Genomic DNA, 144,179 nt, shown 5'->3' on the forward strand with positions numbered 1-144,179 from the left:
GTGTTTAAATCTGCTTTGGCAGACATGCAAGCAAGGAGTTGTGATGGGAATCTTTAGGAAAGACTGCAAAAAAAAGTTAAATTTATTCTGTGTATTGGGTTTGTGTGTTCTAGAAAGCAAAAGCAACTACAGAGAAGTGAACATGTTTTATAGAAACTTATTTGATTTTGTGTACAAAAAATTATGTGGCATTTGTAATGGATATTGGTGCCCAGAGGGAAGATGAGAAATAATCACCAAAATGTGTTCCATTGTATAGAAATAAATGAAACTTGATGAATAGGATGAGTGCTAACTCATGGAGTTGCCTGAAGAGGACACTGGTAGAATGAGGAAGGATTGACTTAATTTCAATTGGTGATCTTAGAGGCAGTAGCAGTGAGATTTGAAGACATAAAGATGTGTTTCCAGCTATAATAGAATAAACTGAAGAAAAATATCAAACATAAAACTCTGAATAATAAACTGAAACTTCTGTCTCATAGTATCCTCCTTTCTAGAAATATGGATTGACAGCAGTGTTTGGAGGATGAAAGGTTGGTGAGGAGGGGGAGAAAATCTAATGGAATAGGTTCATGCTTGATTCAACTGCATCAGATTCCAATTTGCCAAGTTTTGAATCTAATGGATCACTGCCAAGGGTATTGTTTAGTCTACAGTTAAAAGCACCGAGGGTAACATTACTTATATGAGATAGTAGATTCTCAACATTAAACAGTTTGGAAATATCTATAGAATTACAATATTACAGTACAGAAAGAACCCATTTGGTCCATCATGTCTGTGTTGGTTTTCCATAAGAACTACTCGGCTATTCCCAGACCCCTATTCTTTTCCTGTCACCTTGCAATTTTTTTCTCTCTTCAGATCCAATCCATTTTTAAAATCCACAATTGAATCTGCCTCCATTGCACTTGGGCAATGCATTCCAGATCCTAACCACTCACTGGATGAAAGACATTTTTCATGTCACCACCTCTGGTTTTTGATCTTCCCACCAATGGGAGCAGTTTCTTCCTGTCTACCCTATCCAACATGAATTTGATCACAAAAACAGAAAAATGCTGGAAAATCTCAGCAAGTCTGACAGCATCTGTGGAGATAGAGTAGAACCAACGTTTCGAGTCTAGATGACTCTTTGTCAGAGTTTCAACAGATGCTGTCAAAAGTGCTGAGATTTTCTAGCGTTTTTCTGTTTTTGTTTTGGGTTACAGCATCCACAGTATTTTGCGTTTGTCATGAATTTGAACACCTCTGGGTGAGATGAAGTTCAGGTTTCAAATTCAACTTTCTCAGAACGACAGGAAAAGAAACAGGCCATTCAGTTTCTTGAGTCAGATCTGCTATTCAATTAGATCATAGCTGATCTGTATCACAATTTCATTTATCTGCCTCTGATCATATACATTGATATCCTTACTTAACAAAAATCCTATCAATCTCAGCCCTGGAAAATTTCAATTGACACAACTTTTGGGAATGAGTCGCAAATTTCTAAAGCCCTTTAAATAGACTTCTAGCTCTACTTTTAACAAATAATAGTTTTTTTACCTTACCTTTCACCACTGAAGCTGCTTAACTTCGAGTTTCCAGTACTTTTGATGTTTGTTTACTGTTCCAGATTTTCAGCTTCTACAGTTTTCTGTAGTATACTGTGTTGCTGCTGAAGTGCAGAATTCTTTCACACTACTTTCAGAAGGAAGCCCCTAGCACAAAAATATAAACAATATAAAACTGACTACAACAGCCCAGAATCTCCATTCCTCAAGGAGGTTCTTCCCTGGATGTACCCCAGAAGATGCTCTGGAGGAACCCCCTGGAAATACCCACACAAGGAATGCATGGGAATTGTCTGGGGAGTTCAACTTCCAATGAACAATTGCTCTGCACTGGGAACCATCTGTTGCTCTGATTTAAATGATGGAGTTTTAGAAGAATGAGGGGGGAATCTTACAGGATACTGAAAGGCCTGGATAGAGTGGACGTAGGGAAGGTGTTTCCATGAGTAGGAGAGATGAGGATCTTTACCTCAGAGTAAAGAGACAATCCTTTAAAATCGAGATAGGGAGGATTTTGTCAGCCACAGGGTAGTGAATCTGTGGAATTCATTGCCATAGATGGTTGTGGAGGCCAGGTCATTGAGTATATTTAAGGCAAGATAGATACATTCTTGATTGGTAAGGGGATCAAAGATTATGGAGAAAAGGCAGGAGAAAAGTTCCTCAAAACCAATCAGCCATGATTGAATGGCAGAGCAGACTTGATGGCTGAATGGTTTAATTCTGCTCCTATACCTTATGGTTTTATGGCTCCAACTCTCTGAGCAGAATAGTCATCCAGGAAAAGTTGTAAGGATTACAACCACTTTGAACTCTTGGGTAGCTATGGTGTTGATCCTCCGACACCCCAAAACTCTATCCACGCACCTCCACAGCCTATCCTATCTACTTATCTTTAAACATGCCTTCTCCCTGGCTTCTCAAAGTGACTGGGACCAAGTGATTTATGACAATTACTGCGATAAGTAGGGTCACAGCTTTACTTCCCCTGATGCTGCTACACTCCACTGGAGAGTCCCTGGAGCCAGTATACTGCACATTTCTTAGTAGGCCCATGTTGGAAGGTCGGATGTGAAATGTGCAAGTCCCAACTAAGCTAAGTAAAAGAAAACGAACTGCCAATTTGACTGTGATCACCACTCCTCAGAAGTTCTGCCCCCAGACTCTCATTGAACAAACTGTATGGGCTTGTATCGAGAAGATAAGTTCACTCTACATAAATAAGTATGGAGTTAACATAGTATTACCCATTGAAGACGAAGCTGAAAGTCTATAATATTGGTAATACTCAGTTAAAGACATTAACCAGGAGAACATTTTCAATTCTCAGTCTTCATTGGGTTTGCTGAATCTGATCCATGAGTGTAAAGATAGGTACTCGAGATCGCTTCTGCTGCTTCAGGCCATGTAAGGAGTATTCTCTGCTGGAATATTCACATCTATGGATGTCTGCTGCAGGAATGGAACTTGATGTAATTCCTTGTTGAGGTCAAAAGGCTTTGTCACATTGCCCTTCCCTACTTCTGAAGATACAAGAGAGTGATTTACTAGGGTCAATTACTTCAGATAAGGAGGGAAGGAAAAAAAAGCAGAGAGGTGTAGGGACGAAATTCCAGAGCAGGTGTACACACAGTGATTAAAAATGAAGTCAGAATGTAAATATCTCGGAGCTGTAGGAGAGTTAGAGATTGGGACAGGCAAAGCCCTGAGGGGAATTGAAAATGAGGAGGATAATTTTTAAATTGAGCAGTTGCCTGAACAGGAGCCAGTGCAGGCTCGCAAGCACAGGATGTGGTGTAACTTGGATGGTGTGGGCAGTGGAGTTTTGAAATGACAGCAAGCTTGCAGGAGTGTGGTAGAATAATCAACTGTAGAGGTATGAAGGGTTTTGGTGAGGGTTTCAGCAGCAGAAGAGCTCATGCAGAGGTGGAGTTCAGTGACGTTATGGAAGTGAAGATAGGCATTCTAAGCGATGGTGTGGTTGGAAGCCACACCATCGCTTCAGAGAGTTGTAAGCACAGAAGAGCTTAGTGATATGAAGGACCTGAGGCAACAGAGGAAATTAAAAACACCAATATGAATTTTAAAATGGAGCAGATTTGAGACAGTGGCATTGTAATTCAGTGACCACATGTGCATAGGGCTTGATGAAGTTATGATACAGGTAGCAGAATTTTGGATGAGTTCAAAGTTGTGAGGATGAAGATCAAAGTCTAGCCAGGAGAACATTGGAATTATTAAATTTAGAGGTACTGAAAGAATACAGAAGTGTTTCAGCAGCAAGCACAAAAAGAATCGATGTTACAGAGGCTCAGAAAAGTGCAGAAGGAGGCTATTCAGCCCACCAAGTCTGCATGGACTCTCTGAAGGAGCACCTTAGCCAGGTCCACACATCTCCTATCCCCATAATTCCATGTATTTTGCATGGCTAATCCACCTGACTTATCTACCCGAAGTAGTAATCGAGCAGGTGGTCAAAAGTCCATCTGCCACGTTCAATAGGGGATGCCAAAGTCTGGTTCCACCTAGCAGACAATAGCTCTGGTCTTCTCAATTTTTGGTTGGAAGAAATTTTTGCTCATTGGGACTGGATATAGGTAGCAGGACAAATCAGACAACGGAAGGGTTGAACAAGGTTATAGCGAGTATTGGCACAATACATGTGGCACCTGATATGTTTTCAGATTGGATCATCTGAAAGATGAGAAATACTAGGGTGCCAGGAATAGACTGTTGGAGATTGCAGTGGCAATGGTGCAGGGCAGGGAAGAGAGGTCATTGCAGCTAGTTCTCTGGTGAAGACTGGATAGATAATGGTAAAAGCAAATTACTGTGGATGTTAGAATCTAAAGCAAAGACAGAAAATGCTGGAAAATCTCAGCACGTCTGACAGCATCTGCGGAGAGAGGACAGAGCTAACGTTTGAAGACTAAATGAACCTTCATCTGAACTAAATAAGAATGGAATCAGATGAAGGCAGTCTTATCCAGTTGGCTGTTAGAGAGGAGTTGAAGAATGGTAACGGTTAACTGTGTCAAAGACAGAGTGAGACATAGAAACAAAAAATAGGTACAGGAGTGGGCCATTCAGCTCTTCCAGCCTGCACCACCTTTCAATATGATCACGGTTGATCATTCACTTTCAGTATCCCACTCCTGCTTTCTCTCCATACCCCTTGATCCCTTCAGCCACCAGGGCCATATCCAGCTCCCTTTGAACATACCTAATAAACTGTATCCAACGACTTTTTGTGGTAGAGAATTCCATAGGTTCACAACTCTCTAAGTGAAGAAGTTCTTCCTCATCTCAGTCCTGAATAGCTTATCCCTTATTATTAGACCCCTGGTTCTGCACTTCCCCAACGTCAGGAACATTTTTCCCGTATCTGGCCTGTCCAGCCCCATCAGGACTTTATATGCTTCTATGCGATCCCCTCTCATTCTTTTAAATTCCAATAAGTACAAGGCCAGTCGATTTAGTCTCTTTTCTATTATCAGTCCTTCCATTCCAGGTATCAGTCTGATGAACCTTCGCTGGACTCCCTCAATAACAAGAGACAGATGACAAGGGATAGTTCCATAGAACAGTCATATTGGACTTGAAATATTAACTCTTGTTTCTCTCTTCACAGATACTGCCATACCTGCGGATCTTTTCCAGTGCTTTCTGTTTTTATCGGGTATCCAGTAACCACATTATTTTGCTTTCGTTCCTATGATAGATGGTAGGCTATCTGGACTATAGTTTCCTTAGTCTCCCTGCTTTCTTGAATAAAGATATTACATTTGCTATTTTCTACTCCAACACAGCCCTTCCAGATTTCAATGGATTTTGGAAGATTATAATCAGCAAATCTACTTCTGCAGCCATCTCTTTCAAGACCCTATGATGCAGGTCATCTGGTCCTGCAGACTTGTTAGCCTTTATAGTTTTCCCACCTTCTTTCCCTGGTGATGGCAATTGTTTTAAGTTCCTCCCTTCCTTTTACCTCTTGATTTTCAAGTATCTTTGGAAGCCTTTTAAGCCTTCTAGTGTGAAGACAGAACCAAAATACCTGCTTGAACACCTCCATCATTTCCTTGCTTTCTGTAATCAATTCCTAAGACTCAGTCTCCAGAAGATCAATACTGGCTTTAGTTACACTTTTCCCAAAGTCCGTGAGCTTCTCACTCGTGGTTCCCTGTCCTGCTTCACACAGAAGGTCAGCGGGGAGTAACTAGAGTCAAAGATTACAAGGGAGAATAAATGCATAAGTGCTCCTAACACTAAATTGAAATTCCTGTTGTCTGTAAACAGCAGTGCTTAAAAAGACCTGTTTAAAAACAATGGTGAGCCATGTAATGTCTGTACTGCCTACTGTGAAGACCTGGTTAGAATGTGAAGTTGTGTTGCCTGCATAGAACGCTCAGAGCCACACAGCAGCAACAGACTGGTTTGAACAAAATCAAATTTGGGTGCAACCAAATGAGAAGACTGCTCGTCAGTGGTTTCAGGCTGAATATGAAAAAGCAAATATACTGTGGGTGCTTTAAGTCTGAAATAAAAGCAGAAACTGCTGGAAAAAAAAACTCAGCAGTTCTAGCAGAGCTATGAACAGAGAAACAGAGTTAATGTTTTGTGTTCTTCAAAAAGTGTTGTATAGACTCAAAACATTAACTCTATCAGCACAAACGGGTATGATCTAATGGCCATTACAGAAACGTGGTTGCAGGGTGACCGGGACTGGGAACTGAATATGCATGGGTATCCGACATTTAGGAAAGATAGACAGGAAGGAAAAGGAGGTGGGGTAGCTCTGTTAATAAAGGATAATATCAGGGCAGTAGTGAGAGACGATATAGGCTCCAAGGAGCAAAACGTGGAATCGTTGTGGGTGGAGATAAGGAATAATAAGGGGAGAAAGTCACTGGTGGGTGTGGTCCATAGGCCCACAAATGAGGTGGGGCGGGCTATAAACAAGCAAATAATTGAAGCGCGCAAAAACGGAATCGCGGTAATCATGGGGGATTTTAACCTGCATATTGATTGGTTGACTCAAGTCGGACGCGGTGGACTTGAGGAAGAGTTCTTAGAATGCTGACGGGATAGTTTCCTTGAACAGTATGTTACAGAACCTACGAGGGAGCGAGTTATCTTAGATCTGGTACTGTGTAATGAGGTAGGTAGAATTCGGGATCTTCTTGTGAGGGATCCTCTTGGGACGACTGATCACAATATGGTTGAATTTCTGATACAGATGGAAGGTGAGAAAGTAGGGTCCCAAAACCAGTGTCCTCTGCTTGAACAGAGGGGAGTATGATAAGATGAGGGCAGAATTGGCGAATGTAGACTGGGGGCACAGACTGGTTGGTAGGACAGCTGAGGAACAGTGGAGGATTTTTAAGGAGATCTTTTTCAGTACTCAGCAAAAATATATTCCAGTGATGAAGGAGGACTGTAAGAAAAGGGATAACCAGCCGTGGATATCGAAGGAAATAGAGTATTAAATTAAAAGCCAATGCGAACAGAGCGGCTAAAAATAGTGGGGGATTAGAAGATTGGGAAAGATTTAAAAAACAACAAAGAATGACTAAGAGAGTGATAAAGAAAGGAAAGATAGAGTGTGAAACTAAACTAGCTCTAAATACAAAAAATGAAAGTAAAAGTTTTTACAAATACATAAAGAAGAAGAGAGTGGCTAGAGTGAATGTTGGACCCTTGGAGTACGAGAGGGGGGATTTAACGGTGGGAAACGAGGAAATGGCTGAGACTTTAAATAAGTTTTTTGTGTCGGCCTTCATGGTGGAGGACACAAATAGCTTACCGGATATTAAAGATAGAGGGTTGGTAGGAAATGAGGTCCCTAACACAATTACTGTTACTAAAGAGGTAGTGCTTGGTAGACTAATGGGACTGAAGGTAGACAAGTCCCTGGGACCGGATGGAATACATCCCAGGGTACTGAAAGAAATGACAGAAGTAATAGCAGATGCATTAGTAGTTATTTCTCAAAATTCACTGGACTCTGGGGAAATGCCGGCGGATTGGAAAACAGCTACTGTTACGCCGCTGTTTAAAAAAGGTAGCAGACAAAAGGTGGGTAACTACAGGCCAGTCAGCTTAACGTCCTTAGTTGGGAAAATGCTAGAATCCATCATTAAAGAACAAATAGCAGGACACCTAGAAAAGAACGGTTCGATCAAGCAGACGCAGCATGGATTCATGAATGGGAAGTCGTGTTTGACGAATTTACTGGATTTTTATGAAGATGTGACTAGTGCGGTAGACAGAGGGGAACCGGTGGATGTGGTGTTTTTAAATTTCCAGAAGGCGTTCGATAAGGTGCCTCACAAAAGGTTGCTGCAGAAGGCTCGGGTACACGGAGTTGGGGGTAAAGTGGATTGAGAATTGGCTATCTAACAGGAAGCAGAGAGTTGGAATAAATGGGTGCTTTTCTGGTTGGCAGTTGGTGTTTAGTGGCGTGCCGCAGGGATCGGTGCTGGGCCCTCAACTGTTTACCATTTACATAGACGATCTGGAGGAGGGGGCTGAGTGTAGGGTAACAAAGTTTGCTGATGACACGAAGATGAGTGGGAAAGCGAATTGCGTGGAGGACACGGAAAGTCTGCAGAGAGATTTGGGTAGGCTGAGTGTGTGGGTGAGAACCTGGCAGATGGAGTATAACGTTGACAAATGTGAGGTTATCCACTTTGGAAGAAATAATAGTAGGATGGAATATTATTTAAATGGTGAAAAGTTGCAGCATGCTACGGTGCAGTGGGACCTAGGGGTCCTCATGCACGAATTGCAAAAAATCAGTCTGCAGATGCAGCAGGTGTTCAAGAAGGCAAATGGAATGTTGGCCTTTATCATGAGGGGGATAGAATATAAAAGCAGGGAGGTCTTGCTGCAACTGTACAAGGCACTAGTGAGGCTGCAACTAGAGTACTGTGTGCAGTTTTGGTCCCCACATTTGTGAAAGGATATATTGGCCTTGGAGGGAGTACAGAGAAGGTTCACCAGGCTGATACTGGAGATGAGGGGGTTAGCTTATGAGGAGAGATTGAGTAGATTGGGCCTGTACTCGGAGTTTAGAAGGCTGAGGAGGGATCTTATAGAGACTTACAAGATAATGAAGGGACTAGATAGGATAGAGGTAGAGAGATTCTTTCCACTTAGAAAGGAATCCAGAACTAGAGGGCACAGCCTCAAAATAAAAAGGGGACAGTGTAGAACAGAGTTGAGGAGGAACTTCTCTCAGAGGGTGGTGAATCTCTGGAATTCTCTGCCCATTGATGTGATGGAGGCTACCTCGTTGAATATGTTTACGTCACGGGTAGATAGATTGCTGATCGATAAGGGAATTAAGGGTTATGGGGTGCAGGCGGCTAAGTGGAACTGATCCACTTCAGAACAGCCATGATCTTATTGAATGGCAGGGCAGGCTCGAAGGGCTAGATGGCCTACTCCTGCTCCTGTTTCTTATGTTTTTATGTTCTTATTTCTCTCCGCACAAGTGTTGCCAGACCAACTTGAGTTTTTCCAGCATTTTCTGTTTTTATTAGATTAGCCCTAACAGTTCTATGACCTTGTTCCTCGTGTTTCATCTTCCTCCATTCTCTTCTTTTTTCCATCTATATGCCTAGTTTACCTTGAATGCATCCAAGGCATTCCCTGAATCACTCCATGTGGTAGTGAATTCCATATTTCACCACTGTCTAAGCAACTTGGAGAGATTTTGAGTAATTCATTCTCACAACCAAGTACCATGAGTAATCCTAGATTTCCTTACTGAATTTATTAAGACCATTTGACCGTAAGCTATAGGAGCAGAATTAGGCCATTAGGCCCCTGAATCTGCTTTGCCATTCAATAATAACTGAAATGTGCTCATCAGTCACTAATAGACAGGAGGTCCTAATGATCAAGGCTTACTTGATATCAGGCAAACAAGATAACCTCTATCTGAGGTTACTCTTCCAAATATTATGCTACTTCCTGTGGAGCTGTCCTCCACCATTTGCCTTCGATAAATTCAAAGGCTCCTTAAAACCTTTATTTATAACTGTGACTTTGGTCTATGCACTCACCCTTTTACTTTCTGTTTGACACCACTTGAGAAGTTTTACATCAATATAAACTGAACTGTCCTCATTGAGGCCAAAGTGAAGAACCTGCAAGTTTGAAAGGTTTAAAAGACCAGGGACTAGATAGAAAACACTGAATTCAGAGCAGCTGAAGTCAACAGCTGAAAGGAAAGACAAGTCAGTGAGTTGAGCGGGATCCCTTCACCAGCGCACCTGAAAACTAAGAGATGTATTTTAATGAAGTGTTAACAGCCAGATGAAAAATTAATTACAGCTCCCATCCTGGCCATGCATGTTGAAAAGGGACCTGTTATTTTTATAAAATTTGACAGACAATTTGTCTGTCATAATACTTAATAGCACATCCATCTCCTAACTCCCAAAGTCTTTCCAGAATCTACAAGGCACAAAACAGGAGCATAATTAAATCCAGTTCTGACGAAGGGTCATCTAGACTCGAAATGTAGGCTCTATTCTCTCCCTACAGGTGCTGTCAGACCTGCTGAGATTTTCCAGCATTTTCTGTTTTTGTTATGATTAAATACTCTCCCCTTCGCTTGATGAGTGCAACTGTAATAATACTAGAGTCAACGCCATCTAGGATAAAGCAGCCTGCTTGATTGGTACACCACCCGCCACCTCAAACACTCACACTCTCCAATGGCAGCAGTGCATACCATCTACAAGAAGGCAGCAGCACAGAGGAATTTGGGAGGTCCTTGTGAATAAGTCACAAAAAGCTAGCATGAAAGTTTAATGGGTAATGGGTAAGGCAAATGGAATGTTGGACTTTATTTCATAGGGAATGGAATATAAAAATAGGGAAGTCTTGCTAAAACTATCCAAGGTACTAATAAGATGCTGAGGGATTGTTTCACCTTGTGGGAGAATCTAGGACAGAGGGCATAATCTCAGAGTAAGGGGTTGCCCATGTAAGACAGAGATGAGGAGGAATTTCTTCTCTCAGAGGGTAGTGAAGCTATGGAATTCTTTACTGCAGAGGACTGTAGAGGTTCGGTCTTAAGTATGTTCAAGGCTGAGATAGTTAGATTTTTAATCAGTAAAGGAATCAAAGGTTATGGGGATGAGGTGAAAAAGTGGAGTTGAGGATTATCAGATCAGTCATGGTCTCATTAAATGATGAAGCAGACTCAATGAGCTGAATAGTCTACCTCTGCTCCTACATCTTATGGTCTACAAGATGCACATCAACAATTCACCAAGGCTGTTTCAGCAATATCTTCCAAACCTGCAACCTTCACCATCCAGAATGACAAGAGTAGCAGACGCATGGGAACACCACCACCTGCAAGTTTCTCTGCAAACTACACAGCATCCTGATTTGGAAATCTATTACCAATCCTTCGTTGTCACTGGGTCAAAATCCTGGAACTTCTTCTCTAACAGTTCTGTGGGTATACCTACACCACGTAGACTGCAATGATTCAGTGTGGCTCACCACCACCTTCTCAAGGGCAATTAGGGATGAACAATAAATGGTGGCCTTAACAGTGATGCCCACATCTCATGAAAGAATAAAAATAACATTGTCACACTCTGTCCTGCAGCCCGGATGAGCGCAGCTCCAATAATACTCAAGAAGGTCAATACCATCCAGGACAAAGCCAACTTAATCGACACGCCATCGAGTAACATTCACTCCCTCTACAACCAACACACAGCGGCAGCAGTGTGTGTCATCTGCTGAGGAGCAGTGGAGGATCTTTAAGGAGATCTTTCTTGGTGCTCAGCAGAAATTTATTCCGATGGTCAAAAAGGACCGTAGGAGAAGAGGTAATAAGCCGTGGATAACGAAGGAGGTGAAGGAAAGTGTTAAATTAAAAGCGGAGGCGTTTAGAGTAGCTAAGAGTAGTGGGTGAGAAGAGGATTGGGAGAGGTTTAAATGTCAACAAAGATTGACAAAGAAGTTGATAAAGAAAGGTAGGAGAAACTATGACGCTGGGCTAGCGCTTAATATAAAAAAGGATAGCAAGAGTTTTTATAAATATATAAAAAGGAAGAGGCTGGCTAGGGTGAACGTTGGTCCCTTAGAGGATGAGAAGGGGGACTTAGTGGTAGGGGATGGGGATATGGCTGAGGTCTTGAATAACTTTTTTGTTTCTGTCTTCACAGAGGAGGACGTGAATAATTTGCCGGGTGTTAGAGATGGAAAGGTGGTAGGACTGGAGGGTCTTAATGACATTACTGTTACTAGAGAGGCGGTGCTCGACAGACTGGAGGGGCTGATTGTGGACAAGTCGCCAGGAGCGGATGGAATGCATCTGAGGGTTCTGAAAGAAATGGCGGAGGTGATAGTGGATGCCTTGGTGGTTATTTTCCAGACGTCGCTGGATTCCGGGGAAGTGCCGGAAGATTGGAAAACGGCTAATGTTACGCTGTTGTTTAAGAAGGGTGCCAGGCAAAAGGCAGGGAATTATAGGCCGGTTAGTTTAACGTCTGTTGTAGGTAAAATGTTAGAATCCGTCATCAAGGAGGAAATAGCGAGGCATCTTGAAGGGAATTGCTTGATAGAACAGATGCAGCACGGTTTCGTTAAAGGGAAGTCGTGTCTGACAAATTTACTGGAGTTCTATGAGGATGTGTCTAGGGCGGTGGATAGAGGAGAGCCGGTTGATGTGGTCTTTCTGGATTTTCAGAAGGCGTTTGACAAGGTACCTCACAAGAGGTTATTGCAGAAGGTCAGGGGACATGGAGTTGGGGGTAGGGTGTTAGCGTGGATAGAGGATTGGTTGTCAAATAGGAGGCAGAGAGTGGGGGTCAATGGCTGCTATTCGGATTGGTGGATGGTGACTAGTGGAGTGCCCCAGGGGTCGGTGCTGGGGCCTCAGCTATTTACCATTTATATCGATGATCTGGAGGAGGGAACCGAGTGTATGGTGTCGAAATTTGCGGATGACACCAAGATTGGTGGAACGGCAAATTGTGCGGAGGGTGTGGAGAGTCTGCAGAAGGATCTAGATAGGCTGGGCGAATGGGCCAGGAAATGGCAAATGGAATTTAATGTTGGCAAGTGCGAGGTGGTCCACTTTGGTAGGAATAATGGTAGGAAGGATTATTACTTACGTGGCGAAAAACTGCAGCAGGTGACGGTGCAGAGGGACCTCGGGGTCCTTGTGCATGAGTTGCAAAAACCCAGCTTGCAGGTGCAGCAGGTGGTCAGGAAGGCGAATGGGATGCGGCCTTCATCGCGAGGGGGATTGAATATAAAAGTAGGGAGGTCTTGCTGCGGCTGTATAGGGCATTGGTGAGGCCGCAGCTGGAGTACTGTGTGCAGTTTTGGGCGCCGTACTTACTCAAGGATATTTTGGCCTTGGAGGGAGTGCAGAGGAGGTTTACTAGGCTGATGCCGGAGTTGAGGGGGTTGAGCTATGAGGAGAGGCTGAATAAACTAGGCTTGTACTCGTTAGAGCTTAGAAGAATGAGGGGAGATCTCATTGAGACGTATGATGAATGGGATGGATAGGATAGAGGTGGAGAGACTCTTCCCGCTCAGAAAGGATAGTAGGACTAGGGGGCATAGCCTCAAGATAAAGGGGGGGGCGGTTTAGAACGGAGTTGAGGAGGAACTTCTTCACTCAAAGGGTGGTGAATCTCTGGAATTCTCTGCCCGTTGAAGTGGTGGAGGCTACCTCGCTAAATATTTTAAAGACGCGGGTTGATGGGTTTTTGATAAGAGAGGGGATTAAGGGTTATGGGGAGAGGGCGGGAATGTGGAACTGAGCCACGACAGATCAGCCATGATCTTATTGAATGGCGGGGCAGGCTCGAAGGGCTAGTTGGCCTACTCCTGCTCCTATTTCTTATGTTCTTATGTCATCAACAAAATGCACTGCAGAAGCTCACCAAGGATCCTTGCAAACCCACAACCCCTACCGTTCAGCAAAAGCAACAGATGCCTGGGGACACGACACCTGGAAGTTCCGCTCCAAGCCAGTCACCATCCTGAATTGGAAATTTATTGCCATTCTTTCACCGTGGCTGGGTCAAAATCCTGTAGCTTCCTCCTTAACAGCATCACAGGTGTACCTACACCCACATGGACCGAAGTGGCTTACCATCATGTTTTGTGGGCAACTAGAGATGCACAATAAATGCTGGTCTAGCTCCTGTCTACATCAACACTAATGAAGTGGAAATGATCAAGAGCTTTAAGTTTCTAGATGTCCAGATCACCAACAACGTGTCCTAATCCCTCTACACTGACGCAATAGTTAAGAAAGCCCACCAACACCTCTACTTTCTCAGGAGGCTAAGGAAATTCAGCATGTCCACTACAATTCTCACCAATTTTTACAGATGCACCATTGAAAGCATCCTTCCTAGATGTATCACAGCCCAGTATGGCTTCTGTTCTGACCAAGACCACAGGAAACAACAAAGGATTGTGAACATAGCCAGGTCTATCGTGCAATCCAGTCTCCCATCCACTGACCCTGACTATACTTCCTGCTGCCTCGGAAAAGCAACCAGAATAATCGAGGACCCCATGCACCCTGGACATTCTCTCTTCCACCTTCATCCGTCAGGGAAAAAGATACAAAAGTCTGAGATCATGTACCAACAAGAAAGTTACTTCCCTTCTGCCATCAGCTTTTGAATGGATTTACCTTATATTAAGTTGGTCTTTCTCTACACCCTAGCTCTCATTGGAACACTACATTCTGCATGCTCTCCTTTCTTCTCCCTATGTACTCTCTGAACAGTATGCTTTGTCGGTGTAGCGCACAGGAAACAATACTCTTCACTGTATCTCAATACACTGGGGATGGCCTAATGGTGTTATCGCTAGATTATTAATCTAGAAACTCAGCTAATGTTTTGGGGACCTGGTTTTGAATCATACCTTGGCAGATAGTGGAACTTGAATTAAATTAAAAAAACCTGGAATTAAGAATCTGCTGCTGAGTAGGAAACCACTGTCGATTGCTGGAAAAACCCAGCTGGTTTACTAATGCCCTTTAGGGAAGGAAATCTGCCGTCCTTATCTGGTCTGGCCTACATGTGACTCCAGAGACACAGCAATGTGGTTGACTCTCAATTGCCCTCTGGCAACTTGGAATGGGCAATAAATATTGGCCAGCCAGCGACAGCCGGGTCCCATGAATGAATAAGAAGTTTAAAGTTCATTTATTATTATTGTCATAAGTAGGCATACATTAACATTGCAATGAAATTACTGTGAAAATCCCCTTGTCGCCACACTCCGGCACCTGTTCGGGTGCACTGAGGGAGAATTTAGCACTGCCACTGCACCTAACCAGTACATCTTTCAGACCGTGGGAGGAAACCAGAGCACCTGGAAGAAACCTACGCAGACACAGGGAGAATGTGCAGACTCCGCAGAGACAGTGACCCAACCAGGAATTGAACCTGTGTCTCTGGAGCTGTGAGGCAGCAGTGCTAACCACTCTGCTACTGTACCATGCAAAAGTGACAATAATAAATCAAATCAAACCAAATCATGGTCAGAAATTCAAATGAAGTACAAGGCAGGTGCCCAGGGATCCAAGTCTCCAGGAGGGCTGGCCTGAGACCAGGGGAAGCATCTGGAAGCTGTCAAGGTTGGGTTGATATTCTGGATGGGATGATGTGAGCCTGCCTACCTTCCTGATCATTAACTGACCTCTCTCTGCTTGTTTCATTCCAAAAAGACTAATTCGAGACCAGACCATTCATTAAATAAATAACTTTTTTAAAACACAACTTTGGGGTGGGCTTTGATGACCAGCCACACGTCACAGGGAGCTGACCATTGCTAAGCAACCTGACCCCGCCCCTCCGCCCGTCGCCTGACATGACGCACCGATGCGCAATGACGTAGAAGTGGAGACGTACGTTCGCCGATTTGGCCCAGGAAGAGGCGAGATGGCAAAGCGGCTGCGCATTCGGGCCGCAGGAGAGCGACGGCAAAGCGGCTGCGCAGTCGGGCCGCGGGAGGGCGACGGCAAAGCGGCTGCGCATTCGCGCAGCGGTTGGTGGGAGGTGGGGCGAGACGGTGGGTGACGGCGGCGCGCATGCGCGTGGTGCTGGATGGGCTCGCGCTCGCTGTCTATCTGTGTGTGTGTGTCGGTGAGAGTAATGGCGGAAGGAGGCGTCCCCGATCTGGAGAGCCAGAAGAACGAGATCGGGAACTTGTTGAAAACGCCGCTCAAGAAAGGAGATTCGTGGTAAGGGGAGGAGAGGACCGTGTGCGGGTTAAGGAGGAGGAGGACGAAGAGGAGGAAGAGGGAGGGGTGATCGGTTAGTGACGGTAATTCGGTGCCTGGGGTTGCAGGCCGCGGGTGAGACCCTCATTCCCCCTCCTCGCCGCCTCTCTCTCCCTCCCTCCCTCAGAGTCTGGGTCTGGAGTCAGGAGACTGAAAGGGGGTCCTAGGGAGTGAAGGCTAAATCCCACCCCAGGGCCTCGGCCGGCGGGCGAACAGCCGGTTTGCCATGTCATTGGCCTACAAGCCTCGGGATTCTGGTCGTAAATGTAACGTGGGGGAAGCTCCGACCCTCGGCACAAACTTCCCCCACCGTATTGGTGATCCCAATCCTGGCTACCTTTTCTATTCGAAAACTTAAACGTTAAAACTCCCAAGAGGGAGACTCCCACTTTTCAAAAAGCTTTCCTTCCAACATTAAAGTGGGACGTGAAGGTTCCTGATCCCACTGTGTTCATGTTGAGAATTGACTTCAGATACCCGCAACAGGCACAGTTGGAATAACATTTTGCTGTGAATAATCCAGCGATTTAGACCTGAAGTTTAGGTTTTTTTAAATTGGTGTCACAAGTTAGGATTACATTAACACTGTAATGAAGTTGTTGTGAAAATCCCCGAGTCACCACGCTTCAGCGCCTGTCTGGGTACACCGAGGGAGAGTTTAACATGACTAATGCATTTAACCTGCACATCTTTTGGATTGTGGGAGAAAACTGGAGCACCCAGAGGAAACCCACGCAGACACGGGGAGAACGTGCAGACTCCACACAGTGACCCAGGCCAAGAATCCAACCTGTGTCCCTGGCGTTGTGACACATCAGTGCTAACCACTGTGCTGCCTGTGTTTTTCATGCAAAACATTTGACCAGTCCTGATAGTTGGTGGCTCCTAAACCATCCTGTTTCTCGCTTGCCCAATTTTAAATTTCCTTTTTTTTTGAGACTGTCTTGATATCCTGCATTTTTGTTATTTAAGAGGAACTCCTTTCTTTGATGCAGCAAATTGCTTTTAGCTGTCTGTTTGCAAGCGATTTTATTTTCAGTGCTCAATAATTTAAGAATGTGGCCCTGTGTACTTACAGAAGTACTGGGGCACTTCAGAAATTAGTTTATTCAGTTCAGAGTAAGGGAGGAGAAAGTCTTTAGCTGGTTTTAAATCTCAGATGCCTTAACAAATTTTTCAAGAATTTAAACACTGGCCCCTTGCTGACTCAGCTGTTTCATTGCGGTGATTAGGTTCACTCAGTTTATCAAGTGTTTTAAAGCAGTTTCAAAGTGAGAATATATACTTATTCCATAAAAAGACCTTAATGTTGAATACCAAAGCAGCAACATGTCCATAAACTCTGGCAACATCTTGTTACTGTTGCAGAAGGTGCTTAGACAAGTGGGTGGCACAGTGGTCAGCCCTGCTGCCTCACGGCACCAGAGACCTGAGTTCGATTCCCAGCTTGGGTTACTGTCTGTGTGGAGTTTGCATGTTCTCTGTATCTGCGTGGGTTCCTTCTGGGTGCTTTGGTTTCTCCCCCCACCTCCCTGGATGACATGCTGGTTGGGTGTATTGACCCAAGCAGGCACTGGAGTGTGGCGACTAGGGGAATTTCACAGCAATTTTATTGCAGTGTTAATGTGACTTACTTGTGAATAATAAATAAACTTTTAAAAAGGGAAATCATTGCCCTGGGCTACACTTCTGCATTTGATGGTTGTCACTTGTGCTCATCAAGGTGAGGAGATCAACACTGGGGAGTGGAATGTTTTCCAGTTCCGTCATCCATCATCAAGGCACCAAGTCCCTTTGACACCGATCCAGCCATGTGCCTCAAAATACAGCTTAAATCTAGATTGGAAGAACACTTCTCATGTTACAGCACCAATCATTCATTGCCAGGTGCCAATTTCTGCCAAATTATAGATAGCTTTTGCGCTAAAGATACGTAACACTTCAGGAAAAGGGGCAAAACTATCAAGACAAACCGAACATCAAAACTTTACAAGGAGTGAGCTTCCCAGTACTGATTAACTTATTTTTGCACAAGAAGAACGAAAGGAAATTGATTTCAATTTGCACCTGAGACAGATTTTTATAATAGTAATTTATGTTGACCTGTGGATGCTAGCTAGCCATAACTCTGGCAACTTCAGAGCTAAAAAGTTGTGGATTCAAGCCGCATGTCAGAGATTTAAGCACTAAATCTAATTGATACTTGAGTATAGTACTGTGCAAGTGCTGCATTGTCAGAAGTGCTATCGTTTGGATGAGACAGTAAACAGTCTATTAAGTCTTGGGAGGGTATAAAGGATCCCATGGCACCGTTCCAGAAAGAGCAGGTGAGCTCTCCTGTTGGCCTGGACAACATTTGTCCCTCATTTGACATAAAATCAGATTATCTGATCCTTTATTTTACTGCTGTAATGCAACTTTGCTATATATCATGCCTCTGCACCTTTGGTCTTCTGTGCATCCTCTTCCCTCAGTTCAAACTAACTGTGGCAAAACCTTTAAGCCATTTAGCAGCCTCATCTTAGCACCTTGGTTTTGTTGTTTGTGTCTGGATTTAAAAGCTGCAGAAATGCTGTTTTTTTTAATTAATGCTTTTGTCGACTCTCATGCCTTCAATTGCTAAGTGTTTGAAATATTGTAGGGCTCTTTTTAAAGTTAAAATTTCAAGAAAGAAATGTCAGGGTGATGGAGGGGTGTGCCCTGGGAGAGGAGGAAGACTGATCGATCTATTGCGTGCACTGCAGTTAGTCAGTAAGATGTAATCAGTAGCACTTCCCAAACCAATAACATTTTCCATCTGGAACAACAAGGGCAATAGTTGCACCAAAATTCCCATCACCTCCAACATTATGTATCTTGCTTATTCCCTCTTGTATTTGTAACAGTCACACTATTATAACTGCTTGTTGCTAATACGCTTTGCTGTTTCGTTCCAACTCCATATGCATCGTATCTACTCTGATTCCCTTTTTTGTGTAACAGTTTTTATGATGCCTTTTTCCCAATTCAAACATTTTCTGTAAAATGTGACTATGTTCTGTTCAACTTTGTTCCTGTACACACTAACCTCGCAAGGTCTTTTTTGATATGTCTTGTACGTTCAGTCTCTTCACTTTTGTAAAACGATGTTGTTATGAAATTCAGTTACACATTTATTGACAGCAACTTTTTGTCCTCACTCTTAACAGCTTGCTGCACGTTTGAAATTTCTCAAAGGAAATATTAGCACTGTGTCCACGTAAGCTTGACAGGATGTATGCAAGTCATTGGAATAAGGATATGAATTTAAGACTGAATACAGTTGCACTACAAATGTTGACAAAACTAGTTGCATAGTCCAGAGGCACCTCAACTTCAACCAAACTCTTCCAATTCATTTCTGTGGATAAAATTTTTATTGGTCCCAGAAGGTTGCCTTGAGTCAGGAACAGCAGAACATTGTATTAGTGCATAATGTTACAATTCAGTTTCATTAATTAAGTGAAAAAGAAACTGAAAATAGATATGAAGAAGTACTTCCATCACCCCATTGCTTTACAAAAAATGTTGAAGTGGAAGGAAAGTTAGAGTCAATGGTTTGAATCCAGGCAGGCATAAGAAAATTGCAGTGAAATTAAGACCATGCCAGTAGATTCGATCAAATACTTAGGGAAACAGAGAGAGAATAATTCTTAACAAATTCCTATGTCATCATTTCTACATTTATTGGGATTCATATGAGTGTTCATTAGCAATGTTATTTCAATACAGTTTATTCCCAAAAATAAGTTTGGAAGCACTGGTGTTGAATACAGTAGAGTAGAGCTGATTGTTGCATAATACTTTATTAAAAGTATCATTCTCGGGTGAGTGTCAGTGGCAAGGCTGACATTTACTGCCCATCCTTGTTTGTTCTTTGGAAGATTGTGTTGCCATTAGCTACTGCAGTACATATTGTGAAGGTCATCCCATAGTGCTTATTGGGTATTGAGTTCCATAATTTTGATTCAGGATGATTGATGCCCAAGTCAGAATGGTATGATTTGGAGAGGATGGGAATTTTGATGCACTTATTGCCTTTGTTCTTTTAGATGGAAGATGTTAACTGGTTTGGAAAATGCAACTGATCACGTTTAATGACCTGCAGTGCATCCAGTAGACCGATCATTCTTTTTCCCATCCCCTGGATATTTGTCTCTCTTTCCTATCCACCCCAACTAATCCTTCTCTCTTGGTGCCCACTTCTTTGAGTTAAACATTTTTAATTTAAAATAGACTAACCTAGCATGTTGCTCCTTCGGTAATGTTTGCTTTTGTATGTTTAGTTTGCATAGGATATACAGTGCTGAAATAAGCCATTCACCATTTACGTCCACTGAAGCCTCTTCCCATCTTGCCTCATCATAACCTCCTATTTTCTTGTCATATGCTTTTCGAACTTCTCCTGAATGTATTTATGCTATTCACTTAAACCACGCTGTGTGGTAGCAAGTTCCACGTTCTCAAAACCCCTTTGGATAAAGTCACTACTTCTGAATTCCCTATTGGATTTCTTTTTTTATTGATGGCCTCTAATATCTGCTCTTTCCCACAAGTGGAAACATTTTCTCTGTACCCACTCTATAAAAAACTCTCATTGCTTTCAAGACTTCTTGAAGGTCACTCTACAGTGTTTTTTTCAAGAGAAAAGAGACCCAGCCTGCTCATCTTTTCCTGATCTGCATATCTATAGATTCCTATTTTCATCCATGTAAATCTAAAACATCTGCCTAGTTCACGATGGGAAAGGCTGCAGAAGCAATGGGAAAGAGAAGACCTCACTTGCAGCTCATGTGACAAACCCAGGTAGATGTGAATAAATACTGCTGGCAAATGTCTTAGCCATAGAAAATGCTGCAAATATACAACAGGAGAGACAGGATATAATGCAAGTGACTGAAATCCTGAATCATTAAATCCTTGGTCTTGTGATTGAGTAATTTCAGTCTCAGTTTGAATTTATGCATTCATATTTTCTTCCTTTTGGGGAAATTTTATCTCTGCAGGTTATGAATTTCTGCATAAACACAATTTTTAGCATAAAATGTCTTCAAAACTAGTGAAGAGTTGTTAAATTAATTAAACAGTTTACCATTTTGAGACTCTTTTGAGTTTAAGAGTTTGTGTAGTATTAGAAAAGGTGAAAATTAGATTTGTTAATATACTAAGTGAATGTTATTGGTTGTGACCTTGGAGCCCACAATGCTGGCAGACAGAAATTGATCAGATTCCGACGTCTGGGTTTACAGCTGCAAGCTTCAAGGGAAAATGATGCTTTGGAAGCTTAGAAAAATCAATTCTGGAGAATGCTAGCAAAACGATCTGGTCTTTAACATGAACAGTGAGCTCAAATTATGAAAACCTCACAGATGAGGCACTTTGCTCAGATAAAGTAAAACATTTATATGGCGTCTTGATTGTTCCAAAATGCTTGATATCCAATTAATTACTTTTACGATGTTTACCCACTAATGTAGTAGTCGGTCTTGCTTGCAACAAGGTTATGCAAACAATGAATCACATAGAATTTACATAATAAAAACAGCCAATGTTATGCTCCCTCTCTCCCCACACCCCTGCCTTCATCCGACCCTCACCTGACGAAGGGGCAAACCCCGAAAGCTAGTGGCCTTTACTACCAAATAAGCCTGTTGGACTTTAACCTGGTGTTGTTAAACTTCTTACTGTGTTCATCCAACATTCATGTCAACATTCTTTCTTCTTCATAATTGACTGACTTCCTTTTAATTGGAATTATACTATTTGTTTCAACTACTCCCTGTGGTTGCAAGTTCCATATTCGAACCATTCTTTTCATGCAGAAGTTTCTCCTGAGCCCTTTATTGGATTTATTGATTGTCATATTTATGACCCCTAATTTTGAACTATTCCTCAGAATGGAGTTTCTATTCTCTGCCTTCTGACTTGGAGGTGAGCTAATTCTGCAAGTTGCCAATGACCAGAAACTGAACTGGATCAGTCATATAAATACTGTGGCTACAGGAACAGATCAGAGGCTGGGAATTTGCAACAAGTAACTCAACTCCTAACTCCTGTCCACCATTGGGTTGATGGGTTTTTGATGAGAGAGGGGATTAAGGGTTATGGGGAGAGGGCGGGAATGTGGAACTGAGCCACGACAGATCAGCCATGATCTTATTGAATGGCGGGGCAGGCTCGAAGGGCTAGTTGGCCTACTCCTGCTCCTATTTCTTATGTTCTTATGTTATCTAGAAGGCACAAGTCATGGGTATGATCAATACACACACCCCAGACATCCTCTGTTCCAACACCACCTGTTGGGGAAAAAGATACAAAAGTCAGCGTCATGTACCAGTCGACACAAAAACAACTTCTTCCCTGTTGCCATCAGACTTTTGAATGGACCTACCTCACGTTAAGTTGATCTTTCTCTACACCATAGCTACGACTGTACATTACATTCTAAATTCTCTCATTTCCTTCTGTTTGAACGGCATGCTTTGTCTGTATAACACCCAAGAAACAATACTTTTCATTGTATGCTAATACATGTGACAATAATAAATCACATAAAATGCCTTTACGTGCGGCGCCAGCAACACTCAAAAAACTCAACATCTAGAAAAAAGCAGCCTACTTGATTGACACCCATCCATCACCTTAAACATTCACCCTTTCCACCACCAGTTCAGTGACAGCAGTGTGTACATCAACTTATCAAAGTTCCTTTTGAAACACCTTCCAAATCCCTCTCACCTAGAAGGCCAAGAGCAGCAGATGCATGTGAACACCACCATCTGTCTGGAATTTGCTGCCCAAGTTGGTGGTGGAGGCAGAGACTTAAACTCATTTTAAAAAGTACCTGGATCTGCACCTTAAGTGCTGTAAGCTACAGGGCAATGGGCTGAGTGCAGGAAGATGGGATTAGAAAGGGCATCTGGAAGCCCGCAGGCTGGCACTGACAAAGGGTCAAATGGCCTCCCTCTGAACTGTAACCTTTCTGTGCCCACCACCTTGATGGAATTATAGTGCTGTTCTTTCACTGTCACTGAGTCAACATCCTGAAACTGCCAACCTAATAGCTTGCGAATGTACCAACACCACATGGACTGCAGTGGTTTCTCACCACCACCTTCTCAAGGGCAATTACAGACGTGCACCAAGTGCTGGTATAGCCAGTAACACCCATATCATGTGAAAGAACTTATAAAATCTATTATTAACACTTGTGCCCTAGTATTGTGATAATTCCATTGTGATAACAAATGCTAACCTCCCACTCCCAAATATTAAATGCTCTTTTCAACAACCTGTTAGTAAACATATTGATCAGTGTGATACTGAGTCATGCATGGTGGGAAGGTCCCAAGTTCAGCCACATATGATAAGGCAACTACATTTTACTTCTCCTTGTAAGCTATGTAAAAGGGAAAATCTGCTAAAACCATGGTCCTTTTAAATTCATTAACTTCTGACGAAAAGCGAGTTTTGAATAAATACACAATTAAAGGGGTTGATGTTGCTGGCATTATAGGATAAACTTTCACTGGGATAGTTACAATTTGCATGAGTTCTAAAAGGCTAACGCCAAGAAGCAAACAAAAGTTAGTACCTTGACAGCAAAGAGTTAGATACAAGTAATACCTTGTTGTATCTTCCTAACTTAGTGGTAATGTTACTGGATCAGAAATCTGGAGGCTTGGACTAATGTTTAAGAGACAATTCAAATCCCACCATGGCCATTAATTCTATTAATGACTAAATCTGGAATTTAAAAAAACTTGTCTCAATCATGAAAGTACTGGATTGTCATAAAAATCCATCTGAGGTTCTTGAGGGGAGGCAGTCTGCTGTCCTCCTTTGATCTGGACTACATGTAACTCTCAACCCACAGCAAATGTAGTTGACTCTTAACTGCCCTCTCAAACAGTCTGATAAGCCATTCAATTTCAGAGTAATTGGGGAAGAGCAGTAAATGTTGGTTTTGTTTAGTGACACACTCAAGGTTTTAAAAACCTTGGTCTCTTGGTGTCTCTCTGTGGAGATGGATTATATCAGAGTTGTACTTTTTGGCACAGCTGTAAACACATTGGCAGAGGCTTTGGAAATAGGTCTGTCAGCCCTGCAAATTGTTTGGAGGTGTGTGGTTCAGTAGAATAGATAAGAGGAAAGTAGTGATTTAATACCCTCAAAATAACTTGGATGTTTTGATTTTTAGGTTCCTGATAGACAGTAGGTGGTTTAAACAATGGAAGAAATATGTGGGTTTTGACAGCTGGGACATGTACAACGTGGGAGAACGTGGAATGTTTCCAGGCCCCATTGATAATTCTGGGCTCTTTGCAGGTATTGAAAAACTATGGTATATTTGAACATTTAACGTGTGCTCATGTTAGATTTTTCTAGTTGTTGAAAATTTCACAAGTAGACTAATCTTTTGTTTAAATGTGGATTCTTTATTTTGTAGGGGAATCTTATTTCACTGAACATAAGACACCTTTTGTGTGTTTTAATTAATGCATGATCTTTGGACAGCCGTTTTTTTTAAAAAAAAGCAAAGATCTGTTTTATTATTGTAAGTTGGTCAGATATTTCTTGCCTATGAACCTGAATAGGAGTAACTGGATTTAATATCTGAATCTATAATGCATTGTATGTGTTGCCTGACTTTGATCAATTTCTTTTAAAATCTATACTGTAATAAATCAGTTTCCAGCACAGAAGGAGCCCATCATCCTGCGCTGATATTGTTCTGACTGTCTTGTAGCATTAACAGTTAATGGAAGGAATAGACTTGTACATCCAAGCTTGAAGATGGATGTTTTAAGGGGAAAGTAAATTATGTAGGTGGGAGTGGCAAATTACAAAAAAGATTCAACAAATTAAATGAGTACGCAAAAATGGAAGCTGAAAACAGAGAAATGAGATTGTTCACCTTGATACCGGAAACATCAATCGGAATATTTTCTTAATGTTGAGGACTGGGAATTGTGGAGGTAGAATGAGATCCGGGTGTCCAGGTGCAAAAGTTAAAAACTAGTGCACGCAGACAAAAAGTAATCAAAAAGCCTATGAAATGTTGGTCTTTATCTCAATGGGACTGCAAAACAAAAGGGAGGATGTGACCTTGGCTATGGTTCATCTGGAGTATTATAGTCAGTTATGGGCACCTCAGACAAGATAATATCAGAATTGGAGAAAGTATGGAGCTGATTCAAAACGAGATACTGGAGCTTAAAGGACTAAATTATGGGGAAAGGTTGCATAAAATTGTCTTGTATTTCCTTGAATTTAGAAGTTTGCAGGTAATCTAGTATTTTCAAAAGTGAAATAAACAGATTTTTACTCAGTAAGGGTATTGAAGATTAAATACAGGCAATGGGTGTTGAGACCTCAAGTATCCGACATCAATAAAACAGTTGAACAGACTCCTAGGGTTGAATGTGTATTACCCAAACAATATTGACACTCTTCTTAGGATTAGGCTTAGTTCTGTACCAATATCTGGTTGAACTCTGACTACACTTATTTAAAGAGAATAATTAGGCTTTGCATGTGTAATTTTACTTTGGTAGGCGTTTACAGGTGAGAAAGAGATGCCTGATTTGAAAGCAAAAAAAATTTTCACAACTTGATGGCAATAAACTCTAAAGGTCTCTTGGATAGTCAGAAAACTTCAGAAGTTTAAATTGTGATTTGTAACTTTTTAAAATAATGGTTTGTTTGGTAACTATAGTTCTGCGGAGCTGTTTACCTAGATTTAAACTTAACTTGTCATGTGGCTGTGATTTTAAAGAAAAATCAACCACGTTGTAAAGTTAGCTAAATTGAGCTGTGCTGACATGGGAATGGAAAGTTGCTCCTTGATTGCTCTTAGATGCCTCCTGTCGATTATTTCATGGCAACGAAGGCAGCGACTTGGAAGTAGGTCAGTTCCATTCTTGATGCAGGTTGTGCATGACCTACATGATTAATTTTTCTGAAATTTTCATTGTAGTATTTCTTGTCAGTGGAGCGGGGAGAGGGTGAATTATTTTTGTTGTCGGGTGAGATAAATATTGATTTGTGTTGTTACACGTATTAGCATTCTGTGAAAAGTATTGTTTCTTGCACACTATACAGATAAAGCATACCGTTCATGGAGAAGGAAACGAGAGAGTACAGAATGTAGTGTTAGTGTTTATGATTCTACTCTTCCAAATAACACTGCTTATTTTGATTTGCTGGCCACGTCAGTTGTGATTTATTAAAATAAGATTTTTTTAGGGGCTTTATAGATGTTGGCATTTATACTTGGTGTGAGCTTGAATTATGTCTGATACAAACAGCTTGTTTCCAGATATAAATTAGTTAGACAAGCTATGATCAAGTATAATGTTTGCCTGCAAAATAACTTTATCTCCTTGCAGTCCAAAACAATGTTCCTTCATTTTTGTCAGTTCGTGTTGAGTGTCCTTTCTAAAATAGAACTGCTGAAACCAGCTTCTTGGCTGTAATGTTCCTAGAGCATCCAGAGGTCAGATTAATGCATGGTGACTGTCTGACATCCTTGGTTTCTGTTGGTAGCTATCTGAGCGGTTCAGAATAGATGCAGTTGCTACCCATGAAATCCAGCTTGTTTTGTGTGTGATATCTGCCAACTGGCGATTGTCATGTAATCAAAGATGTTCATAAATCTCTGTGGTATCTTTCTAAAGGAACTAATTAGAAATGGTAATTTTATCTAATAATTAGAGACCAGTAAAGCTGGCTCTTGAGGAAGGCACAATACATGATTTGACTCAGAGGTTAGATTAATGGTACCATGTGGTACTTTTTTAGTAAGAAGTCTCACAACACCAGGTTAAAGTCCAACCAATTTATTTGATAGTAAACTCACAAGCTTTGCCAAGGGGCAAACTTATTATGGTGCCTAAACTTATAATCTGTTACTTTTTTTAATAGAAGTAGAATCACAGGTCCTGAAGGAACACTTGATTGATGAGCTGGATTATGTCTTGGTTCCCACTGAAGCTTGGAACAAGTTGGTCAATTGGTATGCATGTGTTGTGGGTCAGGAACCCATTGTACGAAAGGTAAGGCAATGTTAAATGCAAGGAATTGATATGGGGTTTATTTGTAACTGACTTTGTTTAATTACTGCCTTTTGTAAATATTTGTTTTGGTAATGAACTCAAAATTGTACTGAAGCTGACTGGAATTGTTTCCACTGAATATTGATAAGTAGAACTGAATCAGTGAGATTAAAGCCTTGCAACACAATTCTGCCAGACTAATAATGTGAGGAAAAACTGAATTAAAAAAAAATTATTGTAGTGGGCATTAGGACTAAACTAATGTGGTGTGGGACTGGGATCACATGTAGAGATCATAAAATGTGCTGCAACTTTCATGGTATCAGCTCACAAATTACGAAGTTGATTGAACTTGAAATCCACTATTTATCATAGGTTATCAGTGCACTAAATTTTTTTTGAAGTGTATTTATTACTCACAAGTAAGGCTTACATTAATACTGCAATAGTTACTCTGAAATTCCCCTAGACGCCACAGTTTGGCACCTGTTCAAGTCAATGCACCAAACCATTAACCACTAACAATAACCACAACGCTATATGTTTTACTTTGGTTACTTCACTCTGACTCCACCATAATGGGTGATCCTACCAAGAGTTTAGGACTCCAGCAGCATCGCTTTCAGGATCAACAGAATGTTCAAACCTCTCCACTGCAGCATTGTGACAATCCAGGGAAAGGATTCATCATCATCCAATCCCAAACAAAAGGATGTCCTCATCACCAAAGCAATGACTAGTGCAGATGACTGCGACACAGACTACTAGCTCATCCTTTCCCCCATGTTCATAAAATTGCACTAGAAGTGGCGGAGGATGAAGAACCAGCCCAGAAAAAAGATCAACATTGAGCAGCTTCAAAAGCCAATGTGTGCTAGGAAACTTCCAACAATGTCTTCTCCAAAATGTTCATTTTAACAGAGTGGAGACAAACTGGAAAGAGTTGAAGGCGGTTATTAATGCAAGCTGTGAAGAAACCATAGTTTACAAGGCCAGGAAATCCAACTCTGGATTGACAAGAACGGCCGTACTACCGAACGTTTCATCAACAAGAGGAGAAAAGTTCTCCATGCTTAGCAAAATTACATAACCAGCAAGGCCAAAAGAAGAGTTCACCAGTCAGCAAAGGCAGAGGTACAAAGAAAAAATAGGGCAATTCAGTCCCTCCCTCCTTCAAGATCAAGGGAGAAACCTTCCCAAACGTGAAACATTTCCCTTACCTGGGGAGCCACCTCTTATCTAAGGCTGACATCAATGCAAAGATCCAATATTATATCCAATCTACGAGAGCTGCCTTCTGATGCCTGGGGGCGAAAGTCTTCAACAAATATGACATTTGTGCTGACAGCAAGATTTTCATGTATGTTCTCACACTTCCAGTTCTTCTCAAACTTGGAGTACATACTAACATCACCTCAAGGTTCTGGGGAAGCACCATCAACGCTGTTTGGGACGGATTCTCCTGATCAGCTGGGAAGATAGATGTACTAACATCAGAGTCCTTGAATCATAGAATCCCTACAGTGCAGATGTAGAGTATTTGTACCAACTATGTCCCATCTAGGCCTTACTCTTGTAACCGCACATATTTACTCTGCTAATCCCCCTAACACAGGTCAATTTAGCATGGCCAGTCAACCTAACCTGCATATCTTTGGACTTGAAGGATCCAAGAGCACCAGCATAGAGGCCATGATCATCCAAAACCAACCCTGGTGGGCCAGCCATGTGATTAGGATATTAGAGTTTCAACTGCCAAAGTAAATCCTCTTTGCCCAGTTCAAGGAAGGCTCCTGAACAAAAGGGGGGCAAAGGAAGGGCTCCAAAGACATGCTGAAGGCTTACCTCAAGAAATGCAACATGGATGTCAATGCCTGGGAGAGACCCTTGCTCAGAAGAGACCTACTTGGAGGGACCTCCTGATTGGGACACAATTCTTCGAGAAGACAGGTAAAAGGAGCCTGGGAAAGGAATCCCAACAATTTCAAGCCCAAGGACCGAAGCTACTTCCTGGAAACACTTGTGCTGTCGAAGATGTGGCTCCAGGATTGGGCTCATCAGCCATGCAAGGATGCACAGGACCCATCATCAGTAGAATCCCTACTGTGCAGAAGGAGGCCATCAAGTCTGCACCAACTACAATCCTATGTAGGCCCTATTCCCATAATCTGATGCATTTACCCTAGTCCCCCTGACAGGTGCAATTTAGCATGGTCAATCTACCTAACAAGCACATCTTTGGACTGTGGGAGGAAACCGGAGCGCCCAGAGCAAACACATGCAGTCTTGACACAAGCCGGGAATCGAACCTGGGTCCCTGGCGCTGTGAGGCAGCAGTGCTAACCACTATGCCACCATGCTGCCCTGGAGTGGAGCTTCTGAAGATAATACCTTATACATAGTTTGGACGTAGCCAATAAAATTTAAGACAATCTTAATATTGATCTCAATAAGAGTTTCCCATAATGTGTTCCTTGTCCAACGACACTCAATAAAGATCAGTAGAATAAAATTGAATTGTTTAATGGGAGCTGGATGGCAACCCTTCAAGGGATATGATATGACCACTGAAATTCAGTAACATTAAGTTTTCTGCTCTTCAATTCTGAGTGGCCTTGTACCCTCAGTGAAATCAAGAACATTGGTCTGTAGGAATAGTGCATTGATTTATTGATCAAAATCCATGCCACTCAATTCTAGGAGCTAACTCTTCACATGGCTTATGACAAGCTAATTTCTGCTACACATTCTACAAAAATAGTACACTTTGAAAGGTTTTAATACGGAATGTAGATGTTGATGAGCCAATTGAGTTGAAAAAATGTTGCTAAGACATTAGTCTGGTTAATTTAAGCTCTGTTTGCTCTGTATTTTACAACTGAGGTTTGCTCACTCAGATGCAAGCCAAAGGGTTAGTAGAATTTACCATGCTATATTTTGGCAGCTGCTTTTGTTTTTGTCAAGTGTGAAAAACAAACTCAAGCATCTGAATTCCAGAGCTCCATCTTTAAATTCTTTGGCATCGTACAATGCCAGAATGTGCCAGACATTCTCGCACATGCTCGAGTGTTATATGTCAGGATTTATACAAGTGGTGTCTGAACTCAAAACCCCAGATGTTGTGCTTGTTACGTGTTCATCGCAATTTAGTATGATGAAAGAGGAGACAGTAGCATGGTTCCTGAGGATATAATGTTTGGAGTTGATTGTCGAAGGTCTAACATTTTATGCTGCTTTAAGTAGAATAATGGAAGCTGGCCATGTGTACCTTTATGACTTGTATTTAGATGAACTGTTAATGTCTTTATTAGTCATTCATGTAACTTGCTTATTAATGAGAAACAAATTTTCAACTTCAACTGTTTGTCATTTTTTAAACTGCTGTGAAGGAAGTTTACACCAAGTGAAGCCTTTTTTTTTGGTTACCCAGTATAAGAATCATTCACAGATTAGATCTGGTTAGTTAGCTTGAAGTTGTTTGGTGTTCAGTTAGGTTTGGTTTTATGTTGCAAGCCCTTGGTTGTTAGGAACTGAATTTAGACTACATAAACTTGCTTCATAGACAGTTAATACACGTTTTGGGCTGAATTTGAATCCATGAAGCAAAATAACCCTGTCTGTAATCTACTTTGCTTTATTTTTGTAAACAGGTGTCCATCTGCACCACCACCTTCAGACCACAACCTCCCACCCCGATCTATACAGTTGCAAGTTACATGGTGAAATCTGTGGGCGTTTTGTTATGAATAGCTACGTGATCACACTTCTCATATCCACTGAGAGATCCAAACCTTTTTTAGTTGAGAGCACAATACTTTAATGTTGTAGGTACCACTACCCAGGCACAGTCAAAATGTTATATGTTTTTTATTCCATTGGGATGTACTAGCATTGTGTCTGGAAAAGACTGGTAGGAGTAACATTGGGAAACTAAAGTTGCTAGTTTATGATGTAAATTATCTCACACAGTCTAACTGTAACTTGTAGACAATTGAAATTAGTTTTAAAAATTCAGTATCCTTTTGAATAGTGTCTGAACTTGGCTGTTAAATGTGTGCGATCTGTGATGTTTGCAGAATATTCTCCATTTCCTAACTTTTTTGATCGCCACCTATTCATCGTAGTTATTTGAAAAGTATTTGGTATGCTATATGTATTACACCATGGTGCTTTAGACTTGAGCTGATCAGTAAAATGATTTGCTGTGTTTTTAATCTATGCTGATTATGAAGTATTTGTGTTCAGAGCAGTAAATGAATAAATCACGTGAAAAAATGAAATGTGCTCTTCCGACACAACAACAGTTCTATTATCAATATTCTAACAGTGCAATAATTCTTTTGAATTGGCTTTTTAGATTACTTGACTTGATAATGTAGGTAATTTGATTTGAAAGGGGCTGTACAGGGCTATGTACCTATAGAGAGAGCCTACTAACAGTTTGAGTCCAATTAGCAGAGATCTGGGAGCATTGGTTCAAGGATTTTGGAAGGTCATTATATTTGAAAGGCAAAAAATGGGTGACTTTCTTTTGAGGGGAAAAGTTGTGTATTTCATGCAAAAATATAACCTTGTTTCCTTGTATGTATTTCTTTAATCTGTTGGCTTTGTGTTTTCTAACGTAATGATGCATTCTGTTCACAGGTGGTTGAGCATGGAATGTTTGTAAAACACTGTAAAGTAGAGGTTTACCTCCTAGAATTGAAATTGTGTGAGAACAACAACATGGACAATGTGGTGACACGCCATTTCAGCAAAGCAGATACCATAGGTAAAACCCTTTCTTTCTTCGTTACTTCTGAAACATTGTTCTGGTGTTAAATGTGATTGCATGATATTTTTAAAAATACAGGCTTCGATCCTGGGCATTATATTATTTGGCTATTCACCTTGACTTTGAACTAAGTAATGTAGAAATACAAATGCATGTCTATGTTGTGAGTCAGTTAAAATGAACTGTAAATGTTTCCACTGAACACAGTAATCCTAAAGGGTGTGTCTTCAAGCTTTCTTCTGACTTCTGTTTTTACTATTCTTTTGAAACTGTTGCAAGGCAGTCAGGATAAGATGGGCTGTGGTTGGTGGAAATTCACAAAGTTTGTACAGTGAAAATTCCTCATATAATCTCCTGGCTGCTTTAACCAGTCATGTGAAAACGCAACATTCGGTGAATCAACAGCTAAAGTACAAACATTGCAGTCCCAACATTGGAGGCTTATCTTGTTTTGATGAGCACAATTCCTTTTGAAGACAAATCGCCAAAAATAAATGAAATATAGGTGGGATACTTGGGTTAAGGTATTTGTGTTACAAGTAGATTTACAATAACACTAATGAATTTGCTGTGGAAATCCCTTAGTCGCCATACTCCAGTGCCTGTCCGGGTTCAGTGAGGGAGAATTTAGCAGTGCACCTAACCAGCACGTCTTTCAGACAGTGGGAGGAAACCTGAGCACTTGGAGGAAGTCCACGAAGATACAGAGAACATGCAGACTCCACATGGACAGTGACCCAAGCCAGGAATTGAACCCAGTTCCCTGGCACTGTGAGGCAGTAGTGCTAACCATTGTGCCGCCATGCCTCCTCTACTAATTGTTCTGAGCACATGCAAGGATAGATTTAGACTCAGGTCTTATTAAAAGCAGTTTTTTCAAAACCATTTGGGGCTGAGATGAGGAGGAATTTCTTGGTGATGCTTTGAAATTCTCAACCACAGAACTGTGGAAATTCAGTCAGTGAGAAAGTTCAAGACCGATCAGTTGATTTCTAGATATTAAAGTCATTCAAGAATAAGGAGATAATTGCGGGAAAATAGCCATGCTCTAGTTGAATGGCAAGTTCAGAGGGACTAAATGACTGACCTATTTTCTATGTTCCTAATGTTAATATCAATTCCTGCAGCATTTCCAACTATCTTTTGTGACAAGGTGATGTAGGTTATGCAGCACGTTACCAAATTATGTGCATGCATTTATCTTGTGTAACAGTAACATTTTTCATATTTAAAAAAGTCAATTTTAGATGCATGCATTATAACTGCTTACTTAGAGTACCTGATTCTAAGATAACCAACAAGAAGGGCAGTCACTAAGATAGCAACTGCAGCAGATAAGCCAGTACCAGAAATGAAGACTGGAACAACTGGCCTACTATTACCACCCAACAAGCACCACTTTCCCATCCAACAAAAGGAAAGGATTCGGATTCCAAAGTCGTGGGTATAAGAGAGATGGCATAATTGGCAGAAGCAATAGCGAATCAAGGAGAGCTGGTAACAGCAGAGAGATAGAAAAGTACAAGCTGTAATGTTAGCTTTTTAAAATAAATTTCTTGGTTAATGTCAAATCTGAGTGAGATCTTCATTAATAGATTTACTGTAAATACAGATGTTCACTTATTGTGTGTCTTGGGCTCCTGATTCTTGCATCTCCTCTTGCAGCCTTTCCTGTTTGACTCATTGCTGTTTTAAAGCAGGGAATATTTTCTATGCACTCATAGCTGCAGACTTGTGGATAACTGAATGCCTTGAGAGCTTTGACATTATGCAAGATGTCACAGAGTACATGAGGACATTGCATTGCAGCCAAGAAAGCGACTGACTTAGATTTTGAATTGCTGAGCTACAGAAGCAAGAGTTTTTCGGATGTGCAGGTTGTGAGTTATTGCTCCCTACGCGTGTTGTTTCTATTATAATTCCTGCACCATGAGATAGCAGTTGTCAAAGGCAGATGCAACAGGTGGCAACACTCTAGCAGTCGGGATGAGACAAATGTAAAATCTCGCTGTGAACTGTGTATAGCGCTCCTTCAGATTCCCACATGGAACTGATGAGTCATGCATAGCCATCCACAGTTCTGCATTCAGTTCAGCAAACCCTGGAGTTAGATTTACCACTTTTTCATACAGTTAATGGATGGCAAACCTAGCTCTGTTATTGGCTTATTTCTGATGTTGAACTTAAGTAATTTCAATCTTTCCCTACTTATCACAAATAAAAGCAACATTGGAATAGTCAGTTTATTCAAACTTAAATACAAATTATGACTGGAAACTGAGGTAGAACTCTTAATTGCTTCTGACTGGTTCTGGATAAGGAGTGTTAATCAAGTTGTCAATTAGCTCCAAACCTTATCAGTGAAACATATGACATCTTTGACATACTGTAACAAATTGAAACATGGTGCAAGTAATTGCTTTTTAATCCAACATTTTGGATTTGCTGTTTGTAAAAGAAAAAAAAAAATTCTTGGGTACTTGAAACTCCAAGAAATTATTTAAGCTTTGCAATTGTTTCAGATTTCCATTGAATGCATGTTACCTCTGATTGCTTCCTTACCTGCTAATTTAGTAGGGTATAGGTTGCTTGGAAGACTTTCAGCAATCAGATTTATAAAGTAATCTAACTCTAAGCAATGGATGGAGAAAATCACTTACTTAGGAAAAGTGAATAATGTAGAAAGAGTAGAATATCACTGAACAGATGGGGCATTCACCAAGAAGAAAATTAACAGCCAGAAGTGATAATCCATGATGAAATCTATGGCTAACAGGAGAATGTTGTAGTCCTACAAGCAAGGTTTCAAGAGTTAGGGAAAAGATGAAAGAATGGGACCTCGAAGCTGGTAATCTCTGGATTTCCTGCTAGTGTGTGTGTGCTAGTGAGCGCATGTGGAAGAAAATCATGTGAATGTGTGGTTGGAGAAGTGGGGCAAGATGGGGTTTTTAGATTTTTGGAAATGGTGTTGTAACCTTTACCTGCTGTGAGGCAATTAATTAACGTTAGTGGTTTTCAAAACCAGATGTTTGCTATTGCAGGTTAATGGGTTACTTGCTTTATTCTGAACGTTTTAGCATGGCTGATTCATCAGATTGACAGCAGTTATTTGAGTTCTGGTACATGATCTACAAATTGAAGTAATTTGTTTTAGTAAATGTGTTATTTACTAAATAAGTGTCAGTCCTGAAATCTGTGCTGTTTTGTCTTACGTGTATTTAAGTGTGGTTTTGCTAAGTGTTAGGGACTTAAATAAAAATTATGACTGGAAACTGAGGTAGAACTCTGAATTGCTTCTGACTGGTTTTGGGTAAGGAAAAGATTTCTCAGCCATCATTTAAATCATTTATCTTTACTTGCCAGACTGTCTCAGCTTAGCCAAACTTCTACCCTACTTTGGATCGAGGATTGGCTGTCAAATAGGAGGCAGAGAGTGGGGGTTAATGGGTGCTATTTGGATTGGCGGTTGGTGACTAGTGGAGTGCCCCAGGGGTCGGTGCTGGGGCCTCAGCTATTTACCATTGAGATAGATGATCTGGAGGAGGGAACCGAGTGTATGGTGTCGAAATTTGCTGATGACACCAAGATTGGTGGAACGGCAAATTGCGTGGAGGATGTGGAGAGTTTGCAGAAGGATCTAGATAAGCTGGGCGAATGGGCCAGGAACTGGCAAATGGAATTTAATGTTGGCAAGTGCGAGGTGGTCCACTTTGGTAGGAATAATGGTAGGAAGGACTATTACTTAAATGGCGAAAAACTGCAACAGGCGACGGTGCAGAGGAGGGACCTTGGGGTCCTTGTGCATGAGTCGCAAAAACCCAGCCTGCAGGTGCAGCAGGTGGTCAGGAAGGCTAATGGGATGCTGGCCTTCATAGCGAGGGGGATTGAATATAAAAGTAGGGAGGTCTTGCTGCAGCTGTATAGGGCACTGGTGAGGCCGCAGCTGGAGTACTGTGTGCAGTTTTGGTCGCCGCACTTACGCAAGGATATTTTGGTCTTGGAGGGAGTGCAGAGGAGGTTTACTAGGCTGATGCCGGAGTTGAGGGGGTTGAGCTATGAGGAGAGGCTGAATAAACTGGGCTTGTACTCGTTAGAGTTTAGAAGAATGAGGGGAGATCTCATTGAGACATATAAGATGATGAATGGGATGGATAGGATAGAGGTGGAGAGGCTCTTCCCGCTCAGAAAGGACAGTAGGACTAGGGGGCACAGCCTCAAAATAAAGGGGGGGTGGTTTAGAATAGAGTTGAGGAGGAACTTCTTCACTCAAAGGGTGGCGAATCTCTGGAATTCTCTGCCTGTTGAAGTGGTGGAGGCTGCCTCACTAAATATTTTTAAGACGCGGGTTGATGGGTTTTTGATAAGCGAGGGGATTAAGGGTTATGGGGAGAGGGCGGGAATGTGGAACTGAGCCACGACAGATCAGCCATGATCTTATTGAATGGCGGGGCAGGCTCAAGGGGCTAGATGGCCTACTCCTGCTCCTATTTCTTATGTTATGTTCTTATCCTTGATTAGGAACCCTTGTTTTTCATTCAGGAGCATTTAGCCCTTTGAGAATCTTCCACCATTCAATGCGCTTGTGGCTGATCTGTGCCCTAACTCCTATTTTTACCTTTAACATCATTCCTTTACATCTTTGGTGAATAAAAATCTACCAAATACAAATGTTAAAGTTAACAATTAATTTAGCATCAGTTGCAGTTTGCAGAAGAGAGCCTCAAACTTGTATCACTCTTAGCACGTAGAAGTGTTTCCCAATTTCACTTCTGGAAAGTTAGGCCCTAATTTTTGAACTCCATTCCCAGACTCCCCAACTAGTAGAAATAGTTTCTATCAACCTTTTTTGTTCCCGTTTAATAATCTGAAACTTTGATATTTGCCTTCGGTTTACCCACCCATTTCCTCCAATACCCAAACTATGCTTCAGTCCCTGGAGGTGGTCATATCTTGGATGCCACCAGCTATATACTTATGATTGAGAAATGTTATTTTTTTTTCTACCATCGTTATCCATTTTTATTGGTTTTGGTGCCTCAGTTTAAAATAATTTCTGTCCTGATTTTTGCCACAGTAAAATCTGAAGTCTCTGCAGGAACTCCATTGAAGTTTAGAAGACTGAGACCTGATTTTATTGAGACGTAAATGTTCCTGAGGGAACTTGACAGGGTGGACATTGGAAGGCTGTTTCCCTTGGTGGGATAGACTGGAACTAAGTGGCACAGTTTAAAAAGATGGATATATGGGGAAATGCTTTCTCTGAGAGTCATGATTCTTTGGAAATGTCTTCTGTGGAGAGTGGTGGTGGCTGTGTCATTGAATATTTTTACTGAAGGGTAGATAGATTCTTGATTAACAAGGGAGTCAAACATATTAGGGAGTGGGTCGAATGTGGAGTTGAGGACACAATCAGTTCAGCCACAATCTTATTCAAAGGTGGGGCAGGCTCGTAGGACCGAATGGCCTACTCCCAGTTTGTATATAGATTTGTCCTGAGTTGTCCACACACTGCAATAATGATATGGTACACATTGTGCTTTTGTACTCAAAGTTGTCTCCAGATTAGCATTGGAAGTATAATTTTAAATAATTGTGTAATTATTGTAGATGTTTCCAAAATCTTGTTTTCTGTGGGTCAGTTACCCAGTCAGGATTGTTGCATTTGAAAACCAATATTGCTAATAAATTTGAATGTTTAATTAATATTTACAATTGTTTTACTTTCGACAGATACAATAGAAAAGGAGATGCGAAAACTATTCAATATTTCAATTGGAAAGGAGACGAGGTTGTGGAATAGGTACATGACAAATACATACGAGCAGCTTAACAAGCCAGATAGCACTGTTCAAGATGCTGGTCTGTATCAGGGACAGGTGGGTATTACATTCTACTGTTCTGTATGGAGACAGTGGGGCTGGCAGTGAGGGCAGGACCAGTTTTGGAACGCATTTTGGGAAAAAATGGGAGAAGCGCAAGTTGAATACAAACATGCGTTGTCTGATTGCTGAGTGGTCTCTTTCTAGGCCATATACTGTATGTATTCTTATGTGAATTAGTAGTTTTGTATTTTGATCTATTATGTATTGTGTTTCTGTGGAAATGCAATATCAAGTGTAGAGGTTTGAAAAATAGGGGCACAATTTTCAAACACAGTTAAATTTTATATTTGCACTCTTTTAATGGGTTATTAATTGTATTGCATAACATACAACAAATTGCAGATTCTGGAATCTGACACAAAAACAGGAAATGCTATTCAGGTCAGACAGCATCTATGGAGAGCGAATAGAGACAACGTATCGAGTCTAGATGACCCTTCGTCAGAGCTGAGGGCAAAGAGGATCAGCAGAGATTTATACTATTGGGGTGGGGGTCGGGATGTGGAATTGGACAGAGGGAACGTAAATGAGAATGCAGAAGGCTGAACGTGCGAAGAGTGTCCATTAAGTAACTTTTTTATTGTTTTATTCTTATTACAAATCCTGGTATATGGAATCATGAAAATTCAAGCATGGAAACTTTCTTTTGAACATGTCTCTTGTGATATCCTAGCTCTAGTGAAGTGGGTCTTTGCAGAATGCATAAGGTGAAACCAGTGTAGACATGCCGACCATAGAATTGTCTAAATGATCGCAAGGTTTTTTTGGCGACTTGTAAAACTTTATAAAGTTGAATAAACTGAATAAACTAGGCTTGTACTCGTTAGAGTTTAGAAGAATGAGGGGAGATCTCATTGAGATGTATAAGACTGGTGCTATGTAATGAGGCGGGTAGAATTAGGGACCTTGCGGTGAAGGATCCTCTTGGAGAGAGTGATCATTGTATGGTGGAGTTTCTGGTGCAGATGGAGGAGGAGAAAGTGGGTTCCCGGACGCGCGTCCTTTGTTTGAATAGAGGGGAGTATGGTAGGATGAGAGAAGAATTGGCGAATGTGGACTGGGGGAATGTGTTGGAAGGTAGGTCTGCTGAGGAGCAGTGGAGGATCTTTAAGGAGATCTTTCTTGGTGCTCAGCAGAAATTTATTCCGATGGTTAAAAAGGACAGTAGGAAGAGAGGTAATAAGCCGTGGATAACGAAGGAGGTGAAGGAAAGTGTTAAACTAAAAGCGGAGGAATTTAGAGTAGCTAAGAGCAGTGGGCGAGAAGAGGATTGGGAAAGGTTTAAATGTCAACAAAGATTGACAAAGAAGTTGATAAAGGAGGGTAGGAGAAGCTATGAGGCTGGGCTAGCGCTTAATATAAAAAAGGATAGCAAGAGTTTTTATAAATATATAAAAAGGAAGAGGCTGGCTAGGGTGAACGTTGGTCCTTTAGAGGATGAGAAAGGGGAGCTAGTGGTAGGGGATGGGGATATGGCGAAGGTCTTGAATAACTTTTTTGTTTCTGTCTTCACGGAGGAGGACGTGAATAATTTGCCGGGTGTTAGCGATGGAACGGTGGTCGGAATGGAGGGTCTTAATGACATTACTGTTACTAGAGAGGTGGTGCTCGACAGACTGGAGGGGCTGATTGTGGACAAGTCCCCAGGACCGGATGGAATGCATCCGAGGGTTCTGAAAGAAATGGCGGAGGTGATAGTGGATGCCTTGGTGGTTATTTTCCAGACGTCGCTGGATTCCGGGGAAGTACCGGAAGATTGGAAAACGGCTAATGTTACGCCGTTGTTTAAGAAGGGTGCCAGGCAAAAGGCGGGGAATTATAGGCCGGTTAGTTTAACGTCTGTGGTAGGTAAAATGTTAGAATCCATCATTAAGCAGGAAATTGCGAGGCATCTTGAAGGGAATTGCTTGATAGGGCGGACGCAACACGGTTTCATTAAAGGGAAGTCGTGTCTGACAAATTTACTGGAGTTCTATGAGGATGTGTCTAGGGCAGTGGATAGAGGAGAGCCGGTGGATGTGGTCTTTCTGGATTTTCAGAAGGCGTTTGACAAGGTACCTCACAAGAGGTTATTGCAGAAGGTCAGGGGACATGGAGTTGGGGGTAGGGTGTTAGCGTGGATAGAGGATTGGTTGTCAAATAGGAGGCAGAGAGTGGGGGTCAATGGGTGCTATTCGGATTGGCGGATGGTGACTAGTGGGGTGCCCCAGGGGTCGGTGCTGGGGCCTCAGCTATTTACCATTTATATAGATGATCTGGAGGAGGGAACCGAGTGCAGGGTGTCGAAATTTGCTGATGACACCAAGATTGGGGGAACGGCAAATTGTGCGGAGGGTGTGGAGAGTCTGCAGAAGGATCTAGATAGGCTGGGCGAATGGGCCAGGAAATGGCAAATGGAATTTAATGTTGGCAAGTGTGAGGTGGTCCACTTTGGTAGGAAGAATGGTAGGAAGGACTATTACTTACGTGGCGAAAAACTGCAGCAGGCGACGGTGCAGAGGGACCTCGGGGTCCTTGTGCATGAATCGCAAAAACCCAGCTTGCAGGTGCAGCAGGTGGTCAGGAAGGCGAATGGGATGCTGGCCTTCATAGCGAGGGGGATTGAATATAAAAGTAGGGAGGTCTTGCTGCAGCTGTATAGGGCATTGGTGAGGCCGCAGCTGGAGTACTGTGTGCAGTTTTGGGCGCCGCACCTGCGCAAGGATATTTTGGCCTTGGAGGGAGTGCAGAGGAGGTTTACTAGGCTGATACCGGAGTTGAGGGGATTGAGCTATGAGGAGAGGCTGAATAAACTAGGCTTGTACTCGTTAGAGTTTAGAAGAATGAGGGGAGATCTCATTGAGACTTATAAGATGATGAATGGGATGGATAGGATAGAGGTGGAGAGACTCTTCCCGCTCAAAAAAGACAGTAGGACTAGGGGGCACAGCCTCAAGATAAAGGGGAGGCGGTTTAGAACGGAGTTGAGGAGGAACTTCTTCACTCAAAGGGTGGTGAATCTCTGGAATTCTCTGCCCGTTGAAGTGGTGGAGGCTGCCTCGCTAAATATTTTTAAGAAGCGGGTTGATGGGTTTTTGATAAGAGAAGGGATTAAGGGTTATGGGGAGAGGGCGGGAAAGTGGAACTGAGCCACGACAGATCAGCCATGATCTTATTGAATGGCGGGGCAGGCTCGAAGGGCTAGATGGCCTACTCCTGCTCCTATTTCTTATGTTCTTATGTTCTTATGTTCTTATGATGAATGGGATGGATAGGATAGAGGTGGAGAGACTCTTCCCGCTCAGAAAGGACAGTAGGACTTGGGGGGCAGTTTAGAACGGAGTTGAGGAGGAACTTCTTCACTCAAAGGGTGGTGAATCTCTGGAATTCTCTGCCCGTTGAGGTGGTGGAGGCTGCCTCGCTAAATATTTTTAAGACGCGGGTTGATAGGTTTTTGATAGGCAAGGGGATTAAGGGTTATGGGGAGAGGGTGGGAATGTGGAACTGAGCCACGACAGATCAGCCATGATCTTATTGAATGGCGGGGCAGGCTCGAAGGGCTAGATGGCCAACTCCTGCTCCTATTTCTTATGTTCTTATAAAATCTTACATCAGGCAGATTGTGAAATTTGGGGTGATGCCTTATGCTCAGTCAGTAATGTTGAAATGAGAAGTGGCTTACAGGTCTGGGACTGTGCAAGACCAGGAACTTCATTATCAACAGCACCCTGAAATCATGAATGACATGGCATTTATTTAGAAAATTATAGTAAGCCTTCATTTCGCAACATGAGTTTGAAGCTACTTGTTGAATCAGGCAGGGTTGGCCTATGGTAACATTGGAAATGCGTATTGTGGTACCACTGCCAGCCACGACATTATAGGTGGGTTGGAACCTGCAGCAAACAGTATTTTGCAACAAAATCAATTTATTCAGCAACAGTAACAAAATATTTAAAGTATATTTCAAAGCGCTGCAATGAATTATAATGAACAGAACTTTGTGATGAAAACAGTAGTTTCTCCCGATAAAACAGGTGATTACTCCAACAAATGTAGCAGATGGAGGGTAGTTAAATAATGGAAAATTTGTGCATAAAATCAGTCCAAGTCACTTAAAGGACTGTGGTCTCCAACCATGATTGTCAGGGAAGTTACCCCATTATCTCCATTCTGGATGGGAATTGTGACATCACAATATAAAGCCTATAATATTATAAAATACTCTAATGTTAGGGCTCAGATGCAATTAACCATAGAAACATATAGAACCCTACAGTACAGAAAGAGGCCCTTTGGCCCATCAAGTCTGCACCAAACACAATCCCGCTCAGGCCCTACCCCCATACGTTGCAACTGTACAAAATTCTGGTGCAGCCGCACTTGGAGTATTGCGTACAGTTCTGGTCGCAGCATTATAAGAAGGATGTGGAGGCATTGGAAAGGGTGCAGAGGAGGTTTACCAGGATGTTGCCTGGTGTGGTGGGAAGGTCTTATGAGGAAAGGCTGAGGGACTTGAGGTTTTTTTCGTTAGAAAGAAGAAGGTTAAGAGGTGACCTAATTGAGGCACACAAGATGATCAGAGGGTTAGATAGGGTGGATAGTGAGAGCCTTTTTCCTCGGATGACGATGGCTAACACAAGGGGACATAGCTTTAAACTAAGGGGTGATAATTATAGGACGGAAGTCAGAGGTAGATTCTTTACTCCGAGGGTAGTAAGGGCGTGGAATGCCCTGCCTGCAGCAGTTGTGGACTCGCCAATTTTAAGAGCGTTCAAATGGTCAGTGGATAGGCATATGGATAACATTGGAATAGTTTAGGTTAGAGCGCCATTAGATTGGTTCCACTGGTTGGTGCAGCATCGAGGGCCGAACGGCCTGTACTGCGCTGTAATGTTCTATGTTCTATATCCCTACATGTTATACCCACTAATCCCTCTAACCTACGCGTCCCTGGACACTAAGGGGCAATTTCTTAGCACGGCCAATCAACCTAACCCGCACATCTTTGGACTATAGGCTTCTGGTATAATTTTCACAGTCCACAAGGTGGTTTTGATGAATATCAGAATCAGGTGAATTGCCGCAGCCTGGGAATAAAAACACAAATCTTTCTAGAACTCAAAGGAAGCTAAAACTATGGAATTTTTATAAGGTAGTTTCTGTAATTCATAAGAACATAAGAAATAGGAGCAGGAGTAGGCCATCTAGCCCTTCGAGCCTGCCCCGCCATTCAATAAGATCATGGCTGATCTGTTGTGGCTCAGTTCCACTTTCCCGCCCTCTCCCCATAACCCTTAATCCCCTCTCTTATCAAGAACCCATCAACCCGCTTCTTAAAAATATTTAGCGAGGCAGCCTCCACCACTTCAACGGGCAGAGAATTCCAGAGATTCACCACCCTTTGAGTGAAGAAGTTCCTCCTCAACTCCGTTCTAAACCGCCTCCCCTTTATCTTGAGGCTGTGCCCCCTAGTCCTACTGTCTTTTTTGAGCGGGAAGAGTCTCTCCACCTCTATCCTATCCATCCCATTCATCATCTTATACGTCTCAATGAGATCTCCCCTCATTCTTCTAAACTCTAACGAGTACAAGCCTAGTTTATTCAGCCTCTCCTCATAGCTCAATCCCCTCAACTCCGGTATCAGCCTAGTAAACCTCCTCTGCACTCCCTCCAGGGCCAAAATATCCTTGCGCAGGTGCGGCGCCCAAAACTGCACACAGTACTCCAGCTGCGGCCTCACCAATGCCCTATACAGCAGTTTAATTCATCTGGATTAGATTAATATGTTGTAATTTACTAACATAATATAGTATGATTTTCCACAAGAAATGAATTCTGCTTTTCTTTGGTCACTGATTTTTTTTTTAATACTGTTTGTTTCGCAGATAAGTGGCATGAATGTAGGGCTTTGAATTGTGAATAACAGAAAATATTGCTTTAGAACATCTCGGAACGTTTCCTCGAAAGATTGGTTCATTTTATGCTTGTTTTATGAAAGGACTAGAAAGTACGAAATTTCAACAATACAGACTTGTGCCACTAAAGATTGAATATAAAAAAACAAATTCGGAGTCCAGCTAAGTTCAGATAACTTCATGCTGTATGTGAACCTTAATTATTACAGTTCCCCCTCCTAAGGTGTCCTGTTTCAAAATTGAAAAGTACTTGATTTTTATTTAAAAATGTACATCATGTATTGTGATTCCATCCTAGTGGCTGTTATTTTATTCATTGATTTGATGATCTGGTAGAAATATCAGGGCTCTGCAATCCAGTTTGAGACGAGGGTTTTGGGTCCAGGATGGCAGCATGGGCACTAGATGGAGAGAATCTGTCTAGATTTCATAAATAATAAAAACAAAGCACTGGGAAAACTGCCCAAAGACTTTGGTCAGAATCTTACCATTGTTCACACCGGCAGGATTTTTCTATCCTGCTGCAGTGAACGGAGATTTGGCTGGCTGCCAAATTTTCAGACCTCGTTGCAGTGGGAGTGTGGCGTGAATGGCTGGTAAGATTGCGGTCATTAGTTCCGTTTCTCTGTACAGATGAGTTTTTCCGATACTCTTATTTCAAATCTCCAGCATCAGCAGTATTTTGCTTTTATTTTAAGGTTTCATGAAGTGCATATGACAACCTTGAATGACTACAGATCAGACTTCCCAGTCATACAAATGGTCATCCTTCACTGAGCCAAGGCCATGAGTCATTAAGGCTACGGGCTGTCTAGGGCACAACAAACCAATCTTTTCTCTCCCTGACATGGCTGGATAATGGTCAGGGGGAGCATCCTGGCAGGCACCACTTTTTTTCTGTCTTGTTTTAACCTTCACCTTAATACAGTCAAAGCAATTATATTACAATCACACTGAATCAATCTAAATGGTTTTCTTAATCACACACCTTCTGTCTCTGCACCACATCCACCCCATAAGCAGCTGATGGGACTTTGAAGTTTATATTTCAGGTAAACAGTGCTTTTGTTTATCTAAAAATAAACTGGCATTTAAGTTTGTTCTGTGTAATATGCTTGCTAAAAGGTGTTGAAGTCATCCAGTTTAGAAGGGGACAGTTGCTAAATCATTAGCTCCAGATGTGTCCTTAGGAGCTACTGGTAAGGAGCACACAAGTAGTTCTGAAGTAGATTTATTTGTTCATGTATGGTACTTGTATTTGAGGGTTCTCCCAGTTCATGCTGTTTCTTGAATCTTGAAGGGAATTGCTTGATAGAGCAGACGCAGCACGGTTTCATTAAAGGGAAGTCGTGTCTGACAAATTTACTGGAGTTCTATGAGGATGTGTCTAGGGCGGTGGATAGAGGAGAGCCGGTGGATGTGGTCTTTCTGGATTTTCAGAAGGCGTTTGACAAAGTACCTCACAAGAGGTTATTGCAGAAGGTCGAGGGACATGGAGTTGGGGGTAGGGTGTTAGCGTGGATAGAGGATTGGTTGTCAAATAGGAGGCAGAGAGTGGGGGTCAACGGGTGCTATTCGGATTGGCGGATGGTGACTAGTGGAGTGCCCCAGGGGTCGGTGCTGGGGCCTCAGCTTTTTACCATTTATATAGATGATCTGGAGGAGGGAACCGAGTGTAGGGTGTCGAAATTTGCTGATGACACCAAGATTGGGGGAACGGCAAATTGTGCGGAGGGTGTGGAGAGTCTACAGAAGGATCTAGATAGGCTGGGCGAATGGGCCAGGAAGTGGCAAATGGAATTTAATGTTGGCAAGTGTGAGGTGGTCCACTTTGGTAGGAAGAATGGTAGGAAGGACTATTACTTACGGGGCGAAAAACTGCAGCAGGCGACGGTGCAGAGGGACCTCGGGGTCCTTGTGCATGAGTCGCAAAAACCCAGCTTGCAGGTGCAGCAGGTGGTCAGGAAGGCGAATGGGATGCTGGCCTTCATAGCGAGGGGGATTGAATATAAAAGTAGGGAGGTCTTGCTGCAGCTGTATAGGGCATTGGTGAGGCCGCAGCTGGAGTACTGTGTGCAGTTTTGGGCGCCGCACCTGCGCAAAGATATTTTGGCCTTGGAGGGAGTGCAGAGGAGGTTTACTAGGCTGATACCGGAGTTGAGGGGGTTGAGCTATGAGGAGAGGCTGAATAAACTGGGCTTGTACTCGTTAGAGTTTAGAAGAATGAGGGGAGATCTCATTGAGATGTATAAGATGATGAATGGGGTGGAGAGACTCTTCCCGCTCAAAAAAGACAGTAGGACTAGGGGGCACAGCCTCAAGATAAAGGGGGGACGGTTTAGAACGGAGTTGAGGAGGAACTTCTTCACTCAAAGGGTGGTGAATCTCTGGAATTCTCTGCCCGTTGAAGTGGTGGAGGCTGCCTCGCTAAATATTTTTAAGACGCGGGTTGATGGGTTTTTGATAGGAGAAGGGATTAAGGGTTATGGGGAGAGGGCGGGAAAGTGGAACTGAGCAGCGACAGATCAGCCATGATCTTATTGAATGGTGGGGCAGGCTCGAAGGGCTGGATGGCCTACTCCTGCTCCTATTTCTTATGTTCTTATGTTCTAAGGACAGACAAGAATTGTGATGAATAACAGGTGACAAAGAGACATATATAGTCTGAAGTTTGGTGTGATTGAATAGCAAGAAAGGAGCTTTTTGGTTCTGAGGTTTTGAGATCCTTGTTGACGTGAGAGAGAAGAGGCAGAAGAAGCATATGCAAAGTAGGGGTTATTGAATAAGGGTTAGAACTTCGGGAGACACCGGAAAGGCAGGTTTGTGATTAACGTTTTTGTCTTTTCACTCTGCAGGTGGAGGTCCACCTCGTTGTCAAACGAGGGGCATGCACACAGTGGGTCGTGCGTGGGCTGCTCCTGGAGGTTCCGGGAGTGGCCTAGTACTTCGTGTCGGTGTGTGTGCTTGATCCTGGACCGGTAGACGGGCGCCGCAACAGCTCGGTGACTAGCACTGCTAGCTGTGCAGATACATGGATTTGGGCCTGTGTCTGTGAGAGTTTGTGCATTCTCCCTGTGGTTGCGTGGGTTTCCTCCGGGCGCTCCGGTTTCCTCCCACACCCCAAAGATGTGCTCTTAGGCTGATTGGTTTTACCAAATTGACACTATTCTCCCCTGAATCTGGCTAAGTCAGGGGTTCTATTTGTAGATACGCAGGGTAGAATAGGTGTAGGGTGATGCGGCGGCGCGGGCTTGTTGGGCCGAAGGGCCTGTTTCCCGTGCTGGGTTGTTCTTTGTTCTTTGTTCTTTGTAAGTACAAAAGATGAGGCAGAGGTCCAGATGAACAACTGCTGAAGATGCAGTATTGATTAGGCTTTGTTAAATCTTACATGGCAAATGGACTCTGACGCTTCTGTTCATCTTTTTCTAAGACCAGCAATTTCAAGGCACCTCGGATGCTGATCGTGAGAAGATCTTGTGCATTGATCTGTTGTGGTACTGTGCCTTTGTGTACAGTAGTTGCAAAATAAAATAGCAAGAAAGGGAAGGGAAATGGGAAGTGCAGAAGCTGTGACTGCTTTTACTTCAAATGAAGTTTGAGTAACTGAAGTATGATGAGCTTTTATTTTGTGACATAGTCGATTGGCATGTATTGAAGGTTAGAGCTGATAATTGCACAGCAGATTTCAGTTTTGCAATTGCTGTTAAATCCAGTTATGGCAGATTGATGGTTGTAGATGATGGCCTGCTATTTGCAATTAAGAGGATTCTTGATTTCGCATCAGTGACACATGGTGCAGTGCACAGGTAGATTTTACTTTTAGTGAATTGAAGTTTTGTGCTTATTTCATTACTTGCTACTGAAATAAGTTTATAACCAATTGGAACCATTTGTCCTAATCTTTCACTGCTCTTAACCATATTCTTCCAAATTGCTCCTCTTTTACTAAACCAATTCCCTTTTAAATAGTCTCCTCTGTGACCATTAACAACTTCCCTATTAAAACTTTAGAAGGGACAAGGCAGAGGCTAAGCACTTCCCTCCAGGGACACGTTGATTATCTTGTGGCATGACACAAATGAGAGTAAGCTATATGTCTTGTTGCCTTGGATCAGTAAATAAGTGTCTTTAAAAAAAAAGCAGTGAAAGATGTCTCCTCTTTAAAACTAAGTCTTGATGCAGACAGCTGGCTGTGCTGTAAAAGACTGACTTGGTGTTAACTGATTATAATACTTTCTCTTCCAGGTTTTAGTAATAGAACAGAAGAATGATGATGGAACATGGCCAAGACAGACATCTCAAGCAAAGTAAGTTATGATAATGAGGTATACCGTAAATACTTAAGGCAGTGTCATGTGTGTTTAACATTAAAACTCTAGAGGAAACATGAGCATTTCTCTATCCTGTTTTCTTCTGGTATAAGGTCTTGAGATTAGCGGTTGAATTGTTTCTCTGTGTGATCAGTAGGTGTACGCTTTGAGTGTGTACATTTTCTCAGCATATTTTATAATTTGTGTTTCCTCCAGGTGCTCTGGTTTTCTTCCACAGTCCAAAAGATGTGCTGGTTAGGTGCATTGGCCATGCTAAATTCTCCTTCTGTGTACCCAAACAGGATGCCAGAGTGTGGCGACTAGGGGGTTTTCACAGTAACTTCATTGCAGTGTTAATGCAAGCCTACTTGTGACACTAATTAATAAAGAAAATAAATCTTAGCATTGTCTTTAAAAATAGCTTTGGGCATGCTGTCTGAGTGAGTAGCTTAAGGATTCAATTTTGATCTCTTTAGAAAATCCCACTAATCTTCATTAGGAAGGTAGAAATACACCGAGTTTCACGCTCAAGTATTTCTCTGTTTCCATTGGAATGTGAATGGATGTACATTGATAACAGAACATGCACTTGTGTATGCATTTTCCCAGGCAGTCTAGCCATCTGCTTGCACTCACCGTTAAAGCTTACGTGAGAGTGATGCGACTTTGGGGTATTAGGGGGAAAAACTACCATCCGTGGGAGTCAATGCCTTTGAGAGAAGGGGAAAGAAGAAAACTAAAGTGCTTGAAGCTAAGAATAGGGCTAGCAATTCTGAATCAATCCCTCGTTACAGCAATAGTTTCAGGCACCTGACAGATTATTGGGGAGGGAGCATTATAAGTACTTGTGCCTGGCTTGTGTTCATTCGTGTTTCCTATGTCTTACATGCCCCAGTATATTTTAATTTACTTGTCTTTTTTCCTGATGTGAAATTATTTAATATTTTTAAAATGTTCTTCCAGTATTTGACTTTTTTCTTTGATCTGTTTGTGCCACCTTTTCTTCACTTGTCCCAGTTTAGAGATGAGATCATACTCAAATTGTCTCCGATTGGCTGACTTAGAACTTTTTAGTGGGAGTGGTGTCTTTAAGTTTTGCGTGGTTATCGTGCCAGTTCATTTTGAAATTCTACCTATCAGAGCTGCTGCGACCTACTTAGCTCATTCAAAGTACTTGCTTCACAACCTTATCCAGATGAGAGTAGTCATCTGTAGTTCTGAAAATATCAAAATGAAGAAAATACAGATACAATGAGTTGGCTTTCAAAATTTGATGCATTATATTCTTAAGCACTTCAAATATTTTGATTTACAATTTGCAATATGTATTACAAATCAATAGGCAGTTGACCTTTTTTAAAATAGTCCTTTTTCAGGATTCACTTTATCCAGCAAATCAATATACTCAAAATGTTTACTGCATTCCAATACTGTAAATGGAAGAACAAAAGAGCTTTTGGAATTCTAATTTCTGGTTTGTGATATTCACCAAATTTTATTGCCCCGCCTGCCATGGAATCTGAGCGGGTGAGGAGCAGACATTGGAAATGTCCATTGACCTCGGGTGGGATTTTATGGTTTTGGGAAGGACAAGGCTGTAAAATCCTGCCCATTGATTTTGTAGCAATGGCTATTCAACATTTTCACTGTGTGGGTTCAATTTGAAAGAAAGCAATTTTTCTATCACCTTTCACAACCTCTGGATGTTGTGAAACATTTTATAATCAATTAACTTTTTTTTTGCAGTGTAAGTTTGACTTTAGTTGGTACTATCAGCATCCACTACATCTCAAAGTTGAAACCCAATTCCTGGAAATGAACATGTAATCTCAATTTTGAGTTGGGTTTGAACTTTGTAACTTGGCAACGAGAATCATGCCAATAAGCCCAGGCTGTACTGTACTGAGGTGCCAGCCTTTTGGATTAAATGTTGCACAAGATCTCATCTACCTTCTTGTTGTTTGAGTATAACTTAAGTCCGTGACACAATTCAAATACCAGGATGGTGTTTTACCGATACTTCTCTGATAAACCCATAAATATAACAACTACTTAGCACTCATATTGCTGTTTGTGCACAAATTTGCTGATGAATATTAGCTCCCAGTCTGGCAACATTTCAATTTTGAAACCCTCATTCTTGCTTTCAAGTCCCTCCACAGTCTTCCTCCTGCATATCTCAAGTAATTTCTTTCTGCCTTGCAACTGTATGTTCATTCAATTCTAGGCTCTTGCAAATCCCCAGTTTCCATTGTTCCACTATTGGCAGCCATGCTTTCAGCTTTCTAGGCCTTGTTCTGGAATTCTTTCCTTAAATCTCTCCACCTGTCCTTTAAGACATTTCTTTAAAACTTAGCTCTTTGGCCAAACATTTCTTATTCTGCCTTTAATATTTCTGTGCCTTTGTGATCAAAGTTTGTTTTAGATTATTTGAGAATGCTTAAAGTGCATGATATTCATAGCAAGTTTTTGTTCATTTAGTTTATTGCAGCCTTAAGTAATTGTTTCAAGTGCTTTGAGATTTGATGCAAAACATAAATACAAGGTTTTATGTTCCTATCATGCTCAAGGAACAAGTGTAGATACTTGAAGTTGACTTGCAATTTGATTTGGCACTTGCTGAACTTTCATTGTCAGCGTTCTATTGTAGAGATACTTATGGGAGGTCAAGTAGCTCAAGCTGCCTTCTGTTTTCCTATTAGAATTATTACTGTTGGTGGAGGCTGAAATTTAATAGAGGGTATGATATCAGGGGAAGTTGGGAAGAAAATAAAGCTGCTTTTACACTGTGATTGTTGTGAATTGTTTGCAACAAGTTACCTTTCCACCTGTCACCAATCTCTAAGTACGTGCAAAAGTGCACCTCATTGACACATCATGCACATTTCATGTGCGTGGTGGCACACAGTGGTTAGCATTGCTGTCCCACAGTGCCAGGGATTCTGGTTCGATTCCTGGCTTGGGTCGCTGTCCATGTGGAATTTGCACGTTCTCCCCATGTCTGCGTGGGTTTCCTCCAGGCGCTCCAGTTTCCTCCTACAGTCTAAAGACGTGCTGGTTAGGTGCATTGACTGAAACAGGTGCTGCACTGTGGCGACTAGGGGAATTTCATAACAACTTCATTGCACTGTTAATGTAAACCTTACTTGTGACTAATAAACTTTAAACTTTAACTTCGTGGCAGCTCATTAGACCTGCTAAAGGGTGGATCAGCCACAAACTGGACAGTTTATACTTAACATCTACTTGTGACTAATAAACTTCCAAAAAAAACTTCTAAAAGCGGGGGAGCTGTGTTTACTATTGGCTTTCATTTTTAAGCATAAGTGTCTTGAGAATTATATTTTCAGTTTTGTTTGTTTATAGAATTATTTTGAATATTTTTTCTTGTTAGTATTTATAAAAACAAATAGTTGCATTTTTCTACCTTACTACCATTTTATCCAGATGATGGATACTAATAACACAGGAAAAGTGGCTGAAAACGGATAGTGAAAATTTGTTTCTGAGACTACAAATATCTCAGCACTTTCATATTGTCTGCATCAGACTCAGAACTCTGTAACCCTACATTAAATTCTGAAAGACAAATCTAATAAAATATTTAATTGATCTGAAACAGTATTTAATGGAATGTGGATGTTAAAATAATGTCCTGTTTTCACTATTAATTGTGTCATTTACCATGAGATGGACATTTTGAGTGTGATTATTTATGCCTGAAATTGGACAAAATCATTCACTTGATTTCATTTTTGAACTAGCAGTTAACTAAGATTTGTATAGCTGTTTTGAGAGCAATTATCTGCATTTTGTTTTATTTCATATTAAAGTTTTAATGATCACAATAGCAAATAGCAAAATAATAGCAAATGTTTTCTGATGCCAGGACTCTCCTACCATCCAAACATTTGCCAGATATTCAGTATCTATTCAATGTCCTTATTTAGATTTTTATGATCAGAAAGATGTGTACCAAGCAGTTAAGGTTGGAAGGAAATGTTGCCTGCTCAAATATTAAGCATGTAGAGAATCCACCTTTACTGGTCCTTTCAGTTAGAGGCGAAAAATTCTACTGAGTCAGTCTTTGATATCCATCCTTTGAATATTAAATCCTTCTGTTTATTTTCTGGACTATCGTGTATTGTAATCATGGAAAGTACATTTGCTGTGCTTGTATATATGGGTTTAAAAATTAGTTATACTGGCCCAAGGGAGTGCTATATATGCATCTAACACACTTTTTTAAAACTAATGAATAACACAGATTTCACTGGCATTTCAATATGGAAATATTGAACTCTGCACACAGAGTGGATTTTGCTGTGATTATGCTTTATTTTCAGATGAGACCTGATGGATTTCCAGATTGCTTAGCTGGTTTTACCTGGTGGGTAGTTGAGCCAGACAAATCATGAAGGCCTCTGGTGTGATTTCTAATCCGTGTTGGAATTAGCAGACCTCAACTAGGTAGTAAAGTTGTAGCAGTTTGCCTCAGAGTCCATAGATCAAAGGGACAGTCGCTTCTGATTTCAATCCAATGGTCTGTAATAAAGCTTATTTGAATAGATATTGCATAAAAATAGGATCAAGCTCATATTAATGGAAGAAACAACCCAAAAGCTTCTGTGAAATTGATGGTGCCTGCTCTCATGGAACCATACCTCAAAGGAGTCAATGCCTTTAGGAATTAAGGATTAAAGACAATATTGGTAGAGAAAAAGGAATGAGCGAAGAAACTTGATTACATTAATTCTCTATCTTAAAATATAGCTTTATCTTGTAAGGTGTTGTGCAACAATAAAAATGTATTAAATTTTAAAAACTGGATTTTGAAAATGGCGTTGGTACTGTCAGCTTCAAATGACAGTCCTAGACCTTGCATCTGAACTACTGCTTTATAATTCACAGGAGTTAATATTGCCCTAGTTTCACTCTCTATCCAGAGGGGATAGAGCTGAACAATAACAGGATTGCATCTGTGTATTGGTAATGGGACATGGGTCATCATTTCCCTTTTGTCACAAGGTAGAACTGTGGAAAACCTACTGAGGTTTCTAGCATTTCTCCCAGTATCCCACAACACAATGACCAAACATTATATTCTGTCCCTTTTTATCTCTTTCCCTCCATTGTTTATTATTTCTTCCATTTTGCTTTTCTGAAATCACCGGAGGCAATGAGGGGTCCTTATGATAGATATACATACAAACTCTGTTCCAGTTACCAATCTGTAGTGATCAATTAACTTCTGACAGAGTAACATTTATAATTCCCCTTGCTTAGCTTTTTGAGTAATTGTATTGCTAGGCATGCAAGACTGCTCTTAAAAGCATTGTCTTGACAGTGTTGCCTTGCGTCTGGCAATATGATTTGTAAATCAGTGTTCGTGCCTTTGTTTTTATGACAGATCCAGCACTGCCACCAGCAGAAATTTATCTACCTCTCCAAAATCCTCGACTAGCTGCAACTCCTACTCGTCCTTGTCCTCCCCTTCTACAGTCTCTAATGGTGAGAGCAACAACTCCAGCAGCTCCAGCTACATATTAAACAGCTCCAGCTCCAACTCCACCAGGGGGTGAGTGTACCTGCATGGTGGAAAGACATTGCCTTAAATGACTCGCAATCAGTTTTTAATTCAAACTAAAAAAAATGACCGGTGGCTTTAATTTCGAAGTCTTCCTTCGCTCACACCTAACCCTATATTTTTTCCTTTTCTATTTGTTTATTCTATTCACCTTCCATACACAATTTCACATAAGGGCCTTGGCTGTAGAAGGATCCAGTCTGACCTTAAATTGAGTCCCCTGTTGTGTCTGTTGAGTTGACTGATGTAAAGTTAAATCTTAAATAGTTGTGAAATAGATATGCACTTTAATTACATTTTGAAATAATTGTTGTTTTCCTTCCCCCATCAAAAGCAATTATGAAAGATCCTGAAATTTAATAAATTCCTTGATGTAAACATTGAGAGATTTTGGTTTCTTTATAGCATGAGGTCTTTATATCTGAAGCACAGTTAACTAATTGCTGCTATAGTGTAAGGACAAATGAAGATATCTTTCTGTTATTCCACGATAATCTTGATCCGTCTCCTGGAAGTTTGCTAGTTTTGTAAAACTGTTTCTTGCCCCAACTCGTGAAGAAAATGATTTGGGCTTTGTATTTTAACATTTTTGAAATAAAAGTTTTATGTGCATGCTGTAATAAAGAATCTTTAGCATATGTCCACTGTCTCAGCTAATGTTTCTAACTATTTGTTGTACCATTCATTTTGAGCTCGTTAAAAGTAGTATTGTGAAACTCCATTGCATGATCTTGTTGTTTTGACTGATTTCATTAAACTAGATATGCTCCGTTAATTTTTACAGTGTTCGCATTGTTATTTATTAATACTGAACTTGATTATTGCTTGCAAAATGGCATTTTGTCAAAGCTTTTAATCTTGCAGTCAGGACAATCACAAGAATAACAATGTCAGGGGAAATAACAACTTTATACTGTATGAAAAGAAAGTTCTAATTGGTTGGCAAGTAAACTCTAATAGAGGCATTGCCATGGAGAATTCACTAGTTAATGGTGGCTGATAGTTAACTGTCAAGCATTGTTTGAAAATGTAAACTGGGCAGCTTGATTCTGGTCAAGGCATTGCCCTGAGGAGTAAACCAACAAATGGCTATCACTTATTTTGTTTAGCTGAAACAAGAATAATGTATGACAAAGGGTCATTTGGACTCAAAATATCAGCTCTTTTCTCTCCTTACAGATGCTGCCAGACCTGCTGAGATTTTCCAGCATTTTTTTTCTTTTGGTTTCAGGTTCCAGCATCTGCAGTAATTTGGTTTCACCATAATGTATATACATGTTCTGTTTGTTTGCAAAGAACAAGGCCCTGCATATTAAGATATGTAGCTTCCAATACATAAAATACACCATTCTGCAAACTTGACATTCAATCTTAAAGTGGTTGTCTGCATAGTTTTTAGCACACTGCGGGTTATTTAGCAAATGTTGTCCAATCGTGGAATTACATCTAATGTCAGTAGCTACATTTATTAATACAAAAGGCCCTGTTCTTTGCAGGCAGAACATATACATGCAGCGAAACAAAATAACTATTCGTTGGCTCATTCCCCAGGGCAATGCAATTACTAATCAGGTTTTAAATTTTCTAATAATGATTTTCAGAATTGTCATTCAGTATTAATGGTGCATTTTCCATGGCAATGCCTCTACCAATCAGAATCCTTTTGCCAACCAATCTGCACACACTCCTCATACAGTTTAAAGTTGTTATTTCCCCTGATATTGTCCTGATGAGCGCAAGATGAAAAGCTTGGACAAAATATCTTTTTACTGTTTTGAATTTGTAGTGAAAACTTGTACAATTTAAGTGTCTCATGATGGAGAATACTGTTGACTTGTTTAGCATTTTGAGTTGCTATTCATTTTTTTAATTTGCTGCCATTGTGGTGCATTGGAATTTTGTCTAATGGGGCTCTATGTATGGTTATCCTAAATATCACTCAACTTTGCTCACATTTTTATATGACTAAGGTTTGATTTTTTTTTAATGTTGTCAATGCCTGGTTGAGACAGTTTCTCAAATTTACACATTTCATATGTTGTAGGTAAAAGATATAAACTTATTTCCAATTCCCAAGAACTTAGTTGATATTGTGTTTGATTTTTCAGAACAAGTGTGTATACAACTTCATACAACAGTCCTTATAAGGAATCTCATGCGCCAAGCCAAGCAGGTCTTTGTGGCCTAAGTAACCTTGGTAATACATGCTTCATGAACTCAGCATTGCAGGTAAGGCTCCACAAATTATCACTGTATTTAAGTAGGATGAAAACATGAATTGGACCATAAATTATGTTCTCACTCGAATAATCTTGCGATAGAAGTTTCATAGAGACAGATTTGAACACTGTTAAAGAACATTCTCCATTTTGATTTTTCTTTCAGTGTTTGAGTAATACTGGTCCGTTGACTGATTACTTCCTACAAGGAAAGTATGAAGAAGAGCTAAATCGGGAGAATCCTTTGGGAATGAGGGGAGAAATTGCTGAAGCCTATGCTGACCTCATCAAACAGATGTGGTCGGGCAGAAGCTCTTACGTGGCACCACGGATGTTCAAAGTAAGTCCTATTAGATTCTTTTGATTTACTTTCTAATGATTGTTGTAGCTTGTATTTCAACACTTGTCTTAAGGACAGCACAGCATCTCAAAGATGGGGATGAGTTTAAAATCTAGAATTTAAGTGCCGTCTTGTCTCTCAATGTTTTATGTCGGCAAGGTTTTTGCCCTTCCACAGTTTAAAGTGGATTTGCACACTGGCTGTAATCTGTTACCGGATTTAATGTATGTGCAATGCTGTATCTGATTTCATTCAAACAGTGAATTTTTGTAAATAAAGCAGCCAACAATTTTATTCATCAATATATTTGTAAAACGTTGCAGCAGACGCTTAACTGCTTAATTTCCATATAACAAAAATAATTGCCATATAATTGTCCACAATAAAAGTGACTTCTGATTGTGTATCTGTCCATCTAACAGAAGGAAAGCTTGTTGTGTTGTTTCCATGCCATACCAAACTCGTAGAAAGACATTCCATGCAGGCCACTAGTGTTTGGAAGAGCTTTTTAAATGCACTGTTTCCTACTTTTAATATCATGGGTGTTAAACCCAGCATATGGATTTCTATTTCCTCTTTCATATCAAGTCAAATTTATTGCACAACTTTCTGATTGAGGAGGCTGTAGCAAATTAAACAGTGCTTTGTTTTTGAATGTAAAGAATCTATGTTCGTGATTCAATCACATACCATTAGAATATGATTGTGCCAACTGAAATATAATTTGTCAGTCAGATGGACTTGTTGACAAAGGCTTTGTAATGGGAGAAGTCAGTTCTTCCAGGAAAATAAATGTGGAGTTAAATGAAAAAGCATCTGACCTAAAGTTAGAAGCTACTACTAATGAAAGGAAACAAGCAGCACAGCATGTCAGAATTAGAACATAAGAAATAGGAGCAGGAGTAGGCCATCTAGCCCTTCGAGCCTGCCCCGCCATTCAATAAGATCATGGCTGATCTGTCATGGCTCAGTTCCACTTTCCCGCCCTCTCCCCATAACCCTTAATCCCCTCTCTTATCAAAAACCCATCAACCCGCGTCTTAAAAATATTTAGCGAGGCAGCCTCCACCACTTCAACGGGCAGAGAATTCCAGAGATTCACCGCCCTTTGAGTGAAGAAGTTCCTCCTCAACTCCGTTCTAAACTGCCCCCCCTTTATCTTGAGGCTGTGCCCCCTCGTCCTACTGTCTTTTTTGAGCGGGAAGAGTCTCTCCACCTCTATCCTATCCATCCCATTCATCATCTTATACGTCTCTGAGATCTCCCCTCATTCTTCTAAACTCTAACGAGTACAAGCCTAGTTTATTCAGCCTCTCCTCATAGCTCAACCCCCTCAACTCTGGTATCAGCCTAGTAAACCTCCTCTGCACTCCCTCCAAGACCAAAATATCTTTGCGCAGGTGCGGCGCCCAAAACTGCATACAGTACTCCAGCTGCGGCCTCATCAATGCCCTATACAGCTGCAGCAAGACCTCCCTACTTTTATATTCAATCCCCCTCGCAATGAAGGCCAGCATCCCATTCGCCTTCCTGACCACCTGCTGCACCTGCAAGCTGGGTTTTTGCGACTCATGCACAAGGACCCCGAGGTCCCTCTGCACCGTTGCCTGCTGCAGTTTTTCGCCACGTAAGTAATAGTCCTTCCTACCATTCTTCCTACCAAAGTGGACCACCTCACACTTGCCAACATTAAATTCCATTTGAATTAAACCTTTTTAAAATGTATTCTGGTTTAAAAGGGCAGCATTAGAATGATAGCTACTTTACTAGAAGAAATTGCTCGGTGTATTTCTGATTCACCCTATTTTCAATTCATCGGTCTTCCCTTTGGAACTTACCTTCAGCTTGAAGGTCAGAGCAAGGACAGGATTGCCAGACACACAAGTTGGATGTAATCTGTATCCTTCAACAAGGAAGAAAGTGCTGATGCAAAAAAACTAAATCTGCAAACTGAGAAGAGGAAGAAAGGCAGACTTAACTTCTGTTGTCAAGCAAAGCAATAGTATCAGACGCAAAAGTTATTCGAAGCCTCAGCACTGGTGGAACTGATTAAATCTCCAGTGAACCATTAATATTTCGACCTCATGGTGAAATTTCAGAACTTTCTGGCTTTTAAAAAAAAATGTAGGGTGGTACTTCCAACCTCATTTGCCCAAAGGCTGGAAAATTCCATCCAAGGTCAGCATACTTTTGCATGGTCCATGTCCCACCCACTATAGTTCACATGGCGAACGGGATGGGAAAATTCTGCCTTTGAGATATTACTCTAACACAAGAGCAAACACCAGATAAAAGTTGAGACAGCATTCATTTATCTCTCTGCTCTGAGACACTTTTTGCAGCCCATAATTCACCACCAATACATAAATCTTATTTTGTGTTTTCTGAAGAAGTACATCTATCCTCAGTGTTATGCTGTTTTATCTTGTTTCTGCCACAAGAGCCTCCAAACTAACCATCCATCTGACCTCAAAAGAACACAAGAAAAGTAATGATGGGCTTTAAGATGTTGCTGTGATACTAAACAGCCACTAAAATGTGGGAGCGTAAATTGGGGTCTTGCACTATATTTTGCATGCTTTGTCCCCTCTCAAATCTGCTTTATCATTTTCAGTGTTGAGTTGTATGATTTAGAATTACATACTAGCTAACCAATTTTGTCCTTGTTTCCTGTGACTATTTTAAGTTTTTGAGCTGTCTGGAACAAAAGAGTTTCTGGTGAAATGTTTGATGTAACTTCAGGGAGTTCTTACTGGAATAATTGAAATTGCGTCTAAATTTTTAAATTATAAGCATTTTTAAATAAAGTTTGAGTTTAAAACTACATAGTTTAGTTAAGTATGATTTTTTTTATTTCTCCAGACACAGGTCGGGTGTTTTGCTCCCCAGTTTTCAGGATACCAGCAACAGGATTCTCAAGAGCTGCTTGCATTTCTTTTAGATGGTCTACATGAAGATTTAAATCGCGTGAAGAAAAAGCCCTACTTAGAACTTAAAGATGCCAATGGTAGGGAAGATGAGGTGGGTACGCTGCTTTAAATAATTCAAGTCTCCTTCTTGCATCATGAACATTCTGACTAAAGCATGTTTTGTTGTACCTTTCGCGTCCTTGAGCTGTTCCAAAACATTTCACATCCGTTGAATTACTTTTGTAGAATAAATATTCAATTTTCCCCTCAGATCATTATCTGGAAATCTATTGACTAAAATCCAAAAAACATGATCTTTCAAGCATGTAGGAGGAGTACCTGGAAGGTAAATGTGATGTGCACTGAAGTACTCCCTGATATCCTATTTTCAAAGGATTAAAACTTGATCACAAATTGATTTGCAGCAAAACCTTTTGGCGTGCAGCAGAAATTAACATGATGGTTCCCAGGCAATAATTTACAATACTATACTGATTGTGTCACCTGGCCAGTATAGCAGGCATTGTCTACTTGCTCTTTCTCCACTTTCTTTACCGAGTGAGTTTTAGACTCCAGCCAGCATTACATCTGTCCATACAAGCTGAGGTGTTTCTTTTCTTTGGCTCCTGTGCTTAACTAAAATTAATCCGTAAAAGCCTTATGGAAAATACAGTCACTTAACTAAGTGACATCTATTTTACTAATTCATACCTGTGTTGTCCAACTGTTTTCTTTGCATGTTTTTATCAACAGTTTGGTTACATTTCACATGTCCCCTTATGTCTCGTGATAATTTGCAAACTAGTTTGATCTTATGCATGCTATTAGTAAAAACGCCATCATTATATGATTTTAAACAATAAAGCAACAGAATGCTTGTTCCATTCTCAAACACTAGTTGGTTCAAAAATTGCTGGGAGCAGGTCTATTGTCAGCACTCTTGACTGGATTGTAGCAAAAAATTCATTCTTGTATGTTCATCTATAATATAACTGCACTGGTGTTCTCACCTCTGCTCAAAAGGATAAAGATTCAAAACCCCGATGCTCACTTGAGTACATTATTGGGACTGGCAGTTTCTCACAATGCTACGCTGTCTGAAGTGCAGTCTTTCAGTTGTGGGGTTAAACTGAGTTGCTGTATGTCTCTTCGGATAGCTATTTGAAGAAGAGCAGGAGGTTGTACTGCCCTGGTCAATCAAGGTATCACCACCAGGATTGGATTTGCTTTCATCTGTTTGTGAGACACTGTTCAAATTGACTACTAATTTGCTGATGTAGCAATCAGGAACTACACTTCAGAAATGTCTATTGGATGTGAAGTGCTTTGGGACATCCTTAACATGTAATAAGGCCTGTAATAATATGGGTTCTTCATTAATGATATGCAGCACAATCAAACATTCTTGTCTCCTTTCTGATTGTAGGTAGTGGCTAAAGAAGCATGGGAAAACCACAGATTAAGAAACAACTCCATCATTGTGGACATCTTCCATGGGCTTTTTAAATCCACCCTGGTTTGTCCCGAATGTTCAAAAATTTCTGTGACATTTGACCCTTTCTGTTACTTAACTCTTCCATTACCTATGAAGAAAGACCGCACAATGGAAATCTTTCTTGTACGGGCAGACTCATCTAGGCCAACCCAGGTAAGATCAAGTTCTCTGCAATAAACAAATCCATGATTGTCAGCATAGTAGGGATAAGAAATAATGGTTAGGAAATGTATGAAATACTGAAAATATTACCACCGAAGCAAACAAGACGAAGTCAAATTTGGACGTTTTTAAAATCATGACAGGTTTGAATATGAAAGAACAATTCCTTGAATCAAAGATTCATTGATTAGGAATGCTCAATTTTAAATTTGTGAAAGCAACTGGTCAGAAGAAATCTTTCATTGGCGTATGAATCCTCAAAACAGAAACTGTGGCATCTTTTGGAAAATTAGAAAGATCCGAAACAGGGGAAGAAATAAGCACTTCCAAGTCCCACATTTGATACTGACTTGGAACTCTATCATGTTCCTTCACTGTCATTGGATCAAAATCTAGTAATTCCCTTCTTAACAGCACTGTGAGTGCCTACACTGCACTGCAGCAGCTCAAGAAGGTAGCTTTACCACTGCCTTCTCAAAGGCAATTAAGAATGGGCAATAAAAATGCTCACTTAGCCAGCCAGTGGTGCCCACATCCTATGAAAGATTTTGTAAAATGGGCAAATAGAATCCTGGACAGTGGAATTAATTTTGGGTTACTTTAGCATGGTTCCAGCACAAACGTGACGATCCAAATTCATCTCCCCCACACCACCACGACCACCACCACCCCGCGCTCCCCCCCCAAACACACACACACACACACACCTTTTTTTAATTTATTCAATGTCCTGGGGCTGTAAATTTCCAGTTCTAAGTGCAGCTATGTACCAGGTGGATCAGTGTTGTTGTCAGTATTAGTCCTTTGAAAGTCACTAACAGATCTATTAATTTTTGAAAGTTGCTAACAATATTATTAATTTGAACAATTCGTGTGGCTGGGGAGTATTTCTGTTTCAACTTTGAACACAAAGTAAGGGAACTGCTTATTTAACAACTAATGGGTAAGTTGTTTGCAATCCACTTCTATGCTTACTGGTTGTCCACAGTAAGAAGTCTTACAACATCAGGTTAAAGTCCAACAGGTTTATTTAGTAGCAAACGCCACTAGCTTTCCGAGTGCTTGCTGCTCCTTGACGAAGGAGCAGCAAGCGCTCCAAAAGCTAATGGTGTTTGCTACCAGATAAACCTGTTGGACTTTAACCTGGTGTTGTAAGACATCTTACTGTATTTATCCCAGTCCAGTGCCGGCATCTCCACATCATGACTGCTTGGCCACACAGACAAGGTATGTTGCTGAAAAGATGCCATTTCCTGCTCTCCCTAAATGATTTTATTTCTGGCAAATTCTTCTGTGACCTATTAATAATGACCTTATTTTACAGTATAGAATTGTGGTTCCAAAGATGGGTGCAATCTCTGACCTGTGTACAGCCCTTCATCAAATCTCAGGAGTTGCTGCAGAAAAGGTAAATCATTCCAGTCATGACTGAAACTTAACATTAGAATTTGTGTTTTCATTTTTGAATGAGTGGGCCAGCATGCACATAATGAAGAAAAACAATCTGTCACTGAATTTTCATAATACCTGACTGATCTGACCTGCAGCTAGAATCGCAATCTGAACATTTGGGCTATTTCCTGTTTGTGATGGTTTTGCTTCTATAAATGATATTTCAATAACAGGAAAGTATTTAGGACTCTGCACCTGTTCCACCTTGGCTTTTAGTGATGCCTTCTTGAAATTGTCTGTCAGCCTTACATGATTGAGTTTTGTGGTGATGAGGACTACATTAAATGACCTGTTAATACTCACTACTTGCATCCATCTGCAGAAGGAATTGTGACTTAAAGACGAGAGAATTGCCAAAATCCATGAATTAAAACAAAAGTGCAGTGCTGTAGATGGTGTAAATCTGAAATAAAAACAAATGTTCAGTCTACAGCATCCACGGAGAGAGAAACTGAGTTAACTGAAGAAATATCGTTAAAACATTAAAACTGTTTCTTTCTTCTAAACTCAAGGCTGCTGCCACCTCAAAGGACAAAGTCACACGCTATCCTGAGTTGGAACTATATCTCTGTTCCTTCACTGTTGCTGGGTCAAAATCCTGGAACTCAAAAGATTTTCAAGATGGGGTTCCACTGTTGTAACCTTGACTTTGTAAATTTGGATGCAAAGCTGCAGAAAATAATACTACTCAGAAATTGAAAGCTGCAGATTTGGTTTTTTTTTCTTTCTGTAGCTTAAAGTGTGCTTCTGGAATTAGCGTCAACTTTTCTAACTAAACAGTCAAAAAAGTTAAGACTGCTGCATATTTTGAATTTGCTGAAGTTTGGGAGTGAACTGGGAATATTCAAGATCTGTTGTGTTGGGATGTTCTGCTTTCCATGCTCTTAATCAGATCCCTCGTACTTAACTGTCTATTTGGTGAAATCTTGAGCTTCTTTTGTAATTGTTCAATGATAATAGTAAATATACTCCTCGGGTTCCTTAAATCTTGACTTGGTCGACCTGCATCTAAGTTTTCTGGATAAATGAAATGTGGCCCATGGAGGCATGAGGGGAAAAACAGAAATAGGAAAAATAGAATCTTTAGATTTCTAAGAATTTCCAATTCACCTTCAAAGTGTTGATGTGCTTTTGTGTGTAGTGTTATATCAGACTGGCTGATATGAAATAGCCTATTTTCAAAGCTTGATAAAAAGATATTTGAAGTTTTTTTTAGCTGGTAAGCACAATTTATTATGGTAGCTGTAAAATTTGAGATCTTTTATGAATCCTAAACGTCATTCAAGAAGTAAGACTATTTCCAATTCATCCCCATTGATGTCGACAGGGGCATGTCCTCCAATACGCTTTCTGAAGTCGATGACTTTCTCTTTCGCTTTGCTGACAGTGAAGGAGAGGTTATTGTCATTGCACCAGTTCACGAGGTTCTCTATTCTCTATCCTGTACTCCCATCTCATCATTGTTTAAGAGCAGACATACTATAGTGGTGTCATCAGCAAACTTGAAAATCAAATTGGAAGGGAAATTGGCCACAGTCATAGGTGTATAAGGAATACAGTAAGGGGCTCAAACACAGCCTTGTGGGTTGAAGATGATTTTGGAGGATGTGTTGTCTGTCCTTACTAATTGCTGCTTGTGGGCATGAAGTCCAGGATCCAGTCGCAGAAGGAGGAGCCGAACTCCAGGCCATGGAGTTTGGAGATGAGTTTCATAGGAATAATAGGTTTGAAGGCTGAGCTGTAGTCAATAAATAGGATGCTGGCATAAGTATTTTTGTTATCCAGGTGTTCCATGATTAAGTGTAGAGCCATGGAGATGGCGTCTGCCATGGACCTGTCGTGGCGGTTGTAGTGGATGCAGGCAGTCCGGGAAACTAGAATTGATATGTGCCTGACTAACCTTTCACGGCACTTCATAATGGTGACTATAACCATAATGGTTATGGTGATTGGGTGGGTAATGGAGCTGAGTCCAAAAAAAGATCAGCCATAATCTTAGTAAGTGGCAGAGCAGGCTCAAGGGGACAGATGGTCTGAGTGTTAGCGATGGAAAAATGGTAGGAGTGGAGGGCCTGAATGACATTATTGTTACTAGAGAGGCAGTGCTCGACAGACTGGAGGGACTGATTGGACAAGTCCCCAGGACCGGATGGAATGCATCCAAGGGTTCTGAAGGAAATGGCGGAGGTGATAGCGGATGCCTTGGTGATTATTTTCCAAACGTCACTGGATTCCGGGGAAGCGCCGGAAGATTGGAAAACGGCTAATGTTACGCTGTTGTTTAAGAAGGGTGGCAGGCAAAAGGCGGGGAATTATAGGCCGGTTAGTTTAACGTCTGTTGTAGGAAAAATGTTAGAATCTGTGATCAAGGAGAAAATAGCGAGGCATCTTGAGGAGAATTGTTTGGTAGAGCAGACGCAGCACGGTTTCGTTAAGGGGAAGTCGTGTCTGACGAATTTATTGGAGTTCTATGAGGATGTGTCTAGGGCAGTGGATAGAGGAGAGCCGGTGGATGTGGTGTTTCTTGATTTTCAGAAGGCGTTTGACAAGGTGCCTCACGAGGTTATTACAGAAGGTCAGGGGGCATGGAGTTGGGGATAGGGTGTTAGCGTGGATAGAGGATTGGCTGTCAAATAGGAGGCAGAGAGTGGGGGTCAGTGGGTGCTATTCGGATTGGCGGTTGGTGACTAGTGGAGTGCCCCAGGGGTCGGTGCTGGGGCCTCAGCTATTCACCGTTTATATAGATGATCTGGAGGAGGGAACCGAGTGTATGGTTTCGAAATTTGCTGATGACACCAAGAGTGGTGGAATGGCAAATTGCGCGGAGGGTGTGGAGAGTCTGCAGAAGGATCTAGATAGGCTGGGCGAATGGGCCAAGAACTGGCAAATGGAATTTAATGTTGGCAAATGTGAGGTTGTCCACTTTGGTAGGAATAATGGTAGGAAGGACTATTACTTACGTGGTGAAAAACTGCAGCAGGTGACGGTGCAGAGGGACCTCGGGGTCCTTGTGCATGAGTCGCAAAAACCCAGCCTGCAGGCGCAGCAGGTGGTCAGGAAGGCAAATGGGATGCTGGCCTTCATAGCGAGGGGGATTGAATATAAAAGTAGGGAGGTCTTGCTGCAGCTGTATAGGGCATTGGTGAGGCCGCAGCTGGAGTACTGTGTGCAGGTTTGGTCGCTGCACTTACGCAAGGATATTTTGGCCTTGGAGGGAGTGCAGAGGAGGGTTACTAGGCTGATTCCGGAGTTGAGGGGGTTGAACTATGAGGAGAGGCTGAATAAACTAGGCTTGTACTCGTTACAGTTTAGAAGAATGAGGGGAGATCTCATTGAGACGTATAAGATGTTGAATGGGATGGATAGGATTGAGGTGGAGAGACTCTTCCTGCTCAATGGACAGTAGGACTAGAGGGCACAGCCTCAAGATAAAGGGGGGGCGGTTTAGAACGGAGTTGAGGAGGAACTTCTTCACTCAAAGGGTGGTGAATCTCTGGAATTCTCTGCCCGTTGAAGTGGTGGAGGCTGCCTCGCTCAATATTTTTAAGACGCGGGTTGATAGGTTTTTGATAGGCAAGGGGATTAAGGGTTATGGGGAGAGGGCGGGAAAGTGGAACTGAGCCACGACAGATCAGCCATGATCTTATTGAATGGCGGGGCAGGCTCGAGGGGCTAGATGGCCTACTCCTGCTCCTATTTCTTATGTTCTTATGGTCTACTCGTGCTCCTAATTCTTATGTTCTTATAATGATAGATGTCAGGGCCACAATGTGATTGTTATTAAGGTACACTGCCTGGCTTGTCTTTGGCACAGGGATGATGGTCGTCATCTTGAAGCAGATAGGGACTTCTGATTGCTGTAAAGAGAGGTTAATGATGTCTGCGAATACATCTGGTCCACGTAGGATCTGAGTACTCATCCGGATGCGCCGTCCAGGCCAGTCACATTCTGTGGGTTGACTTTCGAGAAGGCTGATCTCACTTCTGTGAAGACGACCACTCATACCAGTTCAGCTGAGGCTTCCAGGTGGAAGGCACGTACTCACTGGCCTCTTGCTCAAAATGAGCATAGAATGCATTGAGCTCATCGGGGGTGGGTGCATTGGTGCCAGTGATTCGGCATGCCTTCATCTTCTGGGCTGTTACGTCTTGCAGACCTTGCCATAGTCGATGGGAGTCCATGTGGTTAGTCTGGGACTCTAGCTTGGTCTGGTACTGTCCTTCAGCATCTTTGATAGATCTCTAGATCGTATCTGGATTTCTTGTATAGGTCAAGGTTGCCTGACTTGAATGCTTTAAACCTGGAAATTCAATTCCATACAAAAGTGTTTTGGGGTGGGCAGATTGTGGTGGAGGCTGTCGGGGCTCTCGCTTATGATTGCTAAATGCTGTGCTTGTTTGTTTAACAAATAATTGTGCTTGCGCAATCATTGGGGCGGATAGTGGGTTGGACGTAGTTGTGATGGCCCCTACAGATAGTTTGGTGACATTCAACACTTGGATTCTTGCATGAAATCACTAATTGGAGGAGTATTGCTGGTGCTGTGGATTGCAATCCATCAAGACTTGTTGCCTCACTGCCTCCATTGGAGCCAGAAAATTAATTAGAGAGGAAGAATGTTCCAGCAAGTAATCCATCTCAGTTGGCAGCTAAAGGGAATCAGAACTACCTGAATTTGTTACTCACCCGTGCTAACATTTATCCAAACATCTACAATATTAAAAATGGGCATTCTTCAACTACTAAAATCAGCTCATTCCAAGACATGAAAATATACCGGCTGTTCCTTCACAGTCGCAGAATCAAAATCCAGGAATTCCCTCCCTAATGGCATTGTGGGTCAACTCACAGCATGTGGACTGCAACAATTCAAGAAGCCAACTTACCCCCACATTCTCAAGGGCGATTAGGGATGAGCGACAAATGTTGGCCAGCCAGCAGTGCCCATGCCCCACGAATGAATAAAAATGTCAGTTTTCAAGAAACTCATTACTTATATCGATTCCCACTGTCTCAGTGGAGAAGTATGAAATTTCGTAAGGAAATTGTTTTGAAGCTGTAAAATAATGTTATGCATAATTGCTTTATATTTCTTTCAGATGGTAGTAGCTGATGTTTATAATCATCGATTCCACAAAACCTACCGGCAAGACGAAGCCTTGAACCACATTATGGATAGGGATGATATTTTTGTGTGAGTATAAAAGCCATCTGCTTTCATTCCCAATCTTCTATTTTTAATGGTGCTTGTTTGCTATCACAGAGACATGGTTGAAGGAGGGGCAGGACTGGCAGCTTACTATTCCGGGGTGTGGAATTTTCATGCGAGACTAGTTGGGGGTGGTTGTAGAAGAGGTGGTGATATTGCAATCTTGATCTTGGAGTCAATTACTGCAGTAAGGAGTGATAAGAACATAAGAACATAAGAAATAGGAGCAGGAGTAGGCCATCTGGCCCTTCGAGCCTGCCCCGCCATTCAATAAGATCATGGCTGATCTGTCGCTGCTCAGTTCCACTTTCCCGCCCTCTCCCCATAACCCTTAATCCCCTCTCTTATCAAAAACCCATCAACCCGCTTCTTAAAAATATTTAGCGAGGCAGCCTCCACCACTTCAACGGGCAGAGAATTCCAGATATTCACCACCCTTTGAGTGAAGAAGTTCCTCCTCAACTCCGTTCTAAACCTTTATCTTGAGGCTGTGCCCCCTAGTCCTACTGTCTTTTTTGAGCGGGAAGAGTCTCTCCACCTCTATCCTATCCATCCCATTCATCATCTTATACGTCTCAATGAGATCTCCCCTCATTCTTCTAAACTCTAACGAGTACAAGCCTAGTTTATTCAGCCTCTCCTCATAGCTCAACCCCCTCAACTCCGGTATCAGCCTAGTAAACCTCCTCTGCACTCCCTCCAGGGCGAAAATATCCTTGCGCAGGTGCGGCGCCCAAAACTGCACACAGTACTCCAGCTGCGGCCTCACCAATGCCCTATACAGCTGCAGCAAGACCTCCCTACTTTTATATTCAATCCCCCTCGCGATGAAGGCCAGCATCCCATTCGCCTTCCTGACCACCTGCTGCACCTGCAGGCTGGGTTTTTGCGACTCATGCACAAGGACCCCGAGGTCCCTCTGCACCGTCGCCTGCTGCAGTTTTTCGCCACGTAAGTAATAGTCCTTCCTACCATTCTTCCTACCAAAGTGGACCACCTCACACTTGCCAACATTAAATTCCATTTGCCATTTCCTGGCCCATTCGCCCAGCCTATCTAGATCCTTCTGCAGACTCTCCACACCCTCCGCACAATTTGCCTTTCCCCCAATCTTGGTGTCATCAGCAAATTTCAACACTCTACACTCGGTTCCCTCCTCCAGATCATCTATATAAATGGTAAATAGCTGAGGCCCCAGCACCGACCCCTGGGGCACCCCACTAGTCACCAACCGCCAATCCGAATAGCACCCATTGACCCCCACTTTCTGCCTCCTATTTGACAACCAATCCTCTATCCAGTGATGGTATCTTGGCAGCCTCCTTGATTGAGGCCATATGGGTGGAACCTAAAAACAAAAAGGGGGCATTCGGTTTGCTAAGAGTGTACTATAGAGAGATAGAAGAGCAGATATGTAGACATATCTTAAAAGTATAAAAGTTATAGGGTAGGGATAGTAGGGGTTTTCAACTTCCCCAATATTAATTAGGATAGGCAAAGTATGAAAGGCTTAGAGAGGGCAGAGTTTTTGGGCATCCAGGAGAGCTCTTTATGCAAGCATGTAGAAAGTCCTGTAATAGCGGTGGCAATACTTGATCAAATTTTAAGGAATGAGGCCAGGTAGGTGGTACAGGTGTCAGTGGGAGCATTTTGGTGATAGTGACCATAAGTCAGTAATATTTTAGGGCGTTATGGAAAAGGATAAAGATGGACCAGAAATAAGGTTTCTGTATTGGGGGAAGGCTGATTTTAATAAGGCAAGACTTGATCTGCCCAAAGTGGACTGAGAGCAGCTGCTTGTATGAAAATCCACATTAGTGCAGTGGGAGTCATTCAGAAAGGTAATAAGAGTACAATGCAAACATGTTCCTGGAAAGACAATACAAGGCAAGGGAATACACAGTGAACGGTAAGATGTTAGGAAGTACAGAGGACCAGAAGGACCATGGGCTGCATATCCAAAGATCCTTGAAGGCAGCAGGACAGGTAGATAAGGTGGTTAAGAAGGCAAATGGGAAATTTGCCTTCATGAACCGAAGCATAGAATACAAGAGCAGGGAGGTTATGATGGAGCTGTGCAAAACGCTCATTAGCCCACAGCTGGAGTACAGTTCTGATCACCACATGAAAAGAAGGGTGTGATTACACTAGAAAAGAGGCAGAGGAGATTCACCCAAGATGTTGCTAGATCATTTCAGTGATGAAGAGAGGAAGGATAGGCTGGGGTTATTTTCCTTGGACCAGAGAAGGCTGAGGGGGAATCTCGTTGAGATGCACAAAATCATGTGGGATATAGATGTGTCAGTAACGAGGATTTGATTTAGGGTAGAGAACAGGAGATTCGGAAGGAATTTAAGGAAAAGTTTTTTCACCCAGCAGGTGGCAGTAATCTGGAACTGTCTGTAAGAGTAGTAGAGGCAGGAATCCTCAACAGTTGAGAAACATTTAGAAGAGCACTTAAAATGCCATAACGTGCAAAGCTATGGACAAAGTGCTGGAAAAGGGATTAGAATGGACAGGTGTTTGATCCTGGAGCAGACACAATGTGCTGAATGGACTTTTTCTGTGCTGTAAATCTCAGACTCCATGACTATGAATTCAGTTTCTTTCTAATTTTTCTTTATGTACAGCCTGTTTATTGCTGTGGAACATGCAGTCTAGAGAAAATATTGGCCTGGATCTTTACTCTTTGGAAAATGCTTTAAAATTCAAGTCACAAAAGAAAGTTCATTAATTTTAATTGGTAAAAACATAATTGTTTTAAATTACTTTTTGATGTATATTTGCTAAATTCATTGGTAGGTTACCTGATGAATTTAATGTGATGTTGAGCCATGTGAACCAGTGAACTTGAAATTTGAGGAAAAATCAGTGCTCCGGCCATTTCAGCTGGAAGCAAAATAATCACGTGTTGGTTGTTCCTGATTGCTACCTATTGCTCTCAATTGAGTAGTATCATTTGAGGACAGATGTGATTATTTAGGTGGGATGTGACCAGTGATAGTCTGTATAGTGTGCAAGAAGCAGTACTTTTCATTGTATGTTAATACGTGTGACAATAATAAATCAATTTATTGTGAATTGAAACTTTTGGGCAGGGCCTTTTTATGGATCCAGTGGGAGAGCATCTAATGTTCAATGCTTCCCCCTTCCTGCTGTTTATAAGACATCCCCCAAAGTATGAGAGAATGGACAGTCTGCTCCCACAGCAGATTAGCAAATTTGAGTAGTTTACAGACAACTCCTTACTGTAATACCTCAATGCTGAATTGAAAGAGTGAGGGAAGAATCAAACCTCAATTTTGCCAATTCTGCCACAAAATGATCTTCTGTAACAGTTAACATTTTAAAAATTTCTACTTGAAGTTTATTTTTATGCAGCTGCTGACCAACTCCTTTATGTTTTACAGTTATGAGGTCCCAGGTCTTAGAGAAGATGACTCTGACTGTTCCAAATGCATCAATCTACCAGTTTACTTCCGCGAGAGAAGGATGCGTTCCTCGAGTACGCCTCCTGGCACTATTCTATTTGGTCAACCTCTATTGATCTCTGTTCCCAGGGATAATATTACTCTGGATAACCTGTATGAACTAGTCCTTGCACGAATTTCGTAAGTTTACCACTTCCCTCTTATTGGGAGGAAAAAGAATTTCAAGTGCTTAGTTCAGCTAAGTTTGTTTCTATAAACTTACTTGAACAGCAGTGTCTTACTTTTGCTGCCAAATTTGTAGTTGCCTTATTAAAAGCTCTTTGTAATAGCCGCCTTTTAAAATAACTGACCATTGTTACAGCTCTCTTTACAATTGCCTAAGTGTCTGGTGTCTTATAATTCACAAATGATTCAGAAAAAAATAAGTTTCCAGTTCCTGTTGTTGTCCTCTTTATCATGGCAAATTGCAGTTCCATACCCTTCCAGAATGTTACATTGTCCAGGTATTTAAGAATTCAATTGCACGTTTGCTCAGCCATGGAAAATGAAATAGTCAACAGTATTTACATAACAAACAGTGTGAAACAAGTTATTACTTGGAAACTTGTTCCGGGTATGTGGATAATGCTGCTATTGTCAGTTTGAGCCCTGTTGATTGCATGGTTTGTTCAGAGTCAGTGTGTATCTGGTGTACCAGACCAGCAGGATGGGGTGCAGGTTCTTTTTTCTGTAGTGAATCATTTTAGTTTTAAAACAAGCCAACTCGTTTCATGATCATTTTTCTGATGCTAACCCAATTTCGCAGATTGCTATAATTGTATCATCTCTGCATTGCTGTAATCGCAACACCACAGTAACCAAATATCCAACACAAATGAGGACTTGATTAGTCAAGAGTAAGACTGCTAGTTCTCAGATTTCACAGAAAATTGAATGTAAATGCAGAATGTTATCCTTAAACCAGCAAAGTTTCCGTAAGCCCATTTATTAAAATCAGGATTTGACTGATTGAGTTGCCAAGAAACCAAGGCCGCACCTGCGCAAAGATATTTTGGCCTTGGAGGGAGTGCAGAGGAGGTTTACTAGGCTAATACCGGAGTTGAGGGGGTTGAGCTATGAGGAGAGGCTGAATAAACTAGGCTTGTACTCGTTAGAGTTTAGAAGAATGAGGGGAGATCTCATTGAGACGTATAAGATGATGAATGGGATGGATAGGATAGAGGTGGAGAGACTCTTCCCGCTCAAAAAAGACAGTAGGACTAGGGGGCACAGCCTCAAGATAAAGGGCGGGGCGTTTTAGAACAGAGTTGAGGAGGAACTTCTTCACTCAAAGGGTGGTGAATCTCTGGAATTCTCTGCCTGTTGAAGTGGTGGAGGCTGCCTCGCTAAATATTTTTAAGACGCGGGTTGATGGGTTTTTGATAAGAGAGGGGATTAAGGGTTATGGGGAGAGGGCGGGAAAGTGGAACTGAGCCACGACAGATCAGCCATGATCTTATTGAATGGCGGGGCAGGCTCAAAGGGCTAGATGGCCTACTCCTGCTCCTATTTCTTATGTTCTTATGTTCTACTTGTGTGTGAATAATTTCAAATTTACCATTTTTAACAAGCAAATTACTGGGACCTAATCAACACTAAGGGTACGTCCTTGAAATTTCTTTAAGTAGACATTGAGTGTAATTTGCCATCTAGCCTCCAAATATTTCTATCACAACTGGTCAGGCCATTATGGAAGTATACTTGATCAAATACGAAGGATCAAATGATTTGTGTAGTGCTGAGTCCACAGAGATATCACTTGGAAAACATCCTGGTCAGCTTTGAATGATGAAGAACTGACCATGTTTGACTATTTTGAAAGAAATATGCATTTAATATTTTGAGCACACTCTATGCATGCAGTTAATTACTTTGAACAACAGCTAGTGTTATACAGGATCCTATCAACTGCAGTGACATGAATGACTGCATAATCTGTTTGGTTGTACTGGCTGAGAAGGGATAGTGGCCAGGACCACCTCGTTCCTCTTCACTTCAGTAATTTTTAATACTGACTTGAGCTAGTGAAGCATGTACATTGGGTCATCACTTTGTCTGGTCTGAAGGTCCAGATATTCTAAGGTCAGGCTAAATAAAGCATTGTTAGAGTGAGGATTGAGTGCACAAGGAAAGGAAGGAGGGATTTGGTGACCTAAATGATTTGTTATTTATTCAATGCTTTGTCCTTGACCTTAAGAGTTTCAACCAAGACACCATGATAGGTGCAGCTTGTGATCATTAGTCCACATCTATGTAGCATTCACAAAGCAAAATTAAGTATAATAATAAGAGCAAGAATAGCCATATGGCCTGTCAAGTCTACACTACCATTCAATAGTTGATCTTTGGCTTAAACTTCGCTTTCCCATCCTTTCCCTGTACTGCTTGATTCCCTGCAAGACTAAACATCTACCTACCTCAAATTCAACTATATTCAAAAATGAAATATCCACAATTCTCTTTGGTAGAAAATTTTAAAAGATTCACAACCCTCAGTCCTAAAAGATTGGCCCATTATCCTGAGAATTTACCTGTATAACACGAGGGAACCACCATATTGGTGGTTCGAGATCTGTCAGTGATAGCAAAACAATTTGAGACAACAAGTATTAGATTAACAAATGCAACTCTATTGGGCAGGTTCCTATAGCTTAGTGACAATGTCACTTTGTCACTAGCTTACTTCCATGATCTGCTGCATCACTACGATCGGATATGCATGTCTCTAATTACAATGATGCAGCCATGAAGCCATAGGTCTCATCAAACTTCTTTTAAATTACAGTTAATTTTGTGATCCAAATTACGAAGTGTTCAAGTGGTTTTCTTTTTAAAGAAATCAATCCCCTTCCTCAATCAAGAAACTACAAATGAGGGTTATGGTAGCCATTCAACTCTGTTGGTGCTTCTTTAAAGTTTAACATCTGGAAATAGAAAATAGACCAAATATTTTGCCCGTTTTTATCTGTTAATATAATAATCCAGTTTAAGCCAGTAAGCAGTTTTGCCAGTCTAAGAATATCATTGAAATAAATATATAAGGTTCTAAAGGTGCTTGACAGAGTAGTTGTTTTCCCTGGGTAGGTAATCTAGAAAACTGGGATGCAGTGTCAGAATGAGAGGGCAATCATTTAGCACAGAGATGAGAACGTTCTTCACTCAGAATTGTGAATCTTTGGACTTTTCTGCTCCAAGGGTTGTGGATGATCTATTGTTAGCTAGACTGGGATAAGTGGATTTTTGGTGTCACAGTGAATCAATTAATATGGGAGTGGGTGGGAAGGTGGTCCAAGATGAGCCATGATCATATTAAATGGTGGAGCAGGCTCCACAGGTCATATGGTCTATTTCTATTTCTTGTACTCTTGTGACTTATCACCAAGACTAAATTTGGGCTTGCATGCTCTATGCTGTTATTTTTAAATCACCGTTAAACTGAACTTGAGAGCTATAAATATGGAAGTTCATGTTCAGTAAATAAAACGTTGCTTTCACATGGATGCACCGCATATGTGATTTGCAGTGAAGCTAAGCCTCAAGTGGCCAGAAGGTAAACATGCTAAAATTGAGATTGGTTTTCAATTCAGATTTTTAAACGGGAATTGAATGAAAGCATTTCTATACAGTGAACTTATCATTAATTCCATTTTTTGTTTTCAGCCGTTATGTGAAACTGCGCAAAGAATTGTATGAAAGTCATAGCTCTGGAAGTCAGAGCACAGACAATGGCCTGTCCAGTGAGCTAAATGGTATTAATGATGAAGGTACGGTTACAGTAAATGTTAAACTAGATGTATTTTGTAACAAGCAGGAAATATCAATTTAAAAACAAGAATTTGTGGACTGGCGTAATGAAATCTGTTTTCATAGATTACTGTTTTTTCTATGATAGTATCCATTGATTGGGAAACTGTAAGAATTCCTGCATGATGTCCTTATCCCATCCTGCTATTCTTTCCTGGCACAGATGAAATTAGATACCCTGGTGAAGAACATTCTACCAGTGTGCAGAATACTTTAATCCTAAATGTTTTCCTTAAATGTTTCACACTTCTATATTGTGAGAAATTTTATTCCGCAAATGGATGGTTGGGAAACAATAAAGAGTTATATAAATGCAAGTTTGACTTTGTACAAAGGTTTGTTGCAAAACCTGGTTCTCATTCTTGCATCAGGCCTTGCACATCATTGTCGAGTTGACTTGAAATTTGTTCTGTATGCCTTCCATCTGCAAAACAGCTATTCACTTCAGCTGTTTCCTATCACTTAGCCAACTTTGTATCCATGCTACCACTGTCACATTTATTCCATTGCTTTTAACTTTGTCAAAAGGCCTGTTACATTGCATTTAATCAAATACCTTTTGGATGTCATAGAAACTGAGGAATTAGGAGCAGAAGTAGGCAAATTCAGCCCTTTGAGCCTGCTCTGCCATTCAATCAGATTATAGATGATCTCTCTGGTCTCAAATCCACCTCCCCAACAGTTCCCCATATCAAAGAAAAGAACAACCCAGCACGGGAAACACGCCCTTCGGCCCAACGAGCCCGCGCCGCCGCATCCTCCTACACCTACCCTGCCCTGTGTGTCTGTGAGTGGAACCCCTCACTTAGCCAGATTCAGGGGAGAATAGTGTCAATTTGGTATACCAGTCAGCCTAAGAGCACATCTTTTGGGTGTGGGAGGAAACCGGAGCACCCGGAGGAAACCCACGCAACCACAGGGAGAATGCGCAAACTCCCACAGACACAGGCCCAAATCCATGTATCAGCACAGCTAGCAGTGCTAGTCACTGAGCTGTTGCGGCGCCCGTCTACCGGTCCAGGATCAAGCACACACACCGACACGAAGTACTAGGCCACTCCCGGAACCTCCAAGAGCAGCCCACGCACGACCCACCGTGTGCATGCCCCTTGTTTGACGACAAGGTGGACCACCACCTGCGGAATATCCTTCTTTCCTTTTTTTAATTAAAAATGTGTTTATCTCCCTCTTGAAACCATTCATGGATTCAGACTCCACCGCGCTATGGGACACTGAGTTCCACAAATTCATCATCCTTTGCAAGAAGTAATTCCTCCTCATCTCAGTTTTACATCTACCCATCTCTCAACCTATACTTGTGATCTCTTGTTCTTGTCCATGGATACCATTAAACTGCATGATCTCCATTAAATCTGTCTGTTATGTCATTTTAAAAACTAAAAGTTTTATAAAACCTTTAACAAAGCCTTGTTGGCATTCCTTAATTAATCCAAATTTGTCCAGTTGATTTTATCCTGAACTATTATTTCTAAATGCTTTCCCAACCAAAATTTAAGCTGACTGGTCTATTTTGCAAGTACCTATTCATCCATGCATCTTTTTTTGAACAAGAATATAAAACTGGCAATTCTCTGGCATCACCCTGAATGTAAAGGAGGATTAGAAGACTATGGCCAATGCCTCTTCAATTTCCTCCCTCATTTCCCACAACATCTTCAGATGCATCTTAACTGGTCCTGGTGGATTTTCAGTTTTGCGTACTGCCACCTTTCTAATCCTCCTTTATCGAGTTTTAGCCTGTCCAACATCTTAACTACCTCCTGCTTCATTATGACAGCATCTTCCTCAGTAAAGACAGATGCAAAGTACTAATTTAGTATCTTATCCATGCCTTTTACCTCATCGCATAAATAAATCTCCCTTGGTCCCTTATCAGTTCTCTCTTCCTCTTGCTACTGTTTTACTATGTACATGCTTATAGAGGACTTTTGGATTCATTTTCTGCCAGTATCTTCTCATACTTTTCACTTAACTTTTTCATTCTTTGCCCCACCATTCCCTAAGCTCTCCTTATTTGGCCTGGTTCTATAATAAACCTGACCACTGTCACGCACACTTTTTTTGCTTCATCTTAACATTCCTTCGAGAACTCTGGCTTTGTTGACCTACCTTTCTCCGTCATAAGAATTACCTCTTTAAAAGTCTGTTCCATTACAGTTTTGCCTGCCCTGAGACTAAAAACTAATTCTTTGATTTAAGCATTTGATTTGAGAATGAAAGCTTTAAAGGACAAATGTTTTTAAGTGATACAGCGATGTGCTGAAACTTCAGTTAACAACTGAATTTTATGAATTTGTTTCTTTTAAGACTTCTAATTACTTCCATCTGTTAATTTTTGTATTTTACATTCTTTAGCTGAGGAGGAGATGGATCTTCAAAATGTTGCGGGAGACAATGAGGAAAATAGCTCTGAACCTGAAAATAGTCAGTCTGACGGTTCTGCAGCTGATGAAAATGAGAAGATGGAAAATGGACCCACCAAATACACCACCAAAGGCAATAAGCAGAACTCTAAAAAGAAACTCTTCAGCTTCAGTATGGTGAATGCTTATGGCACCTCAGATTTCAGCTCTCTTACAGAAGATGGGGCGTTCCTCAAGTTAAACTGTAAGCCACACAAAGTTTAAGACGGTGCTGAACCAAAGCCATGAAATCTGTGGAACAGAAAAAGACTGTTTAAGCCTCTTCTTTCCACAGATCATACACAATTTCTCCTCTCAGAACTTTTCCAAACTCATTAATATCCTGAAGGAGATGCACCTAAATTTAATCTGCTAAGACATGACTTAAAATATCAGAGAGAGGCTTTATTTTATCAAGGAGCTTCTGAAAATCCAATTAAATTACATCCATTGGATAGATTTTGTTTAGTAATCTCATTACCTATCACATCAAAAGATACTCGCTAGACTTGCCCAGAATAACATTTTGCTTTTGTCTGCTATCTGATAACCTGGTAACACCACTTCCTGGAATTTCCTTTCCAAGGCTCGCGCTCACACTCTCAATCCCAATCCAGTGTTTTTTTAAATCGGGTGTAAATTTGGCCTATAATTCAAGTAGCTAATGTAGGCACAACAAGGTTGTGGGAAAATTTGGTGCATTTAAAATGAGTTATTTGATTTTGTACAGATTATAATTTCCATTTTATAAACTTCTGACTCAATTTGCCCATACTTAGTTACATAAAAGCTTTGGGCCTGAATTGCAACTCTGATTGCAACCTGCCACTCAAGTTGCTGGAAACAGGTGATAAGTGTGATGTCTGTGAATTACAGTATTTTATTTTTAAATGTGATATAAACACTAGGCTAATCAAACTGATACGTTAATTAAATTTTGCTGATTTTTTTTTCCACTAATTCATATGGCAATATTTTTTTCCAGCACATTCCACAGTTGCTATAGACTGGGATCCTGAGATTAAAAAGATGTATTATGATGATCAAGAAGCTGAGGTAGGATTTTCTTTAACTTTTTAATACCGTTGCAGCATATTGCATGTAATGTAGCTGACTGCAAGAGGGAAGAGTAAATGAGAGGAATAGGCTTGCATGGACACTGTAAACTGAAGATACAGTAAAAGATGGTCTTTTTAAAAAACTAAGACTCCTAAAAGAGTAGTGTGAGCTAGCCAAGCCACACTATTATGTTATGGGGTTATTGGGATAGGGCCTGAGTGGAATTATAGTCAGTGCAGACTCAGTGGGCCAAATGGTGGCCTCCTGCACTGTCAGGATTCTAGTGGTAAAGCATTTAGAGGATAGGGACATAGTGACTAAAATAAGTATAGCACTAGAATGCAATTTTAAGTGATAATCAACACATATTAGTATAGCATTAGCAAAAGCATCTCCTCCATTTTACTTTCAGCATTCCTGTGTAAAAATTTAATGAAAGCACTTTGTACCTAAAACTTCTAAATCATTTTGTGAACAATATTGTGACCTGACTAAATTGAACAGCTTCAAACACAAATAATTATTTTATTTGTGTTGTAGTAAACATTCCAATAAGCAAGAGCACCAGTGGATTTGATCAAAATTAATCAGTGGCATAGAGACTGTAATCTTAACCATGCAGGTCACAAAATTAATGGTGTTTACATTTGAAAACGAGTTCATGTCTTGTATAGCTTGACATCACCACCTGCTGATTTTATCTTGATTTACACTGAGAACGCTGAATCATTTGTTGCTAATTTACATTATCTAACATTCTGAATGTTTGAGCCAAAACACTCTAGGCCATTTGTTGGGCAATTATCAAGATCCATTGTCAACTGCTGCAATATCAAAAACCAATTTTTTTTTCAGTTGCACAAGAATATCCAGTGAGCTTGAAGCATCAGAGGCATTTGTGATACTCCAGTCAGTTTGAGTGCAAAATATTTCTTGCTGATCGGTAAAGGAAATTAACGTTTCTTCCCTTAATTTCTTAGCTTGCAGATTTTTTTTTACAGGGACGAAAGCTTTTATTTCTGTTTCTTTTTATTGCTGTTTTCAATTGGCTATTCAAAAAAAACTGGTAGCCTTTCCCTTCCTGTCACTGAGGAGCAGCAACAGGTTTTGATCGTGTACTGTGAGGAAAATAGGAGTAAGGAGTATGTCATTCAATATGATCATGGCTGATCATCCACTTCAGTGCCTTTTTCCCCACACTATCCCTTTATGCCATTAACATTTAGAAATCTGCTGATCGTGACTTGAAATACACTCTGACGTAACTTCCGTAGCCTCCTGAGGTAGAGAATGCCAAAGATTTGCAGCCTTCTGAGGGGGAAAAAAATTCCTCCTTATCGGTCCTAAGTGACTCTCCCGTTTTTCTACCCCCCCCCACCCCCCCATTTTGGAATTTGTGTTCTAGACTCTCCAGGGAATATCTTACCCTGTCTATCCCTTTAAGTATTTGGTAGGTTTCAATGCGATCACCTGTCATTCTTCAAAACTCTAGGGAATACAGGCCCAGTTTCTCCAGTCTCTCTTCAAAGGACACTTCTGCCATCCCAGGAACAAGTCTGGTGTACCTTAATTATACTGCCTCTATAGCAATAATATCCTCCCTAAGCTAAGGTAACCTACACTGCACACACAACTCCAGGTGCAGTCTAACCAAAGATCTATACAATTGAAGCAAAATATCACTACTCTGTATTCGAACCCTCTTGTGAAGGCCAACAAACCATTAACCTTCCTAATTGCCTGCTGTATCTGGATGTTATCCTTCAATGACTTATTGACTGGATGATCAACCATGATATTGAATGGCATGCTACTCCTATTTTGCTCACAGGATCAGAATCTGCTGCTGCTGCTCAGTGTTAGGAAGGGAAAGGGTACCAGTCAGTTTTTTTGAATAGCCAATTGATAACAGCGGTGAAATAAAAGCTTTCTTCCTGGTTAAAAAAAATCTGCAAGCTAAGAAATTAAGGGGCGAAGCATTAATTTCCTTTACCGATCAGCAAGAAATATTTTGCATTCAAAGACTGATTTAGTTCTACAGCTACACTTTCTAAATAATCTCTTGCCATTTAAGAAATATTTCACACATTTGCTTCTCCTACCCAAGTGGATAGCCTCGCATTTTCCCACATTATGTTCAGTCTGCCGTGTTCTAGCCGAATTCTCCTAAAGCTGCTTTACACCTTCCTCACCACACATTCCTACCTAGCTTTGTTCATCTGCAAATTTGAAAATATTACAGTTGGTCCCCAGATCCAAATCATTGATATATATTGTCAGCTGAGGCCCGAGTATTGATGACAGCCTGCCACCATGAAAATGACGTGTTTATTCCTACTGTTTTCTGACTGTTAACCAATTCTTAACCCAAGCCATTTTATTACATCCTATCCCACGTGCTTTAATTTTGCTAACCAACCTCCTGCGGGGGTCTTTATCAAAATCCAAGTATTCACCAACTCCCCTGTATCAATTCTATCCGTAACATCCTCCCTCCAACAGGTTTATGAAACATTATTTCCCATTCATGTTAACTATGTCCAATCAAATCATGATTATCCAACTGTCCATGTATCACACCCTTTATTAAAGATTTTTGTAATAGATTATTAGTCTTTAAATGACAATTTGAATAAGTAATCTAAAATGAATAAGTGCATTATTTTGGATATATAGTTGATTAACAGAAAACCACATGCAATGATATTTAAAAATATCCTATGGTACTGTGAAAATAAATGACAAATCAGTTTTTTATACACAGTAAAATCATTATCTAGCATGCGCAGGGGTGCTGGATAAAGTAGAATTTCATTTACCAATTAAATGCAGCGCAATACATTTAGCATGAACCAGAATGCAGTAAATTTTCAGCAGTAAATCGAAACAAAGTATAAAATAAGACAGGTATGGGTTTTGGATAATTTTGTAATTGCTTCCAGTTGGTAAAGTGACAATTTGTAGTCAGGGATCATTAGAAATTCTGGTTCATAGAATCCCTACTGTGCAGAAGGAGGCCATTTGGCCCATCAAGTCTGCAGCGACCACAATCCCACTTAGGTCCTGTTCCCGTAACCCCTGATACTAGGATCAATTTAGCATTGCCAATCAACCCACACAGCTTTGGATTGTGGGAGGAAACCAGAGCACCCGAAGGAAACCCACGCAGCCATGGAGAGAATGTGCAGACTCCGCACAGACAGTGACCCGAAGCTGGAGTTGAACCCAGGCCCCTGGTGCTGTGAGGCAGCAGTGCTAACCACTCTGCCACCATGCTGCCCTCTAGTTAATAGAAAATTCTGGTTGGTAGCGTGCTAGTTAACACAAAGTTACTGTTGTATCTTCCACATCTTGTGGTTTCCTAAAATGTTTTAGACCCACTGATTTGTTGGTGGGGTAATGTTTGTAGTCAAATCTGGCAGCTAATTTGCACACTGTGATTTTTAAGGTTTCAAATCCAAATTTTGCATCACCTAATAACTTTTATCTTTAATTTAAAACAAAACATAATGAAAACTTGAGAGCCAGTGTAAGTGATTTAAATGTTTAAGATATTAGGGAACAGAGACTGATTCCTTTGTCTTCTCTTCTAAGACCGTTTGTGGTGACCTCGAGTATGGGCCTCAGCCTTTCATCATGAGCTTGTAATTTTGAAAAAAATGGGTGCATAGTGAAGGTCAGGCTATTCTGAAATGAAGGATAATTACTGGTTGAATTGGCAATATAAAGAGATTGACAATCTACAGCTAAAAGCTGGAATGATTCCTGAGAAGTAGTTGAGGCAACTTCAAAACAAAGAGATAAAAATAAGTGGGAGTAATTTAGTGGTGTAATCTAATCAATTAGATTGCTGTTAATCATTCAAGATTTACCTTGATAATTTAGTACAATTAATTTCTTTAATATCGTTGGTGTTCACCTAGGAAAGAAATTTGCGCTAAAGAATTTTATAAGGATAGCATTGTTGGAAAATGAAATGAGAATAATTTACCATTTGTCACCTTTACAGGCATATGAAAAGCATGAAAGTATGTCACAGCCTCAGAAGAAGAGAAGCTCAGTTGCGTTGAGAGAGTGTATAGACTTATTTACAACGATGGAAACCTTGGGGGAGCATGATCTTTGGTTAGTACACAATGCAGCTGATTTCCCCCCTTTTTAAAATTTGGATGTTTTCCCACTGTCTTTGTACTTGAGTGCTGTGATCTTGCTGCTATTAGAATGGAGTGGCTCAGATCTGAGTTGAAGTGCAGCTTGTAATCAGCTGAGGGAACAAGAATTTGTAGCTTGGCAGAAGGACGATTTCATATAATTACAGCCGAGTCTCTTTAGCCAATCGGTGTATGGACTGTCAACAAGACTATCATTTTATATCAAGCTGTCATGTGGATGCAACTTTACAGTATTGAGTTTTGCTGCATGAATACACCTTAGGGAAGGTTTGTTGTTATTACCTTTAAAAAAATGAAAGTCAGTTTTAATTACCTGATCTTATTATATTCGCCTTTTGCTGTTTTCATTTTTCTATTCTTCAAGGTTAGATGTATGGGTGCAAGGGAATGGTATAATTCCCATCCCTGCCAGCAAATGCCCTACATCCTCTGTGGTATAGATTGTGTGAGAAGTTTATTCTGTTTCGACCCATCACGTCTCAACCTCAGTCTCTTAAAAAGCATCCGCTCCTACATCATTGTGACTTTTGTTTAATTTGCTACTCACCCAGTAGTCCTCGACCAAGGTTGCCAATTAGGAACTTGATCAAGACTGCTGAAACTTCATGTAAGAAAGGAGTTTAACAACCAGTAGACAAAAAGACTTCCACCCCATCAGGCTGTGTTCAATTGGACTCCCGGACCCAGAGATGAAAAGCCAGTGTGCCGATTGTTTTCTTGTGTTTTAATTTTAAACACCTGTTTTCTGAGTCTTTAAATATTTTTTATTTGTTAAAAAAGCAACTGTCCTTCTAAATAGTACAAATGGAAACTTTCAAAAGTAACATTTTAGCAGCATTTCACATATTCAGCTTTAGCACAACCATTTTGGAAATATACAGATGCCATTGTAAATACAGTACTTTGATAAACATTTTCTTATAAAATGCAGTTCTGAAATTAGAGGATTCATTGGAAACTGTTTTCTTCTGATTCAAAGTGTTGGAAGTTAAAACCTGATTTTGATTGGCATTTGAGATGGCTAATTTTTTGATAAGCAGGTGGGCTTGAGTAAACTGAAAGAAAACTGTTAGCAATGTATTTTTTAGTGTTTATTTCATACAGACATGAATTGTTGACAGCCTGCTATGATATCTTGATCATAGACAGCAATTTTATCAAGCCACTCAAGGTATCTGTTGTGGAAATACTAATACACGTTTCAGGGCAGTGAGATTCTAGACTGTTTTTGAATGTTAGGTCTATAAATTTTGAGTATGATTGGTGGATTCCCTGCTTGCAACAGTCATTTCATCATCATTTGCAAGTTTGTTCTCTACAGCTACCAGTGAGAAATGCTCTACAGTGTGCCTGAGATAGTTAATACTCAAAGGATTTCATTTCCACAACTATTAATGTGTGGAATTATTGAAAGCTGGTGTTGTTCACCTCAAACAGGTTTCGTTACTTATTCAGGTTATTGAATTTTCAATGGAAATTGTTTTTGTCTCCCCAAGGGGTGGAAATTCTAAATGTCCAACTTTCCATTATGTGGGTATGCCGGCGTTGGACTGGCGTAAACACAGTAAAAAGTCTGACAACACCAGGTTTTAGTCCAACCTATTTATTTGATAATATACTCGCAAGCTTTCGGGTTAGCCCCTTCGTCAGGTGAATGGAGAGTTCTGGCCTCAGACAGAGCATATAAAGCACAGACAGTTTAGAGATTACTGATTAGAATCATTAGAATCTCTAAACTGTCTGTGCTTTATATGCTCTGTCTGAGGCCAGAACTCTCCATTCACCTGACGAAGGGGCTAACCCGAAAGCTTGCGAGTATATTATCAAATAAATAGGTTGGACTAAAACCTGGTGTTGTCAGACTTTTTACTGTGTTTACAACTTTCCATTGCCAGTCAGAGATTGTCAAAAATCAAAATGTATTCTCATTGGAAATAAATGGGCATATATAGTTTCCCAAGAAAAAATCCTTTATGTATTAGTTTTAAAAAACCCTTCTTCACAAAAGTAAATCAAATATGTAAATTAATGTAGCCTTGGTTGGAGAAAATTGAAGTCAGCCGCCTGTCTGCACTTCAATAGGTAAATATAGGATTGAAATTAATGGTATCAAAAAATCTACTGTTTGGCAGAAGAGGAGTTTGGGGTGGGGGGGCGGGGAGGGGGAGGGGGGGGGGGTGGAAAAAAATTTTACCATATTGAAGTAATCAAACCACAAGCCAGCTCTTACAATGGATTGGCTAGCCCAAGCATCAGGCATTGTGTATCCTGGTTAGTGCTGAGTTAACTAGTTGCAATCAGGACAGTATTAAGAGGAACAATGAGCAGGTCCATGCATAAACAAGGTAAAATTGCTCTGCATTTATTTTCCAGATCACTACCCAGTGATTCTTGGTAGAAGGGCATCTATGAAGATTTTGGGTGATTACTGGATTGGGCTGGGATGCACTGTCTCTGAGGATCAAATAGAAACCTGATAAACATATACAGCTAGAATTTTTACTTTGTGCAATAATTGAATTAAACCAGCAAGGAGGCAGCATCATCAGGAACTGAGTACTAAAGGAGGAACAAAATGGGCAGAAGGAGGCATAAACATTGATAAATTTAATGTCTAGTAATCCATTTCTATTTAAAATTAAATGCATCTTTCAGAAAATGAAACATTAATATCTTACTGCTACTTGTCTCCACAGGTATTGTCCTACCTGTAAAAAGCACCAGCAGGCCACGAAGAAGTTTGACTTATGGTCACTACCAAAGATTCTCGTGGTACATCTGAAACGTTTCTCATATAATAGATATTGGAGAGATAAACTTGATACTTTGGTGGAGTTTCCTATAAGGTGAGACATTCACTTTCTTTAACCGTGTATTAGAGCATTTATTTTAAATTATTGCGTTTTTACCACACAAATAATTAAAATTGCTGTTCTGAAAACCTGGACCCTGTTCTCCACACAATATGCAGAGGACTATCAGGTTGTGGGTTCTCACTTATTCTTAACAACTGTTTGCTTCCTGGTCTATTAATATGAAATGGTATTAAATTAGAAATGATTGACAGAAAGAAAGTGATTTTTGGCAAGCCTTCTATTTAATGGAATAATCTCATTAAAAGCAAATGCTTCAGGGCTGCTGCTAGAAATTTAGCTGATCTCTCTGCAGCAGCAAAATGTTTTTTTATAGCCATTGTTTTAACCTTGAGCGGGCCACCAGTGCAGTTCAACATTTCCTGACCTGTGCATGCACCAGTTCATTGGGCGTTGCAAAAAGTCTCGCAGGAACAGAACAGACTGCATTACATTTACAACCTCTTGGTGTAGTTTTGCTAAATAAATACTATCTAAAACTTGAATATTAAATTGAAAAGGACAGATAATCCCAGTTAGTCTGGATCAGTATTTTGTAACACATTGCAATGCAATTAAATTTGATCAGTGAAAAGGGAGGAAAAAATTGCATTTTCCATATCAACCCTGTAATTTCTTCACTTCTAACCTGTTCTGTGTTCCCTGCTGCCTTGGCATCTGTGCCTTCAGCTGTCTAAGCACCAAGTTCTGGAATTCTTTCACGTAAATCCCTCCATTTCATCGTTTTTTTATTAATTCTCCGTAAAATCCGTCTAATCTACTTTTGATGTCACCTAATATCTCCTTTTGACTCAACATTCATTTTTGTCTGATTAGCTGTGTGAAGTGATGAGGTACTTTTTTTAAAGTTATCCATGCTATATACCTGAAAAAACGTTATTCAAATTATTCCTGCATAGTTACTATTTGCAAAAATCGAAATGTAAAGTTAGGATCTTGTCTTCAGTTTAATCTTGTACCTCTTGTAATGTTTATTGATTGAACCCTAATACATGTTCAGTAGGTTAAATGCTGTGCCTTCAAAGGATCAGAAAAATAAACTTCACGGTAAAGATGAAGGTTCCTCTATTCAAATTCATTGTCCATTTCTTTTTGAATGGAGAAAATCAGGGCTATGGTTTTGAGAAAGCCCATTCAGTTTATAGTTATGCCAATTGTTTTGACATTCAAAAGACAATTCCACTGTTTGCTATGGTCTTGAACCTTCAAGGTCACATAGGAAGCCTCTCGAGTTGTGCTGGTCTCAACATTCTAGAAATAATTCTCGGTGCTTCCTGGGGATGGATAGTTACCACCTTTGTGTGGCGGTTCCTGAGACATGGTGAGCAACAGTACTGTGCTGTTTGATTAAACCAGAGCAAGTGAAGTAGTTTGAGGGCTCTGCTCCACCAATTTCCAAATGAGATTCACTGTTGTCTTGATCTTAACTTGGGTGTTCTGGAGGTGTTGCTGGTAGGTCAATGTACGGTCAGGAGTAACACCAAGATATTTTGGTGTTGGGTTGTGGATGAGTTATCGGCCACAGAACTGGATGTGAAGTTCTTCCCTGGCCTTCGAGTTCATGTGAAGGCTGAAACAACAGTCTTGGGACTGTTGATCGAAATCTTCATTTTCTACAGCAGGCTTCCAGAAAACGTAGCTCTTCAGTGAGTTAATACACTGATGTTCAGCTTGAAAAGCCAGGGGGAGGCAATGGCACACTGGTATTGTTGGTGGACTACTAATCCAGAGACCCAGGGTGCAATGTGGGAGAGAAGTCATTTGAGTGTATATATGTTGAAGAGGGCAGGTGCAAGGTCTAATCCCTGTGCGATTCCATAGTTGGTTATGTGTGGAAGGCTGATTTTATATTTGAATTGTGCACACATGTCAGTTGCTGATCATGGAGTTAATTAGTTGTAGAGTTTTCACACTTTTTTCATATTGGAGAGTTTCAACAGCTCACCAACCAATGGAAATGATCTTTCCCTATTCACAAGACACGGTATTTTCATGCAAGTGTAATGTTACCTCTTTGCACTTGTTTTCCCTCCTTGTTTGTGAACCCAAAAGGATGTTGGCCTTTTTGATATTTTAACGTACTTGCACTTTTAAGGAATTATATATTTCAACCCCTAGGTCTCTGTTTATTTGCATGCTTGAGCACTGTGTATAATCTCATTCTTCCCAAAATGCATGGCCCATACTTTGCAATATTGTGTGTATTATTTGCCTGTTTATTCTGCTAGCATTCCTGTCTTTCTGAAGTTACACTTCCAGTTGCTTACTATTCTTGTATCATCACAATTTTTGATGTTCAAATCCAAATCATTTACATGTTTATACAGCATTAACTGAGGACAGAATGTATGACTTGGAACTGAATTAGTTCTGAGAGTCCTGATCTAATTATTTAATGTTCTCTAATCCCTCTTAATCACAGTGTTACACAGTCTTGAATCCCCTTGTGAAATGTCAGGGGAAATTGATTAAGATAATTAACAAACACCTTCTTCACACAAGCCTTAATGTATTGTGAATTTCGGTTGTGCTTTTGTGTCGATGTTTGCTGTTGGAGATTGTTGTCATCCTTCTCATTCTGTTTTCCTATGTCATCTGTAGTTGAGCACACTAGTCAATGGCACCGTGGTATCCTATTTTTGGAAAGCTTCTGAAACAGGTTGTTTGCTTGCTTTGATTTTTTTAAGGTGGTCTAATTCCAATTTACAGATGTGTGTCTGTGTAAATTTTGATTCAGTTTAAGCAAAGCACCCATGGCTTCCTCTTATTTTGCAGGCTTCCCTCCTGTCATCCTCTACCAAAAACCCTGCTCCCCCTGGTGGTAGTGTTACTTTACAGGCTTACCACCTCAGGCCTTGTACTAGCCCCCCCATTACCTTTTGCAGTTTCCCTATTCTTCTGCACCCCTCACCATTTCCTTGGTTACTTTCCTCATAATAATGTGTCTTTGTAATGACTTAGCCAGTGATACATTTTTGAAGTATAGGACTGCTTAGAATGATATGATCTCATTACACTATGTAAATTAATAATATTAACAGTTTAGTAACTGATCATAAGCTAAAAGACTTTAAGTCAAAGCCCGTCTCCCTTGAATTTATTACATCCCCAGTATCCTCTAATTCCTTTGTTTGTCTACACATTGTTCTTAAGATTTGTTGATTCATTGTCTCTGGTACCCCATTATTTTATGGCTTTGGTCTTCTGACCACTTCATCCCTTTTAATTATTTGGTATGCCTGTTCATCCATTACTTTGTAAATTTGCTGCTGTGCCAACACTCAAATTAACATTATTAATTTGTTGATGAATAACTCTTCATTTTTGGTGTCCTCTCTCTAAATCACCTGATTTCCATGGTATCTTATTACTCTCTCGCTACATTGGGTCACTGTAGTATTTGTTCCTTTCACTGGATTAAGGTTGAATTTTCCTACTGTGGATATAGTGTTGTTCATAATGTATATAAACAACACTCTGAGAAAATGTAGCTGATCTGATTGGCCAGTTTGCGGATGATACGAAGATTGCTGGGGTTGTGGATAGTAATGAAGTTTGTCAGAGAATACAGCAGGATGTAGGCTGGAAAACTGGGTGGAGAAATGGCAGATGGAATTTAATCTGGACAAAATATGAGGTGATACATTTTGGTAGATCTAATTCAGGTGGGCACTACAAAATAAATGGCAGGAGCATAGACAGTCACACACCCTGAGAGTACAGGTCCATAGATCCTTAAAAGTGGAAAAGTTGGTGAAGAAAGCATATAACATGCTTGCCTTCATCAGATGGGACATCGAGTACAAAATTTGGCAAATTATGTTAGTTATATAAATTGTTGGTTAGGCCATATTTGGAATATTGTGTCCAATTCTGGTTGCCACACTACCAGAAGGACATGGAGGCTTTGGAGGGAGTACAGAAAAGGTTCACCGGGATGTTGCCTGGTATGGAGTGTATTAGCTATGAGGAGAGATTGAATAAACTGGGATTGTTCTGCCTGGAAAGGTGGAGGCTGAGGGGTGGATTGTCATTAAATCCTTCGGGAACTTAGAAATAAAATTTCAAGATTGTACGAGTTTTGATTTGGCTTGCATTGTCATGTTGTTTCAAAGTTCTCACTGCTGGTCTGTTATCCTGTTTGCTAACTTCCCTGCCTATTTAATTTTTGCCAGATCCCTTACCACATTGAAGTAAAATGTGGCTGTTCTGGAATGAGTAAATAGTTAGCTTGCTTCAAGGTCTTTATTCTGCAAAAGGGAGTTGGTAATGTAATATAGTTGTAGCAATTGCATGGGTCCAGTGTTATGCTTTGGTGAGACTTCATTACTGCATTTTCAATATTCTCTGAAACATTATTGTTGAATAGTTTTTCTTTTATTGGGTTTGTAGGGATCTGAATATGTCTGAGTTTGTCTACAATCCCAAAGCTGGCCCTTGCATCTATGATCTTGTTGCAGTAACTAACCACTATGGAGGGATGGGCGGAGGCCATTGTAAGTAACATGTCTTTACATTTATTTCCTGAAAACTTAAGGACATTAACACCTTTGTAGATATAAAAGTATAACTTGCTGTGTCTTTTTTACCAACAGATACTGCATATGCTAAAAATAAAATTGATGGGCAATGGTATTACTTTGATGACAGTAGTGTATCAGGAGCGTCAGAAGATCAGATTGTAGTAAGTTATACTAACTATAGTACAGAAAGTATTATGGTTTGTTTGGGAATTTTTCATTCAATAAATTAATAAAATTGAGTATTTGCTTGTGTAAAATAGTCATGTCCAGCTCCACAATGAGGGGACAAACCAACTAGGCAGATGTGAAGAGTTTGCGTTTTGCAAATGGGATTATCATATACTTTTGACATTTCTTTCCTAAACTCCTGTATGTTAATATATATTTCCCCATGTTCAGCATACCAATCAGTGCCTTAGTCCTCCTCCTCCTCCTGACCAGAATCTGTAAATGCTTCATTCTCACTGCATGGATGACGCAGGCAAGGTCACATTTATTGTCCATCACGAGCTGATGTATTACAAACAATATAACTTCACTTTGTCACTGATGCCAGTGTGTTCTGCAAAACAGCTCCATGAATGGTGCTATCTGCAGCAAAGTGACAATTTCACTTCAAAGGGTGTCACTGCTAAGAATAAGCAGGACCAAATTGAAGTCCGAGCTTTTTGCTGATCTCGTTTGGTGAACGTTCAAGTCTTTGTTTTTATTTTACTTTTAATATTTTTAGCATAATTTCTTGTTCCCATCAGCCCAACTTCTGCGTCCCAACCATATCATCCAGACGGCCCCAGTAAAAGTCACTGATATATTGGCATTTGTCATTGCGTTAAATTGGTCTTTGTTTTGAACAACCATTCTATGCTCCTCTACACCAGCCGTCCGTTGTCAGTCAGCCTTTGGTCACTGTCTGTTAATAATTCAATTTCACCAGGTGCCTGCATGGCTTCACTCCCATTGAAGCACAGTCATCTCAAGGTTCCACGCTGTACTTTCCCATACCTCTCATACACATAAGTACAGAGTCAGCTTCCGAGCGTATGTTCCTTGCAAAATATGTAGGAAGTGCAATGCACTAATATTCAAAGGGTAGCACCCGAGTTCAAAACAATAGCTCTCAACATTGAACTTCCACCCAATCATCTGAATGAAAGATGTTTCACTCAAAAGGAAAAGTCTGATATTGAGCACGTTTTTAGCATTAATAAAGCAGCATTCACAGGTCCAGGATTTTAAAAAATGCAATGTAAGAGGGAGGTTTATTTTTCTCCACTGCTCCCAAGTTTCTCTTTTGAAAGTACTTTTCTTTTTATTTTCTGGTGTTCTGTTCCAATTCTGCCAACTCTTTGGGATTTCATCCATTCAATCATTTTTCTGTCTCAATATTTGACTGCTGTGGCTCAGTCAGAATGTTGTGGGTTCTAGTCCCATTCTCAGGCTTAAACGCAAAATCAAAGTGACGTTGCACTGTCGGAGGTGCTGTCAAGCCAGAAATAATATGCCTCTTGGATAGATATGAAGGGTCCTGTGGTATCAATATTTATCCATCAGTCAACTCTGCCACATTTCCTTCATTACTAAAGTACTTGGCTGTGAAATAGTTTGGGATATCCTGTGATTGTACACGATGCTATATGAATGCAAGTCTTTCTTTTTAGGAAGGCTGTCATACCTGAGCACGATCCTTTCTTTGCCTGAAATTTCTGCCAAGGATCACTGGGCAGTAATCAAACACCAACAAGTCCAAGGGCACAGAAGCACACCTGTCTCTGCTAAGATTGCACCGTCTGAAACACCAAAGGAAATACTTTTAGTTTAGATATTTGTTCTGCACAGTGGCTTCTGAGTATGATTTTTGTGAGCTTATATAGTTCAGCTTGCAGAATGTTGTTGGAAATGTATATAAAGAACTGCACAATTTTTTGTTTGGCAGGTTCATATTTCTTTAGGTAGAAATGGAGTGAATTATGGTTTTTCTATCAAATGAGGTGAGACAGACAAAGTTAGGCAATGTAGCAGAGGTAGAAGCATTCTTAGTATATGGTCTCTCTAAAATGTATTGAGCAAAAGTCGGTTTTGATCTTGTATTTCAATCCCCTTGCAGTAAAGGCCAGTATACTATTTATCTTCCTGATTGTTTCCTGTTTCCTACATGCTAACCTCGAGTACACCCAAATCTGTTTGAACATCAGTATACAGCGGTTTCACACTTTTTTCTGTTCATACTACCAAAGTGAGTAACTGAATACTTGCCCACATTATCCCTCTTCTGCCACCTTGCTGCCCACTCTATAATCATGCATGACTTGAGTCAAGTCAATAAATGGGTTAGGGAGGGACCTTGAGGAAGAAGCATCCAATGCAATATCGTTTCATGATGTTGGATTGCCTCACCCTCTAAACATGACACTAACTGTGATTTCTACTTTTCCTAGACAAAAGCAGCATACGTTCTTTTCTACCAACGTAGAGACCCAAATGGCCATTGTAACAGTTCATCTGCTTCCTTGAGTACTCCTGCTGAAGAGAATGGTGAGAATAGAAAACATGAAGACGACAAAATGGATACCAACTGAGATGAAAGTGCATGATTTGCCAACAAGAAATTAGATCAACTGTTTTTGGACTATGCTGCTCTCTATCATCAGCACCAGCTGCCTTCAGGGTAGGGGACAAAAGCCCTCTTGATAACAGCAACTTTTTTTAAAAACAAAATTGGTCAGATATGGATGACTGGGTGAACAAAAATAATAGTTGCTTAACCTTTGTTCAGTCATGCTCTGTTTCAGAATCTACTGATTTCTGATGACAATTAATGAATGTCACTGTACTGTAAAATAAACTGCTTTGGAAATTTTTAAGTGAGGTTTTTTTTCTCATCAGCTATTTGAGATCAGGGTTTTTTGGTTTGGTTTAGTTTTGAAAAGGGTTGCAGTTTCCAGTCCGTTCCTTCCCAGATTAATTTTCTGCCCAATTTGGATTTTTAAGTTATGTCACAAACTTGTATTGCTTGTATTGTTTCCTCTTGGTATAATGGTATTTCTTTGCATGAATGACACCTTGCATCTTAACCTGGAAATCTTGCATTATAAATTTGTAGCAGAGCACTGGTTTATTTGTGGTTTGGCTACTGTGACTTGGATAATAAAATTTGTAATATTATATTGTATTATAGACAGCACAGGAACAGAGGTTTCCAGTCCCCAGGTGAGATACTGATCCAAACCAGCATAAGTTTGCTGGTATGTATTGTAATGTAAATTTTGCATCAGTTTCTTCTAGTCTTTTTGCCCAAACTGGCACTTTGTAAGTGGCTGGTTTTAATACATATCTCTACATAAATAAAGACTGCTGATTGAGCTATGACTTGTCTGCCACGTGGGCTCACTGTGTAACTCTAGTGGAAGCAATTTCGTATTTTTCAAACGCCAGGTTTTGATCAAAATGAATTAGAGCCGTTATAGTAATTACATTATTTGATTTCCTTTCAGTTTCCAACTTAAAAGAAATGGAAAGCAGATAGAAAATAATGTAATAAACTGCTACCCCTTCAAGCAAGAACTTGTAAAGAAAACATTGGTTTTACAGTCATTTGTGACATCTATCACACTATATTGAAAAATTACTCCATTTTCCTGAAGTTCACCAAGTCTCTACTGCCCTCTGCCTACAAATTTATTGTATATTAAAATTACTACTAAAATTCAATTTCAAAAAGCACTTAAAACACTTGACAGCCATTGTCTCTGGCAAAATTATGAATGTCAGCAGAAAATGCTGTAATTACTTTTTGCACCCATTGTCTTTGGCCTTTTGTACACTTTAGTGCACTTGGGTGAACCGCATTTATTCTGATCTGTCAATGCTAGTAACAGTGTAACCTCTAGACACTGAGAAATAGCCTCTTCCTTCACTCAGAAGCACTTCCATACCATCAGGTTTGCAGCTGAAACATTCCTGGAATGTGACAGCTGATTTTCACCCTCCCTCAGCCAGTCCAGATCTGTTTGTCCATTTCATAAAGACCATAAGACATTGGAGCAGAATTGAGTCCATTGAGTCTGCTTCGCCATTCAATCGTGGCTGATATTTTTCTCATGCTCATTCTCCTGCCTTCTCCCCATAACACTCTGATCCCCTTATTAATCAAGAACCTCTCTGTCTCTGTCTTAAAGATACTCCTCAATGACCTGGCCTTCACAGCCTTCTGCAGCAGAGTTCCACAGATTCGCCACTCTCTGGCTGAAGAAATTCCTTCTCATCTGTTTTAAAAGGGTCATCCCTTAAGCCTGAGGTGAACAAAATCAACATTGACTCCATTCAAACCTATCAGTCACTGGAATTAAACAGCAGTGCCTTGCTGCCCTTCCTCCTAAACACATCAGTTCTTACGCCATTCTTCCTTTGCTTAGTTATGTCTCTTGGTGTGCAAAAATCACAGATATTGACTAATATTTATAAAATGTAGAGATCTATCCAGTTCCCTGCTGAGTGTAGAAAACAGTATTTTAGATGAAATTTGTGATTTTGTTCTTTGTTTATAACATGGAACTGTCACTATTTCTTTCTCTTTCCCCTCACCCCTTCATCATGCTGTTTAATCCTGTGGGGGTAGCAGGGGAAAATAATCTTGGACAGATATAGATCTGTCATCAACAATCTCAACATTTCGGGAGAAGAGAATCAGGTCCCAATAGGACAACTGAGCATGCAGCAAAACTAGAGCTTTTACCCACCCTTTGAGCAGTGAATAACGTGTGTAATATTTGCAGTTGGATCTGCAGATCAAGTTTGAGACAGCATTGCTCTAAACAATGAACAGTTGGCTCCTTGCTGAACACTGATCTTAAAGTTACTGGAAAATCCACCACTTCATATTGAGTATTATAATTGTCCTGAAATAAACCAGCATAGGGAAGGGCATGAAATACTTGTATTTGAATAATATTCTGAGTGAGGTTTTACCTTTCTAGATGGCTGTATTGGAATTAACACAAGATAATTCTCCAGGCCCCTTGTTTTCTGCCAGCTACAATTGCCCAATGTCACAGCAGATGAGATACTAACAATGCTAAAATCCTTTCCTGAAGATGCTGCCATTTGAACTGTTCCCAAATTGTTTCCATGATGAAATGAAGTTCACATAAATAGATGATAAGATGCTGGTCTTTTTAAGGGCAATTAGGCATGGGCAATAAATGCAGGCCTAGCCTGTGAACAAATCAGGAGCATCAGATTATTTGCATCCTTGTGCTATACTGTGATGTATTGGGTGTTCTGCATTATTTTGCAGCATTAGCATTCTTGTAAAACACTGCGCTACAAAGTCTATTTTAAATTCAGTATTTTGACCAATGAAACATTTCAAATGGAACATAAATTGTAGATTGGGTCCATTATAAATGTGTACGTTTGTATAAGAAACTTGGTGCTACCTGGTTTTAAGGTCAAGTAACCAATATTTAAAGTTGATGCATCACTTCAGGAATCGAAACAGACAGCCATGATTTGTTGATTATACCTTTTCTACTGCCACCAATCACCCCCAAAAATCTCCACAAAAATCCTACAGTGCAGGAGGCCATTCAGCCCATCAAGTCTGCACTGACCACAATCCCACTCGCTTTATTTCCATAACCCCACAAATTTACCCTGCTATAATCCCCTGTTACTGGGATCAATTTGGCATAGCCAATCAATCTTACCTGCAATTTTTGGACTATGGGAGGAAACCAGAGCACTTGGAGGAAACCCACGCAGACATGGAGAAAATGTATAAACTCCACACAGACACTGACTTGAGATTGGAATTGAACCTGAGTCCTGCTGCTGTGAGGCAGCAGTGCTAACCACTGATACCCTGATAAAGGTTAAACATGGCAGAGGGAAATCCAGCAGTGATGAAATAATTCCATTAGGATGCTTTCCTGACCAAGATTCTCGTGAGGCTTTCAAACGTATGCTAAACTATGAAAGTGCTTTCATAACATTGGCACCTAACTGACTAAAGGATGTCAAATGTTAAGGTCACAAGCTATGGGGGCAGCCTAGTGCTTGGTAGACCACAGGCTCATCCAATTAAAATTTCAGTCTCTAGAAGCACACTTTTTGATCCATAAGGTGAAACCCCAATGGACACGGATTGGCCCGGTGACAAGGAATAATTCACTGAAACGACATGATGCTAGGAAGTTTGTGGAACAAAAAGACGTTAGCGTATTTGACAATAGACCTCTGAAGACAGAAGAACATGTTAGTAGGGTGGTGAAAAAAGCAAAAGGGACATTTGCCTTTGTCAGCTGAGGCAGGGAAGTTATAGAGTTGTATAGAACATTAGTGAGGCCATACAAGAGTACTAACAGTAGTTCTGTTTGTCATATTATAGGAAGGATGTGATTGTACTAAAGGGGGTGTAGAGCAGTGTCATGAGAATGCTGCCTGGGATGGAACATTTAAGTTGTGAAGAGATATTGGATAGGCTTAGGTTGTTTTTGTTGGAGCAGAGAAGACTGAGGGGCAACCTGATCAAGGTGTGCAAGATTGAGGGGCTTGGACAGATAAGGAGCAGCCTTTCACAGTTGAAGTGTTAGTCACGAGAAAACAAGTTTCAAGGGTAGGGGGCAGAAGGTTCAGGGCAACTGTGAGAAAATACTTGTTTACCCAGAGGATGGTGACAGTCTGGAATGCACTGCCCAGGAGGGTGGTAGAGGTGAGTTGCCTCGCATCCTTTAAAAAGTTCCTGGATGGGCACTTAGCACATCATAACATTCAAGGCTATGGACCAAGTGCTAGTAAATGGGATTTCTCATCAGTGCAGACTTGATGAGCCAAAGGGCCTCTTCTGCACTATTATTCTGTGAGACTGCCAGGATAAAATGTTGCCAAATTTAAAACAGCAGGACTGAATCTTGTCACTGTCAACTCAGCATCTGGCAACAGTGAAATGGCTTGTATGTTGCCAGTAAAATCTGAGGATCAAAAACAAGCCCCAGAGATTTGTATGTGAAGGTTGCTGAATTGCTTCTGTGAGAAAGACACTTGAACAACCATAGTTGAAAAACAGGTCATCAACAACAAAAAAAGCTGTATATGCCAAGATAAAGTGTGAACTACAAAACTGGAAGTTATGCAGGCCAAGTGGTTGATAAAAACTGAGGAAATATAGGTGTCTACTGACATAGGTGCTTGTATATCTGGGACTGTTGTGCTGCACTGTCACTTTAGGAATTTAATCAGGTGTATAGTTTATAGTGTCATTAGCTGCTTCACAGGCTTTTGCCTCTGTCTAAATCAAGCTTCTGTCTTGATCAAGCCTCATAAGAACATAAGAAATAGGAGCAGGAGTAGGCCATCTAGCTCTTCAAGCCTGCCCCACCATTCAATAAGATCATGGCTGATCTGAAGTGGCTCAGTTCCACTTTCCTGCTTTCTCCCCATAACCCTTAATTCCCTTGCCTACCAAAAACTTATCAACCTGTATCTTAAATATATTTAGCGAGGTAGCCTCTACCACTTCAACGGGCAGAGAATTCCAGAGATTCACCACCCTTTGAGTGAAGAAGTTCCTCCTCAACTCTGTTCTAAACTGCACCCCCCTTATCTTGAGGCTGTGCCCTCTAGTCCTGCTGTCCTTTGAGCAGGAAGAATCTCTCTACCTCTACCCTATCCATCCCCTTCATTATCTTATACATCTCTATAAGATCCCCCCCTCATCCTTCTAAACTCCCAACGAGTACAAACCCAGTCTATTCAGCCTCTCTTCATAGTCCAACCTGCTCATCTCTGGTATCAGCCTAGTGAACCTCCTCTGCACTCCTTCCAAGGCCAAAATATCCTTGTGCAAGTGCAGCAACCAAAACTGCACACAGTACTCCAGCTGCAGCCTCACCAGTGCCCTGTACAGTTGCAGCAAGACCTCCCTGCTTTTATATTCTATCTCCTTCGCTATAAAGGCCAGCAACCCATTCGCCTTCCTGATCACCTGCAGACTGGGTTTTTGCGACTCATGCACAAGGACCCCTAGGTCCCTTTGCACCGTAGCATGCTGCAGCTTTTCGCCCTTTAAATAGTAATCTCTCCTACTAGTGGATAACCTCACGCTTGCTAACATTGTACTCCATGTGCCAGGTCCTCGTACGCTCGCTCAGCCTATCCAGATCCCTCTGCAGACTTTCCACACCCTCCGCACAATTTGCTTTTCCACCTTTGGGTCATCAGCAAATTTCAACACCCTACATTCAGCCCCCTCCTCCAGATCATCTATATAAATGGTAAATAGTTGAGGCCCCAGCACCGATCCCTGCGGCACTCCACTAGTCACCAACCGCCAGAATAGCACCCATTGATACCAACTCTCTGCCTCCTATTAGACAACCAATCCTCTATCCACACTAACACCTTACCCCCAACTCCATGCCGCCTAACCTTCTGAAGCAACCTTTTATGTGGCACCTTATCAAACGCCTTCTGAAAAATCGAGAAACACCACATCCACCAGTTCCCCTGTCTACAGCACTAGTCACATCCTCAGAATTCCAATAAATTTGTCAGACACGACTTCCCCTTAACGAATCCGTGCTGCGTCTGCTCTATCAAACAATTCTTCAAGGTGCCTCGCTATTTCTTCTTTGATAACAGATTCAAGCATTTTTCCCACAACAGACGTTAAACTAACCAGCCTATAATTACCTGCGTTTTGCCTGCTACCCTTTTTAAACAGCGGCGTAACATTAGCAGTTTTCCAATCTTCCAGAACTTCCCTGGAATCCAGCGAGGTTTGGTAAATAATCACTAAGGCATCCACTATCACCTCTGCCATTTCCTTCAGAACCCTGGGATGCATTCCATCTGGTCCTGGGAACTTGTCCACCATCAGTCCTGCTAGTCGATCAAGCACTACCTCTCTAGTGACAGTAATTGCATTCAGGCCCTCAACTCCTACCATCCTTTATCTTTAATACCCGGCAAACTATTTGCATCCTCCTCTGAAGACCAAGGCAAAAAACTTATTTAAGGCCTCAGCCATTTCTTCATCCCCCACCACTAAATCCCCCTTCTCATCCTGTAAGGGTCCAACATTCACTCTAGCCAGCCTCCTCCTCTTTGTATATTTATAAAAACTCTTACTTTTTTTTTATATTTAGTGCTAGTTTAGCTTCATAGTCTATCCTTCCTTTCTTTATCATCTTCTTAGTCAATCTTTGTTGATTTTTAAACCTCTCCCAATCTTCTACTCACCCACTACTTTTAGCCACTCTAAACTCAGCTTTTAATTTAATACTCTCCTTTATTTCCTTCGATAACCACGGCTGATTATCCCTTCTCCTACGATCCTTCTTTACCATTGGAATAAATTTCTGCTGAGCACCGAAAAGATCTCCTTAAAGATCCTCCACTGTTCCTCAGCAGTCCTACCGACCAATCTACGCCCCCAATCTACATTTGCCAATTCCTCTCTCATCCTATCATACTCCCCTCTGTTCAAACAGAGGACACAGGTCTGGGACCCTACTTTCTCATCCTCCATCTGCATCAAAAACTCAACCATACAATGATTACTCATCCCAAGAGGATCCCTCACAACAAGGTCCCTAATTCTACCTGCCTCGTTACATAACACCAGATCTAAGATAGCTTGCTCACTCGTCAGTTCCGTCACACACTGTTCAAGGAAACTATCCCCGCAGCATTCCAAGAACTCTTCCTCAAGCCCACTGCATCCGACGTGGGTCAACCAATCAATATGTAGATTGAAATCCCCCATAATTATCACCGTTCCATTTCTGCACGCATCATTTATTTGTTTGTTTATAGCCCACCCCACCTCCAAGTTATTATTTGGGGGCCTATAGACCACACCCACCAGCGTCTTCCTCCCCTTACTGTTCTTTATCTCCACCCACAACGATTCCACATTCTGCTCTTTGGAGCCTATATCTTCCCTTACTACCACCCTGATATTATCCTTAATTAGCAGAGCTACCCCTCCCCCTTTTTCCTCCCATCTATCCTTCCTAAACACTTGATACCCCTAGACATTCAGCTCCCAGTCCCTGTCACCCCTGGACATTCAGCTCCCAGTCCCCGTCACCCTGCAACCACGTTTCCGTAATGGTATTGTCTCCGTCTAGATCAATCCTCTGTCGAAACAATGGCCTGTTGTTGTTGCTTACATCTAACCCCATGTTTTATCACTTCATCTTTTGTCCAAAGTATATGGCAGGATAAAAAGACTGGTGATGAGTGGATAAAATCCTTTGAGTAAAAGGAAGAGAAACTCAGAGCTACACTTAGCAACTCAAAACTTCAATTTTTTGATATTGGGATAAAATCAACAGCAGGTCAGCTGATTGCACCTAGCATCGAACCAGTAAGTTCGTTGGGCAGAAAAAGAGAAACCAGCCCACACCAAAAATTAAAACCAGCACCCCAACAAGTTCAAACTGCAGAACTCACCATAGGTGTGGTTGGATTGAGGCACAAAGGAGAGTGAAACAGGAGTGAAAAAGGTGAAACAGGAGAGTGATTTTGTGTATTGTGTTAAATCTAAGAAAAGCTTCTACAAATTGGCTGACATGACAATTTGCAAAATAAGCTAGATTGTTGAGATTAAGGGAACTTTGCTGAGCAGGTCTTGGTATCCCTATAAAATGACAGGAAAATGTGGTATCTTTGGGCTATTTGGGGAAGATTCTGAGAATTGGACATCCCATACAGAAAGGTTTCAGTATTTATGTCCCAGCAAGCAAGAATTCCTGCAGATATAGCAGTCCCTCTTTTTCTTAGAGCCACCAGCAATAAAACTTTTAATTTACGCTGGAGTCTGGTCCAGTCTGAGAAAGCTGGTAGCAAAATGTATCAAGAATTAACCAAGGTATTGGAGGACTATTATTCATCCAAACCATTAATTATTGTGGATTGTTTTGGGTTCCGTAAGATAAATCAACTAGAAGGAGAAACTTAAGGTGCCTTGCAGAGTATTGTGAATTTGGTGAGTCTGTGGATGATATGATCAGAGATGGTCTGGTTTGTGGACTGAGGAATGACATGAGGCTTTACAGTGGAAATTACTAACTAAATGACATTTGGGTCTGAAGACAGTTTTGGCGATGGCTGTTACAATGGAGTTTGCTGCCAAGGAGGCTTGGCAGGAGAATCCATAAAATGGTTGTTCTCCACCTGCCCTCCCCCCAGAGAAAGTATACCCAGCAACATGTCATCACTATGCAAAAACAGGCCATTCACAGGCTGTGCTGAAGCAAAGACAGCCAATGCACGAATTGTGGCAAAATTGGTCACAGCAGCTTGCTGGCAGAAACCAGTTTCACCAGAATAGAATGTCCAAACAATGAAACAGGAAACTTCAAAAAAAGGAACAAAATTTAAAAATTACTGAGAATTTACAATGTGGTGCAGGAAAATAATATCAATGAAGACACAGCACATAAATCTGACAAGGAATTGAATTAAATGTAGTTTCAGTTCAAGGTAGTTCTGGATAATTCCAAAATTAAAATGGCTATTTAATTTGGCTCTCCTATTGGAATGGAGGTCAACATGTCCCCCTAATTCCTGAAACCACTAATAAGCAAAAGTTGAATCACCTATTAAAGCCAGCAGATAGCAGCCTGAGGAGCTACATCAAGGAAATGGTGCCTCTAAGAGGGTACATCACAGTCAAAGTAGAGTTACTTGGATAAACGGCAGAACTGCCACTTCGTGTTGTCTGAGGAAGTTTTTCAGCTCCCTTTAGCCACTCTTGGCTAGAGAAGATAACGTTGAGCTGGAGTGCTGTGAACAGGTTGTTGATTCTAAAGTGGATCTTAGAGCATCTGGGAGAAATACAGTAGTGCACTGAGGAGACCTGAGGATCCACGAAAGGAGTACAAGTGGTACTTAGGCTGACTGCTTTGTTTTATCTCAAGTATTTCAGGGCAAAAACAATACCCCATGCCATACATCCAAAGGTAGGAATCTGAATTGAGACTTATAGATACAGGAGTCTTAGAACCTGGTCACTGAGTGCCTGTAATAAAGGACAAAACTACACATTTGCAGAGATTTTAAAACGATCGATTCTGTGTGCAGATCAATACCTACCACCATTGATTGAGGATTTGTTATTCAGCAAAATCAACCTATCGGCCTATCTGCAAATGAATGTTGCAGCTGAATCTCAACATCTACTCAACATCAATCTTGTACAGCAGAATGGGCTTCTACAAGTTACTTTTTGGGATAACTTCACCTTCCTTATTTCAACAGTCCACGGACCAGATCTTATGCTGTCTACAGAGTATACAATGTTACCTTGACAACATATTGATCACTGATACCAATGAACAGGAATGCTTACATAGCCTAGAAGCCACATTGAAATGCCTTCAAATGCATGTGTTAGGAAAGATAAACATGACTTCTTTCAAACATCAATATGACACTTAGGCCATGTGATTGATAGCAAGGGTTTATACAAGGCACCTAAGAAGATGGAGGCTCCATGACCATTGAATGTAACACAGTTAAGATCATTCCTAGGATTAGCAACCCTACTTAAACTATTGCATAATTTGTTGTGCACAAAACAAGCACAGCAAATGGATACCAGAGTGCAAAAAAGCATACCATTCAGTTAAAGAAGCCCTGAAGAAGTCAGAACTGTGGTACATTTTAACCCAAAGTTACCACGGCTGCTTATCTGTGATGCTTCACCGTATGGAGTTGGAGTGGTGGTGTTACATGTGCTACCATCAGAGGAAAGACCAATAACTTTCCCATCTCATATCTTAACAAATGTGGAACCTGACTATTTCACCAATACCTTTATGGTTGTCACTTTACACTGCAGATGGCTCACCACTCCTTAACTATCTTTGGGCCATATAAAGGTATTCTATTGCTTGTTGCAAGCTAACATCAATGACGGTCTTTAATATCCATACATTCTTACAAAATAAAGTACCATCAATCTGAAGGTAATGCCAATGCTGATGCATTGCCATGATTGCCTTTGACTACTAGTCAAGAACCACCCAGTAGCATTTCCAACGTCTTCTATTTTTCACAGATTGAACACATCCCAGTGACTGCAGCTCAAGTCCAACAACAGACCACAAATGATCCCGTGAGGGGAAGGTGCTGGAAATGGTGTTGAAAGAGTTGACATTGGGAACACATCCTGAATTAAAGCCACATGTGTCCAGTAAACGCGAGTTGACACTACAGGGTGGATGTTTGTAGTGGGGAATGTGTGTAATAGTCCCTCCAAACTTGCAACCAGGAATATTGGAACATTTACATGAAGGGCATCCAGGCATTGTTCGAATGAAAGAAGCTGCGAGGAGCCACTTCTGCTGTCTTAGACTATATGCCCAAATTTAGGAAAAAGCAGGAACAAATAATGAGCACGGGTAAGGAATGCATGGCAATTATCCCCAGTGCACCCGTGGAAACGGCTTAAAATGCTTTGGCAACATCGACACATTGATTTCACAAGTCCATATGAGGAGTATATGTTTACAGTTGTCATATTCCAAATGGCCAGAAGTTGTGCTAATGAAATCAACAACTGCAGAACAAACCATCAGAAAGCTTGGTGATTTTTGCCAGATTTAGAAAGCCAGAACAAATTGTGATAACGGACTATAATTCATGGCTTGAGTTAGAAGATTATCTGGTATGCAACACATAAAATAGCACTTTACCATCCATTAACAAATTGATTAGCCGAAAGATTTGCCAAGTCCTTGAAGCATTCACTTTAAATCTTTTAAGGACCAAGATTCATTAAATCGCTATCGAAAGTTTCTTGGCAACTTATCACAACACCAACGTGCAACCACTCCAAGTTCCCCAGCTACTACTGCCACTGAAGAGGAAGCTGAAGACTTCCTTTAATCTACTGTTACCGCAGAAACATCCAAAAGTAGGAGAACAACTGTCACAAATCTTAAAGAGAAGATAATTCCAAAAGATACTTGTTTCAATAAGGAGAGCAAGTTCTGATGCAGCAATACCACTCGTCGAAAGTGAGTTCAAACTGGCCCCATCTCCTACACAATACAACTGAGATGAACTAGTATGATGATATGCATATCAGCTGAAAGCTATTAGCATCAATGTACCAGTATATGCATGCCAGAACTCCCTCTGAATGAATCGCCGTCCATTCCGTCAGATACTGCGACAGCAACTTCAGGTCAATCAGCAGAAACCGAGATTGCTTTGCCGCTATTAGTCTTCCTTCTGCAAAATAAACTGTTGTGACTTCCAAGGTAAAGACATCTTCTGAAGAATCAGACAACGCCTCTAAGGTCAAGAACAACCAAATCCTTGAAGTGCGCAGTGTGGAATAGACACCTACCTAATTGTCTTTCCTATTAACTATTCTTACCGTGTAATGATGCGTTGCCTGCCCTTGTACATATGTTTGATGACAATGTAAAATACAGTGGTTATCTGTTGTAGTGGGACCTCATAACATCCCCTCCCTTATACTTGTATGTTCAGGACTGTTGTGTTGATGAGTTGTCACTTTTAAGATTCTAATCACGTGTATAGTTTGTGACATCATCAGCTGCTTTGCGGGTTTTTTGCCTATTCTAGATCGAGCCTTTGTGGAATAAATAGCTAATCAATAGACCTGTTTCATTGTTTTCATTCAATCCCACATGCTATCACTTCATTCTCTTTTATCCAACAAGTGCGGTACATAAGTGATAGGTAAAGGTTCCACAAGGCACCTGACGTGGTTTGCAATCAACTGCAATTAACTCAGGGACCTAATGAAAGAAGAATGAAGCAATTTGAACTGGGCAAGTAACAGGAAGTTAGCTGATGTTACTAGCTATGTAACATATGCCGTCAGTGTTTTCATCCAAAACCTTGGTTCTTTCTGATCTACACCAAGAATCATTGGTCAATCTGGAGCTTCTAAAAATCAGCGTTGATGTGGTTCTCATTTTTTTAGCCTTGTTATGAAATTGAGGGCGGCACGGTAGCACAGTGGGTTAGCACTGCTGCTTCACAGCTCCAGGGTCCTGGGTTTGATTCCTGGCTCCGGCCACTGTCTGTGTGGAGTTTGCACATTCTCTTCGTGTCTGCGTGGATTTCCTCCGGGTGCTCCGGTTTCCTCCCACAGTCCAAAGATGTGCGGGTTAGGTTGATTGGCCATGCTAAGAAATTGCCCCTTAGTGTCCAGGGATGTGTAGGTTAGAGGGATTAGTGGGTATAATATGTAGGGATATGGGGGTGGAGCCTGGGTGGGATTGTGTTCGGTGCAGACTCGATGGGCCGAAGGGCCTCTTTCTGCACTGTAGGGTTTCTATGAACTTTGACCTCTGTCTCTGAATAGTTTTATAAATGATAAATTTACCCATCTCTTCAGTTTCCTCTCTTAGCCAACAGATGACTATGTAAACTAGACGCATGAGGATATGGGGAAAATTAGCCTTCATCTTTTTATTCACCTGTTCAGTGTCCATTTTGGGATACCTTTTCCTACTTGCTCACATTTGTTAGCGTTCGATGCTTGAGTGAGATCACTGGCTGGAATTTTACCACCCAGTCCACAAGGGGAATGCCAGGGGCAGAGCAGAGGAAGGTGCATTGACCTCAAGTGGCATTTTATAGTTTTGGGACAAGCGAGGCCGTAAAATCCCACATGTTTTTGGCAAGATTTGACTCATGCAGCCTCTTAGCATTGTTCTTGTGCAGACTGCTACTCCAAGTTTGGAGCTCAATAAGCCAATGATATTGAGCTTTGAACGTTCAAGCAAGTTCACTCCAAGTGTTGAACCCACTCTGCCACAAAGCACAGAAGAAAACCATCCACATCTCTTTGACAGAACTACACAGTTAGGAAGACAATTTATATCATACCTTCCATCACCTCAGTGATGTCTCATAGAGTTAATTACATATTTTTGACATATAGTCATGGTTTTAACACAGGCCAGAAGGCAATCTCCCATTCATGATAATGATCAGATAACCTGTTTTGGATGATATTTATGGAAAGTACTGGCCAGATCACCAGGGAGAACTTGGGGAACCTACAATTCCCCCAATGCTTTCTCAATGACAATGCCTTAACCCATCAGAATTGAGTTCCCAACAATTGCCAACCCTTCTCTCCTGTTGTAAAAATTGTTGTGATTGAAATTTGGCATTCTTGAATTTCTCCTGATGAAAGCTTCAGTAACATATCTCTTTTCAGCAAGTTTTATTTTCTGCTGAAAAACCATGTCCAGAGAAATGCCACATCACATCTATGGTCAGCACAACACATGCATCAATAAATGTGAATAAATTATGTACAGAATGGGCAGACATCTTCTAATCTTATAAAATATAGGGAAGTCTCAGGGTTTTTTCTCAACTATGGGAGAACATTAGTTTTTACTGATTCACCACCAAGAAACGTATCTGTTAATTAGCAAAGAACTCCAAACCATATTTTTAACAATTACTAAATATGAACTTTCACTTCCAATTTTATAATGACGAATGTCAACTCCCACTGTGTGTCCTCAGACAGTTTCATGTTATACTGCAGTCCATTAATATTAAATATTGTATGATGAGCTGACCCAAGATGTAAGAAAAAGCAATTTAAAATTTAAATAATGATACCATGTGTCCTGCTTTAAAACAGAAATTAATATTTGCATGTTCCTTATATTGTAGGCCATGAGATCCATTCATATAGTACAGAATTATAAAACATGAGCTTGATATTAGAGAATTCTGAGAATTGTTTTCCTGATAGAAAGGCTGAAGATGTGAACATTTCTGTGGAGTTATTTCTTTAATACCTTTTAACCTGACAGATTACATCATGCACTATATCATAGCAGAAATACGATGCAAGAGATGAAATTTGGTGGGAAATCTCATGAAAAACTACTTGTCAGTTACACATGATTTAAGTTCCTATAATAAATTTGAGTGGAACACTATTTTTCATCAAAATACATTTATTAGAAGAGCCTTCTTTATATTAGATCATAACAAGTTAGTTCCTGTGTCCAGTTAGACATTTACAGGTTACATTAAGTACTTTTCAGTATACCTTAAAAAAAGTACCATCATATAGTAAAATGCCTAACATCAAAAACTAGTTTTGACTCATTTAGCAGAGAAACTGGGATCTCACTGACTGAGAAAACATACTTTGGGACAAGAACAAGTTTCTGTGCAATTTACATTTACAACAAAAGAAATTCGAAACCGAGCCAAAAGCTTATTAGAATGTCACTATAATGTAGTGAATTTAATTATGCATACATATGATGGTTTCTGCATTTCCTTAAAATTTTCCAGCTCCTCACATACTCTTATCTAAACTTTAAAAAAGCACCATCTATAACACCTACCACTCTACATTTAAGACACTAAATTTTAACTTATGTATCTGTAGCATCACCAAGTCATTCATCCATTGGAAGAAGAGTTTTGATGTCCTCTTCAAGCTCAATGGTGAGAAAGTTTTTGCTGTATCGCCTATATGGCTCACCATTTGGCCCAATAAGGAATTTTTCAAAATTCCAGCCAATATCAGATCGACGGACTGGCTTCCAGTCTATGAACTTGGGATCACCCATTAAGATATCAGGATCATCATATGTCTCAGGCAACTTCTGCTTCAGAAAAGTGAAAACTGGATTCTCATCTTCTCCATTCACATCAATCTTTTTCGACAAAGAGAAATTTGGTTCAAAGCCATTGCCTGGACGGACATATTTCAATGAAGAAAGAATCTCCTCATTGTAGATATTTTCCTACAAAATCAATATAAAGAGAGATCAAGTACGTGAATTGTTGATTTGCAGCTATGTTGGGAAATGACATAGGCCCACTTTATGGGACATGGCAAGCCCACCCTTTCTCACAACTAAAAGAGGACTAACTGGAAACCCCCATAGCCTTTTCTCTCCACAGATGCTGATTGATCTGCAGGATGCAGATTACTTTTTAGTAATTAACTTTTCAGTGCTTTGAAATGTTTCTGAGAGATGTGGTAAGATGTTACATATAAGTTACTTCTTTCAAAATATCAAATGTTGGATTCATCACATTATTGTAACTCACTCCCAACTGGTCATTGTTTGTGTTTAAGCTTAACTAGTTTGCACAACCCTATTGAGATTAAAATAAGCAGAGATCTCATATTATTTCATTGCCTTTTTGTACTCAAATGATAACTAAACTCTGAATTTATCTAAAGTTAACAATTGTTATTCCAAAATACAAGATAATCGAATAAGGAGATTGGAAGAGAAGCTCCTTAAAATGTTGCCTTAAAAATCTGAAAATCAAATACAGAACTCAAAAATGTATGCATTAAAATTGCTATATAAATTATGATATTTTAATGATTCATTTGATCATAAGTTCATTAACTTACTGAAATTTGAAAACGTCAAAATATTACTAAACATAGTAAATTAGTTAGGGCTGCTATAACTTAAGGCGCTAATTAATTTACAACATTTTAACATTTCCCGAAAAGAACTCTTGTCAATTAAAATAAATGGTGGCATGTTCTGTTGAAAAACATAACTTCCTTTGTGAAAAATATTAGGTTTTACCTGATAACCAAACTGGTTGCAGGGAAAACCCAGAATCACAAGCCCCTTTTCGCCATAGCGACTCTGGAGCTCATTCATCTGGTGGTAATCCCTGATAGTTGTGCCTCATAAAGATGCAACGTTTTCAATCAACACCACCTTTCCCATGAGGTTGGAGAAACTGAAGATTTCACCATTGAGAAGTTCTGCTGACAATTCATAAAATTTCATTCCAGTATTCGCCATCTTCCTTGCTAGTTTTCTGCACTGTTGTCTATAGCTCCACACTTATATACAGCTGTGTCTACTGTCGAATAAGTGGAAACACTTGCCCAAGGTATCAGATCAGTAACAATTCTTCGATTGAAATTTGTGTTACTCTGATCAAAGGAAAGTAACAACAAAGCATCACGATTCTAGATAAAATATGGACAGCATAAGTTATATATGAATTAAAATCCTAGGAATTTACAATCTTACATCTGCATGCATCCTATTGTGCTTTTTTTTATTTGTGTCATAAGAAGGCTTACATTAACACTGCAATGAAGTTACTGTGAAAATCCCTTCGTTGTCACAGTCCGGCGCTCATTCAGGTACACTGAGGGAGAATTTAGTATGGCTAATGCACCTAACCAGTGCATCTTTTGGACTGTGGGAGGAAACCAGAGCACCCAGAGGAAGCCCATGCGGACATGGGGAGAATGTGCAAATTCCACACAATGACTCAAGCTGGGAATTGAACCTGGGTCCCTGGTGCTGTGAGACAACAGTGCTAATAACTACTGTGCCACCCGAAGTCACACTTCAATTTTTTCTCATTATTAACACCTATTGAGATATTTAAAATGGAATCTGCCTAAGTAAACTTGCCATGCTGTGATTAATGATTGTTTTGTCAGAAGTAATGCTATACCATCCCAATCAGATATATCATCTACCTTCTCAATAGATGACAAAGAACAAAGAACAAAAACAGCCCGGGAAACAGGCCCTTCGGCCCAACGAGCCTGCGCCGCCATCCCAACACCACCCGTCCCCCCCCTCCACCCATGACCCTTGCCTAATGTTTTATGGCCATCCACATTGAGGGAAACTAATTTAGGGACAATTTATTACTGCCAATCAGCCTAACAGCACATCTTTGGGGTGTGGGAGGAAACCGGAACACCTGGAGAAAACCCATGCAAGCACAGGGAGAATGCGCAAACTCCCACAGACACTGGCCCAAATCCATGTGTCTGCACAGCAATCAGTGATAGTCACTGAGCTGTCAGCTTGCCCAGTATCTGGTCCAGTTTAGGCACACACTAACAGCATGAAGCACTAGGCCAATCTCGAACAACCAAGAACAGCCCAAGTATGACCCATCGCATGTATGCTCCTTGTTGGACATATTAAAGTGCATTGGTATACCAGCTTGACAGCCAAATTGTACCGAATCCCCTTGCTCCAGAAACTCAATAGCAACTTTAAGGACAGCTGGATGGACTACTCAATGGTTAGAGAAAGTATCACTGCTATGTCCATTTCTTTTTGGACTTTGCAATTAAGGCCTTACAGCAAGTATAAGATCCTATTTGCTGCAATATTAGGCAATTTTTGAAGGCCTGTCTAAAAGTTGATTCAAATGAGAAAATGTGTGTTGTGTGAGGAAATGTGTAAACAAGTTTCACAACTGCTGAGAAAAAGTAAAAGGTAAACAACAAACAATTTAAAGACTCTCCCCAGGACTTTAAAATTGATTGAATTATGTCTACTATTCTTAGTCTATTGTCCTTTGCTATCTAATCCCTCACTTCACCTAAAGACTACACAATTACCCATGTGAAATGCCACAGAATACCTGTTACTTGAAAATAAATGTATTTTTCTAGCAAGTTAGACTAAAACAAAATATACAAGGCAAAACTTTGTACCAGTTGCAAAGCTGTGCTTAGTTTTTCATTTCAAGATCTGCCTCCTTGCTTCAATTATAAATAAACTCACCTGGTGGCAATAAAGTTGAATCAGATATGACATCCATTTTATGTCCTCATATGACTTTACTCGCTATTTAAAACAACAGTGTAAAATTTAGCAGGGTATAAACTGACATTCAACCTAGCCTCATTCCAACAGGTTGGTTACATTAAAGTTGGGGCTTCACTGTTTCAGAACCCCTAGATTCAGCATGGTAACATTAGCCAGGATTCTTACTCTTGGTTGTTATCCAGTTACCTCTGCTAGAATTGCAATTGTTCTGATGTCTGATGAAGACAAAATGCAGCCTGGCTATATATAATTTCCTCCCACAAAGAAATGGCTTGCCATCATTCATTGTCAATACTCACACATGAATAATGACAGATTAGACGATATAGTAAAGTGCATTGATACTTGGGGAAGTGTAGCTCCTTTGTCAAGAAAATGATGAATGTATGTTGCTTAAAAGAGAGACACATCACTGGAGCTTTTCATCTTGCAGTCATCAGAATAAATGCAAAAATGCCAAATTTCAAATGATCACAATTTATACTACAGGTCAAGAGGGTTCTGATCATTTGGCAAATTGACTCTGATTGGTCAGGGATTGCCATGTGGAAAGCAACAATGAACTATATATTTGTCAAGTTCTTAGGTGCTTCAAAAAAGTGCAAGGTTTAAACATTCCTTTTGTACGCAGAGAACATGAATGTATGTCACTTCTAGCAAGTGTAATAAGCCACATTACAAACTCAACTGATTATCCTAAATTGGTTGCTAATATAGCTATTATCACACTCAGGATTGTTCAGCAATTGCTGCCCAATTGCTGCCCAACCACAGGATCACATCTCACTGTGAATATTTTGTTTTGAGTTGTGCAAGCAAGGGCTGGTTGAATACAATCTGCACTCTGCTTATTACAGCCAAATAAACATACTGTTTGATTTGATCAGCCAGTTGTTGAGATATACAGCCTATGTACTTCGCCTGGCATTGCAACAGCATTTAAATTTGTAGACAAGGTTGCTCAATTGTGTGGTACGCAGAGTATTTATGAACTGATGGTAGTATCCTGTTCGAGAAAAACATCACTCACATTGCCACGGATTAGTAACAGCATGAAATGGCTTGCTTAACCTCTGATTTAATCACCACCCTTTACTTCCATAGAATAAATTGTGATCATTTGAAATTTGGCTTTCTTGCATTTGTCCTGATGAGTGCAGGACAAAAAGCTTTAGCAATATGTCTCTCTTTTCAGCAATATTCAAATTTGGTACTTACAAGTCATCAACATATCCAGGAATAAGAAGTAAAGGTGGGAGGAAGACATCAAAACATGTTTAACAAAATGAAAATAAAATACCAAGCACAAGTATAAGTCACACGATTTCACCAATAGTAATCACAATGCAAAGAGGTGTTTTCACAACTCAGATATTACCAATGTGATGAATTTTATATCTGTGGCTCAAGTGTAATTTCATTTTTCAGAATTAAATATAAATCTCAATTTTTAAAATTAGTTCTGGATATGCAAAACTTTAAATTCCTTTGTGTTTCCTTTGTTGACACCAGCCACCAGTCCCAAAGTTACTTTGTTACTTTAACTGAAGCAGATAAATATGTAACTTTTTGTTACAAGAAAATAACTTAAAACATCCATATAATTCCCTAAACCACAGTAACAAATCTATTGGTTTGCAACCATCATCTGATCCATGAGTTTAAATTACATACCAAGAAGGAGCTTAAATCTAGAACTTATTTGAAAGATTATGTTTTAAATATGATCATATTCTAAATTTGACAGAGATTAGAATAAAAAGGAACTAAATTATCAGATTGGACCTAAATCAAGATAATTTGATTATAGATTGGGAAATGATTAAACAAGTATAGGTTGATGTGTCACTTCTTCTGCTCAGCAGAAATTTATTCTGATGGTTAAAAAGGACCGTAGGAGGAGAGGTAATAAGCCGTGGATAACGAAGGAGGTGAAGGAAAGTGTTAAATTAAAAGCGGAGGCGTTTAGAGTAGCTAAGAGTAGTGGGCGAGAAGAGGATTGGGAGAGGTTTAAAAGTCAACAAAGATTGACAAAGAAGTTGATAAAGAAGGGTAGGATAAGCTATGAAGCTAGGCTAGCGCTTAATATAAAAAAGGATAGCAAGAGTTTTTATAAATATATAAAAAGGAAGAGGCTGGCTAGGGTGAACGTTGGACCCTTACAGGATGAGAGGGGGGACTTAGTGGTAGGGGATGGGGAAATGGCTGAGGCCTTGAATAACTTTTTTGTTTTGGTCTTCACGGAGGAGGACGTGAATAATTTGCCGGGTGTTAGCGATGGAAAGATGGTAGGACAGGAGGGTCTCAATGACATTATTGTTACTAGAGAGGCGGTGCTCGACAGACTGGAGGGACTGATTGTGGACAAGTCCCCAAGACCGGATGGAATGCATCCAAGGGTTATGAAAGAAATGGCGGAGGTGATAGTGGATGCCTTGGTGGTTATTTTCCAAATGTCGTTGGATTCTGGGGAAGTGCCGGAAGATTGGAAAACGGCTAATGTTACGCTGTTGTTTAAGAAGGATGCCAGGCAAAAGGCAGGGAATTATAGGCCGGTTAGTTTAACGTCTGTTGTAGGTAAAATGTTGTGCTTGAGTCGCAAAAACCCAGCTTGCAGGTGCAGCATGTGGTCAGGAAGGCGAATGGGATGCTGGCCTTCATAGCGAGGGGGATTGAATATAAAAGTAGGGAGGTCTTGCTGCAGCTGTATAGGGCACTGGTGAGGCCGCAGCTGGAGTACTGTGTGCAGTTTTGGTCGCCGCACTTACGCAAGGATATTTTGGCCTTGGAGGGAGTGCAGAGGAGGTTTACTAGGCTGATGCTGGAGTTGAGGGGGTTGAGCTATGAGGAGAGGCTGAATAAACTAGGCTTGTACTCATTAGAGTTTAGAAGAATGAGGGAAGATCTCATTGAGACATATAAGATGATGAATGGGATGGATAGGATAGAGGTGGAGAGACTCTTCCCACTCAGAAAGTACAGTAGGACTAGAGGGCACAGCCTCAAGACAAAGGGGGGGGTGGTTTAGAACGGAGTTGAGGAGGAACTTCTTCACTCAAAGGGTGGTGAATCTCTGGAATTCTCTGCCCGTCGAAGCGGTGGAGGCTGCCTCGCTAAATATTTTTAAGACGCGGGTTGATGGGTTTCTGATAAGCGAGGGGATTAAGGGTTATGGGGAGAGGGCGGGAAAGTGGAACTGAGCCACGACGGATCAGCCATGATCTTATTGAACGGCGGGGCAGGCTCGAGGGGCTGGATGGCCTACTCCTGCTCCTATTTCTTATGTTCTTATAGTTAGAAGAGGTTGCATTTAACATGGAGAATGCTGCCTCTGTTGAAACATTTGAAAGACTAACCAATAAATTCTTAATTGAACAATGAATTAAACTGATTGCAAAAGTCAAGTTACAGTTCACATCAGACTGTTCCTATTTCTGCCAGCCTACAGGTTCAATTTCCAGAACTAGATCCGTCCTCACATCTTCTACTGGTTTGTACAGTATTCATCCATAACTGTCCATTTCACCCATCGGACAGTAACTTAATCAGAACAATTTCACTCCTTAGCAAATTGGAAATATAGTCAGATCTTCTCCCGTGAGTTGTGTTACTCAGTATGCCAATTGTGACTAATTCCCAGGACCATCTTATTTCTCCAGGGGAGATCAAATACATGTTTTCCACTATACTTTCAGTAAATTGGTAACAGGGAGGCATAAATACAGAATATGTACATATGAACATGTGGCATATGTATATACAAATTAGAAACAGGAATAGGGCACTTAAGCCTGCTCTGCCATTTAATAAGATCATGGCAGATATTGTAATTTCAACCTTTAATTCCTGTCTACCCGATAACTTTTCACCACCTTGTTAATAAAGAATCTATCCAGCTGTGCCTTTAAAATATTCAAAAAGTCTGCTTCAACTGCTTTTTGTGGAAGAAAGTTCCAGAGACTCATGACTTTGAGCAAACAAAAAGGAAGGTTATGGAGGCTAGATTATATCATAGTTTAAAAGGAAAATGGATAATATTTGAAAAATGGAACTGGCAAATGTATCTTTGATCTCTCTCTGAGGAAACAGATGGTATCTGAAACTCCTGTGATATACTAAGCAGCACAATTCAGAGTAAAAAATTTGAATATCTCATCATCCTGACTATAGCATGAACACAAAAACTATATAACAAATAGTGGCCCACCCTCTGCCCGAGTGTTGATGTCACTTTTGACCTAGTCAACAAGTTCCTTGTTTATCCTTTCAATAATTTAGCTGTTAGAAAGGGAGTTCCAGGATTTTGACTCAACAATGGTGAAGGACTGGTGATATAACTCCACATAAAGATGGTGTGAGAATTAAAGAGGAACATGCAGGTGGTGGCTTTCCATGCTGTTTATGCTGCCTTTATTCCTCTAGGTGGTAGACAGTGTAGGTTTGTAAAGCTTAAAATTTATTTATTAGTCACAAGCAAGGCTTACATTAACACTGCAATGAAGTTAATATGAAATTCCCTTAGTCAATACACTCCGGCACCTGTTCAGGTCAGTTCATCTAATCAGCACGTCTTTCAGATTGGGAGGAAACCGAGGACCTGGAGGAAACCCACGGAGACACAGGAAGAACATGCAAACTCCACGCAGACTCAAGTCGGGAATCAATCCCTGGTGCTGTGAAGCAGCACTGCTAACCATTGTGCCACCCACAAGTTTGGGAAGGTGCTGTTGAAGAAACCTTGGTGAGCTGTTCCAGTACATTTGTATATGATACACACTGCTCCAATGTGAGTCAGTGGTACAGGCAGCAAATAATAGGCTTACAGGAGCAGCAATGGAAATATAAGTGGCAGCCCTTCAGCCTGCTCTGGTGCAGCAGCAATGAAAGAGGCTGCTGGGGGAGAGGCTAGGAAGAAGAGAGGTGACTGAGAAAAATTAACCAAGATGAATGACGCAATGGAAAAAGCAACAGGAACTTACAGACTCCTTAAGCACCCTCGCCTATAAAGGTCAACTTGTCAACCAATCAGCACCCCTTTCTCTTGCAGTATAAATTGTCATGATTGTTTGAAATGCAGCATTCTTGCATTTGTTCTGATGAATGCAAGATGAAAAGCTTCAGCAACATATTTCTCTTCTCAGTAATATTCAAGATAATCAGTAATGTGAAGGTGAATTAAATAATGTGAATCACCAAGTGTGTAAAAGGAGTCTTGAAGATATTGAAGGTGATTTTTCTGCAGGTAACTTTAGTGAAAAATCCACAGAACACACAGGAAAATTACATAAACATAATTTACTGCAGTTTTAGAAATCAAGATCCCTCTGCATATGCAAAGGACCTACCTTTTGTTTTAGGCATGGGCTTGAATGTCATATTTTCTTCCTTTACCCAATTGGTGGGAGATGCACTTCAACGTGAAATGACCTCATCATTGTTGTTTGTTTCCCTTTGTTATCAAAGGTATGTATGCACACTATTGTGCTTTCTATCATGGCTCTGCATCATGATTACAGATCAGCATGGCTCTCCGAAGGTGCATTCATGCTGCCTGACAAATTGAATGCCTGTTTGGTACCCATAATACTGCATAGTGTGATACACCCAGGTACCTGAGCATTTAGTTAGCTGTAATGTTATTAAAATGCTATCATGTATGTAAATGTACACAATACTAATACAACTGATAACATTAATCACACTTTGTGACTTCACAACCTTTTTTTTAAGAATTTCAGAGTCCAGTTTGGACAAATTAAAAGGGAGAGAGAACTGGCATGGTTAACAGTCAATGGTGAATAGTTGAGTGGAAGTTGGATGTTAGTCACCAGCAAGAAATGAGATCGAGCAGGGTTAGCTGTTTATGGAAACCAAGGTAAGCCATAATCTCAGCAGAACTCTACTGAAAGAAAGAGGGATCAGTATCTCATCTAAAGGCTGTGATAACAAATGCTTCATAGAGCCTATTAACCATCAAGAATAAGTATCTGCAGTATAAAAATAAATCCCTTTGCAGTGCCACAGCTGCACCACATAACATCCTGGATAGTCAAAATAAGTGACTTAAGAGGGTCACAAGACTGGAATCTGAGCAAGTGGTGGTTTTGCAGACAAGTCATCCTTTAATTGCAAAATAACATGATGGACATAAGCCAATAATTGGTCTAGTAAAATTATGGGATTTTAAATTATAGAAACAGGTAGAAGAAGGGGGTACAAATGGGCTACAGATATAGAAAATTGAAGTTTATTTATTAGTGTCACAAGGAAGCTTACATTAACATTGCAACAAAGTCACTGTGAAAATCCCCTAGTCGCCACACTCCAATGCCTGTTCGGGCACACTTAGTTTAGCATAACTTGCATGCCTTTTGCACTGTGGGAAGAAACTGAAGCACCCGGAGGAAACCCGTACAGACACAGGGAGAACGTGCAGACTCTGCACAGACAGTGACCCAAACTGGGAATCGAACCCGAGTCCCTGGTGCTGTCAGTCAGCAGTGCTAACCACTGTACCACACAGAGGAAACTCAAGAGACATTCGGAGGGCAAACCAGGGCCGAGCCAAAGGGTGCAGCTACATGTAATCACTGCTTCTAACCAGGTATAAATGAAGTAAATGTGTCTCAGTGAAAACCACTGCTTAGATACTGTAATGTATCAGGTTTTGCCTGTGCTAAATAATGTTTAATTATAGCCATCAATACGGGTCAACATCAAATCATTCATTCTCATGGTCTGTCAAAATATAACAAGCTGGCATCCGAAATGGGATAACAGCAGGAAGTTATTGCACAGTAGAATTCCTTGCCTCTGACATACTCTTGTACCCATGGTTTGTATCTAGCTGGTCCATTTAAATCAATGATAAGCCCAAGGATGTTGATAGTATTCAGCAATGGTAATGCAACTGAATGCCAAGGATAGATAGCTAAATTCTCTCTTATTGGAGATATTCATTGCCTGGTACTTATGTGCCTGATACTTGTATGGCATAAATGATTCTTATCATGTTTCTGCCAAGTTTGAATTTTGTCCATATTGCATACAGACACAGATTACTTCTGCATCTGAGGAACTGTGAATAGTATTGAACAATGTTCAATTATCAGTAAACATCTCCACTTCTGACTTTTTTTGAAGGGTAAGTCATTGGTGGAAAATTGAAGATGGTTGAACTTAGGAGACTGCCCTGCAGAACTCCTGAAGCCATGTCCTGGAGCTGAGATGATTGGTCTGAACTGACAAGTGGCTTCATCTCCACAGGGACTGTGTAGTGGTCACTCCTAACAATAATGTCATAGAAAAATGAATCTGCAACAGGTATACTGGTGAGGACAGGTCAAGGTCTTTTCCTTGTGCCGGTTCTCTCACCATATGTATAGCAGATTTGTCCTTCAGCAATCAGACAGCTTGGTTAATTTTAGTGTTACTGAGCTAATCTCGGTGATGAATATTGATGCCACCAGTCCTTGCTAATTTCAGTGCTTATCCCAAGAGTACTGTTTCATCAGCTGAGGGAGGGGGAGAGCTGGTAATCAGCAGGGTTACTTCTGTTTGACTTGATGCCATGAGATTTCATGTGATCCAAAGTCACTGTTGAGGGCTCCCAAAGTCATTGCTCCAAATTGTTAATCAGTGTGCTATCACCTCTGACGAATTTCTTGACCACACTGCTTCTTTGACTTAAATTAAACTTCCACAGCCCTCCAGACTCCTATTCATAGACTATAGCTCAGCCTTTAACACCAATATCCCTATGAGACTCATCTCTAAACTTTGTGGCCTGAGGCTCAGCTCCTCCCTCTGCAACTGGATCCTAAACTTCCCAACCCACAGACAACAGTCAGTAAAGACAGGCAACCACACGTCCTCAACACCAGTGTTCTGCAACGCTGTGTCCTCAGCCCCTTACTATACTTTTCATAACTTTGACTATATGGCCAAATTACCCTCCAACTCGATTTTTAAGTTTGCTGATGACACCACCATTGAAGGTCAGATCTCAAACAATGATGAGAAACAGTACAGGAAAGAGACAGAGAATCTAGTGAGCTGGTGAGATGGCAATAATGTCAAAATATGAAGGAGATAGTCATTGACTTCATGAAGCATAGTGGACGGCATGCCCCTGTCTGCATCAATGGGAATGAAGTAGAAATGGTCAAGAGCTTCAAGTTTTCCAGATTATCAAAAACCTGTCACGATCCATACAGACACTATAGTTTAGAAAACTCACCAACACCTCTACTTTCTCAGGAGACTAAGGAAATTTGGCATGCCTGCTACAACTCTCACAAACTTCTACAGATGCACCATAGAAAGCATTCTTTTCGGTTGTATCACAGCTTTGTATGGCTTCTGGTCTGTCCAAGACTGCAAGAAACTACCAAAGCTCATGAATGAAGCCCAGTCCATCACTCAAACCAGCCTCCCAATCATTGACTCTGCCTACACTTCCCACTGCCTTGGAAAAGCAGCCAGCATAATCAAGGACTCCTTGCACCTCGGACATAATCTCTTCCACTTTCTTCCCTTGGGTAAAAGGTACAAAAGAGATCACATACCAACCAACTCAAAAACAGTTTCTTCCCTGCTGCCATCAGATTTTTCAATGGCCTAACTCGCATTAAATTGATCTTCCTCTACACCCTAGGTCTGAATGTGACACAACATTCTCCACTCTCTTCTTCTCTATGTACGGTATGCTTTGTCTGTATACAGCGCAAGAAACAGTACTTTTCACTGTATGCTAATACATGTGACAATAATAAATCAAATCAAAATCACTGCTAAAGCTATCTCCAAGAATTTCACAAATATTGCTGCTATATTTGGAAAGTCTCTTCTCCTGCAGGGCAGGGTTTTGAAATATATTTGTACTCTGACTAATGCTCCATTTCACAGCTCTACTTACCAATTTTCTCTTCCATTAAAAATATAAACTCTGTAAACTCTCAGAAAACCAGTTTACACATGTGAATGAGAATTGATAAAGATTTCAGGGGGTGAGGCTTCTTCAGTTGTCTCCACAAATTGCTGAGTTCCATCATTCCAGTTTGCTTCAGGTTTTTCATGTCTGCCGTTTCTTTGATTTTTCTTTCTTGAATTAGGTGTCTGTTTCATCGTGCCAACCTTGGTGTTCTTTATTTTATTGATGCTACTACAAACTTTCTTCTCATAGTCCTCCTAAGTTCCTATTGATGCTACAAGGCTCATCTGTTTTTGGTGTTGAAATGCAATTTGCAGCGGTCTCCTAATCTAACTCTCCCTCTCCTAGGCCATTAAGCCCTCTTTAGACTTCCCTATCACTTTCAATCAGTTGCAACTAGTAGACTCGTATGTAAAAAAAAGTAAGTAATGGAGCATACAGGCAACATCTGAGAAGAAAGAATTTATGGTTCAGCCCAATGACAACTGACTTTTACGATATATTCTCCTCAGCTCTGAAGGAATATGGGAAAAAAAAGGTTGGAAATGTTCAGGAAGCACCTGTGAAGAGAAATTAATGTTTCAGTCCAAAACCATTGACTTTTATGATATATTTTCCTCAGCTCGGTAGGAATATGTGGAGGAAGAAGGACTGGAATGTTCAAGAAGCATCTGAGAAGACAGAATTTATCTTTTAGCCCAATGACTTCTATGATATATTCTCCACAGCCCTGTAGGAATATGGAAAAAGAAAGTGTTGGTAATATTTAAGAAGCATCTTGAGAGGAGCGAATTAATATTTCAGCCCAACGACCATTGACTTCTATGATTTATTCTCAACTCTGCAGAAATATTGGGGGAGTGAGGATTGGAAATGTTCAGGAAGAACCTGTGAAGAGAGAATTAATGTCTCAACCCAATGACCATTGATTTTTATGATATATTCTCCCCCAACTCAGTAGGAAAATGGAGGGGGAGAGAAAGGAGGGTTGGAAATGTTCAGAAAACACCTGTGAAGAGAGGATTAATATCGCAACCCAATGACCATTGTCTTTTATGATATATTCTCCTCAGCTCTTTGGAATATGTGGGGGGGGGGGGGGGGGGGGGGAAAGGATTGGAAATGTTCAGAAAAAACCTGTGAAAACAAAATTAATGTCTCAGTTCAAAAAAAGATTGAGATCTATATGTTCTCCTCAACTGTATAGAAATATGAGAGGAATGGATTGGAAATGTTCAGGAAGCACCTGTGAAGAGACAATTAATGTCTCAACCCAATGACCATTGAGTTTTATGATCTATTGTCCTCAGCTCTGTAAGAATTTGGGAAAAATAGGGTTGGAAGTGTTCAGGAAGCATCTAAGAGATAATGAATGTTTCAACCCAACGAGCATGGAGATCTATGATATATTTTCCTCAGCACTGTACGAATGGCGGGGTGGTGGTAGAGAGGTTGGAAATATTTAAGAAGCACCTGAGAAGGGAGATTAGCATGGAGATCTCTTCAGATTTGTTTGTGGTGTATTGGGCTTTGATCTCCTGTCTCCCAAGAAGTTTATTTATTCTCTCCCCCCAATCCCCTAAAAATGAGAAAGGCACTCACCCATCCCTTCAATTTACTTCCCTAATACCGATGGATCACCATGTGAACGTGGCTTCCCCGTTTAACCGTTAAGCTGGGCAATGGTGGGGGGGTGGGGGGAGGAATCGTCACTCTCTAATGGCGATAGCTCTCCCGTCGCTCGAGCCGGTGACCGTTACTCCGCCCCACCCCCCGCGAGCCGGTGACTGTTAGCCCTCCCCCACCACCCCCTCCGCGCACCCGTGACCGTTACCCCTTCCCCACCCCCCGCGAGCCGTTGACCGTTACCCCTCCCCCATCCCCCGCGCGCTGGTGACCGTTACCCCTCCCCCATCCCCCGCGCGCTGGTGACCGTTACCGCTCCCCGCGAGCCAGTGACCGTTACCGCTCCCCGCGAGCCAGTGACCGTTACCGCTCCCCGCGAGCCAGTGACCGTTACCGCTCCCCGCGAGCCAGTGATCGTTACCGCTCCCCCTCCTCCCCGCGAGCCAGTGACCGTTACCGCTCCCCCTCCTCCCCGCGAGCCAGTGACCGTTACCGCTCCCCCTCCTCCCCGCGAGCCAGTGACCGTTATCCCTCCCCCACCCCCCGCGAGCCGGTGACTGTTACCTTTCCCCCGCGCGGCGGTGACCGTTACCTCTCCCCCTCCTCCCCGCGAGCCCGTGACCGTTACCCCTCCCCCCAACCCCGTGAGCTTCAAACGCTCGAGCCAACTCGCTAGCAGCGAAGGGGCCGGTGAGTAACTGGTCCCCTAACCCGAGGCAGTGCAAGACAACTATATCACCGCCCCCACATCCCCTCCCCCATCTCGATTTTTGTTTTAATATAAATGGTGTTGATACTAAATATTTATTCTCACCTTTTGGAAAAGCCCAGACTGCACACTTCTTGGTGTCAGTTCACTGGATACTATTCATCCCTCAGCAGGTGACCTGGTTTGTCACCTTTCTGGGAGCTTGCTGTCCGCAAATTGGTTGCTCTGTTCCCCACATTGCAACAGTGACTGCACTTCCAAAGTACTTCATTGGCTGTAGAACGCTTTGAGGCGCTGTGAGGTGGCAAAGGGTGCTACAAACGTAAATGCAACTTCTTTAAAGTTTATTTATTAGTTACAGGTAGGCTTACATTAACACTGCAATGAAGTTACTGTGAAAATCCTCTAGCCGCCACACTCCGGCGCCTGTTTGGGTACGCTAACGGAGAATTTAGCATGGCCAATGCACCTAACCAGGACGTCTTTCAGACTGTGGGAGGAAACTGGAGCTCTCAAGTCTGAATAGTTTGAAGGTGGTTTGATGGTACAAAAGCTTATGTATGCTGACCCCAAAAAAGTTCCACATGGCCAATTGGGCTGTGACTTCACCAATGCTGAATCAGTAATAATTTACAAGGTCGATTCATTTATCTATTCATTGGTAGCACCCTGCCATTTTCAAGGCAAGTTGGTATTAATATTACATTTGGAAATTGGGGAGCAGCCATTTGAATGTCAAGTCTGGCTCAAGATTTCAGCAACAGATGGGTTGGGGGGAGATCAACAGATGAATTGGTGAGTGTTTGGGTCACTGAGTTCATTATCTGGCAACTATTACCAGATGGCTCACTCTTCAAGGATGTCTTTTACTGGAAGGTCAAGCAAATCAAAGAAGGAATGAGAATACTGGAAAAGAAAAGCATGCAGCTTGAACAGGAGCCACTTTCAATCTCTTCTTGACAAGGGATTCAGGAAAGAAAGACTGTTGAGTCTCCATGGGAAGAACCTATAAAACAAAAGTGTATTTTATGTTACATGGTGAGAGCTGGTACTGGCATTGATCATCAATTCTCAACTCCGTAGCTGCAGATTAGCGATTAACAGCAGAAAAAGTGAAATTATGTTTCCCAAGCATTATTAAACCAGGGGCGGGTGCTGGTGGGGTGGGGATACTAGGATGGGAGACAGTTTTCATTGACCCCAATTTAAAACAGCTGAACATAGAACATAGAAACATAGAACATTACAGCACAGTACAGGCCCTTCGGCCCTCAATGTTGTGCCAAGCTATGTCCAATCCCAAGATCCAGCTATCCCCTCCCTGTAATTCTGGAGTGCTCTGTGTGCCTATCCAATAACCACTTGAAAGTTCCTAAAGTGTCCAACTCCACTATCACAGCAGGCAGTCTATTCTACACCCCAACCCTGGGTATAGAATCTATCTCGGACATCCCTCCTATATCTCCCACCATGAACTTTATAGTTGTGTCCCCTAGTAACAACTACATCCACTCGAGGAAATAGTTTCTGCACGTCCACTCTATCTATCCCTCTCATCATCTTATAAACCTCTATTAAGTCGCCTCTCATCCTTCTCCACTCCAAAGAGAAAAGCCCCAGCTCCCTCAACCTTTCCTCATAAGACCTAGCCTCCAAACCAGGCAGCATCCTGGTAAATCTCCTCTGCACTCTCTCCAGTGCTTCCATATCCTTCTTATAATGAGGTGACCGGAACTGAACACAATACTCCAAATATGGTCTCACCAACGTCCAGTATAGTTGCAGCATAACCCCATGGCTCTTAAACTCAAACCACTTGTTAATAAACGCTAACACACTATAAGCCTTCTTCACGGCTCTATCCACTTGAGTGGCAACCTTCAGAGATCTGTGGATATGAACCCCAAGATCTCTCTGTTCCTCCACATTCCTTAGAACCCTGCCGTTGACCCTGTAATCTGCATTCAAGTTTGTCCTACCAAAATGAATCACCTCACACTTATCAGGATTAAACTCCATCTGCCACTTTTCGGCCCAGCTCTGCATCCTATCAATGTCTCTTTGCAGCCTGCAAGAGCTCTCCACCTCACCCACTACTCCACCAATCTTGGTGTCATTAGCAAATTTACTAACCCACCCTTCAACCCCTTCTTCCAAGTCATTGATAAAAATCACAAAAAGCAGAGGACCTAACACTGACCCCTGTGGCACACTGCTGGTAACTGGCCTCCAGTCTGAAAATTTTCCCTCCACCACCACCCTCTTGTCTTCTATGATACAGCCAGTTACTTATCCAATTGGCCAAATTTCCTTCTATCCCACACCTCCTTATCTTCTTCATGAGCCTACCGTGGGGAACCTTATCAAACGCCTTACTAAAATCAATGTATACATCAACTGCTCTACCTTTGTCCACACACTTAGTTACCTCCTCAAAGAATTTAATCAAATTTGTGAGGCAGGACTTATCCCTCACGAAACCATGCTGACTATCCTGGATTAAACTGAATCTTTCCAAATGGTCATAAATCCTATCTCTCAGGACCCTTTCCACTAACTTACCAACCACCAAAGTAAGAATAACTGGCCTATAATTACCAGGGTCATTCCTATTTCCTTTCTTAAAAAGAGGAACAACATTTGCCACTCTCCAGTCCTCTAGCACTACCCCTGTGGACAGTGAGGACCCAAAGATCAAAGCTAAAGCCTCCGCAATCTCATCCCTTGCCTCCCAAAGTATCCTAGGATATATCCCATCTGGCCCAGGAGACTTATCCAATCTCAGGTTTTTCAAAATTGCTAATGAACCAACACGCCGATTTGTTCTGATCAGGAATATGCTGCTTGAAATGGTGATGGAAACAGTTTCTTTCCAAAAGGATTTGGATTATATAGCTGTCAAAGAAAAGAATTCCACTGGGCTCTGGCAAAAGATCACGCAAGTGGGATTAATATGCCTTATGGCCTCATGTGCTATATGATTCTATGCAATGCATGGCAACATATTGACTATTCTCCTTTTTCTTCCTTGAGAGCCAGCGCATTCTAGGCAGCTTTGTTTTATTTCACGTCAAAGTTATAACTGGTTGTATACTTAAAACTATGTAGCCAAATTCTGCTCCAACTCCATTTTCAAGTTTGCTGATGACACCAATGTAGTGGGTTGAATTTCAAACAATGATGAGATGGAGTACAGGAAAGAGATAGAGAACCTGTTGAAATGGTGTGCCAACAATAATCTCTCCCTCAATGTCAGTAAAACGAGGAAGATGGTCATCAACTTCAGGGGGTGTAGTGGAGGACATGCCCCTGTCTACATCAACGGTGATGAAGTGGAAATGATCGAGAACGTCAGTTTTCTAAGTGTCCAGATCACCAACAACCTGTCCTGGTCCCTCCACGGGGACACAATAGTTAAGAAAGCCCACCAACACCTCTACTTTCTCAGATGGCTAAGGAAATTCAACATTTCCTCTACAACTCTCATCAAGTTTTACAGATGCACTATAAAAAACAGTCTTTTTGGATGTATCACAGCTTGGTATGGCTCCTGCTCTGACCAAGACCACAGGAGACCACAAAAAATTGTGAACATAGCCCAGTCCATCACACAAACCAGCCTGCCATCCATTGACTCCATCTCCATTTCCCCCTGCCTCAGAAAAAAGCCAGCATAATCAAGGACCTCATGTACTCCAGACTTACTCTCTTCCACCTTCCTCTGTAGGGAAAAAGTTACAAAAGTCTAAGATCTTGTACCAACTGACTCAAGGACAGCTTCTTCCTTGCTGCCATCATTCATTGCATCTGAGATTCTTTTTGTGAGAAAATCTAAAACTAGGGGTCAGTGCTTAAAATGAAAATGAGACAATTTGTTTCTCTCTCAGAGAGTCATAGGTTTTGGAAGGTTATGGAAGCAGAGTCTTCGAATATTTTTAAGACAGAGGTAAATAGTTTATTGATAAGCAAGGCATAGGTTTTTGGGGCTAGACAGGACGTAGATTTGAGGTTACTATCAGATCAGTCAAGATCTTATTTAATGATGGAGCAATTTGAGGAGCTGAATGGTCTACTCCTGCTCCTTATTCTTATGTGTCAATGCATCTGGTAAGGCAAGATGCCTGCACAGTTCACTTTCATGAGAAACAGCAATCTCATTCATATTGTCCGTAACATTCAGCATTCTCCTGAATGCTGGAACCTGGTTGTCCACTGATTAGAGGACTGTCTTGCTCGAAAGACAACCTTGAGGTCCTGAGAAACAGTAGTTTCTATACTTATATAGATGTTTTAAAGTGCTGGCTATTCAATTTGCTACATCATTCGTTACATCTTACCAACCTGAAAATGACACATTTATCTCCTGGTCACTTCCATCATGAGGAGATCACATAGATTGTGGTGTTGATTCCTAAAGAAAATAAAGTCTCCCATGATGTTGCCACAAGCAAAGGTTGTGGAATCTAGAGTTGCAGCTATCAGTCATCACATTCTTGCAGACTGATACACGCATGTTCTTCTTAGAACATTTTGTTTTCAGTTGAGTATGCTTGAACTATGAATCTGAAAACTGAATAGTTTTATCAAAAACCTCCACTGGAAAGTTAGGACTTCTTCACCCAGTCCTCTAGCTCTCAAATACTCTGAATTATCCAATGTCACATCCTCACTAACATGATCTAATTAGATGTGAGCTAGTGAATGGGAATGAGAAAACAAGGAACTCAGAAGGACTTCAAGGATATTCAGACAGAGGGACATAGAATAAGATGGTACTCCTCTGTAGCCTAATCCACATGATTCTAATTCTCTTTATCATCATTCCATCATTACTTTCATTGTTATAATTGATGAAGACATTTTTTGCCCTCCCTTTCTTCCTCCTCATTACCCTCTTTCTCTTCTATCTGGCTTCCCATTGTTGAAATGATTCTGCAGAACAAGAGTGAGCTAAGAATGGGAAAGGATCAATCATCTGGACTTGGGAGATAAAGAAGGGCATGGAAGCTCCTGTGCTACTGCACTATTAAAATGATATCACTCTCCCCCCCACCCCTCCACACACACACACACACACACACACACACACATTTCACTGTCTCACCAGTTTCACCATCAGTCACTGCCGGAGGAGACTTCTGCACCAGCATTTCCGTATTTACACCTACTAAGGGATGAATCCGCTGATATCCAGCAAGGAACCTCCTTGTTGTCCATCATCTTTTTTCGAGTATTGTGCCCAGGTTTCTTGCAGTATTCTTGAGTGCAATAGCTGTTGGCTAGTATTTGAGAAGTAGCAGCCAGATGACATCAGAGATATGTTATGTATCTGGTTATCATGTTAAAGTAGTGGCAGGAGTTTTCAGGTTCTACATACTGTACAAGTAATTGCCATGAGGAGAGATAACAAGTATTGGAAGATAATAAGCACATGAACCTCTGCACTGCAGAAAGATAGATTATGTCTGCAATTTCAGAATGTCAGTAGTGTGATGTAGGCACAGTCCTAATGGAAGAAAGAACAGCAACCAATATGTTACTTTATTTACCTTCATCAGTTGTTGAATGTTTACCAGTACTGGTCTGCAGAATGAGGTGAGAGGTATCATATAATGTCATTGCCAAATGTTCATATGGCACAAGATTCTTTCTTAAGGCACCCCCCAGAACACCCAGCAAACTATCTTTTACTGCAATTAGTACAGCTTAGATTTAGGCAGGTCTGTAACATTGTGTGTTTTTTAATCTTTCACAGAATACAGGCATTACTGGTTCAGCCCATCCCTAATTGCCCTTGAGAAGATGGTGGTAAGCCACCTTCTTGAACTGCTGCAGTCCATGTGAAGTAGACACACCCACTATGCTATTAAAAAGGGAGTTCAGGATTCTGACCCAGTGACAGTGAAGGCAATATAATTCCAAGTCAGGCTTGGAAAGGAATTTGCAGTTGATGGTGTCTCCGCATATCTGCTGCTCTTGTCCTTTTAGGTACTATCAAGGAGCCTTGGTGAGTTATTGCATCTTGTATACATCACTGCCACTGTAAGTCAGTGGTGGAGGGAGTGAATTCTGCAGGTGATGAATATGGTGCCAATCAAGTTTCCTGCTTTGTCCTGGATGGTATCACACTTCTTGAGTATTGGTAGAGCTGCACTCATCTAGGCAAGTGGAGAGTATTCCTTCACACTCCTGACTTGTGCCTTTTTGATGGTGGACAGACTTTTCTGAGTCAGGAGCTGAGTTATTCACTGCAGAATTCCCAGCATCAGACCAGCTTTTGTGGCTACAGGGGATTCAATTATAGTAATGCCATTTGAAGGTCAAGCAGAGATGGTTGGATTCTCTCTTGTTGGAGATGGTTATTGCTTGACTTTTGTATGAAGCCAATGTTATTTATCACTTATCAGCCCAAGCCTGAACATTGTCCAAGTGTTGCTGCATATGGACACAGACTGTTACTGTATCTGAGAAGTTGCAAATGGTGCTGAAAATTGTGCAATCAATGAACACCCCCACTTCTGACCTTATGATGGAGGGAATCTCATTGATGAAGACGGTTGGGTCTCCGACACTAACCTCAGGGATACTCACAGTGATGCGGACTGAAATGATATACCTCCAACAACCACAACTATCTTCCTTTGTGCTCGGTTTGACTCAACCAGTAGAGATACCGGTTTTTGACAGCTGCTGATGGCAGATCATGATACAGGCTTTTAACAGAAAGAGTCCTGCTGTGACAGCTGCGATCGCACAAGTAACTTCAAAAACAGGGATGCCGGTACTGCTACAGAAGGGGTTTGAATCATGATCAGATTAAGCCAGTGTCCTGACTGCAGGACTGTAATTCCTGAATAACTCTGGGGCTGCATCATGACCCAGGAAGGAAGACCCAAAGGTCTAGCGGGAATTGGAACTTTGAATCGTGATTGCTGCTGGAGCTCATAGTTTATAAATGCCTACTTGTGTTTGTGTTCTACGAGAAGTTTGGTAGTCCCTGCTTCTCCCAAAGCTCTTGAATGAACACCAGAGCTTTGAAATAAAAACCACTGTATTTTGACTCACTAACAGTCTCAGAGGTATTATTTTACCTCCAACAATATTTTGAATATTTATGGCTGCACCCCAGACAATTTAATCATTTCTAGCTATCTTAAAGACATGCCAAGCAAATTTTACACATCCTAGCAGAGTGCTTAAATGTTACACAGGAGCTGCACTACTGGAATGCCAATGGGTATTTAAACTAGCTGACCTTATGCTCTCTGGCAGGATCAACACTTCAAGAATCAGTGGATGGAATTGCTCTTCTGTGACCCAGGACTAATGTAAATGATCCTGTGAATTTTTAGGGCCTTTTTGCTTCTGGTTATAATTCTTACATTGTCATTTTGTCAGTCCTAACTGGAGAGATGCCCATAGTAATTGTCCTTTTACATCAGTAATGAACTCTCAAAAGGGAGCAGATTTGTTGAATTTATTGTACTACTATTATCAACGTTGATTCAGCATTGAAAAGCAAATGTAGTACTGTATTATACTTGTGTTCAAGGACAGTATAAAGCACCATGCTTGCTTGCTCCATGATCAATTTGGCTCCTCATTCATATTTCTTATCACTTCAAATATGTGTGCTATAACAAAGATAACTTATAGTTGTGACCATATTATGTTATTCCCATTCCTTCTGTATTTTGTGGAAGAGACAAGTGTTTCTATGGGGAAAAGGAATAACAAGAGAGGAGGTAAATGTAATTCTGACTCATGAGAATCAGTGTTTCAGGTTTAGAGATTATTATTGATTTTTGTTACCTGTGATCCTTTTGATTTGAAAACCACAACTCTAATGCAGAACAATTTAAGTTTATGTGACACAATGAAGTTGTGAAAGTATCAGAAATTACAACAGTTCTTATAGAAAATTCAATCATGTATTGATAGTTTTTGTTTACACCAGTTAAAATATTACTAATCATATAAATTTTGTGACTATTTCCCTGTAGCTTCACATTACTGTTGTATGTGTTTCTAATGCTAAGTAGTAAACTAGATTTTGTGTTATGCTTTTCCATGCAGTGAAATAAAATGTCTGAGAAACTGAAACAATGCAGGGAGGACCTAGCAGCAGCTCTGGACCGAGCTCTGGAGGACAACATTGTATCTCCTGTGTTCTCTTCAGACCCCGAGTGGCTTGAGTCAGGAAGGTTACTGCAACCAAACACTGGTGCATTCATTAACCATCCAATTGCTAGAATGTATCCATCTTTCAATTCGCCACATCTCACACAGCCAGTTCTGCAAGTTTTCTCTGAGAGAGGACCATATTACTGTGTGCCTGCAGAACTTGCCTTGATGGATTGCAATAATATTTCATTTAAAGTAAAGCGGTTTGTTTTTGGAAATACGGAAAGCTTTGTTGTAAATGCTAATGTTCCAGTGCCTGATGGCCCCTTTGAGAATGGTTGTGAAAACACAGATAACTTTACACAAGAATACATCAGGTACTGAATAGCTAAGCTTGGAATTGTGTAAGTTTCCAACATTGATTATACATCTTCCCTTTTAATAGTCCTCAGATGCAGGAAGATGTCTCAAAGCACTTTATGATACAAAGGCAAGGAATAAAATGGAGAAAGGGCAGCAAAAGAGTGGCTGGGATAGGAAATAGAAAGTACTATTTAAAAGGTTTTTGAAAACAAGAAGGACAACAATGTGGAAGGAATTAGGGTAAAGAGTTCTAGTAGGTATGTTTGTAGTAAATAAGTGATTGCCCAGGATAGACTAGAGAGATAAGAAATTAGAAGTCCTGTATTAAAGGACCAAGAGGAGATTATAAGAGTTAGATAAGGTGGTGCCATGAAGAGATTGGAAACGAGTAATTTTGAAATTAACATGCTGAGACATGCTGAGACATATAGAGCTTTGAAAGTACAGAGGTTCTGTGAATGTTGGACTTGTCTGTCCATAAGAACACAGGATGTAATGCTATGTAGTTGTTCAGCTTCTCAAAAAATTGAAATAGGAAGTGAGCTAGTAAAACAAACCTTGAAGTGATGGAGGTGTGAACTAGGTTTTCAGCAATGGAAGAAGAAGATGTAGGCAATGTCATAGAAAAAAAATAAATCACTCTTCATAAAGTAACTAATGATTGAAGGGAGGTGAGTATGGCATCAAGCACACAAGGTTCCACACCTTGTGAAAGTAAAAGGTTGAAATGGTAAATAGGTTGATTGCGTCAAGGACAAGAAGCACAGATGTGGTGCCAAAAGACAAATAGGATGATGTTGATTATGATGACATTCAGCAAGAAGAGGTTTTGGATCATGCAGGTTCTGATATTGGGCAGATAGTTTGGAAGTATGGCAATAACTTTTAAGTCTTTGGAGGAGAAAGCAAAGTAGAGCTTGGAGTCATCAGCTTACATGAAAAAGCTGTATCCATATTTCCAAAAGGTAGCTTGTGGATAGTAAAACGAAAGAACTCTAGAGCACAGCAGTGGTCACTGCAAGAAAGGGAGGCAAAGTTATTGGCAATAATGTAGAACACATGTTAAATAAGGATGGAACTAAAAAAGAGCAGTGTCTTGGTGGTAGACTGAGGAGAGCAGGCAAAGATGATGGACTGGCCAATGGTGTGAAAGGCAGCAGAGTTTCAAGTGGATAAAGAAAAGTCATGCAGAGATCTTTATCACACAAGATGTTGGGATGTATTTTTCAGTTCTGAATTTAGGAACATAAGAAATTGGAGCAGGAGTAAGCCATTTAACTACTTCAGCCTGCTCAGTCATTCAATGAAATAATGGCTGTTCTTCTACTTTAACAGCATTTTCCTGTACTATCCCATGTTCCTTGTTTTTAATATGTAGAAATCCATCAATCTCAGTCTTGAACATTCCCTGGAACAGAGAAATCTGAAGATTCACTGCCCCTGAGTAAGAAATTCCTCTTTATTTCAGTTCAAATTGGCCTGCCCTTTTTTCTGACTCTGTGTCCCTTAATTCCAGGACACCCTGTTAAGTAATACACTCTTCCTACGTCTACCCTGTCCAGCTCTGTAAGAATTTTGTACATCTGAATGAGATAACCTCTCATTTTTCTAAACTCCAGAGAATAAAGGCATCGTCCAGTTAATCCTTACAAGAAAAGTCTGTCATTCCAGGAATTAATTTGGTGAACCTTTGTTGCACTTCCTCTATGGCAAATGAGACTTTGGTAAGGAAACCAAAACTGCACACACTAATCAAGGTGCAGTCTCATCAAGACTCTATATATTTACAACAAAAACAGAAAATGTTAGAAAATCTCTGAAGGTCTGACAGCATCTGTGGAGAGAGAACAGAACTAACGTTTTAAGTGTGGATGACACTTCGTCAGAGCTCTGTTTCTCTTTTACTTCCTTACTTCCAATTATAAATTCTCCTGACTCCACCTGTAATGGACCCACCTTTTTCTTTCCAATCTTTTCCTTTTGACATACCTATAGAAGCTTTTACAATCTGTTTTCATGTTTCTCACTAGTTTATTTTTATATTCTACTTTCTCTTTCTTAATTTTTTTTCTTGGTTCTTCTTTGCAGAATTTTAAAATGCTCTCAACTCTTAGGCTTACAATTTTTGGCAACTTTACATATCACTTCCTTTGATCTAATGCTCTCATTGATTTCTTCCATCAGCGATGGTTGGAACACTTCTTACTGGGTTTTTGTGTCTAAAGGATAATAATGTTGTAGATTATGTATTAATTATTTAAATGTTAAACAATGCCTGCCTATTGTCATACCTTTTTACATCGTTTGCCAATATATACTATAGCCAATTTGTTTCTCATACCTTCATACTTTCCTTTCAAACTTCATGTAAAATGCTATCATATTATGGTCAGTTTTTCCTAAAGACTCCTTTACAACAAAATTATTAGTTAATCCTTTTCCTTTGCACACTACTAGATCTAAAATAGTTCCATAATTGATCCCTCGATGCACTGCTCTAGAAAACCATGCATCCTCCAGAACTTCATTATTCATTTTTATTCACTCAGTCTGTCAGTAGGTTGAAATCACTATGATTATTGCATTACTGTTATTATACACACCTCTAATTTCCTGATTTATACTATAATTTATATTACCACTGCTTTTCAGTGGCCTATAAACAACTCCCACCAATACTTTATGCCCCTTGCTATTTCTTAGTTACACCCAAATTGATTTTACATGTTGATCTTTGGAAATGAGATAATCTTTCACTGCAGTACTAATGCCCCCATTAATTAACAAAGCAATCCCATCACCTTTCCCACCTTCCTGTCTTTCCTGAATATCACATACCCAGATCCCAGCTTTTGTTTCCTTGTAGTCATGTCTCTGTAATGGCTATCAGATCATACATACAGTTTTCTATTTGAGTTGTCAATTCATCTGTTTTATTGCTAATGCAGCAGGCATTCAGATAGAGAGCCTTTTTTTATTGTGTTTGCAAACTCTGGCCCTATCTGCTGGCACATTCTTAAGATTACTGTCCCTCCCTACTAATATTTTGATTATCATTATCTTTATTTCTGCCTTGGTCTTGTCATTTCTTTTTAATTTACTCAATCATCCCCTAAAGTATATCATCCTCTCTCCCCCTTCTTAGTTACATTAAAGCCCTCTCCATTTCACTAGGACACTGGCCTCAGCATGTTTCAAGTGCAGTCTGTCCAAACGGTCCAGCTCCCACTTTCCCCAATGTTGATACCAATTCTCCATGAATCAAAACCAATTTATCCCACACCAATCTTTAAGGCACACATTCAACTTTCTAATTTTATTTATCCTATGCCAATTTGTACATAATTCAAGCTAATAATTCTGAGATTATTACCCTTCAAGTTCTGCTTTTTAATTGAGTGCCTAGATCCTCATATTCTCTTTGCAGAACCTCTTTTCTAATCTTATCTATGTCATTGGTATCTACATGGATCACAACCACTGCATTCTTCCCCTCCCACTGCAAGTTCCTTTCCAGTCCTGAAGAGATATCCCGAACCCTGGCACCATCTGGACTCACACTCTTGGCTGCAGTGAATTGTACCTATCCCCATGACTATGCTGTTTCCTATCACTATCACATTTCTCTTTGTGCTCCCAAACTGAATGGCATTCTTCCCCATAATGTCATGGTCAGTCCATTCATTCACTTTGCAGTCCTTTTCTTCTTCCACACAGGTATCAAGCACCTCATACCGATTGGACAAAGTATGGGGCTAAGGCTCCTGCATCACTAAATGCTGGTTCTCCTTACCTGCCTGACTCAGAGTCACATCCTTCTGGCCTGACCAACTCTCAAGTTCTGCTTAATCTAAGCCTCCTGGAACAAAGTGTCTAGGTAACTCTCCCTTTCCCTGATGCCCCACAATTTCCAGAACTCAGACTCCAGCTCAGTAATTCAGAGCTAAAGTTGCCTAAGCTGTAGACACTTCTGTAGATATGGTTGTCAGGAATTATAGTGCATGTTACAGATTTCCACATGCTGCAATCACAGCACACCAGCAGCCCTGACATTTCTGTCCAAACTCGTATATTTAATAGTCAGTTAGTTAATAATTTACACAAGTGATAGAAAGTTCCAATTTTCTGCCTTAGAGACAAGGAAGGAGACTCACCAATCACTGGAGGTTGAAAGAAAAGTAGAAAAAGGAGTATGTCTTTCTCCCTGTGCACCAAATTTCCATCTGAACCAAATTTCCAACTTCTCAGTCAGGCATAATCTGGCGTCCACATGCCCCTTTTTGAATAAGTCTGACTGCCAGGCTGAAAATGATGCTGACCCTACTCTGACAAGTGATAGGACCCTGTGAACAGCACTCTGTCTGAGTCATTAAATTGAGAATGATGATCCCTGTTCTCCCTTAGACCTCCTGCCCAACAAGAGGATTGGCAACTCAGCAGTGCAGCTAGTCTTGGCCACTGTTAAGCCAATAGAACAAGAGTGGGGACACCTCCATGCCTCAAAGACCTGTAAAGTTTCCTGACAATGAAAACATATGTGCAATGGACTTTAAAACAAAATGCAGAATGCAATAGACCTTTAACTTTTATTCTGTAAATTAAGGAGACTTCTGCAAAACTGCAAAACTCTTATTATTTTATACTTTATTCTTATTTTAATAAGACCATAAGAACTAGGAGGAGGAGTAGGCCATCTGGCCCCTCGAGCCTGCTCTGCCATTCAATAAGATCATGGCTGATCTTTTCGCGGAGTCAGGTCCACTTACTGCCCATTCACCATAACCCTTAATTTCTTTACTGTTCAAAAATGTATCTATCCTTGCCTTAAAAACACTCAATGAGGTAGCCTCAACTGTTTCACTGGGCAGGGAATTCCACAGATTCACAAACCTTTGTGTGAAGAAGTTCCTCCTCAACTCAGTCTTAATCAGCTCCCCCTTATTTTGACGCCATGCCCCCTAGTTCTAGTTTCATCCACCAGTGGAAACAACTTCCCTGCTTCTATCTTATCTATTCCCTTCATAATCTTATATGTTTCTATAAGATCATCCCTCACTGAATTCCAATGAGTATAGTCCCAGTCTGCTCTGTCTCTCCTCATAAGCCAATTCTCTCAACTCCAGAATCAACCTAGTGAACCTCTCTGCACCCCCTCCAGTGCCAGTATATCCTTTCTCAAGTAAGGAGACCAAAACTGTACACAGTACTCTAGGTGTGGCCTCACCAGCACCTTATACAGCTGCAACATAACCTCGCTGTTTTTAAACTCCAACCCTCTAGCAATGAAGGACAAAATTCCATCGGCCTTCATAATTACCTGCTGCACCTGCAAACCAGCTCCTTGTGAATCTTGCATAAGGACACCCAGATCCCTCTGCACAGCAGCATGATGCAATTTTTTACCATTTAAATAATAGTGTATTTTGCTATTATTCCTACAAAATGGATGACCTCACATTTATCAACATTGTACTCCATCTGCCAGACCTTTGCCCACTCACTTAGACTATCTATATTCCTTTGCAGACTTTCAATGTCCTCTGCACACTTTGTTCTGCCACTCACCTTAATGTCATCTGCGAATTTTGATTTACCACACTTGGTCTCCAACTCCAAATCATCTATGTAAATTGTATACAAATACAGTCCCAACACTGATCCCTGAGGCACATCACTAGTCAATGATCGCCACGCAGAAAACACCCATTTATCCCCACTCTTTGCTTTCTGTTGGTTAACCAATCCTCTATCCATGCTAATACATTACCTGTAACACCGTGCACCTTTAGTTTATGCAGCAGTCTTTGGTGCAGCGTGTATAACTATGTTATGATTACTTGTTTTATCTGTAGTGTCATCACAAATCAACACTTCTGCCATGATCATTTTTTAATAAACCAACTACCTATCCAAACCAGAGCTAGACAAGTATTCCTGGGCTTGGGATACTTATTGCAACTGTGACAACTCAGATATGGGGGGCAGCCAACCCATGGACCAAGGAGTATTAATCAAGGAAGGTACATCCCTGCCCCTGGATACCACCTAGGAGCCTGCAGGATGTTTACCTGGAAGTCTTTCCATATGGACAGTGGGCCCTCCCAATGCAGGCTATATCCCTATGGTGATGGGAAGTGGTTCTTAATTGAGCACTTAAATGACAGTCCAGTTGTAGCAATGCCATTAATGTTCTAATGTTGGTAATATGCTATGATGGAAGGAAGACATCAGGCCTCCTCCTAAAGCCTTCCCACTGCCAGCTTGCTGTCCACTTCACAGCCTGTCTCCAAAGAGCTGGGAAAATGCTTTTTGAGATGTTAATTAGTGCAGTCTTGGAAGTGTGGGCAGGGCAAAGACCAATATGAGGAACTAAAATTATTATTTTATTATAATTTCTTTCAAATAAAAAAAATGCATTTCCCTTTTTTCAAAAGTCCTTCACAAGAAACTACCAATTATGCCTGCCTAGAAGCACAGGAAAATAGTTCTCCAAGCAATTCATGTGAAGAACTGACAAAGAATCTTCTGGAAGTTATAGGTAATATTTGTTTATTGCAGAACTGCTCCATTATTTAAGTAACATGCATTGAAATTAGATTATTTAAATATTGGTGTACAAAAACTGTTCCTATGAAAGTCCTTTATACACTATTTAATTGAGGTTGGCAGCTGTTAAAATATCAAACCAAAGAACTTAATACAAATCCATCAAGAAGAATCTCATTTCAAAGCTTAAGAGGAGAAAAAATTGGTGAGAGTATATTGCAAAAGTCACAAACAGTTAATACATTTTGACAATGTAAACCATGATTGCGAACTTGGGATGCCTTGTGCAGACTTCACAAATTTTTTACACTTCTTTGATGATACTGGGAAAGTGTATTGACAATCCATATTACCATATTTGAAGTGATGCAAAGTAAAATGTCTGACTTCCATGTTTTGTAGTACACCCATACAAACTTGAGAATAGGTTATATTGAATTTTTGTGATTAATACCATGTTTAGAGAATTGCATATTTGTTTGGAAAAGTAACTGCGGGAAAAAAGCTAAACCAGGCCTAGAAAAAGAATTACCTGCGCCCATCTTATATAAAATATGCACTTACAGATCCAATATGATAAGCAACACGTCCTATATTACAAGCTTGCCATCCACCCTGTTTGTAAAAGTTCCTCTATATACATCTTCATCTTATGCCTCTGCAAGTAGGAAGATATTGTCTGTTTAGAGACCTCTTTGTAATATTCATTTGTAATCATGCTGCAATCAGTTTCTTTAAATGCTTGAGTAATCAAAGCAGCAGTCCTTCAAGATATGTTTGAACATTTTTATTTGCAGAGATGCAGACACATCACACATGAATCCAGAGGCATGCCTAAAGCTATGTCCTTCCACAGTTCTCCGAGTGGGAGTGGCTACAACTGGCACTGCCTTTATCAGCTGTTCAGGCATGTCTGTTCTGTGCTAACCAGATGTTGTCTCCACTCCTAAGCCTGCTCCAATACTCATCAATATGAGAATATCTCCACTGTGCACTCAGATGATGTAATGCTGCCTCCTCAGATGTTTCCTCCTGCTCTATGGTGCCAGATGCTTTCACCAGCATAGCTGCTGCATTGTCTTCTAATTGACCTGTGAGAGAGAGGAACAATGTGAGGGCACTGTCATTCCAATCTTCTGATTGCCCTTCAAACTTCAACTGGAATTTCCTGTGTTCAGTGATAGGCATAAGTGCAATAGTTATTGCTCACCAGCAAGTTTAATGGCCTCTTCCATTAAGTTACTCACTATTTTGGGGCCAGACCTGCCCTGCTTCCTAGTTGCCTGCTTCCAATATCTCTGCTTTTGTCAGAATCAGTACAGTGAGAAATGGCACACCTCTTCCAATTTGTTGCCTTTCTCTGGTGCTGTGTGTTCTCTTCTGCAATCATAGAAATTCATTTGTCACTTATCCCTCCTAGCCTTGCCACTCATCCATGTTGTTGGCAGCCTCAATGTCCATCACTGCATCATAAGGTTGCCTGCTGCATTCGGTCATCCAGTATCAGTCATGTAGTGGAAATCTCTGAGAGACTAGGGTTTTCCACTGAGAGTTGCTATTCATCTGACAGTGAATATTGTTGCTGGCCATTACTAATACCTGGATGGGCACAGTCTTCTCAAATTCCAGATACACCTTTTGAACATTCAAAACTGCAGCATAGTATTTTGATTTCCACTCACTTTGCCACACCACGTCAGGTCATTGATTAATTTTCAACAATGGAACCACATTTATGCTGATCTCCTCTGTGACCTCCAGCCCTGCCCATTTGGTCTGGCCTCCTCCAACCATCATGTAAAAAAGAGGACCTCTGTTTGTGCCCTTGCCACTTGGATGAGAACTTCCAGAGGTACATCATTGAACTTGGAGACTGCCAATGTTCTAACATTTGACATTGCGCTATCACCATCCTTGTCTGGCTTTTTCTACAATAGACTACCTACTCCCCTTTAAATATAGTGCCTGCTTCTCAGGACTTGGGACTTCCCCCAACCCCTCCACATTATTGGCAGGGTCATTACGGTCATTAACTGGATGGCCCCAATGAAATTCCCCTTCATCTTCCATTCATGCAGGCATGCCAACCACTTTGCATCCCAATATTGGAACATCCTCACTGGTGACAAAATTATGTACCTGCTATATCTTGCTCTTGTATCTGTCATATCCAACTTTTCATTCTGCTTTGTCAAACTTTCGTCAGCCAGGGGGCTCTGGCTTTGCTTGCCTGACCTTTTCCCCTTTAGAATGAAACTCAACTGTACCCTAACCATTTCCTTTTGTTCCACTACAGTTTTAGATGTCAGTCTTTGATTCCAGATTACCTGGGCTTGGCCTGTTCTCACACCACTGAAATTGGCTTCCCTCAAATGTTTTTACTTAGGATTGTTCCTTGCCCTTTTCCAAAGCTAACCTAAATCTAAATATTATGGCCACAATGCCCTGAATATTCCCCTAATGACACCTGATCTGCTTTGATTATTACAGGCTGATAGGATGGAGAAGGTAGATGTTCTGAGGGAAGATATATTAGCGATATTGAAAAACCTGAGAGTCGATAAGTCCCCTGGGCCAGATGGGAAACCCCCTAGGATACTTTGGGAGGCAAGGGATGAGATTGCGGAGCCTTTAGCTTTGATCTTTGGGTCCTCACTGTCCACAGGGATTGTGCCAGAGGACTGGAGAGTGGTGAATGTTGTTCCTCCCTTCAAGAAAGGAAATAGGAATGACCCTGGTAATTATAGGCCAGTTAGTCTTACTTCGGTGGTCGGTAAGTTAATGGAAAGGGTCCTGAGACATAGGATTTACGACCATTTGGAAAGATGCAGTTTAATCCGGGATAGTCAGCATGGTTTCGTGAGAGGTAACTCCTGCCTCACAAATTTGATTGAATTCTTTGAGGAGGTAACTAAGTGTGTAGACAAAGATAGAGCAATTGAACATAAGAACATAAGAAATAGGAGCAGGAGTAGGCCATCCAGCCCTTCGAGCCTGCCCCGCCATTCAATAAGATCATGGCTGATCTGTCGTGGCTCAGTTCCACTTTCCCGCCCTCTCCCCATAACCCTTAATCCCCTCTCTTATCAAAAACCCATCAACCCGCGTCTTAAAAATATTTAGCGAGGCAGCCTCCACCACTTCAACGGGCAGAGAATTCCAGAGATTCACCACCCTTTGAGTGAAGAAGTTCCTCCTCAACTCCGTTCTAAACCGCCCCCCTTTATTTTGAGGCTGTGCCCCCTAGTCCTACTGTCTTTTTTGAGCGGGAAGAGTCTCTCCACCTCTATCCTATCCATCCCATTCATCATCTTATACGTCTCAATGAGATCTCCCCTCATTCTTCTAAACTCTAACGAGTACAAGCCTAGTTTATTCAGCCTCTCCTCATAGCTCAACCCCCTCAACTCCGGTATCAGCCTAGTAAACCTCCTCTGCACTCCCTCCAAGGCCAAAATATCTTTGCGCAGGTGCGGCGCCCAAAACTGCACACAGTACTCCAGCTGCGGCCTCACCAATGCCCTATACAGCTGCAGCAAGACCTCCCTACTTTTATATTCAATCCCCCTCGCTATGAAGGCCAGCATCCCATTCGCCTTCCTGACCACATGCTGCACCTGCAAGCTGGGTTTTTGCGACTCAAGCACAAGGACCCCGAGGTCCCTCTGCACCGTCGATTTTAGTAAGGTGTTTGATAAGGTTCCCCATGGTAGGTTCATGAAGAAGGTAAGGAGAAGTGGGATATAAGGAATTTGGCCGATTGGATAAGTAACTGGCAGTCTTGTAGAAGACAGAGGGTGGTGGTGGAAGGAAAATTTTCAGACTGGAGGTCAGTTACCAGCGGTGTACCACAGGGATCAGGGCTAGGTCCTCTGCTATTTGTGATTTTTATCAATGACTTGGAAGAGGGGGTTGAAGGGTGGGTTAGTAAATTTGCTAATGACACCAAGATTGGTGGAGTAGTGGATGAGGTGGAGGGCTCTTGCAGGCTGCAATGAGACATTGATAGGATGCAGAGTTGGGCCAAAAAGTGGCAGATGGAGTTTAACCCTGATAAGTGCGAGGTGATTCATTTTGGTAGGACAAACTTGAATGCGGATTACAGGGTCAACGGCAGGGTTCTGAGGCATGTGGAGGAACAGAGAGATCTTGGGGTTCATACCCACAGATCTCTGAAGGTTGCCACTCAAGTGGATAGAGCCCTGAAGAAGGCTTATAGTGTGTTAGCGTTTATTAATAGGGGGTTTGAATTTAAGAGCCGTGGGGTTATGCTGCAACTATACCGGACGTTGGTGAGACCACATTTGGAGTATTGTGTTCCGTTCTGGTCACCTTACTATAGAAGGATGTGGAAGCATTGGAGAGAGTGCAGAGGAGATTTTCCAGTTTGGAGGCTAGGTCTTATGAGGAAAGGTTGAGGGAGCTGGGGCTTTTCTCTTTGGAGTGGAGAAGGATGAGAGGCAACTTAATAGAGGTTTATAAGATGATGAGGGGATAGATAGAGTGGATGTGCAGAGACTATTTCCTCGGGTGGATGTAGCTGTTGCTAGGGGGCATAACTTTAAGGTTCATGGTAGGAGATATAGGAGGGATGTCCGAGGTAAATTCTTTACTCAGAGAGTGATTGGGGTCTGGAATGCACTGCCTGCTGTGATAGTGGAGTCGGACACTTTAGGAACTTTCAAGCAGTTATTGGACAGGCACATGGAGCATACCAGAATGATAGGAAGTGGGATAGCTTGATCTTGGGTTTGGACATAGCTCAGCACAACATCAAAGGCCAAAGGGCCTGTATTGTGCTGTACTGTTCTATGTTTCTATTCCTCACAATCAGATCTAACCATGCCTTCTTCCTCACTGGGCTAAAATCATACCAATCAGGAAAATTCTGCTGAAATACACTTCAAAATCTTTTATTCCTATGTGGTATTTATACTATTATTATCCTAGTTTGTGTAAGATATTTGGAGGCACCCCAATTATCACTACTCTATATTTTATGCACCTGTCTGTAATGTCCCTACAAATTTGTTCCTCTATCTTTCCCACTAATTGGTGGCCCATTGAATACACCCAGTAACATATAGTACTTTTATTGTTTGTGAACTCTCACCAAATAGACTGTGTCCTTGACCTTTCCAAGAAATCTGTTCTCTCCAATATTGAAATATTCTACTTAATCAGTACCGCCACCTCTTCTCCTTTCACTCCTCCCCCATCTTGCCTGAGCATTTGGTCTTCATGACTATTTAGTATTGAGTCCTGCTCTTTTTTGATGCCAAATCTCTGGTATTAATGACAAGATCATATTCCCATGTGGTTATCTACACTTGCAGCCCAATTTATCTTAATTAGCAACACTGTGTATTTACATATACACCGTAAACCTAATTTAGGCTTTAGTGCATTCCGTCTTTTTATTAATCCCATCTAATAACACTAATTTTTACTCTGGCAATATCTGTCTGTCTTAATCTTTTGCACACCTTGTTTTGTCTTTCTAATGTTACATCCTGGTTTTCATTCCTCCTGACAAGTTAGTTTAAAGCCTCCACAGTACTAGTAACCAACCTGCAAGATCATTGTTCCCAGCTCTGTTGAACTGCAATCTGTATGATTTATATTGGCTCCACCTCCTAAGAAGTGATTCCAATGTCCCAGGAATCTAAAGCTCTAACTCCTACACCATTTCCTCAGCTATGCAATCATCTTCTATCCCACCTAATTCTGTGATCACTGCTATGTAACACTGGGGGTAATCTGGAGATTACTACCTTTCAGGTCCTGTTTGCTATAGAATCCATAGAACGTTTTCTAGTCTCCTTTCGTGCCTCCCAAAATTTTCCTCTGCAGTACGTCATCCATCTTTCTACCTATGCTGTTGGTACCATGATGGACCACAACCATTAACTGTTTACCCTCCCCTCTCAGAGTGCTATGCAGCTGCTTAATCTGGCAGCAGGGAGGTATCATAACATCCTTCATTCACGTTTATAGCAGTAGAAACACATTTTTTCCTCTAGCAATAGAATTTCCTAATTCTATCCATTTCCCAACCTTCCTGTTGCTCCTGTACAATTGAGATACCTATGGTGCTGTGGACTTGACACTGGCTGCATTCCCCAGATGAATCATCACTCTCACCATGAATACCATTTGGAGAGCGAAATGCATTCTTGGGACTCCTGTATGACCTACCTTGCTCCACACTGCCCAGCAGTCACTCATTCTCTGCTTGCATAGCCTGAAGCAGCAAGGTGACAACATCCAAAAACAAGCTGCTGCTGCTCAAGCTCTGAAACTCTGCACTTAAGCTCCTCAATGAAGTGAATGACACTTTCTCAACAAGAGGTTGTCCAGGACATGAGATGCATCCTGGATTTTTCACACGAAACAGGATGTGTGTTGCATGGACTGAAGTGACCTGCCATGCTTCTATTTGTTTATTAGACCAAGTCCTGTAAACTGAATCAGAATAAATTAACTTAATGTTTAATTTTTAAAGCTTCAAAGTTTAGTCTTGGAACAGTACATCCATCCTACCTCTGTTCCATTAAAACTCTATTTCCAGTCTTCCCTAAGTTTCTAATAATCACTTTAGCTTATATCCAATTGTCTTATCCATACTAATCTGTATTAATAAATCAAACAATAAAAACTTTGGATTTTTACTTTATGTTTGAATTATATGTTTTAATGAAAAGATTGTTTTCGGGTACAACATATAGTTTTGCACCATGTTCAAAACATTTATTGGTGTACAGATGTTTAAGTAGACAGCTTTGATGACTTGTTTTACAATTGCTCTACCATATTTAACTAATACCTTATATTTTAAGAAAGCACCAGTATTCGAACGCTTGAAGCTTTGGCAGGGAAGCTGGAACCTTTAAGCGAATCTTGTCTATCTCCCTCTCAATCTGCCGGGTCAATATCTGCAGAAGACACTCTGGCCCTATTCTTTGCGGATCCACCCTATAGCCCAATAAAGAAAGAACCACACATTGGGAAATACAGAGTCTCAGATGATGACAACCTGGTTAATATTGTCTTGGACATGGAGGAGGATTATAACTTGTTGAAAAAGTTATAGATCGTTAGATATAAATATATAAAGTGACTGGTTGAAAGGAACACCAAATGCTAAGCATACCCTGATACTGTATCTGTTGGGTCTGAAAGTTAAAAGGACAGACTATTTAAAATCTCTTCCAGTTGGAAGTCTCTCTCAGCCTTTTACAGAAGTGCAAACATCAACTGACAATGCCAAGTAAATTGCAGGAGCAATTACTTTTTAAAATTTTTTTTAGACAACTGGCCTGGTCAATGCTAGAGTGAGGAATTAAAAACAATTACCATTCTGTTCTTGACTAATGCTCCATCTGGAAACAACAAATCAAAAAACCTGAGGACAGTCACAATTCTATTCTATGTTTGGCATTCAGGATGAAAAAAAATACATACACTTGGTTCCAGTCCCTTTATGAAGTGAGAACTTTGATCTCTTGTCATATAAACAGAAGGTCATTGTCAACATACATTGATGATGTACATGATTCTGGAAGGAAAACAAGGGACTATCTCAAGTCATTCAGAACTTCCTTACTTTTAAACTTAGTATGCTATCCAGTTCCTTGAGGTAAGCGAGAAGGTGTAATTTTCAACATAAGTAGTCCAAGCTCAGTATGACAACAGATACTCCCCTATATTTAAAAAACTATTAAATGTGCAATAAATAAAAGGTCATGTAATACTGCAAACATGTAAAACTGTTGCATATGCTGAATT

General features: G+C 40.9%; 3 protein-coding genes across 6 annotated transcripts; 2 read left to right on the forward strand and 1 right to left on the reverse strand.

Annotated features, from left to right (window-relative positions):
- Nucleotides 1-15,660: 15,660 nt before the first annotated feature.
- usp4 (ubiquitin specific peptidase 4) lies at nucleotides 15,661-92,854 on the forward strand. Of its 4 annotated transcripts, none has more exons than XM_080218853.1 (22): nucleotides 15,661-15,813; nucleotides 24,071-24,198; nucleotides 26,797-26,927; nucleotides 31,572-31,698; nucleotides 37,432-37,577; nucleotides 47,726-47,787; nucleotides 53,201-53,368; nucleotides 55,486-55,606; nucleotides 55,763-55,936; nucleotides 58,799-58,957; nucleotides 60,272-60,493; nucleotides 61,827-61,910; nucleotides 67,055-67,149; nucleotides 70,575-70,775; nucleotides 74,295-74,398; nucleotides 76,815-77,066; nucleotides 77,847-77,917; nucleotides 81,930-82,045; nucleotides 84,789-84,938; nucleotides 89,358-89,461; nucleotides 89,561-89,649; nucleotides 91,924-92,854. In XM_080218853.1, the coding sequence occupies exons 1-22, from the start codon at nucleotides 15,677-15,679 to the stop codon at nucleotides 92,062-92,064; spliced, it is 2,982 nt and encodes a 993-aa protein (XP_080074979.1). In that variant the 5' UTR covers nucleotides 15,661-15,676; the 3' UTR covers nucleotides 92,065-92,854. The 4 variants fall into 4 exon arrangements, with proteins under 4 accessions (XP_080074979.1, XP_080074986.1, XP_080075005.1 ...); XM_080218869.1 differs by having other exon boundaries at nucleotides 15,809-15,886; XM_080218860.1 differs by lacking the exon at nucleotides 53,201-53,368.
- A 13,660-nt stretch (nucleotides 92,855-106,514) lies between these two features.
- On the reverse strand, nucleotides 106,515-108,433 carry LOC145341329 (glutathione peroxidase 2-like). The gene is made up of 2 exons (XM_080186243.1): nucleotides 108,079-108,433; nucleotides 106,515-107,268 (listed from the first exon to the last, which is right to left on the reverse strand). Exons 1-2 carry the CDS (start codon nucleotides 108,301-108,303, stop codon nucleotides 106,918-106,920), a joined length of 576 nt encoding a protein of 191 aa, XP_080042369.1. The 5' UTR covers nucleotides 108,304-108,433; the 3' UTR covers nucleotides 106,515-106,917.
- Nucleotides 108,434-129,443: 21,010 nt separating this feature from the next.
- Nucleotides 129,444-143,484, forward strand: LOC145341330 (uncharacterized protein C3orf62 homolog). Its single transcript, XM_080186244.1, has 3 exons — nucleotides 129,444-129,859; nucleotides 136,280-136,383; nucleotides 143,231-143,484. Exons 1-3 carry the CDS (start codon nucleotides 129,444-129,446, stop codon nucleotides 143,482-143,484), a joined length of 774 nt encoding a protein of 257 aa, XP_080042370.1.
- The last annotated feature ends 695 nt before the right edge of the window (nucleotides 143,485-144,179 follow it).

The sequence above is a fragment of the Carcharhinus amblyrhynchos genome, chromosome 3 (genome assembly GCF_965287045.1).
Source record: "Carcharhinus amblyrhynchos chromosome 3, sCarAmb.v2.hapA, whole genome shotgun sequence".
Lineage (NCBI taxonomy): Eukaryota > Metazoa > Chordata > Chondrichthyes > Carcharhiniformes > Carcharhinidae > Carcharhinus > Carcharhinus amblyrhynchos.

Coding starts and splice junctions, on each gene's coding strand:
- usp4 (XM_080218853.1), top strand. CDS start 15,677: ATGGGCTCGCGCTCGCTGTCTATCTGTGTGTGTGTGTCGGTGAGAGTA. Junction 37,578..47,725: donor CTGGTCTGTATCAGGGACAG/GTGGGTATTACA, acceptor TTTCTCTTCCAG/GTTTTAGTAATAGAACAGAA. Junction 58,958..60,271: donor CCAATGGTAGGGAAGATGAG/GTGGGTACGCTG, acceptor TTCTGATTGTAG/GTAGTGGCTAAAGAAGCATG.
- LOC145341330 (XM_080186244.1), top strand. CDS start 129,444: ATGTCTGAGAAACTGAAACAATGCAGGGAGGACCTAGCAGCAGCTCTG. Junction 129,860..136,279: donor TTTACACAAGAATACATCAG/GTACTGAATAGC, acceptor TTTTTTCAAAAG/TCCTTCACAAGAAACTACCA. Junction 136,384..143,230: donor GAATCTTCTGGAAGTTATAG/GTAATATTTGTT, acceptor TTATATTTTAAG/AAAGCACCAGTATTCGAACG.